The sequence below is a fragment of the Amphibalanus amphitrite genome, unplaced genomic scaffold (genome assembly GCF_019059575.1).
Source record: "Amphibalanus amphitrite isolate SeventyFive unplaced genomic scaffold, NRLGWU_Aamphi_draft 000340F_arrow, whole genome shotgun sequence".
NCBI lineage: Eukaryota > Metazoa > Arthropoda > Thecostraca > Balanomorpha > Balanidae > Amphibalanus > Amphibalanus amphitrite.
The window spans coordinates 179,758-297,925 of record NW_024881835.1 but is presented as its reverse complement, the minus strand read 5'-3'; the positions used below and the strand labels follow the sequence as shown (position 1 = coordinate 297,925).

Genomic DNA, 118,168 nt, shown 5'->3' with positions numbered 1-118,168 from the left:
AATATGATCATGTGTGGCTGAGAAGGCAAAGTGAAATGGACCTCATTGCGTCATTTACAGCAAGTACTGCCTAATCTTAGGCATTTACGTGCAATTGTTGTGGTGCGGTGAGGGGTGGAATGGGTGTTGGTTAAAGGGAACGAGCGTGCAATAGGTCCATTGCCGTGACCCGTGTGCACCCGGCTGCAGTGCTTTTAGTTCGTACGGCCCCATCGAGTGAACACCAGTCGGCAGGGCATATTTTAAGGATTTTTCACTGCGTCCCAAAGGTGGCATAGGGCACATGCTTCGATTGGAAAGGGCACTTTGCAAGCGAAATAGTATATAATGCAAGTGAGATAATGTACAGATACATGTGTCTTTGTGTAGGGTAGAGCGGGGCAAAGCGCCCAGGGCGAGTAAAACGCCCACCCCTCTTATTTGTGAAATGCTCGACTTTTTAAAGAATCCTTGATAGCCATTCTCAAGAACACGCAGGAATCTGCTTGTGCTTCCTTTTTTGGTTCCACAAGTGGAGCTTTCTGGACATAAAATACAGATTGATATATTGCTGATGTTTTCTAGAAATTAAAAGCTTTCTTAGTGCCAAAACTTTGTCTGATAGATATTGAAGAAGGCAAGAAAATTTTGTTATGTTGAATATGCAGATTTAAGCTATGCTTTGAGCATTTATTTGCTTGCAACACAATTGTGACAGGCTTAATTTTGGCAAATTTTGTTTGAATGTGTTGTTGGGGTAATACGAACACTTTGGTGTGGGGCAAAGCGCCCATCATGGGCCAATGGGAGTTATACAGCACGGGTTATTGCGAGCATTTTGGGCTCAAAGTGAGTGGCGGGATATGTTTCTATTGCTCAGGATTCTGATAAAATATGCAATTTTCTGGTTGGTATCGTCTCGAACGATTTATTCGCGACATATCTTTGCTCACCAGCGCAGTGACAGGCGTTGCCTGAATAAGGACTGGGGTGGCGACAGCAGTGTTTAACCTTGCAGGCGGTGGGGGGAGCATTTTTTTGCCCCCCCCCCCCTTTAGTTTTTTCGATATATCTCGAGAACCGCTGCGCCGATCGTCACCAACCTTTCAGTACCCTCCCGTGAATAGCTATTGCACATTGTGACCAAACGTTTTTCCAAAGGCTATGATAGGTTGGCCGCAAATGACGTCAGAGTGCCGTCATTTCTGCCATTTTCGACCCAAAAAAAGGTTTCGCGAGAAGAGCTGTCAGGCCTACAGCTTTAGAGATACAGAAAAATGTTTCAATTATAAAAAGTGTAAAATTTAAAGGGCTACAAAACTGCTATCTCGGATTTTTAGAATTTTTGGATTTTGGCCCCCAAAAATAAAAAATAGATTTTTGAATACAATAGGCGAAAAATCCAAACAGTTTTTTGAATTTCGAAAAAACGGACGATATGTTATAGTCCCTACCGCCTTCTATCTACATACCAAATTTGAGATCGATATCTCTTTTTTTGGCCAAGTTATAGCGAAAAAACTGTTCAAAATTGATGACGTCGAATTTTCAAACTCAATTTCTAACAATTCTAGACCTCTTAGCGCAAAACAAAGACCACCATTAGACTCTCCGTCACGAGCTGAATCGAATCAATACCCATTTTATGCAAAAATATCAACTTTGAAATTTGACCTTTTTTCACCTGACCTTGACCTGAGTCTGACCTCCACCAGAAAGTGACCTTAACTGTACGTGATGGTCTTATAAACAACACCATTGAGTTGGAAATGAAAAACTGGCCATAAAACATGCATCGCACAACCTTAGTAAAGTTGGGTTCATGTGGTGACCTTTGGAGACCTTTGGTGACCTGACCTGTGACCTGACGTGGTATGACCAGTGACCTCTAATAGCAACATATGTACTAGACAACTGACGCCCTATCGTTGATTTTCGACAAAATGCGTTTTACTCGGTGTTATAGCGCTTTGAAGCCCTGTGAACGGTAAAACATTTTATCTTTGACCTGACCTGTGACGTCATCGGTGACCCCGAGGTCAATGAAATTTGGTTCCCTCAACAAATCAACAAATTTGACAGAGATATCGAACGCCGTTTGAATTTTCCGGATCCGTCCAGTAGTTTCGGAGATACGGGGGGGGGGGGCAAAAAAAATGCCCCCCACCGCGCGGAAGGTGGCCGGGAGGCCCACCGCCTGCCGGGTTAAGGTGTTTTTAATAATGCAATATGTCGAGTTGAGGTCTAATGAAATGAGGAATGGATGAATACCTACTACATTATTTTGTCAGAGCATCAAAATTGTGATGAAACATTCAGGACTGGGCGTTATGCCCACTCATATGGGCGTTATGCCCCACGGGTGGGGCAAAACGCCCGATCTGTAGTCCTCTCAAATCGGACGGCATATCTCAAATACTGTGCATGCCACACGTTTCTGATGTGTTATTTGAAGAAAGCTAAGGTAACCGCAAGTTGTTTGAAATAGACAAACACTATTCGTTAGGATTGTGTTTTTCTACTGAAAAACAACCGGAGCAGTCCTTCACCGGGCTATGTTTTCCATACTTGTAATGAGCTGATCAGCTACCTGGTTGTTCTTCAAATTTGTAAGATAAGGAGATACTGAGGCTGAAAAGTTAGGGTGGGCGCTTTGCCCACCCTACCCTACTGTGCTGGTGGAGGGGCAGCAAGCGGGATATTGGGAGCGGGCTGTGATTGCTTTTGGCCAGTCTCGAAATTCGCCCAGTCGTGGCGCGTTCTTTATCCACATTCAAAGGACGGACCGGCGATTTAATGACATTTATATTGCTGTTAGTCACTCGTTTTCCTGAACGGCGTTGGGAGTGTTCGACCTCCCTTGACGCACCAAGTTGTACCTATTTTTTAATGAATAAAAATAAATATGCGCATGATTAAAATGTGATACATACGTCTCTTCACGCGTTTTGCAACCCTACCAATCGATTCAAAATAGAGCTTGACGTGTGAAATATTGCCAATTCGCATTGAAGATACTATGTGTTTGAAATTATAAGATGACTTAAGGTCAAACAGTACCCACCCACCAGGCAGAGAATGGCACGGGGGCTCAAACTAGGGTAGGGCAGGGCACGGGGCCTGAAGACGGGAAGGCAGCGCATAAAATTTCGAGGCAGAGTATATAATTATAAGGTATCGGGTTTGAGGGCAGGGCAGGGCGGGGCACAGAGCCTGAATGCAGAGCAAGGCGCAGGGCCTGGAGGAAGGGTAGGGCAAGGAACAAGACCTAAGGACAGGGCACTGGGCAGGGCACACATTCCAGGGGTATAGTAGGGAAGAACATAATAAGGTGTACGACCTAGGGTAGGGCAGGGCACAAGGACTGGAGAGGACATATGTATATGTTCTTAGGTACAAAGTAAATCAGGGCACAACGCAATCGGAAAGGCAACATCTGTTATAAAGTAAAAGACCGAGGCATGTTACTTAGTTTTGCTCGCACTTTCCTCTGAAACCGTGGCATTTCAGTGTGGGACGCAGTGGTCCAAATTTCGCGAGGGCTACGTCCCAAAGGCAGGGGGCTGCGTCCCAAAATGGGACGCAGTCAGTATGTTAAAATATGCCCTGCCAGTCGGGGCCGGGTGGAAGGATACGCCACGTCAGTAAGTCTGAGCACGACCGAGAGGTTTGAGCCTCGGTCGTGCCAGTGAAAGTGACCAGTGCTGCGCGTGGTAAGCACACGGTGACATGTCTGCGATGTAGGCAGGTGGTGAAAAGGCCGAGTTATGCTAAAATACCTACATTCAAGCGGCTGAACTCTTTGTAAAGTGATACGCAAGGCGTATGAGACAAGTTCCCACGACGGAGAGCTAACCGCGACGTTTTAACCCTATTACTGGTGGGCTTTCTTTCTGGACTACGTTAACTGGTGGGGGGGGGGGGGGGCGATTCGGCCCCTTGATATCCCGAAAACTTAATATCCTATCTTAATGGGAAAAACGCCATTCTCACCTGGTTTTCTCACCTGGTAGGGTTCACCAAGCCTGACAGCCCTAAGGATAGTCAAGGCCAGGGAACCCAGGATCAAAGGATGCGCCAGTTGAGATAAGAATTCGATCGCTCTCATCGATTGATAGAACTTCAGGGGACCCTTCTTCATGAACTGGTCTATCATAATATTACGGCATTTTGGATATTTCAAAAATCATAGGCGGATTCAGGTAACCTAACTAGGAATGATGTTTTGAGTTTTTGTCATGGTATGTCATGTGTCTTATGGCATGATGTCATATATCATGTAAAATATGCAACGTGAGCACAAAATACACGTTTTCGTTAAGCATAGGCGGATTCAGGCATGCTAAGACGGGGGCAGTACATTGAGGGGGGGGGGCATATAGTGTTACCACCCACCTCGAACTAAAAATTTAAGAGGGCTAGAAAGACGCAGTAAAAGCAGTCGATAGCTATCGATGCGTAAGTTTGAAAGTATTTTAGTCATTTTTCATCTTAGAGCAATATTGGGGTCACTAGAGGTCATCAAAGGTCAAAATTTGCGAATAGTCATTATATTTTTCAGAAAACATGCCATTATCTCAGGAACTATGATAGCTAGAAAAACGATTTGAAAAGCAATCGATAGCTTTTGAAATCTTCATTTGAAAAGGTCATCATCAAAAATGACCTCAGGTCAACGGTTTAGCCTCCAGGGGGTAGAAACTCCAAAAATAGCTGTTTTAACGAAAAGTGTTTTTCGACAATAACTTTTGACTTAAAATAGTCACGACATTGCTATTGCCAGAATCATGTTCCTCTCGCCGAGACGCGTCGAATGAAATAACCTTGAAAAATCAACTTGAAAATTTGACCTCAGGTGAAGGTCATGAACTGACCGGAAAATGCCATGTTGCCTATCAGTCGATGCGTCTCGGCAAGACAAACACAATGAGGATATCCCCAGCGTTCTATCTCTTTCCAATCGAGAGATATTGGCAAAAATATGTTTGTAGCCTCAAATGACCTCGGATGACCTTTCTAGAGGCTATCAGCAAAAAGCACACCTTGGTCGTCACGGGTGGTCCAAATCATTGTGATTCTGAAATATTTGGACTGTTCCTATGTGTATACACGGATCTAGAGGCATTTTCGTTTTTCTCCATTGACTTATAATGGAAAGGTCACGCCACTGACCTGACCTTAGGTCACGGATATAAAAATCCGAGATATACAAATTGTAGGCGCCAATAACATCATGCAATCCACCAAGTTTAAAACTACTCTGACAAACACTGCAGGCTACACATTAGAGTTGCAAAGTTTTCCCAATGGGCTGCTACCGGCACCGCCCCGCCCCACAAACATTTTCTGGGATACCGGCATGCTACCACGCCCCAAGCAAAAAAAAAAAAAAACCGTCAAATTACCGGCATACTAAAAAACCTGCATTCTTGATTCTGGCTTACCCCTTCATGAGATGCCACATTTTGGCAATTTCAGTAACCGCCCCACCCAACAGCCACCCATTGTCCAACTTATTACAATTCAATAGCCTCTTAGTGTGCAAAGTTTGAATCATATGCTGATAATTTTTTGTGCAAAATCAAAAATACCGGCATGCTACCGGCGAGACATGCCAGATACCACGAAAAAACCTGCGGTAGTGAAAAATTACCGGCATGCCGGTAGTGCGGTAGGGAAATTTTGCAACTCTACTACACATGATTGCAAACTTTCTTTTAGGCTTGGTCAGTTAACTTGACCTGGTGACCTGACCTGACATGACCTGGGGTCAAAAATTTCACACATTGTCCAAAATTGATGTACAAAAAGCTACTTTAAGCGGCGCGGCGCTACGCGCCGCGGTTTTTTATTCACACGCAAAAAACGCGACAGGGTGGTAACATATCGACACCTTTTTTTAAACCCCACATTTGTTCTCCGGTGAATTTCAGACAAGTTGGTTAGAGACCTTCAAAAAAAGGTACAATTACTCGATTTTTCTCAAGTTTGTCTGTCTTGGCAGATAAAGCAATACCAGAACAGGCCTACGAACACACATATTTGATCAGGATCGGACGGTTGGACACTTTTAAAAGGAGATCTTTCGTGCCTCCCGGAAATTCACGGGAGAGCAGATGTGGGGTTTAAAAAGGTGTCGATATGCTCCCCCCCCCCCACTGGGGCGAAAAGTAAAAGGGCGACGGGTTATAGAGCGACAGCGTGAAATAGCGACTGTTGGTATATTTCTTTATAGCGAAACAGCGACCAGTTGCAAAGCGATCGCGGACAATTTCGAATATCATTCAGGTTCAGGTATTCTTTTGGGAGGCATGCTTGAAGATACTTACATCGGATGGCAGCAGAGAAATCGGCGACATAATCCATACTTCCCTCCGCACATGTGGAATGTTCTGGAGAGGGCTCTGGATGGCCTTCCAAGAACAAATCACATGCTAGAAGCTTAGCACGTGGTATGACCTTTTCAAATGAAGATTTCAAAAGCTATGCAACGGTCGCTAGTCGCTACAGGCAAAACATTCAACAATTTTAAAATTCATTCAGTTTCCTCAGAAGGATCGGCGACATAATCCATACTTCCTTCCGCACATGTGGAATGTTCTGGAGAGGGCTCTGGATGGCCTTCCAAGAACAAATCACATGCTAGAAGCTTAGCACGGGGTATGACCTTTTCAAATGAAGATTTCAAAAGCTATGCAACGGTCGCTAGTCGCTACAGGCAAAACATTCAATAATTTTAAAATTCATTCAGTTTCCTCAGAAGGATCGGCGACATAATCCATACTTCCCTCCGCACATGTGGAATGTTCTGGAGAGGGCTCTGGATGGCCTTCCAAGAACAAATTACATGCTAGAAGCTTAGCACGGGGTAATGCAACGGTCGCTAGTCGGTCGCTTGCGGCAGAGAGTTCCAGTGCTGCACACTGCGTCTTGAGAAGGTCATTGCTCTCGGTTTGTGTCTGGCTCTCTTTACTTTAAGTTTCTTGCTATGTCCTCTTGTTCGTTCATCTGTGTTTTCTTCGAAGAACTTGTTGAAATAGAGTCTAGTCATCCCTTTCATGATTTTGAAAAGCAGTATCAGATCCCCTCTTCGTAACCTCTTTTTCATGTCATATATCTTCAGCCGCTCTAGTCGCTCCTCGTAGGGTACATTCTTCAGCCCTCGTACCAATTTGGTTGCTCTGCGCTGGATCTTGTCGAGTTCTTTGAAGTCTTGGGCCATGTAGGGACCAACTGCTTGCATCAGTATTCTAGGTGAGGCCGCACATATGTTGTGTATAACACCTTGAAGCTGTTTCTGTCAAAATTGACAAAAGCTCTTTTCATCCTTCTAAGTGCCGCTGCTGCTTTGTTGGCCGCCTGATGACAGTGCAATGTTGGTTTCAAGTTGCTCTCCACTAACACTCCCAAGTCTTTCTCCTGTTCTGTTGTCTTCAATTGGTGTATAAGTCCATCCTGAGTTAGGGTGTAGCTGGCCCTTTGGTTCGTTCGACCACAATGCATCACCTTGCATTTGTCCACATTGAACTGGAGCATCCAATCCTCGGACCATCTGGACAGTACGTCTAGGTCATCCTGCAGTGCCTTCATGTCCTCATCCCCCTTGATGGTCCGATAGACTTTTGTATCATCAGCAAAGAGTTTGATACCGCTTTTTACTAGTTCTGGTAGCTCGTTCACATATAGGAGGAATAGCATTGGTCCGATCACAGAACCTTGGGGCACCCCACTCTTGACTTGAGCCCATTCAGATAGTCCCTCGCTGACACATACCTGCTGTCTGCGGTCTCGTAGGAAGTCCCTTATCCAATCGGAGATCTTGCCAGCTATACCATAGCTTTTCAGCTTCATGAGCAGTCTTTCGTGGGGGACTGTGTCAAATACCTTTTTAAAGTCCAGGAATACTATACCAGTATAACGCCTTTTGGGGCGACTAACGGAGCGAGCGAGAGGGTGAGCTTTGCACGTGCGAAATTTCGAGGGGTACCTCCAACTGACTTGTGCACGGCACCCTACTAACCGGTCTCTAGCGATGTGCCAAATTTGAGCGCCATCGGTCCAGCCGTTCTTGAGATCTGGAAGCGATACCCTGCACGTGCGCACGTGCAAAATGGGTCCCGACTGACTTTTGCACGGCACCCTACTAACCGGTCCCTAACTGTGTACCAAATTTGAGCGCAATCGGTCCAGCCGTTCTCGAGATCTGGAATCGACCCCTGCACGTGCGCACGTGCAGCAGCACCCCAACTCTGGCACATGGATATGCATTACCTAATGGGTGCCTACCTACATGCCAACTTTCAGCGCAATCGGCCCAGTAGTTACCGAGATATTGCAACTATTACAAAAGTGACACCTCTTCGTTTTGCACGTGGCACGTGCATAAGGGGTCACCCACATGTATCGGGTATAGTCCAATACTTGGTAGAAGGAATGAAGCTACCCTACAAAAATTACCGCATGTAAATCGGTCAAGTGGTTGCTGAGATATAAGCGTCGTAGAAGCGTGACCACGGCCGGCCGGCCGGCCGGCCGCTCATACTCAGAAATTTCCGTTATTCTACGTAAGACTCCGCTCGCTTCGCCCGCTCCGTAATCAAGATTCAGGTCGTTTTTCAGTGCCTCGGTCCACTCCTCAAAGGTCTCTAGCAAGTTTGATTGACACGATTTCTGGGTGGTGAAGCCATGTTGGTGTTCACTGAGCAAGTTGTTGAGTTCCATATGTTGCGTCAGTTGAGCTCGGATGATCCTCTCAAGTACCTTGCAAACTTGACTGGTCAGACTCACTGGTCGATAATTGCAAGCCTTGCTCCTACATCCCTTCTTGAATATTGGAGTAATTTTGGCATTTTTCCAGTCTTCTGGCAGCCTGCCCTCGTCTATGCTTTTCCTGAATATAGCACATAATGGAGATGTCAGTGATCTGGCACAGTTCTTGAGCACAATTGGCTTGATGTCATCGGGTCCAGCGGCCTTCTGGGGGTCAAGCCTCCTCAGTTCCTTGAAGACCAAGTCTGGAGTAATGGTCACATCATTTATAAAGTTTGTCTCATCATCCACCCGTGGTGTTGGGTTTGGGATTCTTGTCTTGTCTTCGTCGACAAAGACACTCTGAAAGAAATGTTGGACAATTTGAGCCATTTCATTGTCACCATGCGTTACAAAGTTTAACCCGCGACCTGGTGGGGGGGGGGCTATTTTTTGCCCCCCTCCAGACTTTTCGATATATCTCCAGAACCGCTGCGCCGATCCTCACCAAACTTTCAGTACCCTCCCGGACATCAATTTTACACATTGTGACCAAACATTTTTCCAAAGGCTATGAAAGGTTGGCCGGAAATGACGTCAGAGTGACGTCATGTTCTGCCGTTTTCGACCCAAAAAAGGGTTTTGCGGGAAGAGCTGTCAGGCCTATAGCTTTGCAAATACAGAAAAATGATAAAGACATAAAAGCTGTAAATTAGACAGGGCTACAAAACTGCTATCTCGGATTTTTGAAATTTTTGGATTTTGACCCCCAAAAATCAAAAAATAGATTTTTTGGATATAATAATCGAAAAATCCAAAAAGTTTTTTGAATTTCGCAAAAACCGGAATATATGTGATAGTCCTTACAGCCTTCCATCCACATGCCAAATTTGAGATCGATACCTCTTTTTTTGGCGAAGTTATAGCGAAAAAACTTCAAAATTGATGACGTCAAATTTTCAAACTCAATTTTTAGCAATTCTAGACCCCGTAGCGCAAAACAAAGACCACCATTAGACTCCCCGTGACGAGCTGCATCGAATCAATACCCATTTTATGCAAAACTGTCAACTTAAAAATTTGACCTTTTTTGGCCTGACCTTGACCTGAACTTCACCAGAAAGTGACCTAAACCGTACCTGATAGTCTTATAACCAACACCATTGAGTTGGAAATGAAAAATTGGCCATAAAACATGCATCACACAACCTTAGTAAAGTCGGGCTCATGTGACCTGACCTGTGACCCTTGGTGACCTGACCTGTGAACTGACCTGGTATTGCCAGTGACCTCTAATAGCAACATATCTACTAGGCAACTGACGCCCTACCGCTGATTCTCGACAAAATGCGTTTTCCTCGGTGTTATAGCGCATTCCCTAGAAGACCCGTGAACGGTGAAACATTTCATCTTTGACCTGACCTGTGACGTCATCGTTGACCCCGAGGTCAATGAAATTTGGTTTCCTTCGACAAATTTGACAGGCCTTTCGAACGCCGTTTGCATTTTGCGGATCCGTCCAGTAGTTTCGGAGATACGAGGGGGGGGGCAAAAAATAGCCCCCCCCCACCAGGTCGCGTTATAAACAGACCCCACCAGGGCGCGGGTTAATTTGACACAAATCAGAGGCAGTAGTGATATAACACGGCGCTTAAAAGTACCTCAAAGTGAACAAGTGCTTAGTGCGGGATATTCAAAATAGGCATGCATATAGAACACTGAATTATCTTAGCGCAATAGGAGGGAACTTTGAAATAAACATCAATTAGGAAGCTGCGAGGCATTATTGTTAGGTGTTGCAGGTCTTAAATTATCATTGCAAAACATGTCATACGATATATGGGTACAGGGCAAAATTCGTGGAGATTTGGGTCGATATTAGTCCCACAATTGATTTCCTAGAAATCATTACCTTTTCATAAACCATACACCCTAGGCTGTTCACAGTTGAAAATATTCAAAAATGCCATTGCGCATGCGCGTAAAATGGTCCGTGACCCAGAAAAACTGTGACCCAGAGGAGTTTTCACCGTGACCCAGAAAAATGTTCGTGACCCAGGATAAATCGTCGCTTTGAATGTGCTTCATTTAACTTGATAAATTATTATGTTCTCAGTAAAACAATAATCCATCGAATCTAAACAGCATTTCACCTTGCACAAGCGGCAAATCATGTATCTAATTAGACACGCAAAACTGTTTCAGAAACGATATATTTGCAAACTCCACAGTGCAACAAACATTAACACGCGCACGGACGGCCCCCCCCCCCCCCCCCCCTTGAGGTTTTTCGCGAATAGCGGGGGAAAACCGCGGCGCGTAGTGCTGCGAAATTTTGTACGACTATTCTCTTATCAATTTTACACATGGTGTGCAAGTTTGAACTTCCTAACTTTTAAGGTCAGGTCACCAGGTCACTTTGAATGACCCAACCTCGTTACTTTTTTGCAACTTTGTCACCGTGCCAGAGCTACAGTAGATGTCGGAGGCCTTTGAAAGTCGCAGGATGTTATAAGGTCAATAGTAGCTACAATTTGTATACCTCGGAATTTTGATATCGATGACCTAAGGTCAGGTCAATTTCGCGACCTCCCCATTATAAGTCAATGGAGGAAAAATCAACTCCCTGTTTTTACCACTAAAACCTTACTTACCTTACCTTACGGTATACGGGTTGTGGGAGGCCAATTTGGCCTGTGGGGCCCGGTCTCAGCGAGCTCCCAGTGCTTATGGACAGTCAGCCTCAGGTTGGATAAGATCGGGTTTAGGTGGGTAGGCTTTGCATGATGTCAGCCCAGTGGGCATCCAGCCTGGTCTTGAATTGGTTGACTGACGTAGCTGATACGACTGCTTGCGGGAGAGCATTCCATGGGTTAATAACGCGTGTACTGAAAGAGTGTCTTCGGATGAACGTCGTGGCCCGCGGTTTCACCAGTTTCCACTCATGGCCTCTTGTTCTTCCTGAAGTTGATCTGGTGAGCAGCTTCTCGGTGGGGACCGCCATGCCACCATGCAGAATCTGGTAGACAGCTATCATATCTCCCCGTTGGCGTCTGTAGTATAGCGAAGACAGTTGTCGGACAGTTTGTACTTACCAGGCGAGTAGCTCTTCGTTGCACCCGCTCAACCTTCTTCTGATCCAGCTTACTAAACGGTCCCCATACTCCAACAGCGGTCTCACCAGTGTCTTGAATAGTAATGGGAGGGTGTTTGAGTCCAGGTTCGCAAAGGACTACTTTATAGTTTGTTGCTGTATACAAGATAGGAATGCCATGCATGTATGCGATATGCCTGTTTGAACCAATAAATGTAAGAATGTGTCGACACCTTTTTTGGCATCCAATGGACACTCTCTTAACACCTTTAAGGGTGTGTACCAAACTGCACCTCGCTGGGGTGTCAGACGGGTGTCACTTTTGACACCAATACAGGTGTCATTGGGAATCAAACACCGGTCGTCTGACACCCTTTTGGGTGTGCACCCAAAAGGGTGTCAGACACCCGGTGTTTCATTCCCAATGACACCTGTATTGGTGTCAAAAGTGACACCCGTCTGACACCCCAGCGAGGTGCAGTTTGGTACACACCCTTAAAGGTGTTCCAGGGGAATATTTTTTTTCTCAGTGTATGTACGTCCTATCGTACAAGTTCTCCCAGGATCACCTCGAATTATTCTTCGGGAGCGTGCAAAGGATGGATGACTGGAGCAACAGCCCAACAGCTCTGCACTCTGCAGTTCACTCAGGTATGGCGACAGATACCTATTTTCAAGAAGGGCTCCAGGTTTGATCCACTAAACTATAGACCTATCAGTCTGACGTCTGTTGTGTGCAAAACGATGGAACGCCTGATTTGCACGCAGATACGTAATTACCTGGAAACGAACTCACTGCTGACCTCAAACCAATTCGGTTTCAGGACTGGCAGGAGTACAATGGACCAGCTGCTCCTAGCTTATAACACAGTGTCTAAAAACACGGACCTTGGTGGCGTGACTGACGTCATTCTCTTCGATTTCAGTAAGGCGTTCGATGTCGTCTGCCACGATCTCATGATAACCAAACTGAGATCGATTGGTTTGACAGGTGCTCTCATTGACTGGATACGTTCATTTCTCCAGGGCAGACAGATGCAGGTGTGTGTGAAGGACATGATAAGCCAACCTAGGGTTGTCAGCAGTGGTGTACCGCAGGGCTCTGTCCTTGGGCCCCTGTTGTTCCTGGTTTATATTGACGGCGTAGCATCACAGCTAAGAAGTGAATATAAATTTTTGCAGATGACCTGAAACTTTATGCCTGTGTGAAACATGCCCCAGGAACCTCACCAGTGTTATCCTCTGCCCAAGTACAAAAAGACATTGATACACTGCAAACCACAGCAGCATCGTGGTGTCTGAAAATGAACCCAAAGAAATGTGCAGTTCTCCGCTTTGCGAGGCCCCGCTCTAACTTGCCTTCACCGGTGTACTTCCTTGATGGACAGCAAATCCCACATGTAGATTCTCACTCTGATCTTGGTGTTACTGTCGACTCGCAGCTTAAATTTCACGAGCACATTAGGACTGTTGCACACAAGGCTAGCGGTCTGGCCCATAGTTTTCTTAAGTCTACCGTTTGCAGGTCTCGCGCATTTATGTTGTTCTTGCTCACTACTCATATCCGACCTGTTATAGAATACTGTTCATGCTTGTGGCATACAGGTTATCTGAAAGACTTGCGGGTCTTAGAAAATGTTTAGAGGAAGTGGACAAAGCGAGTGGATGGAATGAATGGATTAAGCTATGCAGATCGCCTACAGTCCTTGAACCTGTATTCTGTCCAAGGGAGGCTCATTCGTGCGGACTTGATACAATGTTGGAAGCTGTTTAACGGTAGATCGTGCCTGAGTCCAGATGACCTGTTCGACCGCCCTCCACAGGAGCGGACTAGGGGTCACTGCTTTAGGATTTTCCCCACTCTCACCCACACAGACACTAGAAAGCGCTTTTTCTCTGTCAGATGCATTGCTGTTTGGAACTCACTGCCTGAGGATGCTGTCCGTGCACCTAACATAGCTAGCTTTAAGAAAATGATTGAGGTACATGCACGTAATAGCCTGTTCAGATATGATTGAGGATGAGCAGTGCTGATTTTGTAAGTAGTTATAGGTATGTAGGTTACTTCCTCGTAGCTAAGCGTGTAGAAATGTGACTGTGTTCATCTGACGAGCTTGTGGAAGACGCACAATACCAGTTAAAACTCCCAGGACTAATGGTCAAGAATATCACAACTGGGCTGGCGCGTCTGGCATTCAGGGTTCCTTCCAATTCCTTTCGGTCCTTCCACCTTGCCTTTTTTTTCCGACACAAATGGGAACCCAACCAGGTAAGAGAACCAGGTAAGAGACAGCTGATCCGAAGGTCTGACGTTTAAACGGGTGCCAAAAGCAACGTAACGGCACTACATCCAACCTGCATCGTCACTGTTGGTCATGGCGATTCTGAAGCAGCTGCTCTTGTGAACGAGTCTGAGGTGTCTGGTGATGAATCGCTCCTCTTTCTTGTAAGCGATATCGACGATGCAGCTCCTCTGGCTCCTTCAATCCGCAATGCTGTGTGCTACATTGCCGGGTGGGCAGTGAAAAGGGCATCACAAATCATTGGCTCTGACGTTTGCATTGCCGCACTGACTACCACCACGCCTCCCGTCGACCTCACCGAAAGCTACTGTCTGATCGAGTAAAAGGGGTTTGTTGATGGGGCCCTCAAAACACCATCCAAAGCATTTCACGACATAGCGCTCGCGACAGAGCGCGATCCTGCCTCACATATGTAAATTACCCCTGCGCAAGATTCTTACAGATAAGGTTGGGACGCTAGTCACGCGATCCTTTTCCCTGCTTTTCCAAACCCTACTCACGATTCTCATAAGCCTTGATTTATTATCAGGTAAGTGGTAGAGTTAATCATTAGATGTATTCATTTCAGACCGGTTTCAATTGTTAGAAAAATCATCTTCAGTGAAGTAAAGAGCAAAACCATGTGACATGACAAGGCGGTTCAAATGAGTTGGCTTGACACACTTCGATAAAATCACAACTTTGTTGAAAAGTTCGAGACATATTTGGTAAAACACTCGTGGTTCGAAGACACTGCAGAGTGTAGAGGTACAGGTTTACGCGATAACTGAATGTTTTGATACGTATGATTAACGGATGCATTAGTTTGGGTGTAGAACTTGCATTTTTATTGGTAGGTATTGTTTGTGTAGAACTGGGTAACTGCTTTTAATTGGACTGTAAAGTATGATGGTTATGCATGCGAGTTGTTCGAGCCCTTTGTAAGCTAGGATGTTACTCAATTCAACCCTACCCTACACTACCTACCCTTACACTACCCTACCCTACCCCTACCCTACCCTTACACTACCCTACCCTACCGTACCCTACCGTACCCCTACACTACCCTACACTACCCCTACCCTACCCTACCCTACCCTACCCTACCATACACTACCACCGACATTCCAAGTTTCAGCTAAATCTCCCAGAATGAACAGCTGAGATATTGCAAAAACAAATTAATTGTATTTACTGGCAAATCCACTTGGCGAGCGGTGCCTTGTGTCGGCCAGGGTATATTGAGTGAAGGGTAGGACGAACTTTGGTAGGAATTTCTAGTATAACTACTAGAAAACCTACTATATGTGGTCGGGACTAGCAAAAAGTTAGTTCAAACTAGAATATGGTAGCGCTTATGGTTGGCAGTCGTGACGCGCACGTGACATTTATTTCTTTTATTTCTTAAATAACAGGTTTTAAGGGCCGATTAATGGGCAGATACATTCAATTAGCTAATAGGTAAGTGAATAAGGACTTTACTCCACAAGAAATCGTTCGGGTCGGAGCTTTCGAATTGTATTACAAAACTTCGTCAGCGAGTCGTAATCGGGTTCGAGGGGTATCGGTCGCAAAATTAGCTATTAATTTTGCTATTAATTTAGCTATTAATTCAATTAGCTATTAATAATTGATTATGCAAGAATCTACATCATGCAAATCTAGCCGAAATCACGCGGCGCTCCCAGGATTCGAACTCACGACCCTCGGATCCGTAGCCCGATACGCTACCGACTGCGCTACCGAGGACGGCGCGCCGACGATCGGAGAGGCGGATCGCGGGTGCTGGCGTGCAGAGAAATCTTTACCCTGTACGCCGTAGAAGATCGGCTGGGTTTCGTGAAAAATGGTAGAGGAATTGTCGAAAGAAAATTCATTGATCTATCATTTGAGACTAAGAACCATTGATTCCTTCAAAGGTTGACCGAGATATCGCTCGCCGAAAACAGGCCATTTAACATGTAAACCCTATGGGCTGGTAGGAAATGTACGCCGTGGAGCAGCAGTGCTACCAACTAACTTCGGCGGGGGCCGAGTGTCGGCCTTCGTTGTCAAAGCTCAATGACCTCCCGGCTCTAATTCTTTTCACTCAGTTTTGCAAGCGAACAACTGAGCCTAAAGCACGTGCCTTCTGCTCGGCGCCGGTCGCGGCCCCATCACGTGCACACCGCTGAACCCACCCCCTCGAAAATTTAATACGACAAATGAGTGCACGCGCTCGACTTGGCGTGAAAATTTCACCCCCGTAGCCCTTACCGTTCCCGAGCAATAGTCTGTTGCCGATTCTAGTGTAAATCCTATGGCACACCACGTGAGCACGCGCCACGGGCGCACCCCCGGCCACATCGTGCCCAAAATTTAATACGACCTGTTGAATCACGTGACCCACGAGCCGTGAAAATTTCACTCCTGCGTCAATCGACGGCGCCGCAATGAGCGTTTTCGGGCGTAACCCCGACGGCGGCGGACTTTTTAGGCGGCGGACTCAGCTGTGTTTTCACGTAAGGACATTCAGAAATCGCCTCAGATTCTTCCCTGGTTGTGACGAGACCAGATAAGGGGAAGGTGTGGTGATTCTGGACCGCAGTGATTATGTAAGTAAGATTACTGAATACTGACATAAGCTGTCTGACAAGTCCAAGTTTCAAGAAATCAAGGAACCTGTACACAAGGTGCTACTTAAAGTAGAAGGAAAGGTTACCAGGCTCTTGAACAAACTGAAACAATCTACAACATATCAGAAAAAGAATATGACCATTTACATGTTTCAGGAAGTCACCCTGGTATACTTTATGGCCTACCAAAGGTGCATAAGTTACTGGTCCCTCTCCGCCCAATATGCTCTGCTTGTAAGACCCCAACATATAAGCTAGCCAAGTACCTTGTTCCCATTCTTGCTCCATTCACTTAAAATGAGTTCACCGTCAAGAATAGCTACCAGTTCGCAGACGAAGTGGTCAAATTTAGCCTTACTGATAGCATGGTTATTGGTTATGGCCAGTTTCGATGTCAAAAGCCTTTTTACAGATATTCCTGTCCGGGAAACCATCATGCATATCTTACGTCTTCAATGGGAAAGATGTTTTGTCCACAATTGCAAAAAACTTGTTCAAAACACTACTGGAAACTGCCGTTGTCAACTCCTATTTCTTGTTCAATGAGAAACTCTACAAACAGACGGATGGAATGGGAATGGGTCTTCCGCTTGGACCCACATTTGCTAATATCTTTCTCTGCTACCACGAAAAGAAATGGCTCGAAAACTGTCCTCTGGAATTTAGGCCCGCATACTTCAGAAGGTACGTTGATGACTGCTTCATTATCTTCAAAGATCACTCTCATATCGATAGCTTCTTAGCCTACCTAAACCTTCAACATACAAAAATACGTTTTACCAAAGAAGTTGAAAACAATGGTCAGCTGCCTTTCCTAGGTGTAAACGTTTGTCGTTTAAAGGGACCTGAGTTGAGATAGCCAAGTTTGCGGCCAGGCTCAGAAACCACCATTTATCCTGGTCGCAACCCCCGCAGCTTTATGGTGTTCAAGAAATTTCTTCCCTTTACTTGCAGGGTGGGACCAGCGTGGTCCCTATCTCTTAACCATTACGGGAATCTGATGACGTCATCAGGCTTTCGAACGTCCGTTAAATGTTTGACTAAAACGTTTTGTAGCACGCGGTGGTATATGCTGCTTTGCGCGCAACAAATGCCGCACTTTCAAATAAAGTCGCTAGGAACAGCGGAGATCCCAAAAAGTAAACAAAAGTAAAAGTCTAATATCTTGAAAACCGGTGAATATTTTTCGATGAAATTTGGTAGATATTCGTTTTTGCTCTTTCTGAACCGAGCGACATCACTTTCATGCCAATTCATTAACTTTCTTGAAGGTGGGAGGGTCCCTTTGAACAATAAAGTGACAACATCAGTCTATCGGAAACCGAGCTTCACTGGATTAGGCCTTAGGTTTTTTCAGCTTTATCCCTTCGGCTATCAAAATAGCACCAAATGCAAAGTTTTGGCCACCATCGTGTAGCCAGGAAAGCCCTGATTCTGAAAATATATATCCCAATGCATGACACTCAATAGTTTACGAGATATACCTGTTTTCCTTTTGAAGGTCATTCAAGGTCATATAGTGGCAGGTCATTAACCCGCGCCCTGCTGGGGGGGGTGTTTGAACACCCCCCTTGTGGTTTTTCGCGAATATCTCAAAAACGGCGGCGCGGAGCGCCGCCGTTTTTGGTACACCTTATCATACATCAATTCTACACATGTTGTGAAAATTTCAGACCAAGGTCATTCAAGGTCAGGTCACCAGGTCACTTAAAGTGACCTCACCTCATAAAAACTTTCAATGTCTGTCATAGCTACACCGAGTGACCGATCGCTTTGAAACTTTCAGCGATTGCTAAGAGCAATAGCATGTACGAAATGTATATCTCAGAATTTTGATATCGATGACCTAAGGTCAGGTCAATTTTGCGACCTCCCCATTATAAGTCAATGGGAGAAAATTGAAATGCGCCTCTTTTGGATGAAAGACATTATGAACACTCCCAAACACCGAATTACAAGTGGTTTAGACACACTGAACTTGAAAATGGTGTCCGTGACCCTTGTTTATGCCCTGAGGTCATCTTAGGTCACGAATGGTATCTAACAGTTTTTCGCAAATAACTTTTGATAGAGGCATGCTAGAGCGATGAAAACGCCTTAGATGTGTTCAGCTCGACGATACGGATCGACTGATATGCAACATGACCCTTTCCGGTCAGGTCATGACCTTGACCTGAGGTCAAATTTTCATGTTGACCTTTCAAGGTCAAGTTATAGTTCATTCGATGCGTCTTGACGAGAGGAACACGATGCCGGTAAAAGTAAGCTCGTACAAGGCTTGGGTCTGAAGTTATTGCAGAAAAACTGTTTTCGAAAAAATCGGCTATTTTTGCAGTTTTTGCCCCCTGCAGGCAAAACCGTTGACGTTAGGTCAAATCTGAGAGAATTACTCAGAAAGGGCGTTAATAGGGCTATCGAATGCGCTTTTCGGCGGCGCTGTAGCTCTATTGGTTCCCGAGTTATGCGTTGGCTTCTTGGAAATTTTCGACATTCGACCTGGAAATCGGCGAAATTTTGCCTTCAATGACCTCTGGTGACCTGACCTTTGACCTGACCAAAAAATTGACCGAAGTGATTTCGTCATTATTTTTGACGCTCTTTCGAACGCCGCCTTCCGCGTATCGCTACGTGGCCCAGGAGCCGAGTTACAAGGGGGGGGGGGGGTGTTCAAACACCCCCCCCCCCCCAGCAGGGCGTGGAAATCCAGGACCCCCAGCAGGGCGCGGGTTAAAAAACTCACCAATATACACCAAAACTACAGGATATATAGTCCAAAGCAGCCTCTATCGAATGCTGGTAGTCGCTATTCATGAGTCATGACACTTCTGCGTTTTGGTACAGGAGCCATTTTTATATTCAAATGCCTATCTCGCTAATGTTAACACTGTCTGACTTAAAGGCCAATAACTTCAAAAGCACATCACCGTTCTTTTTCATCTTTTAATGACACGTTTGCAAGGCCCTAAGGCAGTTTTTGGTCAAGTGCCTACCAATGACGCTTTCTCAAATCGTTTGTACGCGGGTTTCAAAATTTGACATTTTTTTGTCATACGGCCAAGGTCAACAAAAAAGAACTCACCAACATGCACAAAATAACAGGATATATAGTCCAATATTGTCTCCATCGAATGGTGGTACTCCCTTTTCATGACACTTCTGCGTTTTTGGTACAGCGGCCACATTGATATTCAAATGCCTATCTCGCTAATGCTAACACTGCCTGACTTAAAGGCCAATAACTTCAAAAGTGCATCACCGTTCTCTTTCATCTTTTAATGACACGTTTGCAAGGTCCTAAGGCAGTTTTTGGTCAAGTGCCTACTCATGACGCCTTCTCAAAACTTTTGTACGCGGGTTTGAAAATTTGACATTTTTGGTGATACGGCTAAAGTCATTAAAAAAGAACTCACCAAAATGCACAAAAATTACATAATATATAGTCCAAAGTGACCTCCATCGAATGGTGGTAGTCCTTATTCATGACACATCTGCGTTTTTGGTACAGCGGCCACATTGATATTCAAATGCCTATCTCGCTAATGTTAACACTGCCTGACTTAAAGGCAAATAACTCCCAAAGTAAATCACCGTTCTCTTTCATCTTTCAATGACACGTTTGCAAGGCCCTAAGGCAGTTTTTGGTCAAGTGCCTACCCATGACGCATTTTCAAAACTTTTGTACGCGGGTTTGAAAATTTGATATTTTTGGTCATACGGCCAAAGTCAACAAAAAAGAACTCACCAATATGCACAGAAATTACAGGATATATAGTCCAAAGTGACCTCCATCGAATGGTGGTAGTCTGTGAGGCCGCCGTCCATCTTCGAGTCCCAGAAAGTTTGGGTAGGTGACATGGTTGACGGGTCGGTTCTGAAGGCTCAGCTTGAGATGTACCTTTCCTCCGGCTTCGCGAGGGTCCAGAGAGAACGGGGTAGCCGAGCACTACGATGTCGAAAGCTGCACTTTCCACCGAGTGCACCAGTCGGAGATTTCGTCCAGTGCTGGCTGGAGGGTCGCCTCGCACTGCGACAGCTTCCGTTCGGTGGCCCACAGGGCCACATCATCCGCATACACAGAGTATGCCCACCCGGAGTACTCCGGGTGGGGCCCGCGGGAGGATGTCGCTGGCGTAGATGTTCCAGAGCAGGAGGGCCAGCACGGAGCCGTGGGCCAGGCCCTGGGGGAACAGGCGGCTGTCCGAGATGGATGTCTCCCACCGCACCCGTCCCCGTCTGTCGCGGAGCGTGGCCATGATCCACCTGATGACGCAAGCGGGCGTGCCCAGGCGGGCCAGCTTGGCGGCCAGTCCCGCGTGCCACACGCGGTCATAGGCACGCTTGAAGTCCAGCAGCACCAGGGCGGATCGGTTAGGGCTTTTGGCCTCGAAACCGCCGAAGATGCTTTGGGTCATCTTGATCAGTTGGTCGTTTGTGTTCGGTGCGAGCGACTTAACCCGCGCGGGGCTGGGGGGGGTAAATTTTACCCCCCCTCGCGAATTTTTGCGATATCTCAAAAACGGCGGCGCGCAGCGCCGCCAAACTTTCAGTACCTTTTCTTACATCAATTTGACACGTTCCCTGAAAATTTGAGCGAAATCCGTCGGAAAATTTTTGAGAAATTGACGTTTTAGTGACGTCATGTTCGCCATTTTCGCCTCAAAAACGGCAAAAGTTCAAACGCCGCTAACATCTTCATTTTTAAAGGAATCAAGACGTAACAAAAAAGGTTATACGTAATTTTCCTTTGTCTATCAAATGGCTATCTCGGTTTTTTGAAAATTTTGGATTTTGGCCTAATTTTTTTCAAAAAACTGACTTTTTTGGGAAAATCATTATAAAATCCAAAATTTTGAGTCTATCGAAAAAACCGGAATATATGTCAGAGAAGTGGTCTATGTGCACCTACATACCAAATTTTAGAAGAATCGGTTCAAAAATGTGGGAGTTATTCAAAATTTCATGACGTCACGACACACAAATTTTTTGAAAAATGACTTTTTTGGAAGTTCTAGACCTCGTACGGAAACAAAAATAGCACCATTCGATTCGCCGTGAAAAACTGCATCAGATAGACACCTTTTTAGGCCTTAACAACCAACTTCAAAATTTGACCTCACTTGACCTGACCTTGACCTGACCTCGACCTGAAATTCATCCAGAGGTGGTCCATATCACTTATTGAGTGTACCTATTGAATTCTATGAGTAAAATGACCCATAAAACATGTGTCGCACATGCCTTTTTCTATATTTTGTTTTTTGGTGACCTGACCTGACCTGACCTGACCTTGACCTTGACCTTTGAATGACATTGCATGCAGCGAATATTGTCTTGGTAGTCTAAGAACACGTTTTGGGCGATCAGTCTCAGTCCATGACTCCATTCTTCGGCAACTACGGTGCAAGGCCGATACTGTAGAAACTTGCAATTTGTACCCTTGACCTGACCTTGACCTTGACCTCAAACTTTAAATTAAGTACATGTTTTTAGTAGTTCGTGATGAGAGCTTTCGATTGGCGTTTGAATTTTCCAAATCGGACCATTAGTTCGGGAGATAACAGGGGGGGGGTAAAATTTACCCCCCCAGCCCCGCGCGTTCGGCTGGAGACCCCAGCCCCGCGCGGGTTAAGCGAGTGTCATTTGAGCGAACGTCATTTGAGCGAACCATTTTCAGCGACTGGCAGCTTAGCGAATATCAAATTGAGCGATTATCAAATATAGCGATTATCAATTCAAGCGAAAGCTATGTTTCAGCGACATCTTTTTCGTCGACTACAGTTTGAGCGACTGTCATTTCAGCGAAATACTTCATCGTCCCGTAACGGTGTATTTTTTATTTTTTATTTTGCGAGCGACGTACAACGAATGTTTCCGGAACTTTTCATGGTTATCCGGAACTGGATGGCGGATGTCACGTTCAAAGTTCAGACATTAAGCTCCAAATTTAATGCCACATTTCTTAAAAAAAAATTCCGGCGGTTCGATTCCCCCCCCCTTGCTGTTTGCCAATAATGATGACCAAACATTTGTTCAGAGATTCATATTGCTTGTGCTGTTTTTCGCGAAATTCCCCCGCTTGAATTTGGATCTGAAATGACGCTCGCTCAGGTGTCGCAGAACCGTTTGTGTTGTGCCCTTTGCGGAAGCCGGCTTGGTTAGGGTCCATCTTGTGGTGGATTTCAAGCCAGGCTTGGAGTCGCCGTTGGGCCAGACGCTCCGCGAGTTTCCCGATGCAGGAGAGCAGGGAGACGGACCGGTAGCTTCCGGGGGCGCTGGCGGGCTTCCCCTTCTTGAGGATTGGTACGATAGTGGCTCGCCTCCAGGCTGCTGGGGTTTCGCCGGAGCGCCATGATGTGTTCAGGAGGTGGAGCAGCATCATCTCCGCCGTCGGGCCCAGTTGTCTCAGCATCTCGTTGGACACCTCGTCCTGACCGGGAGCGCTGCCTAGCTTCAGCTTGCCTATGGCGTTCTGAGCTCTCTCCTGGAGAAAGGGGAGCATAGTCCCGTCTTCAGACCGTTGCATTGGCAGGGGCCGGTGGCGCGTCTAGCCTCTTTGTTGATTTGTCGGTCAGCGTTTTTGTCCAGTTTGATACGGGAGACCGCGGCGTATTCCTTGATGAAGAGGTTCGCCTTTTGTTTGTCGGTGACGGCTGGGCCCGAGGGCGGGGTTGGGCCCCTCTGCTCTCGTTGGATGGACTCCTTTGGCTTGGGGGTCCCAAGGCCGTATATTGAGAGGTAGAATCATCCCGCGATTTCCAATGGACCGGTCGCTAAGCATTAGCGTGACGTCACTGGTGGAGACCGCGCGGCGCCCGGCTCCAAGCCATACGTCTGGTACATTTGGCACTTTATCGTTGTTATTACTGAACGTAACGACAACAAATGACTCTTAATAACTTTTTTACCCTCCTAAAGCTGATTTCCTTGCCGATGCATTGCCGACCCGAGCCCCAGGGTTGACAATCTTGGGATATTGGTCGGATGGGCGACCTCGCGACGGGAGAAGGAACGATTGCAATTGTTGTGTCCCGCACCGCCGATTGCGTTCTCTATCTGCACCCGGAGGGGGGGGGGGGGGCAGGGGGCACGTGCCCAAGGCCGTATAAGAGAGGTAGAATCATCCCGCGATTTCCAATGGACCGGTCGCTAAGCATTAGCGTGACGTCACTGGCGGATACCGCGCGGCGCCCGGCTCCAAGTCGTACGTCGGGTACATTTGGCACTTTATCGTTGCTATTACCGAACATAACGACAACTAATGACTCTTAATAACTTTTTTACCCACCTAAAGCTGATTTCCTTGCCGATACATTGCCGACCCGAGCCCCAGGGTTGACAATCTTGGGATATATGGGTCGGATGGGCGACCTCGCGACGGGAGAAGGAACGATTGCAATTGTTGTGTCCCGCACCGCCGATTGCATTCTCTATCTGCACCCGGAGGGGGGGGGGGAGGGGCATGGGGAACGTGCCCCCATCGGATCAGGGGGTCTCTCGGGCCCGATGGGCCCTGCGACGCCAATTGGCGGCTGAGGGTCCACGCTGGCATTTTCGACTCAGAAGGGCCCCACAGGGCTCGAAAGAACACTTTATGTGCTCCGAATAGCCACACAATAGCCACACTTCTCTCCATAAAAGCCACACACCGGCTTTTTATTGTTCCTTGTCGGCATGTGAGGGCCCCTTGCCGGCCTCTCAGGGCCCATTGGCGACCTCTGAGGGCTACTTGCGGCCTCTGAGGGGACCAGCACAGCACCAGGGAATCAGGGACCAGCATCAGGCCATACCGGCCTATCAGGGACCAGCAGCTCTAAGGGTTCCACACACGCCTGCCTGATGACCCCCTAAACCAATGGTTGAAGGCCCCCACAACGGCGCCTGCGAGGGCCCTCCCCGGCGGCTGTGAAAGCCCCAAAGCGGTGCCCAGCTGAGGGCCCCACACTGCCACCTCTGAGTTCAACCGACACCCCTGAATGAAGTTCCAAGGGCCCAAACCAGTGCTTCTTAAGGCCATATACCGGCGGTTCTGAGGGCTCAACGCCGGAGCCTCTGACGGCCTAAGACGGGACCTTCGCATCGAACGGCCACTCACCGGTGACTTTTGAGGGCCCCGCACCGACGACTCTGAGGGCCCCCACCGGCGTCTGAGAGTACCTTGCTGGTCTCTGAGGACTCCACAGGGCTCCTGAGGACACCGCAGACCTCTTAAGGGCCCTTTGTCGGTCTCTGAGAGCCCCTGTCGGCTTATAAAGGGTTCGAGCCAGCAGCTCTAAGGGTCCCACACCCGACTGTCAGATGACCCCACACTGCAGTGTCTCTGAGGGCCCACAATGGCAACTGTGAGGACCCTCACCGGCGCCTCTGAGGGCCACACACTAGCACCTCAGAGGGCCCACAGCGGCACCTCCGGGGCCCCACACCAATGCCTCTGAGGGCCCACACCAGTGCCTCCAAAGGCTTCATAACCGGCGGCCCTGAGGGCACTACACCGGTTATTTTGGGGGGCCTACCGAAGGCACAACACAATCCCTTAGTCTCGCTGAGTTTCCATCCGAATGCCATACCGGCTTCTATCCCAATTCCGGCTCTAGCAATCCCCCCCCCCCCCATGGGTCAGCGGCGCCGCGCCGGTGTCGGTGCCGGGGGCCAGCGCCATCGGGGCGGCAGTCGGCCACGCACACTCAATGTTTAGCGCTTAGCACCGGCGGCTAGCGCAAGCCCGGCGTGTTATCGGCCGTGAGCCGCTACAAAACGGCTGCAGTAACTGGTCGATATAGGCAGTAAGCAGATGAGGAGATGCAGGTGGATTGATAACCGGCAAGCTTTTGTATTTTACGAGGGCGAAGGGTCGAAGTCGGCTGCTAAGCCGTCAGCGGATTTTATCAGATGCCGGTTCACTATGACCTTTATCCTGGTCCTGGTCCGCTGACGCACTCTTTGAGAGCCGAATCACAGCAAAACTCCATCCAAGACTGTATCTATACGGCTTACGCTTTTCTGAAAACGTCTGCGTTTGGCCTCCTACGGGCCCGGCCGGCCGGCCCCGATTGGTGATCCACCAGTGACGTCACTGGTAGTGTTAAGCTGATTGGCAAATAATACATGGGGAGAACCGGGACGACATCCCCCTGCACGTGCCCCCATCGGATCTCGGGCCCGAGGAGCCCTGCGACGCCAATTGGCGGCTGAGGGTCCACGCTGGCATTTTCGACTCAGAAGGGCCCCACAGGGTTCGAAAGAACACTTATGTGCTCCGAATAGCCACACTTCTCTCTATAAGAGCCACACACCGGCTTTTTATTGTTCCTTGTCGGCAAGATCAGGCAAGATAAGTACACCGCCTCTCATGAAAAAATGTGAAATGCTTATTGATCGAAATCACGGCTTTACAAATAGCTGGAAAAATTGGTGCTCGTCAATATTTGTCCTATTGTCCCTTTCAGAGCAAGAAGCCGTAGAGACGATGTTCTCAATGTTGGGCACCGAAGTGAGGCAATTCATCAGGGACGCCGCCAAAATGTATGTGTTGTATCCTGAGCCACGCGTCCTGACATAGCCGTGACCTTGACCGGCCGGGCCGTGAGGCGAACCGGCCGCTTGAGCGGCCGGGGGTCAGTATCGTCCGAGCGGCGCTGGTGTCAATGCGGCTGGGTGCTGCGAGGCAAGGAGTTTTCGCACAGACGGTCTGGGCAGAACATGGCGAGGTCGGTGGTGCAATCGTGAGACCAATGATAGTGTGTGAGACCAATGAGCGCGAGTGTGCTCGACCCTGTGCGCGACACCGATTCCGAGACACATCGAACTTCCCGCCGTGTCGGGTCGCTCGTACCGGTGATGGGATACAGCTGGCAGCTGGAGCGTCTGATGGCGCTCATGGCTCAGCAGTCAGCAGGCCGCCATGCTGGAGCAGCTCCTCGCCAGCCAGATGAAGCTACCAGCTGCGCAGACCGTCGAGAGCGGCCAGCCGGCTGCCGTCGTCTCCGCCGCTCCTATGGCTAAACTCCAGTCATGCGCCTTAACGGCACCATACCTGAATTTTTCCCGTCTCTCAAATAGTTCGGCACCTGGAGCCAAAAATTCGACGATTTTTTTTTGTTACTGCTTAACCGCCTGAGTACGTTGCCCGTCGCTGAGCAGAGCAGACCGGCTTGGCATCAGCAGTGCTCACATGGTTTGTAAACCATACAGTGTTCACTTCACACAGTCGTTGGGCTGTGGGTAGCGCACGCGACATGCATTTTTGTACTACATTTCGTGTGAGAAGTAGGTATGGGACTCGGTTGTCGTTCGCCGGGCCTGTTTGTCGCTTGCTAAACGGCTCAACTGAAACTCCTCACACTAGTCGGTGCTGGCTGGGGTGGCGAGCGAAAGGCTTTGGCAGCATTTGAAACAAAATGCTTGTATTGAAAGGCTGTCTGTTCTAGACCAGAGTGACAGCGTGGTTTAACATCTCAATCTGGCGCATTAAATATACGTGCTTGTTCTTGACCTTTTTGTGAGGGGAATGGGGAAGGGTGGTGAATAAGAATGCCCGGCAGGAATGAATACAATCGGCATTCGGCAGGGATGGAGAGAGGAGAGATGGAGAGAGAGAGAGAGAGAGAGAGAGAGAGAGAGAGAGAGAGAGAGAGAGAGACAGGAGAGAGGAATGGATGAATGGCGATGGTGTTGACTTACAAACAGACGATCTGTGATCTGTGATAAATCTACGAACGTTCATTGAAGCTGCAGCTGGCAGCTGTATGTCGTGTAGCTGGTCTAGGTGTAGCTGCCAGCTGGTCGCGATGCAGCTGTTCTCGATGTCTCTAGGTCTCAGTGAAGCGGTTGATCACGATATAGCTAATCTCTGTTTAGCTGGGTCTTGCTGTAGCTGGCCCTCTTGTAGCTGGTCCTCTTGTAGCTGGTCCTCTTGTAGCTGGTCTTCTTGTAGCTGGTCTTCTTGTAGCTGGCCTTCTTGAAGCTGGTCTTCTTGAAGCTGGTCTTCTTGTAGCTGGCCTTCTTGAAGCTGGCCTTCTTGAAGCTGGCCTTCTTGAAGCTGGCCTTCTTGAAGCTGGCCTTCTTGAAGCTGGCCTTCTTGAAGCTGGCCTTCTTGAAGCTGGGCTTCTTGAAGCTGGCCTTCTTGAAGCTGACCTTCTTGAAGCTGACCTTCTCGAAGCTGGCCTTCTTGAAGCTGGCCTTCTAGCTGGTCTCGGTGTAGCTGATCTCGGAGACGGGAGTGCGGCAGGCGGCGTGTCCCGTACAGCAAAAGTTCCGGACCGTGTTGCTGACTTACGAACGGATAATCTGTGATCTGTGATAGATCTACGGACTCTGTGATCAAAATCTATCTTAGGTCCGTTCGTAAGCCAAACAACGTCCGGTCAGAGTTGGAGTGACGTTTTCTCCTCCGGGTCGTGTCGGGCGCTTCTCTCTCTTCGCTCTTCCTTGTGTCTTGGTACAGCAGAAGTTCCGGACCGTGTTGTTGACTTACGAACGGATAATCTGTGATCTGTGATAGATCTACGGACTCTGTGATCAAAATCTATCTTAGGTCCGTTCGTAAGCCACACAACGTCCGGTCTGAGGTCGGGCTCAAATGGGGCGGCTTTTGAACTAACAACACTCAGTACTACTGAGTTTCACGCATGCGTCCCGCCAATTTTACCGGCCAGGCGTTCAATCTGGCGTATAGGTGGCGCCACATTGCAGTGTGTTGTTCGCCTGTGTCAGTTTGAGAGCCACATCACCAGACGGTTTGGGAGCCCCTTTGAACGGGTCACTGCCCGAGGCACTGAGGCGGCGGCTGTGCCGAGCCTCGCCTGGATGGGGAGGTAGGCCGGAAAAAGTGCGATCGAGCAGCAACTCAAACTGGGGTGTGGATTTTTATTACCTATCTACTGAAAAACCATCATTAGAACAAGTAAGTTTCAACGGCATCTAAACGAGTCGTTCAAATCGACTTCGGTCATTTTTGTATTATTCTTACACACACAAGGAATCCCAAAACGGACCTTTTTCTCTAACTCGTCGTCAACAATGTCTTCTATGAAATACATAGGAAGGGAGATTATTCGGTAGGTATGCATTGTATAATGAACCATGGTTTATTCGCGAGCCATCGAAGGTGAATTTAGCGGCCTATCGTAGGTTGCATTAGACACTTTTAAACAGCAAATATTTGACCAATGTTCAATTATGCTATGGTACATTCACTAAAACTGAGCAGTAGCATTTCAACCACCACTCTTAAACGGCTAAACCAGTGTTTATTATTCTTGGCTGCCTCTTTAGATTATATTCGACAGAGGTAATTTCTCGCAAAGCCCTAACACATACCTACCTAGGCATACCTTACTTCCTCTTCCGCTCCCTTTTTACCCGTTTTATGTCCGTTTCTCTCTTTCGGTGCCCTCTCGCTTGAATCTTCTTTTCTTTTCCAGCCTCTTCTTTTTCTCTCCTCCCGTCCTTATCGTTTCCTCCCAGTCTTTTTTCTCAACCCTCTCTCTCCCTCTCTCTCTCTCTCTTCTCCCCCTCCTTGTCTCACTCACCCCCCTTCCAATATTCTCATCTGCCGCAGCGTTGTGGGGCTCGCTTCCAGACAGGTCCAGGCGCTCCCCACTCCGCCGACCCCAGCCCGCACAGACCAGCCACCCAAACACCCTCCAGCAAATGACTCAAATGACTCAAATGACTCAAATGACTCTGACCTCGGCGACACCGATCGCGTCCCTCTCCACGCCTGATGCTGATGCTGATGCTGATGAAGTGGTCGGGCTGTCACCTTTGCATCGGTAGCCCGGGTAGCCCTATAAACACAGGTCGGGTGGGAGAGCATTAGTGGGATAAGCTTAGGTCACGCCCTTTCCTCGTCACCCGCCTCTGTCACCAGTTTTCTCCTCAGCCTCCAGACCCGGTAGAGTCCGTCCTTGTTCTGCTCCATCTCTTTTCTGTCGTCGTTAAAGAGGAATGCTCGTTAGGTTCTTCCACGTATGGCCTCAGTAGAGCTAGGTTTCGTTGTCTTTCTTCGTTAGCTTGGTACGGCTCTCCAGTAAAAGTCTTGTTGGTTTTGCCTTTTCGGACATATCTGGTCCTATATAACGTTTAAATGCATAAGTATCAACCCGGATTATGTGTATGCACATTTACCACGAGACTGTGAAATTTCATCGTTGTATGCCAAATACTTTCCGAGATATCCTCCAAAAACCTCATTTTCTGCCGTTTGGGGTATTCTGGCCGCAATCTTCCTGGGATCGCCTATGACATCCATGGTGCCACCTAGCGAGAGGGACGCGGAAACACAGAATCATGAATGAATCGAGTGCGTAGTAAACGGTGTATGGAAGGGAGACTCGGCAGAGGCTATCCGGGTGGCCGGCGCGCGGCGCGCCCTTAGGCATCGGCCGACCCTTCGGACCGCGTGGGGTCAGAGGTCGCGCTCGGGAAGTCTCGGCTCTAGGTTTTGGAGCTGTGCAGTCAGGAAGGGAGGGGAGGACAGCGCTAGCCCGACTGACTAGTATCTCGGCTGATTCGTGTGGGGTGGAACGGATCACAGAACGGGATGGTGGCTAGTGGTGGATGATGGGATGGTGGTTAGGTTAGTGCGTACTGCGTAGAACGTAGCTGAACATGCTTTTTTCATGGCAAACAACATGCAGCATAATGTGCGGGATTATGCCAGAACTCATACAAAAAGGAACTAATATTTCGGCCGAGGGAGTGGATGAGTGCCGTGACAAAGCATGACGATGCTGCCAAAATCGGGATGCTTGTTTGCTCCCATTTTTTTTTTTTTAAGTTTTAACCCTCGCATGTGTAGGGGGTGGGTCGGATGGACCCCCCCATGGGTTTTCGCGAATAACTCGCGTAAAAAGCGGCCGATCGCAACGAAACTTTCAGTACCCTCGCATTGATCAATTTTACACCTACCCTGAAAGTTTCATGACCCTGACCTAAATGACCTTTGACCTGTGACCTCTTTTCCGAGACCATGTTTGGCCGGAATCGCGATTTCGCGTATGTCGGCTCGCACTAGCCGCGTGTTTGCAAGCTTTTCGTGGTTTCAAACGTTCAAACATGTGATTTGATGTTACTCCCGTGTGTGTCAAGGCCACCTGAAGGTCAGGTCAGGTCATTGACCTTTGGTGACCTCGGGTGACCTCGGGTCACTTTTTCGAGTTTTACATGTTTCTAGGCTAGTTTTTGAAGCTGAATTCGAATTTAGCAACCATTTGAACATTTACGAAGTAGTTTTGGTGACTTCGTAACATGTTACGAAGCTGTCAGAGGCGGTTGACACGTACTACGAATACCCGTCACGACGCCTACTGGTTGACCTGACCTGACCTGACCCGACCTGGTCTAAATGCTTCAAGACATCATCTGTGATCAAAACTAACACGATATTCGTGATCAGCACCCCGAAAAACCTCTTAGCAGCCACACTTTACGACTTTCTAACAGGTCCCGATTTTCCCGACTTTGGGTCATTGACCTGACCTGGAAGGTCAACCAATGACCTAGGACCTTAAAATTGGGTATCATCGGCTTCCTCTCGTCACGGGCAACACGCTCGTTTTTTCCGCGAAGCTCTAGCTCGATTAGGGGCCAAACGGCAAGTGGGGGGGGGGGGGGGTCCAACCGACCCCCCCCCCCTACACATTAGAAGCTGGCAAACGCCGCACACATGCGAGGGTTAACCCTAACATGCAGCGCTTGATCCGAACTTAGAGGTCCCCGACTGACCTTGGACCTTAAAATCGCACCCGTCCGGTGCGCCACCTTTTCTTCAGGGGCGCTCTTCTTGGTTTTGGTTGTATCTGTTCTTACCAATAACTAAAGCAAATCGAATGTATAATAAAAAAGGCATACCTCAAACACAATTTAATTCACATCCGCTCGTGTGCATACTTGTTTTTACCTATACCTTCTCGCTCAGTGCTTAACCTTTAACGGAATTTTGGGTTTTCTGCATATACCCCGGCCGAGGGGGGGGGGGCGATTACGACCCCTCTCCGTCTTTTTGCCCCTAATTGAGCTAGCGCCTTGCGGATAAAACTGAGCGCGTGCGTCGTATGAGATGCAGCAACTGGTACCCGAGTTGAATGTCTCAGGTCCACCGATAAACTCTGAGGTCAGTATAAGTGCTCCAAGTCGCGGGATCGGTTTTTGGTAAACAACTTCACCTTAAGTGGTTACAGAGCCAAGAGTTTTGCATGCTCAAACGCGTCGAATAGTTTACGCTTTGTTTTTGTTGAGGTCAATTTAAGGTGTTTACCTCAGGTCATGTCAGGGCAGAGCCACTCAGGCCACGAGGCTGACTCAAGGAGGTCATATCGCTTCTTCGATGCGGTAGGTCCTTACAAGTCCACTGGTGGCTTCCCGACTCGCTAGCTCAATTTGATCGGGACTTTTTGGTGAAATCTCCTGTGACCTTAGTGACGTCATAAATGAAGTCGCCTAACTTTAAGAATAGAAAAGTGAATGCTGGGGCTTGCAAAAATTGTATAAAATCGCGAATTCATGCGCTTGAGACAGCTTTAGATGGCTCCCGGCGCCAAAATAACAGTTTTCATATTTCCCAATTGATTAATAATCGTGAGGTTGCGTGACCGACCTGACTTCAGGTGACTCTTAAGAAAAATACGAGATAGCTACATACAAGTTGTAAGGCCTCTGGGAGACAGTACAAGATCATATAAGCTTCATTCCCCGTTGAAAAGTCCCCTGGCACGAAGGGTGCTGCGACGTCGCGACATTTTGGGGCCTTACAGAGGTTCACTTTTGACGCCATTGGTCAACGGCCTGATCGCACTTGTAGGAGGGTGTCGAACAGACCTCCTACCCTCAGTTTTTCGCAAATAACTCGCGCAAAAAGCGGCTGATTGCGGCGAAACTTTCAGTACCCTCGAGTTATTCAATATTACTCTTACCCTATAATTTGCATGACCCTGAATCAAAAGACCTTTGACTTGTGACCTGTTTTCCGAGACCATGTTTGGCCGGAATCGCGTTTTGGCGTATTTCGAGTAGAACGCGTTTTATTGTCTTTTTGTGGCGTTAAGCGATCAAACATGTGAAAGGATGTTGATCGCATGGATTCTAGTGGGTATCAAGGTCACGCGAAGATCAGTCAGGTCACTGACCTTTGATGACCTTTGTTCACTCTTTCGAGTTCTACATGTTTCTAGGGTAGATTTTGGAGTTGATTTCGCATTTAGAAACCGTTTGAACATTTAAGAAGTAGTTTTGGTTCACTCGTAACATGTGACCTGACCTGACCTAACCCGACCTGGCCTAAATGCACGAAAACATCATCTGTGATCAAAACTAACTTGAATTTCGTGATCAACACCCCGCAAAACCTTATAACAGCTTCACTTTACGAAGCTCTAACAGGTCCCGATTCCCCGACTTTTGAGTTATATTGACCTGTCAACCAATGACCCAGGATGGCCTCGCCGGCGCAGGCCATTTTGCGTCCTTCGACGGCACAAGGGGGGTTGGTTCGACCCCCCCTCGCGTTTGGCCCTTGATCGAGCTAGAGCTTCGCGGAAAAAAACGAGCGTGTTGCCCGTCGCGAGAGGAAGCCGATGATACCCAATTTTAAGGTCCTAGGTCATCGGGTGACCTTCCAGGTCAGGTCAATGACCCAAAAACCGGGAAAATCGGGACCTGTTAGAAAGTCGTAAAGTGTGGCTGCTATGTGGTTTTCCGGGGTGCTGATCACGAATATCATATTAGCTTTGATCAGAGATGATGTCTTTAAGCATTTAGACCAGGTCGGGTCAGGTCAGGTCAGGTCAACCGGTAGGGGTTGTGACGGGTATTCGTAATACGTGTCAACCGCCTCTGACAGCTTCGTAACATGTTACGAAGGCACCAAAACTACTTCGTAAATGTTCAAATGGTTGCTAAATTCGAATTCAGCTCCAAAAACTAGCCTAGAAGCATGTAAAACTCGAAAAAGTGAGCCGAGGTCACCCGAGGTCACCAAAGGTCAATGACCTGACCTGACCTTCAGCTGACCTTGAAACCCACCCTTATGTATGGGAGCAACATCAAATCACATGTTTGAACGTTTGAAACCACGAAAAGCTTGCAAACGCGCGGCTAATGCGAGCCGACATAAGCCGAATCGCGATTCCGGCCAAACATGGTCTCGAAAAAGAGGTCACAGGTCAAAGGTCATTTGGGTCAGGGTCAAAAAAATTTCAGAGTAGGTGTAGAATTGATCAATGCGAGGGTACTGAAAGTTTCGTCGCGATCGGCCGCTTTTTACGCGAGTTATTCGCGAAAAACTTTAGGGGGGGTGCATCAACTGTGCCGGCGAGGGTTAAAATTGGGTATCATCGGCCTCCTCTCGTCACGGGCAACACGCTCTTTTTCCGCGAAGCTCTAGCTCGATTAGGGGCTGAACGGCAAAGGGGTCTAACGGACCCTCCTCCCCCTCTTTACGATAGACGCTGGCAAAACACCAATATGGGCGAGGGTGAAAATACAGCTGCTCATGCTGTCATAAAAATTCAGCTTGAATCAAAGGTCAGGCTTGCCAAATTTCAGCTCTCGCAGCTATCAACAAAAATAAATATGTGAAGGCGGCAACCGCCTCCCCCCCCTCTCCTCTTGGCCACTGCCAGCGAGGTTTTAAGCGTATCATACACGTTACAAAGCATCATATCAAGAGGACACGCCCCAGCAGCCATATGCACTGAACACAAACTTATTACCCACGCTAGTGTATCGGCACCATAGCACATGGTCGAGACTGTCGTCAGCCACGGACTCGCACTCGACCAACCCTCTGAGCCCGTTGACTGCGGGTGACCTTGACATGTCAAGCCTGATCGGCGGGCGGCCGCTGTCGTGCGGTCGTTACACACGGAGGGGAGGGAGACACAAAGCTCTACGTTAAAGCTGACCTCTGACCTTTCCCTGCGCCCTGGTCACTGACCCCGCTCCATGTCGCTGGGCGGTGGCATGGCGGTGGAAACCGGTTCTAGCCTCTACACATGCCACCATTCTAAACCTCCCCTCCCCACGCTACTACGCGGCGTGGAGTACGCTCGTGCGTAACTGGGCGGAGCAAGGGGTCACGCGATACAGGGGCGGAACTGGTTGCCCTCCCGCTCGCCGAGCGACCAACGACTAATACCCTGGAGAACCGTACACTCTAGCATAAAATGACCTTCATTTTCTTCCTCTTTTCCACAGAGCACACGAGTCGTTTCTTCCTCTACATGTCGTCTTCTGGCTCGTAGTGGTGGTGTGTTGGTCCTTGCTCGGAAGAGGATTACTGAGGACGGTGTGTTGTCGTATATCGGGTCTTCCTTTACCGAGTTCTTGCCTGACCGGTATATGGCTAGGCTGGACTTAGCTTCGAGTTCTTTCCACTGTCTATCGTCTCATTCCTTTATGCGTTTCTTCAGTGAAGTTTTGGTCATTCTCTCCAGTTCTTCATAATTCGATCTAATGTCGTCTAAGTATTTCTTTGTAGTTTTTGCCCATGCGCTCTTCTTGGTCTCGAGTTCAACTTCTACATGTACTACTCTTCATGTCAGGTCGTTGTTTCCTTGAATTATCCCTCTTAGGTACTGTAGGTGTCTCTCCATCATTCTAGTTTTCATGAGGGAGGCTTCCACCTCACCTCTGAGCGTACAGATGGGCGAATACCTCGGTGCTCCTAGTATATGTCTGTATACCCCGTTTCCAATATCTGGAAATTTTAATGTCTGTTTCTGAAAGGTGGAGAATGCTTGCTCCATGGAGAAAAGAGGGGAGCACCAGACACTTCCAGTAGCATTTGCCAATCATCAATTTGTTGCAGCACCTTTGTGTAATGCCATATGTCATGTTGGCCATTTTCTGAGCTTTCTTGTGCATCTCCTTGATGTGGGCTGTAAACAGGTTCTGCTTGTTGGTAACGGTAAGTCCCAAGTACTTAATCTTGTTGACTACAGGGATGTTCGCTGCGTTCGCAATGTTCTTCGGTTGGTCCTTGCTGTTGAAGACCATCACTGCGCTCTTGTCCCTGTTTATTTGTAGGCCAAATGTGCTGCTGATGTCTTCCATGATCTCCAGTAGACATTCTGTCTCAGTAAAGGTCTGTGATAACACAAGGCCATCATCAGCCACGGTTTTCAGACACGGTTTCCTGTCTCTAACAACCCTACCACCATCTGGGGAATGAACAAGAAAACCTAACAGGTGAGTTCAACAGGTGAGTTCAGCGAAGAATAGTACTGGGATGTAGAAATTGTCATTCTTGTAGCTACATTTTGGCCAAAATTACGCTCAATGATACCATACCTTTATTGTTAGTAAATATTTTTACGGACCAAATGACGATAGACATGATTGGTTGACGCGTAATCATGCTTCTGCGTCAAACATTATTTTATATAGAATATAGTTCCTCGTATATTAAAATATAGAAAATAATCTCTTTTACAAAAACGTTTTATTTTCTTTGCTGACCATTTTGAGCATAAAAAATCATAAATCCATTGCTAAAAACTAATTTCGGGAAAGAGAACTATTCCCTTTAAAAGAAAATGATGGACCATGCATAGTACGCTTCTGGTATATCCACTTAGGTACATTGACGGCATGAATGGGACGTGTCATTTTGCGCGAGACACTTCTTTGGACCACTGCCACGGGGAGGTTTCAGGTAATCGGCCACTTTCCCGTTTCGTTTCCTCGCATCATCGTTGCAACAGCTCCTGCCATCACCGGAACAGCGTTGCGTCAGAAGCCGTGCGCAGTCGTACTTCCCGGTTAGAGGGAAACCGTCTGATGTCACAGCTACAGTTATTCCGGCGGGGGTAGGAGGGCGGGAGGGGGGGGGGGGCACCGGCCACACCCCCGCCAGCGGCCAATGGCCTGGCTCCCCTGGCGTGCCACGCCCACCAGGTGCGACCGTTCAGATGGCCTTCGCAATGGGCACCCTTCCATCCCTTCTCCCTCTCTCCCCCTCTGATAAACTCTTTAATCACTCATCGAACTACGTGTAATAGCCCCACCGAACGATGCTCCTTTATGCGTGACAGTCAGCTGTCCTTACACGTGCGTTTCGCAGCCTGTCAGCGCATCTGTTAGTGCGTGCGTTGGTAACATCTCGCCGCCCCTCCGTCCGGCGGCGGCTGTGCCAGGGGTGCGGTGACGTCACGGCCGGGCCTGGAGTGACCCTCTGACCCGGCCCGGGACAGTTGTGTGAGAGACGCGTCCGTGGTAGGTGGCGCGGGAGACCGGTGTGAACGACCAGCCGAACGAGCAGCGCCGACATGCCGTGCGACTTCAGACTCGGCCTGTCGACGATTGAAGAGCTGCAGAAAGCGCGAGAAGATGACATCAAAAAGGCCGAAAGGTGAGCACTTCTTAGCAGTTGCTATGTCAATGTAGGATAATACCCAATGTTCCTTTTCATTCAGTCAATCATAAACGACCAATGCAATGGCTACACGACCTATAAACTTCAACAGACGACCTTGTCTAGGAAAGTTTCCCTGACCATTTCAGGACGCTCAGTGTTAAGTGTTTCTGAATTCCTTACGCCGAAAGTACAACAAGCAATGGTCGATTTTAGCTTGTGAGTTAATGCTTTATCTTCAATCGGCACGGATCATGATCGTATTTTTTGAGGTATACGAACTTTATCGAATCGTAACGCTACTTCCCATCATATTCATTGGCTCGCCTAACATGTTTGACCCATGATTTCCTGGAAAACAAAGTGCAAATGGCCTTTTAGAGGAAATGACTTTATACCATTAGCCTCTATATAAACGATCATTTTAACGGGTTTCGCATATTAATTTAATTGGTATTTTTCTTTCGGCAATGAGTCACTGGATATTCGAGATGTGAAGAACCGTGGCTTCACCTTGTTGCTTATGGAATAAGTCATTGCTTTTCCAACCGTGACGAAATGCTGTTTACAACTGTACAGTTGACTACAGAATGATGTTCCACTTTCCACAGGCAATCAGTTGCCTGGAGTGGTAGACTGTGCCGCATCACAGTCACACAGGCTGAGTAATCGCAGTTAAACCCTCACCCGTTTAGGGGAGGGGGGGGGGGTCGAACACAGACCCCCTCGGTTGTTCGCGAATAACTCGCGTAAAAATGGCTGATCGCGACGAAACTTACAGAACCCTCGCGTTAAAGGGACTATCCCACCTTTAACCCGCGCCCGGCTGGGGGTCCTGGATTTCCACGCCCTGCTGGGGGGGGGGGGGGGTGTTTGAACACCCCCCCCTTGTAACTCGGCTCCTGGGCCACGTAGCGATACGCGGAAAGCGGCGTTCGAAAGAGCGTAAAAAATAATGACGAAATCACTTCGGTCAATTTTTTGGTCAGGTCAAAGGTCAGGTCACCAGAGGTCATTAAAGGCAAAATTTCGCCGATTTCCAGGTCGAATGTCGAAAATTTCCAAGAAGCCAACGCATAACTCGAGAACCAATAGAGCTACAGCGCCGCGGAAAAGCGCATTCGATAGCCCTATTAGAGCCCTTTCTGAATAATCATCTCAGATTTGACCTAACGTCAACGGTTTTGCCTGCAGGGGGCAAAAACTGCAAAAATAGCCGATTTTTTCGGAAACAGTTTTTCTGCAATAACTTTTGACCCAAGCCTTTTACGAGGTTATATTTACCGGCATTGTGTTCCTCTCGTCAAGACGCATCGAATGAACTATAAGTTGACCTTGAAAGGTCAACTTGAAAATTTGACCTCAGGTCAAGGTCATGACCTGACCGGAAAGGGTCATGCTGCATATCAGTCGATCCGTATCGTCGAGCTGAACACATCTAAGGCGTTTTCATCGCTCTAGCATGCCTCCATCAAAAGTTATTTGCGAAAAACTGTTAGATACCATTCGTGACCTAAGATGACCTCCGGGCATAAACAAGGGTCACGGACACCATTTTCATGTTCAGTGTGTCTAAGCCACTTGTAATTCGGTGTTTGGGAGTGTTTATAATGTCTTTTGTCCAAAAGAGGCGCGTTCCAATTTTCTCCCATTGACTTATAATGGGGAGGTCGCAAAATTGACCTGACCTTAGGTCATCGATATCAAAATTCTGAGATATACATTTTATACATGCTATCGCTCTTAGCAATCGCTGAAAGTTTCAAAGCGATCGGCCACTCGGTGTAGCTATGACAGACATTGAAACTTTTTATGAGGTGAGGTCACTTCAAGTGACCTGGTGACCTGACCTTGAATGACCTTGGTTTGAAATTTTCACAACATGTGTAGAATTGATGTATGATAAGGTGTACCAAAAACGGCGGCGCTCCGCGCCGCCGTTTTTGAGATATTCGCGAAAAACCACAAGGGGGGGTGTTCAAACACCCCCCAGCAGGGCGCGGGTTAACATGGGGTTTGAGTTGAGATAGCCAAGTTTGCGGCGAGGTTCAGAAACCACTATCTATCTAGGTTGCAACCCCCGCGGCCTCTTGGTGTTGAAGAAATTCGTTCCCTTCATTTGAAAATGGGCCTTGTACAAGGCCCTATCTTCGAGCGACCGTTAGTGTGACGTCACCTCGTTTAGTCATTCTGATTTAAATGGGTTTGTTCGTTGAAAAATCGCTTAAAACTTGGTCTGAACTTTGTTGTGGTGCCTACAGAGTAAAAAGAATCAGCTTTATGACAGTAATGTGGCCTGGGGAAGGAGGTAATTTTGGGCTGTGACGTCACATATTAGAAAGTTTGTGTTTGGAATATGGGAAGCCTTAGATGTTTAATGAAAAATAAATGCCAGAACCGTGTTCCTGGTCATTCAATCTATAAAGTCGGGCACAATTTAACTGGTTTTAACAACATTTTAGAAGGTGGGATAGTCCCTTTAATCAATTTTAACCTATTCCAAGCATTTCATGACCCTGACCCAAATGACCTTTGACCTGTGATCTATGTACTTTTCGAGACCATGTTTGGCCGGAACCGCGATTTGGCGTATGTCGGCTCGCGTTAGCCGCGCGTTTGCAGTCTTTTCGTGGTTTCAAACGTTCAAACATGTGATATACTGTTGGACCCATGCATTAGGGTGGGTGTCAAGGTCACCTGAAGGTCAGGTCAGGTCAGGTCATTGACCTTTGATGACCTCGGTTCACTTTTTTGAGTTTTACGTGTTTCTAGGCTAGTTTTTGGAGCTGAATTCAGAAGCACCACACCATTGTTTCTTACCAACTCGACTAATAGTTATTCGGTATATTTGTCAGGCACCCTTAGTTATCTATTTCAAGGCCGTTCCATGGATATGGGCCACAACATTTTGACCCCTATTATAAGTTTAACCCCTTACACACTACCAAGGCATACACCAGCTTCTAACCTATAAGACATTGCTTAAGTCTGGTGATTGGCCTCTCCATTCGCAACAGCTGAAAGTGAAACATGACTGGTGGATTGAGTTTTTTTTCAACAAAAAGACAGAACCGAAACCGTCTTTCTCCGCCAAAATGTACCTAATTGCATGCCTTCTTATCTTTATCATCAATGTAACAGACGTGTTTTATGGGACATTCACCGTTCTCATGAATGATACGATACTTGATTTTAGCGCTCTGTTATATTACCCAGCACTCCATGATAACGCATTTTAGGCGATGTCAGTACTTCCATTCAGATGGCTGAGAAAGATTTTCCGGTTATTCACCTGTTCCCCATCTTTTCCGGTGTCATTGCATAATCCACGTCAATTTAAACTGATAATCTTTGACCTTTAGGAGCCTGATCAATATCTGTTCAGTGTTCACTGTTCAGTGTTTTGGAAATTCGTGTACCTAGTGTCGGGAAATTCCTGGCATCGCTCTTTCTCTGCGGCGCTGAAGGGCCTCTGATGACATTTTGGCGAGATGTGACCGCTGATAGGGTGTATGGACGCCTGAAATATGCTCTGCAATTCAAATGCAAAGTGGAAGCGTCTCGTCACAATTACGTTACTGCGTGATGAAAATCTTCACTGCTGGTCTATCAGGGACTAGGGTCGCTCGGGCTGGTTAGTTCGTCGTGTAAGGGTAGACCCGGTCTTTTTAGAACTATCACAACATTAACCCTCGCCTTGATGGGGTCTGCCGAGCAACGCGGTCTGATGGGGGGGGGGGCATTTTGCCCCCCCCAAGATCTCGAGAACCACGTAACATAGCGACAAGCGGCAAACGGCGTTGGATAGCGGCCGGGAACTACCTTGTGACCCAATTTCATTGACCTCGGTCTAACCGATGACGTCACAGGTCAGGTCAAAGGTTGAATTTTTACCGTTTACAGGCATTTCAAGAAATGCGTTGAGGGCCTAACCCAACCAAAAAAAAAAAACAAACAAAAAAACAATGCGTTGTAAAATCGAGTAAAATACATTTCATTGAAAATCATCGATGGGGAAATGTTCGTCAAACACATATTTTGCCATTTGAGGTCACTGATACCAGGTCAATCACAGAGGTCATGTCACTGAGGGTCACAATACAAAAATATCATGTGATGTATGTTTCATGGTCCATTTTATATGCCCAATGCGAATATGTGGGACAGGCAGCCCTTGGAGTCAGTTGATATTATGTTTTGGTGAAGGTCAGGTCAAGGTCAGGTCAAGGTCAGGTCAAATTAGGTCAAATTCCAAAGTTGATATTTTTGCATAAAATGGGTATCAATTCGATGCAGCTGGTCGGGAGTTCAATGGTGGTCTCTGTTTTGCGCTACGTGGTCTAGAATTGCTAAAAATCGAGTTAAAAAAATTGACGTCATCAATTTTGAACAGTTTTTTTTTCGCTATAACTTGGCCAAAAAGGAGTTATCGATCTAAAATTTGATGTGTATATCGAAGAGCGCAGGGACTATCACATATATTCCGTTTTTAAATTCGTTTTTTTATTTTTTAGTTTTTCTAAAAAATCAATTTTGGGGATATTTTTGGGTGAAATTCCAAAAATTCTGAAAATCCGAGATGGCAGTTTTGTAGCGCCGTGTTTTCTCTACACAACCACATAAATAATTTAAAAAATTGCTTTGTAAACTGTAGATTTGGTGAGCATTTCAAGATGTCATATTTTTTGCTCATTTTTACTCGAACATGACCTCAGTTTGACCTCAATAACTCTTGACCCAAGGTGACCTGTGACTTGAAATTTTGTGTAATGGTGTCAAATTGATGCCCGGGAAGGTAATGAAAATTTGGTGGCGCTGCCGCCGCTGTTTTCTCGCTATTTAAGAAAAACCACAGGGGGGCCAATCAGGGCGCGGGTTAACACATGGTGTCAGTCAGCATGTCTTATGGCGAGCAGTCTTCCAAATAAATCTTATCCAAATAAACAACTGTATAAAACCCTTTCAGCACATGCACTTTACCCACATCCATGCTCTTCAGTATTCAGTTCTGTTTATAACACAACTCCGACAATCGACATGCTGGACCTTTGAATTTATGCCCCTTCAGTTATTTACAAACCGTGACTGTTTTTCCTCCGTGACTGAACGCCTGCGGCTTTACAATGCGGTGGTTCGATCAACATCCGTTAGAGAGGTGACCTGTGGACTGAGCCGCGCCCCGTGGCCCCCTGTTTCGGTGGTCCAGAGGATCGCCCCGATACTAAAACCGGAGCCACATCCTCCCACGACAGCAGCTTTTCGGTCTCTCCAGCGGTGTTTGCTTCTTGATCGGTCGCCCACGTGCCCCTAAAAACCGACCAGAGGTGCCAGGGTAGACCCCAGCTCTAAACGAAGGCCAATATTGCCACCGGCAGGTGCTATCGGTCATGCTCCGTTCGATGGGTGTTTGCAATCGCCCGATAAGGGCTGGGTGCACACAGGGCAGCCTACGAAGCCAGTGACTCCATCCCGCCGACATCGGTCGGTCGTCGGTCGTCGGTCGCCCGCCACCGGACCGGGGCACCTGAGGTCCGCTGTCTGCCGAGGTCGGGTTTCCGGCCGGGCCGCCGCCCCCAGTAGACCCCGGTAGAGCCGGCGACCACCGGCCGCTGCACGGGTCAATACCGCACAGACGAGCAGCGCGCGCCGGCGGCGGCGTGGTCGAGCGGCGACCAATGAGACGCTCCGCTGCGGGGGCCCGCACCCGGGGGTCAGGCGGAGGTCAGAGCGACCAGTGCCCTGCGGCGAGCTGCACTGTGCGTGTCACACCCGCGACAGCCCACACCATGAAGGCCGACGATCAGCAAGATGAACGGTATGTGACAGAGGCACCGGCCAAGTGCTAGGTGTCATGGGGACTAAATAGCGGCACGTATTCACATGTTCCCTTGCAAAAATCTGACCTTCAACTTAAATTTTGAACATTTTGCTAAATGGATTTTTATTTGCTAGCTTCGTGGCACCATATGCTATTTGTTCAGTTTCCACGGTCATTTTCGATTGTACTTTTTTGCATATGTTATATGCCTGCCTACGCTAAATACAAAGTGCATAGTTATTGTATATCATATCAAGGTAATATTTATTGTTACTTGCAATAGGACCAAGATCGATAAATAGGTACCTAAAATCAATTTCAGCATTGAATGCAGGCTGCTTTCTTACCACTACTTTTCGGGCCTCTTGACCGCTCAATGGAAAGGAGTGTGGTGGGCGGCAGCGCATGAGTCATGAGGTCTAAATGACAATATTTTTAAATGCTAATATTTATAACAGACGATAGTATGATCCAGGCAGGGTGTATGACCGGTTATTGCATACTGATTACTGTCGATTTGATATTTTCATCGACGTCAGCCGCTCATGAAGCTTCTGTGCGAAGCAGGCCGACGCCTTTGGCTCCGTGGTGATTCATTCCTTCCCGTATACCTACTGCAAACGTTGCTGATAGCCGTTCGACTGGCACGGCGTCACTGCGACGGATACTAAGTATATGTAGAACTGACGCAATACGAGCGGATGGGGCTCTAAACGTAGCGACATGCTAGTACTACGCTACCAATTACCCTAATGCGGGCAATTAAGACCGCATTCAACAAGAGCTGGTAGAGTGCATTATACTCAAATTACATGATTAAGGTTAATTACGTCGAAACAAGGATAAGTATTTAGCGTCATACACTGAATTTGCAACAATGCTGTCATACAATTGTTCGGTATTGTTAGACATATTTATAAAATCTGATGGCCAATAGTTGCAAACCAAAATGATAATAAAAATACAAAAAGATTTAGATTTTAATGATCATTTTGGCTTGCAACTATTGGCCATCAGATTTTATAAATGCTGTCATACCTATAACTACTTGTAATTGCGGCTTTTCATTACGCATAGCCGCGTCGCTCGTCGCCTACCTAGATCATGCACAGCTCGACATATTTTTTATCAGACCTAAACGTGACCTAAATCAGACCTAAATCGACTATCGACTAAATCGACTAAATCGACTAAATCAACTAAATCGACTATCAGACCCAAATGGCGGATCCAATAAGACAAGCTTTCTCGCGACTGAGCATGTGTTTATTTTGTTAAAATGAAGCATAAGGTAGGTGTCATGCACTTGGACTGCAAGGAATGGAGACCGAAAAGCTGTTATTTCTTTTCTTTAAATTTCACAGCTTTCTGGGCTCATTCTTCATTCTTTTGAAAAAGAAAAGAAAATCACAGCCAACGATTTTGGCGTGTAGATTCTTAATTGTCTTGTCTTTTTATTTTCTCTGCGAACTGCGTTTTCAGTGACCATTGTGGCAGGTGCCGCCTACCATTGGATGGCCGTTCCGTCGGCTCATGAAATCGATGTCCGAAGTGCTGCTATCTCATTTCCCGTCAGTCGACCCCACCGGGTCGATGTCTGGCTGACGGGATCGGGTCATCGAACGTCGGGCAATCGACAATGGCCAGTTGTTCCGCATGAAAGCGAAACCCTGAGCTTGCAGTTGAAAAGGCGGCATGACGACGATAGAGTTCAGCAGTGTTGCAGAAGTGACAACGCTGCAAATGGCTGTATCGTTTATTTGCTGACGTAATAATTAATGATTTTATTTGTAATATTGATTTCAGCATACAGCATGATTCACCATTTCAGCATACTGCAGTCCATTGCCTAAATTCTGCGAATCTAAGCTGTCTGATGACAAATGGGGTTAAATGGCTAATAACTTTCCAAAAATCCGAAAGTTAAGCATACGGGTATCCCCTAATGCAATTCCACCATTTAGTGTACCTATTTGAATATTTTGCCGTCAGAATTTCATATTTTATTTCATTGTGAGGCGAGCTGATTTTGCAAGGTGTCTGAAGCTTCTATTCAGCTCGTCGGTGTTATACAGTTTTTAACAACAGTTATCCTTTCCGCCAGCCAAAAGGACGCCGTTGTGCGCCTTCGGAACCCGCACGTGGCCAACATGAAGTCGGACATCCTGTACCACCTGGCGCTGGGCTCCGGCTCGCACGACCTCGAGGCCATGTTCGGAGATGTCAAGGTCAGTTCGGTAGTCTACTTCTGCTAGCATATGCATGTGCATTGTGCATGCATCATGTGAAGTAAAATACGTGACTCTGGTCAACACCAAACAGATGTTTGTTACAAGCACTGTATAACACAGACTCGAATGATGAGATAAATGTGCGTTTACCGGGAATAAATAAAAAAGAGGTGTATGTACGTAAGTACTAAGTAATGCCACCATTAACCCTCGCCGGCCGAGGGGGGGGGGGGGGCGGGTGCCGCCCCCCCCATAGGGTTTTTTCGCGATAGCTCCGAACACGCTGGCGATAGCGAGCTGAAACTTGGCATACCTGACCTTTGATCCAAGCCGCATCTTTTGACACCAACCGCATTTTTGGGTCAGGTCAGGTCACTGACCTATGACGTCATAAGTGAACCTCTGCACGGTCTTCAGATGTCGCAACTTCGCAACGCCCTCACTGCCAGAGGAGATGTCACAGGGAAATGAAACTTGCAGGATCTAGTATCCATTATGAGTCCCACAACTTGTATATCTCGGATTTTTCCTAAAGGTCATATGAGGTCAGGTTATTTTCGTGACCTCACCATTATAAGTCAATGGGGAAAAATGAAAACTGCTATTCTGGCGCCGGGAACGATCTCCAACTATCTCAAGCACACAGAATCGTGATTTTATGCACTCCTTGCAAGGTTAGATGCGTCACTTTTGCAATGTTGACCTTGCGTGACGTCATTTATGACGTCATCAAGGTCATATTAGTTTTTCGTCAATAACTCTTGATCAAATTGAGCTAGCGAGTCGGGAAAGCCACCAATGGACTCAGGAAGACCTGCCGAATCGAATGATATGCGACATGACCTCTTTCGACCAACTTCGTGACCTGGGGGTGCTGACCTGACCTTGACCTGAGGTCAACACCCCAAGTTGACCTGACCCGGACAAAAAGTATATCATTCGACGCGCCTGAGCGAGACGAACACGATGCTGCCAAAATCGGCGCTCTGCGGCCGTTTTTTGCGAAGTTATTCACCAAAAACTGAACCGTACCTTGGGGCACTTGACCTGACCTCAGAGGTCACCGGTTGACCTAGGACCTTAAAATCGGGTACCAATCTCTGCGTCTCGTAACGGCGCACACGCTCGTTTTTTCCGCGACGCGCTAGCTCCACCAGGGGCGAAACGGCGAGGGGGGGGTCGTACCCGCCCCCCCCCTCGGCCGGCGCGTATGTAGAAAACCAATAGGTCCGGCGAGGGTTAACACTTGCCGACTCGTCCAGTAGGTACATCAGCTGAATGGGCCACTCGGCCACCTTCCCGTGTTGTTTATCTTGTGTGTGTATATGTATGTTCCGCCGGTACTCGGCAGCCTACGTGTTTGTGGGTTTACCTGACAGTGTTTGTATGTTCCGCCGGCAGCCTACGTGTGTATGGGTTTATCTGACTGTGTGTGTATGTTCCGCCGGCAGTACCTACGTGTGTGTGGGTTTATCTGACTGTGTGTGTATGTTCCGCCGGCAGTACGTGTGTATGGGTTTATCTGACAGTGTGTGTGTATGTTCCGCCGGCAGTACGTGTGTATGGGTTTATCTGACTGTGTGTGTATGTTCCGCCGGCAGTACGTGTGTATGGGCGGCACACCGCGCCGCATGGAGCAGTTTGCCCGCTTTCTGATGGACGAGATCGGGTACGAGCTGCCGACGGGCGCGCAGCTGAGCGACATCTCGCAGCTCTCCTACCGCTACAGCATGTACAAAGTCGGCCCCGTGCTCTCCGTCAGCGTGAGTACCTAGCGGGTCCGTCAGCTCACCCCGCTGAGCTGACGTCTTCACTCTTCAGATCTGCATGATTGGTTCGTGCGCTTGATATACCGAAAGCTGAAACAAGCTCGCTTTCTGTCTAGAAATGTCATAAGATGTCTGACGTATAGTTGACAGATTTTGAGTACCTAGGCACTACAAAGAGAAAAAGAAAATAGCACTTATTTGGCGCCTGGGCTGCCCAGTAACGGGGACGGTCTGATGCAACATCCATCGTTATTGTCGGGAAGGGAACTGCTATCTTAGTTTTAACCGCCCCCTCCCGAGCGCTGGCATTCATTGCATTGATTCGTCACGAAGAAAGGCCAGTGGAATGGCTGACACATGTGAATCTAGCTCACACGATGCCAACCTACATACCCGGCTTCCGAGCTGTGAAGGCAGTTTCGTATTTGTCTGCCGGGGTGTTGAGACAGCTTTACGTTCCCTTTCTGCACGGTGCTCAGACGGCTGTGTGGGGCGTGGCTGTCTGCTGAGGCAACTGAAGCGGCTTCATGGCTGTGTTCTGGGTAGCCGGAGGGAGCTCAGCCTGTTTGTTCCGGGTTGCCGAGCTGAATCCATATTCATATCTCGGACTGCCGAGGCTCATATTTCCCTGTCGTGTTTAAGACGGCTCAGCTCAGTGTTCCCGCGGGGCTGCTAAAACGCCTGCCTAGCAGTATAGTCTCCCTGGTCACGTGCAGCTGGTGGCGACAGGCGACTTCTGTCCGGTGCGGTGTCGCCTGTGCCAAAAACTGAGCCGATCTGTGCCAAAAGTGACGTCAGCTGTAGCGCCAGCGTCATCGATTGTGACTCACTGACAGACAGGGTAACGCGTCGGAGCAGCCAGAGGGCTTTTAGCAAATGGTTTTACAGCACACCAGTCACCAGACCAGACTGTTCGCTGAATGAAAAGGTTGGCGGCTCGATCGCTGTTTTGTCTACCATGAACATATCAAGCTTCCCCGAAGTTGATGTAAGCTCATGTTAACTGTCAAGACTGAGTGGTGGTTATCTCTAGATATATAATATTGATCCGTTTGCCCGTTTGGTCCCCTTAATCCATAAAATCGGGAGGAAAAATTCTTAATTTAGAGCAGGTATAGGTATACTTGTTTTAGTATATACCATGCACTATATAAATGATTATGTCATATGTTATTAGAATCGACAAAAGGATCGTCCGCTCTAATTCATCCGTGTATGATGCATCTGAGCTAGGCGTAACTCGTGTCTGCTACAATATGACACTCCAGGCCCTTGTGTGTTATCTGTGTCGTGTTCCTTCCGGCCGGCCGGCTGCCCCCCCCCCCCCCCCCCCCATTCCCCGACTCTCAGACTGATAGTGAACTGACTGCTGCACCGATCGGCCGCCCCCCCCCCCCCGCCCCCGACTCTCAGACCGACCCCCTGCACCGAACGTCAGCCGACTCCGCGGTACTGCGCCACCAGTACATGCATAATGCATAGGTACTGCATCATATTGCATAATGCACATTGCACATTGATCTATTTTCGGCCATTCAAAGTAAGGTATTACCATAGCATCTTGTATGCCTGATTGTTTGCTTTCAGCTTTGGTGCCACAATATCTGTGACGTTCCAATTATGTATTGGCAGCACGGTATGGGTATTCCCAGCGTGGGGATCCTGCTGCACGAGATGATCAAGCTGATGTACCACGCCAAGGTGAAGGACCCGACGTTCTTCCGTCTGGGCACGTGCGGCGGCATCGGCATCCCCGGCGGCAACCTGGTCATCAGCGAGAGCGCCGTCGACGGCATGATGAACCCCTACCTGGAGCTGGTGAGTCACGATTACAATCATAGACATGTTTCTAAAATAGCATAATACATGAGTGGATACGTTTAAGCTATACCGAATCTGACACCTTTATTGTCCGTCCTGAAATCGGGAAATAAACGTTATGAACACGTTATGCAGCTGGGTTTAGCGTTTATTCTTTTATTATAATTACTATCTTGAAATATAGGTATGTTGCTGAATATCAACTACATAGCTGACCCTAAAAATGGTGTGATTCTTTATTATTTATGCGATTTTTTCCAACCTATAAGAAACAAAAAATATACGAAGTTCCGCCAAAGGCTGGCTATTCAGCAGATATCACGCAGGTAGCGGAGGCGCAAGAGCCTGGTAAAATTCCGTCCACCCACGTGTCCGTGTCCTCTGTGGCGCTCGGGCCGTTTCCGCCGTTTCCGCCCTCCACTGACGGCCAGAGAGAAGGGGAAGGGGTAGGGTCATCTGTGGTCCTCGCTGTAGAGTAACATTGCCTCCCAGCCGCCTGGCCGGCTCGGTGGTGGTGTGGAGCGGCCATCCGACCCGACCTCGGCCCGGCACGGCGCGGCGCCTTCCGCCCCGGGCCCGTGGCCATTACCTCATTACAGTAACGGCTACAGTCGCCCGGCGGGTGTTCAGGGTATCCTTCAGGACATGTCCTTCCCAGCTGGCCCAGTTACAGCTCGCCAGAGGCGGTACGGCGCAATCTAGGACCAGACGAGCAGGGCCATATTACTCGTCCGGGTAAAATAATGTTGAGGAATGTGCTTATTGCCTACTGCTACTCTAAGCGCTATGAAGTGCAAGTGCAGTAGGACCGTCGAACTGTCGCTACAACTGTCGGTGTACTGTCTTTACACCGTTCGGTGTTTTAGGAAGGGGTTTCATATTTGAACATTGAACAGCGTCCGGTCGTCACCGATCAAATTTTGGCCTAACTTTAATTCTGCGACCCTTCAGACACACACCTCCCCATCAATAACGCGTGAGCGTAATTCATCTCCTCCGGGACGGCTGGTTGTGAAAGTCCAGTGATGAAGCCCGTTTGGGAAAATTACCCGTGCCTCCTGACCGGCCAGAACTGACCTAAATGCGCACTACCCCTCGGGAGTAACTACGCTACGCGCGTGTCCCGCGGACTGTTTCCTGGAATGTGATGAGTGATGCTTGTATATCTGAGCAGCTGGTAAATGCCGCGCTTGGAGGTCCCATTGCGTCCCTGGTAAATACACAGAGTAAGAGGGGCGTGCTCTTCCGGGAGGTTGCGCGAGCGGCTGAGGGGGAGGAGGATGTCGCCTTGACTAGCGGGCTGCTCCGCCAAATTTATACGACAGGGGTCGGAACGGTGCTTTTTGCAGAGGACGGCAACGTGATGGAATACAAATAATGGAATAGATGGAATTTATGTTTGAGGGCGGGGAGGGGGGGGGGGGTAGTGCTGGGAAGGCTGTTGAAATGCGTGACGCATGTTAGGTATATGTCTTATGATGTGAGTGCGACGTCCGATGTGTTTTTATATTCGTCATCCGATACTGGGAAGGGCCACTGACATACAGGACGCATATGACGTTACGTCCGTGTTTCGCCTGGTGTGATGCCTGGTGTGGTGTGAGGTGTTATAGGCTGTAATATCAGGTGTGACGTCTGTTTCGCTGTGATGCCTGGTGTGTTGAAATGTGCGATATGCCGCGGTATCAGATGTGACATCTGCTTTGATGTGTTGCCCGTCAGCCGGTACTGGGGAAGCTGCTGAGTGCTGGGCGTCTAATGTGCCCGCCATGACGCATGTCTTGCTGTGCTGCCTTTCAGCCTGTACTGGGTAAGCTGCTGCGCCGGCCGGCCGTGCTGGACAGGCAGCTAGCCGAGGACCTGAAGGCGCTGCACATGCCGGACGACAAGTGGGACACCTACATCGGCCGCACCATGTGCACCACTGACTTCTACGAAGGTCAGTCCTCTGCCGCAGCCGCTCCTGGGGACTGGCTGCCGAGGGGACGGCTATAATCGGAGCGCTAATATATGACGGTCAAGTTTGATTGTAAAAGGGAGAGCGAAAATATGCACAGCGTCGATTATAGATCTCGGGCAGCTTTTGCCAAATTGTCAGGGAACTCTTACTCAGATTTGTTTTTCAATAGAAAAACACAATTCTAAAGAATAGTGTTTTAACTATTGACAACAAACCTTCGGTTATGCATTGGGGCAATAATGTTGACTAGCAATAGTCCAGACAATAAAAAATTATGTGTAGACGGTAATGCTGGAACGATTATATTTGGAGTAGTAATATTCCAATAGTGATGTTGAAATGCTGAGATGCCCATTGGGACTCACTAAAGTCACGATGCATGATAGTGTGACGGGAAATAGTATTTAAACGGGAATAATGGAACGGTACGATAAATATTATTACCACGAACAGAGCGGACGGACCTATTTTGGGACGGTAATGATGAGACTGTAAATGTTGAGGAGGAACTAGTGGGACGAAAATGTTGAAACGGATATCGGACCGCATGATGCAAGCTGTTAAGCGGTAAATGTTGCAACAAAAATGTCGTGACGGAAGTGTTGGGAAAGTAGTGATAGTGGGCAGTGGCATGGGTAACGCTGGCCCGTAGCAGGGCCACTCATAATGCGTAGGTGGACGAGCAGAGCTCCAGGTCACCCAGCTTTTATATGTATAACGTGTAATGTATAACAATAAGCGTCGGGACAACCCGCCATGTTTCTGCTTCTGAGTTCTGGCAGGTAATCTAAAAAGGCTGGATCAGCTGGATCCGACGTTTAAAGATTGAGGCAGCAGTTTTATTCGGCATACAGCACAGTACCAGTCCAAACTGCAGGCCAGTCTGGACCGGAGCTCTCCCGGCCCCTCCGTGTGTGATTAATAGCCACCACCTGTGTGCCGTGTGCCGTGTAAAGTGGCCTGGGGGAGGGACGGCAGGGCCCCACCGGCCGTCACACCTGCACAGCAAGAGTTAGGTATTAGTAGATGAGGTATTATCCACAGCTGGTTGCCGCTTGTAACGTGACGACTGACGACCCGAATCGTTCATGCATTAATTGCCCTTTTGAAAGGACCTACGAGCTCCCCAGTAGTGAGCCTGAACAACGTTGCCTTAGCTCATCCTACATAACATAGCAACTAAAAAGATAGGCATTGCTGTTGCAGTTGCTCAGAATTCAGAAAAGAACTGACTTACGTAATAGCTAGGAAGGCCCCATTAATTCACTTCTGACCGTAGCGGGGCGGGTGTGGAGGTGTGGTGTGATTGCCTGTGACCCCGTATTGACCCCATCCCTTTCGTCCCCTCACCCAGGTCAGGGCCGGCTGGACGGCGCCTTCTGCGACTACACCGAGCAGGACAAGCTGAACTTCCTGAAGAAGATCCACGCTGAGGGCATCATCAACATGGAGATGGAGTCGCTGATGTTCGCCGCGCTGTGCCACCACGCCGGCATCCGCGGCGCCGTCGTCTGTGTCACTCTGCTGGACCGGCTCAAGGGCGACCAGGTAGGACTGACTGTAGGGGGGTCAGGTATGAGTGGCTCAAGGGCGACCAGGTGAGACTGAAGGAAGGGGAACCGTGGCTCAAGGGCGACCAGGTAGGACTGACTGAAGGGGGACCAGGTATGAGTGGCTCAAGGGCGACCAGGTGGGACTGACGGAAGGGGGACCAGGTGTGAGTGGCTATGGCGACCAGGTGGGGCTGACGGAAGCTGGACCAGGTATGAGTGGCTCAAGGGCGACCAGGTGGGACTGGTTGAAGGGGGACCAGGTTATGAGTGGCTCAAGGGGGACCTTGTAGGACTGACTGAAGAGAAACCAGGTATGACTGAAAGGGGGACCATGTAGCTAATGGGTGGCTGAATGGGGGCGGCTCAAGTCTCGAGGGGAGTAAGTAGGGTGAACTTCCTGAAAAAGATCCACTGAGCTGCAGTAATACTGATGTATTTGATGAATGAGTAACATCACTGAAGGTTGCAATATTCTCATGGGATACCGCATAGTCACTGAAGGAACACCAAATGGTGCGATTTTTGCTGGCGTGCCCCTGAGCGCCTCGCGTCCTCCTGGTAGCGCGGCGCCGGTCTAACGGTCTCAGGGGGGGGGGGCAGGGGGGCAGTCCGACGGCCGGAGACTGATAAACGGAGGTCCCCCGGGCTCTTGGCTCCCGTGGTGGCGATACTGGGTGGTTTTACATAGTCGCCCGACGCTGACGTCTCTATAAACAAAACCGAGCGGTGTCACTTTGCCGCTACATTCATGGTCAGAGCTGAATTAGGTAAACGTGTGAGTTTGTTTTTCTTGAATTCTCTGAAAGCTGACAAGGTTAAACTGACATTAACACAGACACTGACGACAATATTTATGTCATTCGGCTCATGGTATCTAGTAATAAAAAGGGACATTCGTTCAGGGACATTGTTTTTAGACAGACGGGAAGCATGAGACAGACGGGAAGCGTTTTAAATCTAAACATGCGTGATAGGCAAGTGTCATTTCAAGTGCACTTTATTGTGTTTTGAAGATCCGTCAGTCAGAAGTGATGTTACAGGGCCTCGGCTAACATGTTAACTACTGGGGCAAATGCCCCAGTAGAGTCGAGGAATGCCCCAGTAGTGGTCAGGCTTTGCCCAACCTCCACAAAATGAAACTATATCAATATTAACGTACATTCTTTCATTCGGGAGCGGTTGAAGACGTTTGTGGCAAGAAATCAGGGGTGGCGGAAGAGGGAGTGCACGGTGTGCAGCTGCACCCTCAATTTCCCTCCAAAAACATAGGCGTGCATTGGCGCAAACATATCTTTTTGCACCCCATAATCCATCTTCGTTCGAAAGAGCGTCAAAAATAATGACGAAATAACTTCGGCCTCTTTTTTGGTCAGGTCAAAGGTCAGGTCATGGTGCAGGCCAAATTTCGCCGATTTTCAGGCCGAATATCGACAGTTTACAAGATGCAAACGCATAACTCGGGAACCAATTAGAGCTACACCACCGCGGAAAAGCGGATTTGATAGCCATATTAGCATGCTTTCTGGTTATTTCTCTTAGATTTGACCTAACGTCAACTATTTTGCCTGCAAGGGGCAAAAACTACCAAAATAGACGACTTTTTCGGGAACAGTTTTTCTGCAATAACTTTTGACTCATGGCTTGCACGAGCTTTCTTTTACCGACAACGTGTTCCTCTCGTCAAGACACATCAAATTAACTGCAATTTGACCTTGGAGGTCAACTTGAAAATTCGACCACAGGTCAAGGTCATGATCTGACCGGAAATTGTCATGTTGCATATCAGTCGATCTGCATCGTCGAGCCAAACACGGCATTTTCATCGCTCTAGCATGCCTCATTCAAAAGTTATTCGCGAAGAACTGTTAGATGCCATTCGTGAACTGAGATGACCTCAGGGGCATATTAACAAGAGTCACGGGTGCTATTTTCATGTTCAGTGTGTCAAAGTCACGTACAATGTTTTATAGTGTTTAGAATAACTTTCGTCCAAAAGAGGTGGTTTTGAATTTTCTCCCATTGACTTATAATAGAGGTCACAAAATTGAGCTGACCTTAGGTCACCGAAATGAAAATTCCGAGATATAAATTTTGTACATGCTGTTGCCCCTATTAATCGCTGAAAGTTTTAAAGCGATCGGTCACTCGGTGTAGCTACGGCATACATTGAAACATTTTATGAGGTGAGGTCACTTGAGGTGACCTGGTGACCTGATATTGAATGACCTTGGACTGAAATTTTCACAACACGTGTAGAATTGATGGATGATGGAGCGCCGCCGTTTTTTAGATATCCGCGAAAAACCGCAGGAAAAACCGCAAGTGTTCAAACACCCCCCCCCCCCCCAGCAGGGCGCCAACACACTTTGACAATTTGCCCCAGTAGTCAAATTTCCTTAGCCGAGGCCCTGTGATGTTACCTGATGTTGGGAAATTGAAAACGGCAGAGCTTTGAGATGTAGTTTATGGTTGATTTTTTATCTCGGCTAACTCACGCACTAACCCTCTTAACCCTACTGATCGCTATTGATAGGTCCAGGCCGACCTCTGTTGACCTAAGCCTGCCCCTGGAAAAATCTTACTAAAGTCACTTCCGACAGCCATATCTAATGCGTGCCAATTTCTGATGATACCTGACGGTGACGACCTCTTGATTTTACGGTGACCACTGGCCCCTGCCGACCTCTTACCTATATCCTCAGATCTCTGGTGCCCGTCTGCCTCTGTCCACCCGTGACGACTCCCTGGCCCCTGCTGATCCCCGGACGACCCCCTGCCGCCCTCACCTGACCCCCGCTGACCCCGCTGACCCCGCTGACCCTGCTGACCCCGTGTGACCCGCTCCGCTCCGCCGTCAGGTGGACACTGACCAGCGCACGATGCACGAGTGGCAGGAGTACCCGCAGCGGCTGGTGTCGCGCTATATCCGCCGCCAGCTGGAGCAGCACCAGGAGCCCGGCACGCCCGGCTTCCAGGCGGCGCACAACACGCTCAGCCCCTGCGAGCCGGGCGTCATCCGCTCGCTGTCGCAGCTCAACCTCACCCGCCAGACCTCCGAGCAGGTCAACAGCTCCGAGTAGGTGGCGCTCGCGTCGCGCCGCTACAGGTGGCAGCACCAGTCGCCGCTTTATCAGAGTTCTCAGTGTGGAGCGAACGGCTGCCTTGGTGTTAGATGCCAGCTTCTTATTTGATCCGTGGGTGAGTTTTGATAGTGTTGAGCAACATCAAAGAACATTGAAAGAACAAGATGTTCTTCTAAAGTTAAAACTTCCAGCAAGATGGACGGTGAAGGTTTAGGCACTGAGTGTTTGCATGTGATATGCATTCAAGAGCGTGATCAGATGCAACTGGAAAGTCCCGTATTCGAAGTGCAGGTTCGCAGGTGCAGTTTTACTGTACATGAGCCAGGGGGCTTGGCTAGTTATCAGCTTCATTCCCTCGATATGTCATATTTATGTTGTAGAACATGGGGTTTAGCTTCACGTGCTCGCATATCGACGTATGGACGCGCTTTCATTGTTTCTAAGTGTATTCTGTATTCTTTCAAGTGTCACCGTTGCATTCCTTCGAGGGCAATAGCCACTGGCTGTATACGTACCGAGTAAGACGCGTATCGCCGTCGTTTCGTTATTCCTGAACTGTTTGTGAGCGTGTGAGAGAATAAAGTTATTAGTGTAAAATAAAGTACTGCATACAGTGCACAGTTTGTGGGTGTGCAATAAGCGACGAAGAAACGCGCAGCTGTCTAACGATTTAACATGTTAACAGCTACCTATCATTCATATATTTTTAGCGCACACTAGGCATCTGCACGGTTATCGAGCTGTTTCACGAAAACCACAACCGAACAAATTATGCGTTCGATGTTAATCGATCGCATAAATCCGTTTACGACTGCGTTTACGACTCTACCAGGGCCCCCGATATTCCTGTCCCTTCTACGAAATCTGATCAGCTGTCAAAAAACCTGTGTGTACATGACTGACAGCACGCACGACGTCTGCATGCTTGCACGCTTGGACTGCGGCGTGCCGCTGCTGGGGCGGGCGGCGTCGGCGGTCTGTCCTCGGCGTGACACCCGTCTGTCAGCCCCGGCCGGACCGTCTGTCAGCCCCGGCCGGACCGTCTGTCAGCGGCGTGTGACTGACGCCGTATGACAGATAACCCCCGACATTACCTCCCGGCCAACGCTGCAGTAACCAGCAGCCACAGGGGCGGAGGGCTGATATGGATCTATGGTGGGGAGATCTGCACGACAGCCGGCATAGCTGGTCTGATAAACTGCTGACGTGATTATCGCCGGCTGTTTGTTGCTAGTCAGATTAAGGGGAAATAAGGAGACTACGGACTTTGGTGGTCCGTGGGGCGGCGAGATTATGGGAGTAGACGGAAACTACGGTACAGCAGTGTTTGAGAAAGGTAAACGGGGTGGCTGTGCCAATACAGTCTGACTTGCTCGAGTGATCCGAGGTGTTGTGAGGCTCTGAGAACGTTTATTGATTATGTATAGTGTATCAACACTCTACAGTGGTAGGTATGTGGGATTCCCATGAATAAATGACGGCAGGGACAGGCGAACCGAGCCTCCATCAAAACTGCAATACTGGCGCCAACTGAAACAGAATAACTGTGAATTGCAAACATTCCAGCCAGGCCACATACATCACGCTGAAGCTTCACCGACGTGCGGTAAGCCCGGCTCAGTGAAGTGTGGCACCCGACATTAGGCCACGCCATTCCAACTCAGCGGCACGCTAAATCGATATCCGGTTTGAAATGCCACTTGCGCCAGTGGGTGTCGAAATCGCAGACTGCATTTCGGCCCACCACCGGCGGTCGGCGGATCGATGAAATTCGTGCACGAACTGACAAGGAAACAGACGGTTGCGAGCCCCGAGCACCGCTGCAGTACTAGACTAGCAAACGGTGGTGCTAGACCACAGCGCAGGCGGCACAGCGTTCCCGACCATCCATCCAACGGAGCTTCACCGAACAGCCTCCTTCCGCGTGTGTATACAGGTGTATTTAAAATAACGAAAATACATCTCCGGAACCACTACACCCAAACAAAGACGTCACAAAACCAACTCGCACCGTACACAATAAATTATTTTATTTCGTTTGATGTCCAACAACCATACTAACCGTGCGAAACTCTCACGCTAGTAAAGGCATGTGCAAAGCGAACCGCTGCCGATTTTTAAAATAAAGCTGTATACGATATAATTGCACCACCAGAGTTGTGTCCGTGGTAATAACATCTACAACCAGTATAACGCCTTTTGGGGCGACTAACGGAGCGAGCGAGGGGGTGAGTCTTGCACGTGCGAAATTTCGAGGGGGTACCTCCAACTGACTTGTGCACGGCACCCTACTGACCGGTTTCTAGCGATGTGCCAAATTTGAGCACAATCGGCCCAGCCGTTCTCGAGATCTGGAAGTGGCACCCTGCACGTGCGCACGTGCAAAATGGGTCCCAACTGACTTGTGCACGGCACCCTACTAACTGGTCCCTAATCGTGTACCAAATTTGAGCGCCATCGGTCCAGCCGTTCTCGAGATCTGGAAACGACCCCTGCACGTGCGCACGTGCAGCAGCACCCCAACTCTGGCACATGGATATGCAGTGCCTAGTGGGTGCCTATCTACATGCCAACTTTCAGCGCAATCGGCCAAGTAGTTACCGAGATATTGCAACAATTACAAAACTGACACCTCTTCGTTTTGCACGTGGCACGTGCATAAGGGGTCATCCACATGCATCGGGAATAGTCCAATACTTGGTAGAAGGAATGAAGCTACCCTACAAAATTTACCGCGTGTAAATCGGTCAAGTGGTTGCTGAGATATAAGCCTCGCAAAAGCGTCCGCACGGCCGGCCGGCCGGCCGGCCGGCCGGCCGGCCGGCCGCTCATACTCAGAAATTTCTGTTAATCTAAGGAAAGACTACGCTCGCTTCGCTCGCTCCGTAATAACAAAAGTGTCTACGGCGAAACGTCATTGAAAGTGCTTAGCTCAATTCAACAAGCTGTTAGCCGGCAGTTTTAGGAAACATCAACAAACATGCTACGTATACCGTTGAGCCGAACAGCGTGAATCTATCAATTCGGTTTGCGACACAACTCTGATGGCAATGCCGAACCTTTGGTGTCAAACGCTCAAACGTCCGCCCGCACCCCCCCACCGCCGGCGATACGCCCGCCCGCCCGCCCAAGCTCTACCAGGCACCGCTCCCGGCCACCGCTACAGGCCCTCTCACCACCCACCGGACGCCATCCTCCGACCGCGCGCCCCCGGACACCAGCTGAGAAAGACGGTGCACAGGACTATCCCGGCACCCGCTACTGAACACGCTCCGCGCCATCGGCGGCAGCGGCGCCCCGTGCCGAGACACCGCGCTGTTCGCCACCGGCCGCCCCGTGCCGAGACAGCTCGCTGCTCGCCTCCGGCCGCCCCCTCCCCGGGCGGCGCCTCCCGCCTCCGACCGGCAGTGGAAAACCCCGGACACACGCCGGCACACACGCTCCAGACCAGCGCGCGGGGCACGTTGGCGTCATACGTCGTCACAACGTACGGCACGTCAGCAGCATACGTCATACCACACGGCACGTCAGCGCTACACGTCACACCACACGGCACGTCAGTGATAACACGTCACTCACCACTGCACCACTACGCACCACAATGCATCAGACGCACCACTCCTTACCACACTGCACCACATCCTATAGCACTAGTGCAGCTGTCGGTAGCCCATCTCCGACGGCTTCTTTTCCGCGAAAAAGTTCCTCAGTACGAATACCTGTCCGATGGTGACTAGCAGGATGGCGATCGTCTCGCCGACCGACCAGTACAGCACGCGCTCGCCCAGCTCCTCTGCTCGCTTGCGGCCCTGCGTCTCGCGCAGCTTGTAGTGCGTCTGGTAGTCGTCGACGGCGTTGAGGTTTTCGTGCACGGCCTGCGCTGAAGTCTCCATCTGTGGGAACCGATAGAGAAAATGTCAAATGTTGCCAACGATAACGCAGTCACGGATGGGGCCGAAAGGCAGTGTCCTGAAATTGATTTTTCGGAGAGTGTGATTGAAGCCCCGAGGACGTCGCTATTTCAAAAGGACGTCGATATCGGTGCGGAGCCTAAGCCACTGAAGATCCCTTACCTAAATCTCTTAAAATTAGCGATTTTCACTGGCAATATTGACTAATACTACCTCAAGGCACCTCAAATGATCATATATAGACACAAAGTAATGCCAGTTTACCCCTAGTAAAATACAAAATTCAAGCATTCACCACAAACACCAAAACAACACTTTGAAGATGTCTAGTTCTTGTCCATGATCGTACACAACAGTCAACAACAAATATGCTTCAACAAAAATCAGCCCAAGAGCCAGCGGCTATCACTAAATATTGACGTCACAAGAGGGATATCATATCGAGCAAGAGGACTGATGTAAAAAAGCAGACGTCCAAACAAAGAGGTGGAAAACAGTTCGGAAATTAATTTCCATAGCTTCCTGTTATGAAATTCAATTAAGAAAACTCCAAGGTGGACGCTGAATTTTTCTTGGCTGGAAAAAATGTGAAATCATTGAGCACTTTTCAGTTTTGTACCGACGTCGATTAAATGGGAATAACAAGGTCAATCGACGTCCCCAACATTGCGTGTATTTTTAAGTCAAGGACGACATACTTGAATTAATTCTGTTGAAATTCGGTAACTTTATTCTAATTCAAACAGATAAACATTAAACTTTTTCCCCAACCACTATCAACATATGCAAAATTAACTACTTTTGAAGGGCATGTTCAAGGGGCAGCGCTAACCCGTTACTGTGACCTTCTGAGGGGAAAAAATAATTAAATATGTTACAGTCATTTGATACTAAAGGTATGTTGCGTGCTTATAGTTAAATGTCCAAGTAATATATTCGCATGATTAATTTTTATCTATACACTGCACAGTTACTAAAACTGAAAAGTGGAAAACGACGTCCTCAGATCCCTCTATTCCGACATCTTTTCTCCTTCATATGGCAGCATTACCTTCACATGGTAAAGGAAAAAAACCTATCCATATCTGACGCACAGAAAACGAAAATAAAATAAAACCGCGTTGTTTACTGTTGCGGCAGTTGGCCAGGAAAGGGGAGTTGAGTGTAAGAGTGGGTTTGTGAGGACTTAGGATATATTTATTGTCATTTTGCATAGCCGTGTTTTTAGGCTACAGAGGTGATATTTCCTTTTGTTAGTTTGCTTTTGGTGTTCGATATACCTATCCACTTTTATTTGTCAGGGACGTCGTTTGGCTTTCCGGGACGTCACAAAGAGAATCTGTTAGGTGTGGGTTTCCACCCAAATTCACGAAAATCAGGACACTGCCGAAAGGACGGAGTCAAAAAAGCTCATAACACAACACTAGGTAGCTAAACGCAAGTATACGTTTTCATGCCGTCGAACATAGCAGTAAGCAGTTTACGACCCGAGACTTCATAGATTACTCGAGGGCAGCGCTTTTCGAGGAGCGCTGTGGCCCGAAAGTTTGGACTTTGAATTGGGAAAAACGCCCGCCCGCCGCAAAACGCAAACACCGCAAAACGCGCAAAACGCACGCCCGAAACACCAACGCAAACGTCGCAAAAAATAAACAAACGCCCGCCCACCGCAAACCGCCACGCCTGCAGGGTAAACGGCAGCTCTAACTGGTTCAAAACTTGCAGGTCATAAGAAGAATACATTGAGTCATGACATTCCGGCGAGATAACATCCGAGGGGTGCAAGCTGCGCGTGCGGGGGCGGTTAACGGTTTTGACGATGGATCCTCTGATCCCGGGAAACGTCGAGCTAGCGACACAAAAGTCGGTACACTGATAGAACTAGACACCCGCTACAGAATGTTATGAAAATGACTGCACTAGATTGCCTGGGACATGAACTATTGCACGTGCAGTTAATTCATATCTTATATATATCATAGCAACGCAGGAGCGCTGCCGGCATCTAGTAGTAACCCTGACGTCCCCCGTAATCCGCCCGCTCAGCCCGCCGGGGCTGTAGTCCAGCCTTGGTTAACACCATACCGCGTCTGTTTATCCATTCCCTGAACCCGGCATTTCGCCGGGAAGTCCATCCCATCAAGACCGTATCGGGTATCCCAACCGCCCACCCATCCAGGCCGTGTCCCTGGTACTTCCGTCCATCCGAAAGGCCCCATTCCCCCAGTACTCTCGACCCCGTCCGTCCGCGCGCCTGACTGACCTGTGTGAGGGCCTGGTGGTGCTCCTCCAGACCAGGCAGCGGTTTCTCCTCGCCCGTCTGCCAGTCCAGGTAGATGATCTTGTGCGAGAACGTCGAGAACTCGTTACTGAAGCACACCGAGTAGGTGCCAGCCTTCTCAGTGGTGAACGAGTGGTCGCCGTACTGCTCCTTCACCTTGTTGTACAGGATGCGGTCGTCGGGCCCCTTGATCTGACAGTCGACGTCGTAGTTGCCGCCCGTGACCACCTGGGGGCAGGGGGGGGGGGGCAGGTCACATATGTTACCTACTTGGATGTTCAATGCTCATCTCAAGTCACACGCTTAAGTTGTCATTGATTATCATGGCTATGTGTCCCTCAGTTGCCCCTGCATGGGCTAGGAATTCAGATTTAGGTTGCCTATGGTGTCGTTTCTTACAGCAGAAGATATCAGACAATTTGTATACGAAAAAAGATAAAAAATATCAGTCCGAATTTGACTCACCTGAAATTCCACTGACGTTTTTTCTCCAGCCTTTATATCTTCATAGAAACACTGTTTTTCATTATCTGGCAGCTCAAATGTGAGTTCCACTGCATTACTGATGTGCACTGAACTAAAAACAGCAAACAAAGCAAACAGGAAAAATTCCATGGTGTTCCTAAGACAAAAGACCTGGAAGAAATTTAACAAGGTCACGATCAGGCATATTCCACCCATATTCCATCTTCCACACTACGTCAAATAAACAGGCCACAATTTGACCTGTCATCCCACACTTCACAGATAAAACTGAGGAGAAGAGCAGCACTCTGATGAAATCCAAAACTGTTTTGTGGACACGTCCATACTGCAACCTATGGACATGAAAATCTTCATGACACCCCTAACTATTGACAAGCCTTCATTTTCAAACCAAATATGGGCATTTAATCAGGGAAAATCCCAATAAAACTGACTGTAAGGCATGGCAACTATGATAAGCTCTTGATCTTGTCCATGCTGGGGGCACTTAGGAAATGAACAGTCAAGTGCAGATTTTAAGATGGTGCAGTGTTAAGTCTGTGGTAGTTACTACTTACTAGAGTGACTGGGTGGTACCGTCTGACTCTGACTAGAGCATCTGCTGGCTGACCCTCTGCACTGCAAATGCCAGAGCCCAAAGGAAGGCATTGAATTTTAGGCAGGCATTAAGTAGGGTTTCAGTATGGCTCATGTAGGTTTTAGGTCGGTTAAGTAGGTTTCACTTTCAATAATGTTTTAGGAAGTCTTAATTGAGTAGACAAGCAAATCATTCAACAACTGTAACATTTGCAGTCCAGAAGCAGAGGGACATACTGATACACCATCAAGTTTTAACAAAGACAGACAAAACTGCATGAAACATCACATTGGCACTACATTTATATATGAAATGCTCCTTCAAGACAAGTGAAATTGATGTATGGGAGACATTACACCTACAGGGTCAATCAAAGAGCAATTGATGAAATTTGTGACTTTTCTCATCACAAGCTACTGCTGCACTTCATGTGTCTATGTTACATGTATATAATTTTCAGAGCTCTAAGGAGCAGGCTGATTCACTGCACAGTTCTGCAAAACTCCACAGTTGGTGTGAGCTGATGCAGATATCCAGCCCAAGTGCTGTATGGTTTTAGTCCCAATTATTTAGCAGCATATGTCTTCCCACAATGTCTTATGAGTTATGTGTCTTCCCACAAAAGGCATTGATTTTTCGACTAATGTTCAACCTGTCATTGGTGAGCCACACATCACATGTAAAGTTCACCTTAAGTCTTAAGAAGCAGAAAATGCCAGCACACTTACACTGACAGCAAGCAGAGAGGAAAACAGAATTTGGGTAATAAGTAAGCCTGGCATCCCAGGAATGAGGAAGATGCCAGATACCATTGTAGGTTTGTAGGTTTGTAGGATTGTAGGGTAGGTTGTAGGTTTGTAAGTTGTAGGTTGTAGGTAAGGTTAGGTCAGGTCAGGTCAGGTTAGGTTTGTTTTGGTCTATATATCTCTGTCGTCCCAATCTGGCATCTTCCTGGGACGCCAGGCTTACTAATAAAGGTATGCTGGTTATTTTCATTATTTATGTTCAGTGCCCACTGCCCAGGTCAATTCAAATATTGTTAAAATATACAATACACAGCCAATACCACTCAAACAAATTTGTGACTTTTTCCACTCACACAAATTTGTGACTTTTTCAGTTGTCAGTTGCTCCCAAGCTCTTTCCGGCGTACTCCTGACCAAGAGTGAGAGACACGCAATAGAAGTCAGTTGGGGAAACTACGAGGCGAATGTCAAAAAATGGATTGGTCAATAAATGGACTTTTCATGACTATATATGGGCATAAATGCAGCCCCCGCTACTAAGGGTGAAAAACGGTATAACAAGCCGGTACTTGCAGTATCGCGTCCACTTATTGGAGAGAAAAGGCTTCTATTTTTCACTAGGAATGAGTGTGATTTGATTAAATTCGGCGAATTGACTCGAAAATGGCGATAGGAAAACGGCTTTTCTGCAGGTTGTGGGCATCACAATCAGCTGGCCATTCAATAAATGGATTGGTTTTATGAAAGAAAATTGTTAAAAGATTTAATTTAATTACAATAAACAAAAATATTTAATTCTAAAATAATAACTTTACTACAATTAGAAAAACCATAAACAAAATAATAAAAATAATGACATTTTTAAACCACGATACTGCTTACATTTTTTGGCGCGTCTGTTTCAATCCGCCATATTTGCCAATCACGGTTTGACCGTGCGTTGTAACTCTGCGATTTAGAGCCGCCAGTTAATTATGCACCGGGTGAGTGTAGGCCTTGTGTGGTTAAAAAACATTCTTATGCCTTATTTTTTCATTTGAATGCTAAAATTCTTTGAAAAGATGAAGTCTGATTTTATGACCATATATGGTCATCGCCCCGCCCACCCCAGCCGCTGATTGGCTAATCCAATTTTTGTTTGGCTCCTCGTAGTTTCCCCAACTGAAGTGAAATGAGCTGGTGAAACGCCCCCTAGATCATGTAGCTGGTTAACTTAATGACTAATCACCATGGTTTTTCATTAACATCAATAATCAATCAGTACCTGCAATTTTTGCAATTCAAATTTGATTTGTTCTAGCCGAGATCGACCATCTGTCATCACTCATAACCAAAAATTGCATTGCAAAATGAGGTGTGAGACATTCCCAGAAACAGTCACAAGCCTACCTTTATAATATTTAAGGAAAATTATCAAATCCTACCCAGATCACATTAACACAATGAACAATGAAATTACCCACAATCAAAACACACAGATCCAAATTGTGCTAAGCAGCTTGACAGGTTCGGTTACACGTAGATTGCCGGTAAACGTCAAGGTTATGGTTAATCGGCCGCCTCTGCTCAGGAAACAAAAATTATTTTGCCGATTGTTTTTGTTTTTGGGAACAAAATTTTGTTAAAAGGTTTAATTTCTTTCAAATTAAACATAACTTATTCATTAATATTGCTCTCAGAAACGAAACATAATGTAGTTTAAATTTTTCCCGCTAGGTTCTCTAAAAAGATACATCGATCCCGAAATCGCGACATAAATGGCGTAGATAAGACAAAACGTCATCGCATGACTTCTATTTTGCTGCAAAAATAAAAACAATGTGCTGGCTGCGCCGTTCGCGCCGTTTGTATTCAAGGCTATAGAACTCCAGGTAAGGACACCAGCCGTTTGACCTTGAACGCCGCCGGCCGGCCGATGACGTCATTGGAGGCAAGCCGGCTCGGCGGAAGCATCGAGCGAGCGTATAACGGAGGAGCGTTGGACGTTGCGGGAGCCGGGGAGAGATTTTAACGTTTGCATACCACCATTGTTATGTTGATTGATCTAGACTGCATTCTTATTAAGCTCGACGCATCTTAGGCCTGGATGGTGCGTACATTCGTAGAACGGTCTGACGTCCGTGGTCGAAGCTGTCTACTCTACATGTAACAAAAGACGCTAAGACCGGTGCAATAACGGCGACCCGATCCCGTCCCTGGCGATTCTAGGACTCGTTAGGACCCAGGCCGAGTCTGACCCGTCTATTTTTAGGGAAACGGGGTGGGTGAATTGACAACCGAGTACCGATGGGTAGAATTGATCCCGTCGTCGAGCGATGGTTGATTGACAGACAACACATGTTGTAGTGGGCGGATAAGCATCAGGGATAATGCCTGAACGTAGGCAAGCATAATTGGTCAGCCATATTGTTTAGGAATATAAAATCGTAACCAGGGTTACTTTTACAGGAAAAGTTGAGGGGGGGAATCATTGGCAGATCCAGAAAGGTAATCTTGGACGCTGCGGGGGGCATACCCCCCAAAAAAACTTTCTCTAAATTCCAAAAACTCATCGGATTTCGGTTCCTTACCCACTGCTGCGCAGTTTAAAACAAACTTTTCCTGATAAAAGTTGTTTAGTTTTCGTTTTATTCCTCAAAAACTGTAAATTTTCGTCGATTTCGGGCGCTGCGGGGGAGTGGGCGTTTGCCCCAAATGCCCCCTCTGGATCCGCCAGTAGGGGAATAAAATTCGAGTAGGTCATGACCCCCGTCCCCCGCCGGTTTCTACGCCGACGCCTGTACCGATATGTCAGTGCGAAGAGACAAGACAAGGGACGGTCCCACTGACCATCCGATCGGTATCGGGTCAAATCTGGAGTTCCCGTTGCACTGAACTTAAAATGGTTTGAACCGCAAATTGAAAGAAAAAACACCCATTTTTGTCGTTGTAGCCGTAATGAGACCCCCTTTTTGTTTACCCCGCAAAAAGATGACGGTTTGAATAATAGGTATTACCAAAATACCTACCTACCTTAACCTATCTGTGAATGATTGCCTATTTAACCCTCGCCCGCACATGCCATTTTCCCATCCTAGAACGCACATGGGGGGGGGGGGTGGTTGCCACCCCCCCCGCGCCATTTCGTTCCTGTTGGAGATAGAGCTTAGCAGTAAAGACCAAAAAGATTCTTTGGGAAGAGACGAATCCAATGATACCCAGTTTTACCTTCTCAGGTCAGTCATTGACCTTCCAGGTCAGGTCAAACTAAAAAATGTTGCTGTTTTGGGTCACCGTTGGATATCAAGTGTGCTGCTTATCAAATACCGATGACGATGCTGTTTTCTGGTGCCAAGCCAGCTAGAACCTCTTTGTCACACTACCCGACCAGAATTTTGCTGCTGAGGTCATTTCAGGTCAAGTTAGGTCAAGGTCAATTATATGTGTTTGTATGTCTGTGTGTGTCTGTGTGTATACTGATGTGTGCACCGATTGTTTTTGGGTCCATATTACATGAAATCATGATCTGAGAAGCTTTTACCAAAAATGCAGTCAAGAAAACTTCAAAAAAGTAAATTCAGCTTGCCTAAAACGCAATTATCTTAGATGACCTAGGTTGACCTTGACCCTGACCTTGACCCCTGTACATCGTCGAACAACATGTTCCATGACAGGTGGGAGGTAAGACTGGCAAAAAAGGCCGAAATCAGGGTGTCAAAAGCTCATAAGGCCCATGGCAAACGCAAGATGTTGAGAATTGGCCATTTGGGTCATGACATGACCTGAAAAACAAGGTCATATCTCCGAAACCAAAAATCACAGAAACTTGAAATTTTCAGTGGACATCAAGAAAGGATAGAGGAGCAGCTATACGAAAAATCAGCCTTCTAGCTCTAAAAATGTTGAGTGCAGAGCAGAAAGACTACCTGGGGGGGGTGGCAACCACCCCCCCCCCCCCATGTGCGGGCGAGGGTTAAAGGGCTGTCAATCCCCACAAACCTCGCTTAGTCCGTTTTCTTGGCACTGGCGGGAGCATGTACGGCCTCGGTGGGAGCTGGGGCGGGAGCAGCAGGAAGTTGGTCTTGGTCTGCCTCCGCTTTGTCAGACATCTCTGTCTCGCTACCACTGGCGATATTTTCATTTACTGCTTGCCTTTTAGGATTTTGAATGAAGCTCAAAATGGTCGTTTGTTTTGGCCGAGACATTTTGAAAAAACCACTGCGCCATAAATAACCCGCCCGCAGCGCGACGAGACACGAGACTGCACGGCACGGTATATAGAGAACTCTACATAGAGATCATAGAGGTATATAGAGACTCTACATAGAGGTATATAGAGATCTCTACATTACGAGGATTCACCACCAGTGAAAATTACTACTGTTAAACCCTCGGTCCCGGGCAACTCCGGGGAGCTGCAGTATCCGGCGGCCACCACGTCGACTCGCAGGTCCTGTGGGCTTCCGTGATGCTTCAGTGCTTCACCCAGAGGCACGGGTAGAGCAGTAGGATGTGGGGTGAGGTGTCTGTACGCCTCTTCATTGTAGGTACCCAGTCCCGTCGAAGCTCGATAATCGACCGTGACATTAGACATACCTATTTCTTAATTGGCGGATCCAGGAAGCGGTCTTGAACACATCGGGGGGCATATACCCTAAAAAAGGTTTGTGAATTAAAAAAAAACATCGGATTTTGATTCCTTGCGCACTACTGTGCACTTCGATCAATACACTTTTCCTCATAAAAGTTGTGAAGTTTTCGTTTTATTCTCGAAAAACGATTTCGGACGCTGCCCCGGATGTGGGCCTGTGGGGGATAACAATTGTCCCAAATGCCTTCCCTTGCATCCGCCAGCGGGTTGCCCCGCCCTGAGCTTAACTAAAAACGTCTTAAAATCCCACCAGAGAGCCGAATCCGATAACTCACCTCTGTCTGCCCGTCTAAATTACTACGCACCGTACGGCGCCCAGCCCCGTCGGAGCACTGAACCGACCGTGATATTTTTGGTTTTCCCCCATCCCCAGCTCCATTAGAAACGTTCTCTCTCCCCATCCAATTGCTCATGATGTCATTTCAAATTCAATACCTACCTCATCTCTGTCTGCCCGCCCATTCATTGCACACCTTACGGCGCCCGGCCCCGCCAGAAGGATCCTAGCGCGCTGAGTGGTTGCCTCCAGCCGCGTCATCGCGAGGCCCCGCGGGGCCCGCAAATGAATACATTGCGTGAATAGCCGTGTCGCCCCCCTGTTTGTATTGTTTGCTTTGTAGATTCTGGGGTTGGAATGGTTGCATATTGAAATGAATTCTGTTACTGATAATTTATTGAGATTTTCTCAGGAAGGACAGACTGTGAAGCTAAAGGAGTATATCTCCAGCTTAGGTCCACAGATAATATGGTCTGAATGTGTTCAATTAAAATCTAAAGATTCTTGTCTTCATCTCGCCTCAAGGGAGGGTCACGTAGAAACGCTGAAGTAAGTAGCCAATTTAAGCTGGAAAAGCATTCATGGTTATTATATGTATATTAAAATAATATAAAGCCATGTTTCCTAACAGCTCCAATAACAAAGTTGTAAAGCACTAAAAGGTCAGTCACCAGTTTCCGAGTGGAGTGCTAAAATCGTGGCTTTTGGATAGGTAACCCATTTCAATTTGACATTGATATTTCATTTTGATATTCAATAAGTTCTTAGAGCACTATTGTCTAATCTCTTCTAAGCTTATTTTTAGTGAGTTGATTTAATTTTTCAGGCTCTTGCTTTCAACTGGATGCAGGATGTATCTGGAGGTGGGCAACAAGGATGGCAAACAACCAGTGCATGAAGCTGCCCATTTTTCACACTTAGACTGTGTGCGAGCTCTGATTGACGCAGGTATGGCTTATAGGAACATTTTCAATTCCATCAAGTTTCAAATCATTTTAAGATGATTTGATCTCATGAAGATGGAATATTCCATCTTGCTCATTTAAAGGGACTATCCCACCTTTAAAGGGACCCTCCCACCTTAACATTAGTTTTGAGTTGAGATAGCCAAGTTTGCGGCCAGCATAGGTGGGCATCGTTCCCCAAAATTGTAACTTCGTTACTCTTTCTTCCGTTCCTTCATGACGTGACTTCCGTTACTCGCTCCTCCGTTCATCTGCAAATAATGTAACGGAAGTTCTTAAGTCCGTTACTCCGTTACAACAAAAGAAAAAAACGTTAAAATTTTGTATATTTCAAACATTTCTGAGACCATTCAGACACAAACTAAACCCATCCAGAAAGCAGAATGCCCACCAAATCTACCAAGACAGCGGGCACTGACGGACACTAAACCTTGGAACGTCTGGTGGTACTGATGCGCGTCACTTGTCCCCGGCCAAATACCGGTTGCCCTTTACGAACACTAGACGTTCCAGGTTGGTATCTGAGAGGGTAGCACTTTTTGCACTCCCATCGAGAACATGCGCTCGGCGCTTGAAGGGACGCCCGTGCTGAAATTTGCGAACACATGCTGCAACGCCGGCTCCTTCCGGAAGACCAGGATCACTGAGGCCATCTTCCTTCTTCAAGACATCTTCGAGCCAAATTTATATTATAGCCTTGGCCACAGACTTTTCTATAAAGAGAAGAAGTCTGTAAAAGTCTCTTTATATAAAGAAGTCTGTGCCTTGGCACTTGACCTGCTTGAACTGTGACTGGTCTCAGGTTTACTAAACCTAACACATTAGAATACGATAAAACTTTAACTTCGCTGCCACATGTCTGTGGGTTAGTCGAAAGATCAACCCGCTCGGAAAACGAAAAGTAACGGAAGAACGGAGGAACGGGCTTAACTGTAACGGAGGAACGAGCAACCAATGTAACGGAAGTTACTTGGTCCGTTACCCTGTTTAAAATGTAATGAGTCCGTTCCTCCGTTCCTAAAAATTGTAACGGCGTTCCGGAACGGAGGAACGGAGGAACGGATCGTGCCCACCTATGGCGGCCAGGCTCAGAAACCACCATTTATCCTGGTCGCAACCCCCGCAGCTTTATGGTGTTCAAGAAATTTCTTCCCTTTACTTGCAGGGTGGGACCAGCGTGGTCCCTATCTCTTAACCATTACGGGAATCTGATGACGTCATCAGGCTTTCAAACGTCCGTTAAATGTTTGACTAAAACGTTTTGTAGCACGCGGTGGTATATGCTGCTTTGCGCGCAACAAATGCCGCACTTTCAAATAAAGTCGCTAGGAACAGCGGAGATCCCAAAAAGTAAACAAAAGTAAAAGTCTAAGATCTTGAAAACCGGTGAATATTTTTCGATGAAATTTGGTAGATATTCGTTTTTGCTCTTTCTGAACCGAGCGACATCACTTTCATGCCAATTCATTAACTTTTTTGAAGGTGGGAGGGTCCCTTTAACATGGGGTTTGAGTTGAGATAGCCAAGTTTGCGGCGAGGTTCAGAAACCACTATCTATCTAGGTTGCAACCCCCGCGGCCTCTTGGTGTTGAAGAAATTTGTTCCCTTCATTTGAAAATGGGCCTTGTACAAGGCCCTATCTTCAACATGGAGGGACCGTTAGTGTGACGTCACCTCGTTTAGTCATTCTGATTTAAATGGGTTTGTTCGTTGAAAAATCGCTTAAAACTTGGTCTGAACTTTGTTGTGGTGCCTACAGAGTAAAAAGAATCAGCTTTATGACAGTAATGTGGCCTGGGGAAGGAGGTAATTTTGGGCTGTGACGTCACATATTTGAAAGTTTGTGTTTGGAATATGGGAAGCCTAAGATGTTTAATGAAAAATAAATGCCAGAACCGTGTTCCTGGTCATCCAATCTATAAAGTCGGGCACAATTTAACTGGTTTTAACAACATTTTAGAAGGTGGGATAGTCCCTTTAATAATTCCTAACCTTAGTTACTAGGGTTCGCTCATATAATTTGTATATGACAAGGGTTCTTGGGGGAACTTTTTCACTGCCATGTTCTTAATAAGGTGATGGAAGCACCTCTTAGCAGTTTTGCACCTCATTTTTTGCCACTTAAAAGTGGACAGTTTCATTAAAAACATCTTTTAATTCTTAGCAGTCAAGTGCTTTGGTTTTGCTTCAGTTATTTAAACTACTTTTTCTTTAAACTGTAGCTAGAAAAGATTACTTACCTAGCTTTTTCTAGCCAGGAAGAAACAAGGAAATTTACGCTCACCTACTACTGTGACCATGTGTCCGCTCAACAGCCCACATGTTCATCACCAATAGTAGGTAACATTTTATCAAATTGATACTTCCTGACATCCAGACAGTTAATCGCCCCAGTCTATCAGAGCAGCAGCGCCCCGTTCGACAGTGTTCGGCATTGCCCCGTTCGACGGCCCGTCCCCGCGCTGTCCGCAGGCTGCGACGTGAACGCGCTGAAGCGGGCCGACTGGACGCCACTGATGCTGGCCGCCACCCGGGCCGACACGGGGTGTGTGGCGGCGCTGCTGGCCGCCGGCGCGCTGCCGCTGCTGGCCAACAAGGACGGCTGGACGGCGGCGCAGCTGGCCGCGCGCGCCGGCCAGCTGCCCGTGCTGGAGCTGCTGCTGCGCGCCGAGCCGCGGCTGATGGAGACGCGCAGTCGCACCGGGCGCACACTGCTGCACACCGCAGGTGAGGAGGCGCCCGCGACTGCCTGACGGAGCTCTCCGGACCGGTGACCCACGCCACTGCCCACCGGCGGGGTCCTTCGGCAGTTACATACGAGCTAGATCTGGGACGTTTTATCGATATTATTTTGATTTTAAAATTACTATGTATAATTGTGTGCGCATAGTCAAAGGCCGCGTTCGATGTCTCCTCGGACGAAGAACATTCTACGCAGAATATTCTATTTTGCGTTCGATGAAGCACAAAGGCGGACGACGAGACCGGCCATTTTGTGCGCCACGTACACAATGTGCGTCAGTTTCGAAAAAGGCCCAAGTTTACGTTTCCATAGAGACCGCGCACAAATGTCAACAACTTCTGCAAACAGCTGCTGCGCCGCTTTTGAAATACGCGCCATCATTGCCTCTCCGCCCAGCGTAGTACGCTCAAAAGATTCTGCGTGGACGACGAAGATTCTACGTGACGTCACGTAGAATCTTTGCCGTCCGTGCGACATCGAACGCCATTTCGGGCCCGGACGGCATAGAATCTTTGCCGTCCGGGAGACATCGAACGCGGGGAAAGTTACAAGGCAAACTCCAATGGATCGCAGCACCATCGTCGTGTACTAGCAGGTCGGGAGAGGTGTTTTCCGCTATCAAACATGGCGGGAGTGCTGCTCACTTCCCGGGAATGTCGCGAATGTGGTTCCCAAATCCCAAAAGCTGTTATACCTAATTGCGTACCATGTTCCGCGAACTCATAAGCGTTGAAGCCCGAACCATTTCTCTCCGATGTTTCCCTGTGTGTTTGTGCCGGTCTCACCTCCGATGTCTCCCTGTGTGTGTGCGCACTGGGCTGACGTCTATCGTGTCTCCGTGTTTCCCCGGCTGACCTTTCCCCGGTGCCCTGTCGCGCAGCGTTCGCCGGCCACGAGGCGGTGGTGTCGCGCCTGCTGGCGGACCCGGCTCAGTCCGCGGACCCGGCCGACTCCAGTGGGGTCACGCCGCTAATGGACGCAGCGCGCGCCGGCCACCCGGCGCTGGTGAGCCGTCTGCTGGCGGCCGGCGCCGACCCGACGCGCCGCGACCGGCTAGGCCGCTCGCCGCTGCACGCCGCCGCCCAGACCGGCTGTGTGCGCACGGCGCGCCTGTTCGCGCAGCTGGTGACGGCGGCGGCCGCTGACGGCAGCACCCCGCTGCACGCGGCCGCCCGCGAGGGACACGCGCCGGTCTGTGAACTGCTGCTGGAGAGGGGCGCAAGGCGGGCGGCACGGGACTCTCACGGCAGGACGGCGGCCGACGTGGCGCGGATACACGGCCACCAGCAGCTGGCCGAACGGATCGACGGCGATTGAGACCGGCATGGGACGCTGGGCGCTGAGGAGGGGTGCTCAACGAGGTCTGCACAGGGAGTGCTGGAAGTACACCGGCCTACGTGAGCTCGGCGGACAACAATAGGCCTTGCGTGACTCAAGTTGAAGTGTATGTACGAATTACAATGTCGTGTGCCAAAAGTAAATGCGGTCGGTCGGGGACTTCATGCGACGAGGATGTTTGTTTTGTATTGTTACACCTTTTAGTGGCGAAAGGTGGAGTGCTCCGGAAAGGAGAAGGCAAGTCCTATGGAACCCAGTGCTTCGCTTTGTGTCTGTGATAGCGGGACGTTTTAATTCCTGCCTGTGATAACAGGAAAGAGCTCCCGTCCGTATATAGTATACTCATACCGATCGTGAAAGCCGCATCTTCCCATGTTACGCGCCAGTAAAACCTCAATTAACGTCCGTAAAGTGCCGAATCACGGCGGTTTTCATCGCTCCCCGCGATAACGTTCTGCGCATGATGACGAGTGGCAAGAATACACGGGTTTATATTGCATTGGCACGCGCAGTTTGCTGAGGGCGCGCTGCAGCACTAGTCGGCGTTAGCGGATGTCTGGTTACCGTGGCCCGCGGCGCACAGACCGTCAGTCGGGCTGGACACTCGGCCAGTCACAAAGCAGGGGTTACAGGAGGGAACACCGGCGCGCCGCCCCATCACAGACATCACATCGGCACCGGACCACACACGCGGCGGCGGCCATATTGGAGGAGTCGCGCTGGGCGACATCAGCCAGTGGGATATCGCGACGGATTGCCAGTAGCCAATCAGAGACCACAGCGGGCAGTATGAACCAATACTCAGCTGTCGCGGCGGTAAGCTCAGTCGCGCGGGGTCCGTCCACCGTCAGTAAGTCCAATCTCTAGCATGTCAGAGTTACCGTCACGTGACTAAAATGACGTCATAAAGCTAAAAGCTCTCCTGGGCTTTGAGTAGGCACCACGAACTATTCTCCAAGTCTCTCGGCATAACACAATGTCACACGACCACCACGCGTCCCCAGCACTCTCGGCGCCGATATCCGTCCACCTGTGGTCAGGCGTCCGTCACACTCAGTTCAGGCACCGGGCTCTGTCTGTCCCGGCGCCGGGCCCAGCGGGTCCCACTCGGCACTCCGGCCCGCTAGGGCGGCACGTAGGGCGGCGGCTGGCGGGCGTTGGACGCCTGCCGGCCGGCCCGGCCCGACTCGGGGGGTGCGGCCACCGGCGGCGGCCGCTCGTAGGGCGCGTCTCCAGCACCGTTGGCCTCGCCGTGGGCGTCCAGCATGGGCGTGGTGGCCGTCGGGTAGGCCGGCGGCTCTGGCGGCTTCTCACTGCTCAGCACCAGCGGCTTGGTGGCACGCCGGTCCACCCGCTCCTCCAGCTCGTCGGCGAAGATGACGGGCACGCCGCGACTGGTGTACGTGCCGCTCTCCGACATGGACATCTTGCCGCGCCGGCGCGAGCGGTACAGACAGCAGGCCACCACCAGGGCGATCAGCAGCATCACGGCTATCACCACGGCCGGGATCAGGAACGTGATGAAGTAGTTGCCGTCCTCGTCATCGCCCTCGCCGCCGGTCAGCGTGCCGTTACCGCCCTCAGTCCCCACTGGGGCCTCTGTGGGCGGCGTCATGAGCGCCGCACACGCGCCCTGCAGCGTCACACTGGCGCTCTGGACACGGAACTCTGGCTGCAGGGCGTCCCGCGCGTGCGCGGTCACCTCACCCTGGTCATCAACCAGCGTCTCCTGGAGGCGGCGCACCTCAGTCTCGGCGCACACGTCGGTCGGCAGCGAGCCGTTCGACCAGCTGACCACCGTCGAGCCGGCGGCGATCGACTCGATCACCACCGCCTGGGCGCCGGCGTCTCCGAACAGTCGGCCGATGGCGCGAGCCAGTCGCACGCGCAGCAGCGGCCGGCGCACGAACGCCCGGTGGTTGTGGTCGAGCGTGAGCTGGAACTGAGCCGAGGGCGGCAGCACGGCGCCGGCGGCCGGCCGCGGCTCTACAGTCACTTCGAGCTCGGCAGAGGCACTGCGGCCCTCGCTGTCCTCGCACACCTGAAAGGAGGGACCAGCTGTGAGGGGGGCGCCGAGCGACGGCCACAGCTGTAGACCGAGGGAGGGAGGGGGAGGGGCACAATAGACAGCACGGTGGAACAGGGAGGGAGCACCGACCGTCGTACTGATCACGTTTGAATAAAAGGTTGTCGCCGCGAAATAACGAGAATTGCAGTAGGGTAGTTCCAAAGACGTGCGATTGATAACGGTATAATAATAGTAGGTTTAATCAAACTGAAAACGAATCATTTTGTACTGTAAACGAACGGTGAAGCTAACGAATAGTTTGTTCCACTAGCAACGAAATAATGCACACAGTACACAGAGCCTTTGTATTTACAGCCAAGTCAACCACTCTGCTCTTTACAAAATACTGCGACTGACTGCTGTAGCATACGCCAGCTCTGTTCAGTCGCTCGACCTGAAGCACTCACCAGGAAGTAACGCTCTCGGCGCGCGTCCTTGTCCATCGGCAGTCCGACCAGCTGGTGGCTGCTGGCGTCCAGCTGCAGCCAGCTGCTGGCGGGCAGCTCGTCCCCAGCGGCCGACAGCAGGCGCAGGGACATCTCTGAGAGGCCGCGGCCGCCCGGGCCCGGACCGAACATGGTCTCCGGCAGCTGCCGGCAGACGGCGCCGTCAGCGACGGAGGCACAGCGGGACAGCGATTACAGTTGACATCAGCACATGACACGGAGTCGGTAACCATCGGCTTACATCGGCCATCAATTCTGGGACACCCTGTATGTGATTTACAAACGGGCTATTACGTGCCCACCTGACATCTCCTGTCATCCTCTCCCAGTTAAACATGTATGGAGCTGTGGACACATTCAGCAGATGAGTGAAAGTGTGTGAGTTAGTGGGTGGGGGCAGGCGAGTACGATGGAGGTCGTTAACCCACCTGCAGCTCGAGCACGTGGCCGGCCGGCGTCTTCACCGGCTCCAGCGGTTCCCGGAGCAGAGGCGGGTTCGGCGCCGAAACGGGGACCTCCGGCTCCGGTTCCGGCTCCGGTTCCGGTTCCGGCTCCGGTTCCGGTTCCGGCTCCGACTCTGTGGGTGGCTCGGTGGGCGGTTCCGTAGCTGGCTCCGTAGAAGGTTCTGTGGGTGGTTCCGTAGGTGGTTCTGTAGGCGCTTCCGTGGGAGGCTCCGTAGGGGGTTCCGTCGGTGGTTCCGTAGGTGGTTCCGTCGCTGGTTCCGTAGGAGGCTCGGTAGGTGGTTCGGTGGGCGGCAGCGTTGGTACGACCGGCGGAGGCGGCGGCGGCTCCTGACAGTCTCCCATCCGGTCCACGTGGATACGTTTGGCCCTGAAGACGGGCGCCAGCGTCTTCTGCAGGTACGGCGACGGAGAGCCGTCCTTGTCCACCAACAGCTGTCGGCGAGAAGGAGAGTGAGGTGAGGAGGTGCACGTATCCCCTTCTGAACTAAAAACCTATTACCGACGCGAACGATCAATCATGGTTGTGCCTCGAATAGCCATTCACATTAGGTTTCCCTATCTGAAGTAGTACGTTAATCTCTCTAACAGGATGCCATACACGATCGTAAGCTGAGATCAATGCAATTTTTACTTCACAAGCTGGACACCTTAATTGCGGATCTAAGAAGATAAAAGGTGTGCTCCAAATAACCCAGCCACCACTGCGACACTTCTCTGCTGTAAAATGCCGCGCACTGCCGCGCGTCAGCCGCCAATACCGATACCACTACCCCAGTTCTCAACACCTGCTCTCCGCCGGCGCCTCACCTCCTCCATCCTCTGAATCTCTGCGCGGTCACACGAGTCGCCCAGCAGGGTGTCATTGACCCAGGTCAGACGGATCGGCAGGCCCGGCTCGGCCCTCAGCCGCTCCAGCAGCACCGCCGTGTCCTCCAGGGATTCCCCGAACAGCCGCGACAGCTGGGCCACCAGCTGAGTCAGCCAGTCCGCCTGCGGGCACAGCGGACAGCGGGGTCACAGTGAGGTCACAGTGAGGTCACAGCGCGGTCAGAGTAGGGGTCAGAGCAGAGGTCAGAGCAGAGGTCACACCGGAGGACAACACAGGGCACACCGCAACTCACAGGGCTCACATTACATGGACGCTGAGAAGATAACGGGGAAAAAGAACGGAAAAAGATAACGGAAAGGGAATAAGACAGAAGACAGTAAAAAAGTTGAACAGAAAGGCGAGTTCGGAGGACACTACACAACACTTCATCCCTCAATGCCCTCCACTGTTGATGACCTAATACGATTAGTTCAGTGTGACGCACCCTGGTCGGGAATCCCTCGGGCAGGTTCAGTTTGAGCTCCATGTCGACTCGGTGGTTGAGTCGCCGCAGCAGCGGGTTGGAGCGCACGTGGACGGCGATCTCAGTGGTCGCCGAGTCGCCGTCGCTGTCGAACGCCGCCAGCTGGTAGTCGTACATGCCCGCGTCCTCCTCCAGGGGCCTGCGAGCGGACACCGGCCGGAGCGGTTAGACAGGGACGGGGAGGGTGGTGGGCGGCAAACGATAAACATACCCTTCCAGTGTGGCCTGTTTGGACAGCTGTGTCACGATGCCCTACGCAAAACATTAACAGCACATTGTCCACCGTATGATGAGTGTATATCGTGTATAGAAGTATATGTCACTACCTGGCCTGGTGAGGTTCAGTCAGCCACGAACGAAATGTCCCGACAATGCTTAGCAATATCAGGCAATATTTTGGACCAAGTTTCGGGCACAAAACTCTATCCGAGCGACGTGAGATTCTTCAACATTAAAGGCAGATGACTGTTGCGTCGCAACAGCTATTCCTGAGAAATTGCCTCGATTTGGATGGAGCCGTCTCATGACTCCCTTTGGGCCTTACTCCGTTTAGCATTCAGTCCAAAGAAGCGTTATTGCCCCCCCCCCCCCCCCCGCCCGCTCCCGGCACTCACAGTCCGTAGAAGCGCTGGTCGTCGCTGCTGAACTGCACCCAGCCCTGGGCCGGTGGCTGGCCGTCGGCAGAGGATAGGTCTTCCAGCTGCAGCTCCAGCTCGGGCGTCTCGCCGTCCTCCAGGTCAACAAACGTCTCCTCCGGCACCCACTCGGAGAACGGCTTGCCGGCCACCGCGTACAGCGGCAGCAGCGGCTGCTGCACGCGCGGCCGCACGTTGGGCGGCGCGGTGAACACCGGCGGCGGGGCCACCGTCGGCGTGGCGCTCACCGTCACCGGCTCCGTCATCGACGACTGCCGACAGGGGTCAGAGGTCAGTCGGTGTCAGAAGGCGGCCGAGGTCAGACGGAGGTCATTGGTCAGTGGGGGCAGATAAAGGTCAGATTGAAGTCAGATAGAGGGCAGATAGTCAGCTGGGGCCAGAAGGAGGTCAGAGCTCATCCAAGGTCAGACAGAGGTGACGAGGTCAGGCAAGATAAGTAGACCTGTAAGACAGACAAGTGAGGGCATCTTTGAACGGGTCAATGTTCATACTGAATGATTACACCGATAAAGAATCGGATACTCATCCCCCTGGTATCAGTTGTGCGGCCGCTGGGACTGTCCGGGCCCAGCCACGGACCCCCGCGCCCCGCTACGGACCCAGCGGGTCCCGTCACAGCCCCACCCCACCGGGCCCCGCCACGGACCTAGCGGACCCACCTCCACGAGTGATGTCGGTGCGCTGGTGGACGGCTCCAGGTACACGGTGGACGGAGTCGGGGAGGCCGGCGGCGCCTCCTCGGCCGGCCGGCTCGGCTCCAGAGGCGATGGACGGTACACGGTCGGCACCACTGCCACCTGGCGGCGTCCCGGGGAAACAGTCACACACACGACCTATACGGCCTATACGGCCACACGGCCACACGACCTATACGGCCGAGAGACACCGCCACTAAATACTGCAGAATGGGCTTTTAAAGACGGAACAGAGACAGACACAGAACTGCTACGAAACAATATTGATAGGAACTTTACGAAGCAAACTTCAAATGAAAAGTAAGATGGCTATATATTACATAGAGATGGATACGAACTACGAATGAACACATTTCTTTTCCAGGAAGTTACGTAAGTGAAAACAAGCGAACATGCCGATATCGTCCTCGATAAAGTTAAAATAAGCATTAATTAATGTGAGTCCCAGCGCTAATGACAGAAACGATCCACATTTATGACAGCTATTAGACCCGCACTCCTTCACGCTGACCAAGGTGATCATATATCGACATTACCCAGAATTAGTAAAATTACACTTCCCGGATGATTTAGAAATTAAAGTAATATGAATGTTGCGAAACTCTTCCGTATTTACGCTAATAACTCGAAGTAAGTAAGCATCATTTTCTATTTTTAGAGATTGGGTGTTAGGTCTCCGGTCTAACGTCGCTAAGCGATAACAAAACAGCGTCTACTAAACGCTTTCCATTATGCACAATGCAAACTCAGCCAAACTACATTAGCTGACTGGCTACGCCGGTGTTATGAATGAGTGGCACTGGCAACTGTGGACATTCCAGTTAGTTGGGTTCAGATTATAACACATAGCATCACAACTCAACTACAGCAATATGTAGGATGATGACAGCCATTCTATCAGAAACTACATCAACAGGCTAGTAGAGATCGTGCGTGAATACTGAGCGCTACCGAATCATACTTCATGCCTCGTGACAGCTACTGACTCATCTGTCAAAACTATCGAAGATAAAATAGATGGTGGATAACAAATCGTTCATCAAAGTTTCAAGCATCGTGGATGGTAATAGCGGGCAGCCACACTGCAAACGTCGAAAATAAGGTAGCAGGTATGCATCACCTATAGATGATGCGTGAACTTGAGGAGCACCAGTCGACAAATAATTAAATTTTCCGACATCACAATTAGGAGAAATGGCAGGCCTGCGATACGCACTTCTGACCAGTAAATATGTCCAGGAAGACATATAATGCTGTGAAATAATTAATATCACCGCTAGCGAAGGATTAAGAAGCTCAAGCCATGCTCCTTGTTCATGCAGTCAGCGGTAGCTCATGCAGCAGCCAGGGCGCAGTCGCTGATCACGACCCACGCAGCAGGCCGAGGACTGGGCTCAGCTGCGTGGGAGGGGGTCAGCGGTCAGGGGTTAGGGTCAGCAGGGGTCAGCGTCAGCACCCTACCGGTATCGGTGTGCTGACGCGGGACAGCTCTGGTCGCGCCGACACTCGCGGCGGCGGGTAGACGGGCGAGGCGGGCGGCTGCTCCAGGGCCGGGGTGGCCAGTGAGGGCACCACGCGCTCCTCGGGCGGCGCCGCGTAGTCCGGCTCGCCGTCCGACGGCTCGCCATAGTCGTAGTCCTCGCCGTCGTAGTAGTCGTAGCCGGGCCAGTCGCCGGTGGGGCTCTCCGGCGCGAACGTCACGCCGTCGTAGTTGGACTCGACGTACACGGGGAACGGCTCAGTGCTGTGTTCGCCCCAGAAGAAGCCGGTCGTACTCGGCGTGCCGGCCGTGGTGGCCGCCGTAGCCTCAGCCGTGGTAGTGGTTGTGGTTGTTGTGGTGGTTGTGGTGGTACTGTCCTCAGGAGTAGACGCCTCATACGGGAATCGGTAGGAATCGGTGGGCCCGGTCGAAGTCTCATCCTCAAATCCGCCATAATAGTCGTACTCGCCGTTGTAATAGTCGTCCTCATCGTCATAGTAGTCGTCCTCATCGTAATTGTAGTCGCCGAGTCCGGCGCCGGATCCGTCCACCTGCAGGTAGCCGGTGACACTGACAAACGGTCCGCCGGCCGAGCCGAGCGCCACAGCCGAATAGTGCCAGACAAGAGAGACAGTGACCCAGCTCCGAACCCTGTGCACGGCGCCGGGCGGCTGGAAACACCGACAGCCCGGCGGCGGAGTACGTACAGAGAGAGGGGGAAGAGGGGCACAGACAGGGAGGAAGAGGGCTCGGGCCAGCCGGGAACGGGGGAACCCTGTTCAACAAAGGCAGTTTACATGGAGACCCCTCCTCACACACCCACCGGCACCGAAAACAATCATTCGTGAGAGCGGCACCGCTCAAAGAACGTGCATGAAGCTTCAACCCCGCCCTGCCCTCTGTCGGCAGAAACAAGAACCAGTAACGCTGCTGCGGCCGCTGGGCGGCGCTGCCCTCCATACCTGTCTGCGCCGGCGGCCGGGCGCGGCGCGGACCGACTCCAGGGTCCAGCCGACGGCCGGGCGTCCGACGGCGTCCGACAGCTGCCGCAGCCGCGGGTCCTGGCGCAGGGCCGTCAGCGACCAGCGCCGCGACGGCTGCAGCTGGTCCCCACAGCCCACCTGACGAGCGGGGGGCAACGACGGTCACAGGCGAGAACTTGGAGTTTTACCTGATAGATCGAACCTCTACTGACACATACAAATTCAAACATTGTTTTTATGACATATGGCGACAGTGATGGTAGGCTCAAATCTGAAAGCAGTTTAAACTCTAGACAGTTATTGCCCTCTGCCTAGTTCTGGCGAATCCTCCCATGCCATATACCCAGTGCGATCAGCGCGCCCTTACCTTCCAGGAGAGTCGCGTCAGGTCGTTCCCGCGCCGGGGCCGCACGCCCGGCCCCGCCTCCACCGTACTGGACAAACCCAGCGGAATGGCGCCCGGCTGTGCCCTCATCAGAATCGCATCAGGGCTCAGCTGCATCTCCCCTGTGTCGGGGAGGGGGGGGGGAGGGCTCAATACAGCGAACAGTGGGAAAAGGGGGCATATCATAGTGGAAATGGTCAATTAGCATACAAAAAAGCACCAAAGGTTACGAAGAGTGACTCGCTTCGCGTTAAAAATCGACTTATCCTTCTCACTTACGTGCCAGAGCCATCAAAAGACGGAGGCGTTCCGCGCCACCTAGGGTGCTGGGCGGCACATCAAAGTACACGGAAGCGACGCTAGAGGCGCTGCCGGCGCGGCAGCCTTCCAGCTCGTCCGACAGCGACTCTCCGCCGCCAACAGCCGCGAATTCCTGAGAGGACGCTGAAAACGGACAGACAATATGAAAACGCCATCGAACGGATAGATCAGTTTCCAGTTGCCAGTCGGCACAGATTGACGTCCATATTCACTCATATAATGCTTGGCGAAGAACAGCCTTGGCCCTTGGTGCATGCAGTCCTTCAGTCCCCGATCTGCAGCCACTTGCGTGACTCCCCCGTCATTCGCATCACCCCAGGATAATGATGATTATGTTTGGTTTTTAGGAACGTCCGGGCTGCACTGCTCATCAGTGCAAAACTCCCCAGCTGGTCCCTGCACCGGCCGACCCCATCTCCGGCGCTCTGGCCGCTGGTCCAGCCCAGCCCAGCGCTCCGCCGCTGTGTCACCGCGCGGCCCGCCCGCTGGCGACACCGGTGCGCCATATATGGCTCGCCGGCGCCGGTGCCGCTCCATAAACGCCGCGCGCCGGCCGGCCGCTCAGCTGATTGACTGTGCCGCTGCGCAGGGCGGCAGGCAGCGGCGGCAGGCGTGGGTCCCACCCTGCACCACCCCAGCAGGCACCCCATTCACCGGTACTGTCCCAGTGACCAAACGGGCCTGGAGCTTCACCCGCTCAGTGGGAGCCCTCCACAGTCCACAGGTATGCCGTGAGGTATCGCACCACCCCTGCCCAGCCCGCTGTCAGTCATGAGGCGTCGGTAACCGGTTTGGTCAGCACCCCCCCCCCCCCTGCCAGGTAAAGGAGGGACAGGCCGGGGCTGCACAGCGGTGGCACCACCTCACGCCAATAGCACCGTCACGCCACCCAACATTGTCAGCTGGGAGCACACCGGCCGCACCGAGCAATGTCAGCTGAGGACACAGCGGCTGTGCCCGGGACACGGGACGCAGTGTGTCCAACAAGTGGCGCGTGCCGACACATGACCGCCGGCGCCGCTCATGAACCGGAAGCGGCAGAGATCGAGCGGCCCCGCTCCGACACCGGAGCTATTTTTACCCGCGCGGCGGCACGCGTTCGCATTGCGTGCGGCGGCGCGGCGGTGGGATTGGTGCGCATAGCTGGGAACAGGACATGGCAGCGGCGGCCAACGAAAGCGGCTCGGACCGCGGCTCGGCCGTCCGACACGCACAAACAAACGGGGCCGGCCCGATCAGCGGGTCTGCGGGGTCGGGTCGGAGGGACGGGGCCGTGACCGACTCCTCAGTGACCCAGCGGGCGGGAATACGGCGCCGGCACAGGGCAGCAGCTGACGCCCAGCGGCAGGTGGCAGAGGGAGGGAGCGGCGGGGAGGAGCGGGAGACGGAAACGGAATGGATACAGGACGGGATTAGGGGACATGAGGCGACAGACCAGGTGGGGGTGGTGAAGGGACGGTACGAAAGGCATGCCAAGGGCTGAATAATCAGGGGTGAGGGCCAGTCTCGGCTACTCAATGCGTATGGATACCTTGAGCGACCACCTGCAGGGTCGGCATAGCATAGGGACGAACCTGGGGCAGACCATGGACGGCGGACGGCGGGCTCTAAACGGTAGAGGGCGGGCGGTGGACGATAGAGGGTGGGCGGTGGACGGAAGACAGTGGAAGGTGGACGGGTGGACAGAGGACAGACAGTTCACGGTGGACGATGGACGGTGGGCAGATATTAGGAGCATGGTGGTGTTAAACATTTGTAAAACCAGTAGGTAAAACCGGGAGGGCACTTCGAAAGCCCACGTTAGCCATACTTGCGTTATGGGCTGACTGCATCAGCCCTCGGCGCTTTTACGAGCGAAGGAAGCGCGCTGCACTGGGGGGCTCTTGCTTGGCAACAGACAAGACCACCGCGGTTGGACGGCCGGGTTACGAGGAGTCGGACGGGGACATACATTATACATCAGACTGCACAACCCGGACTATGCCACCCGGACACGGGCGTTTAGATTCTGCAGTCCGCTGCCGCATGGTCAGTCACATTCTGATGTGGCATTCGCCAGTTCACTCGCGTCCGCTTGTAACGCTGACCGCTAAACTGGGATTAGTATACGGACGTCGATCGACAGTCTATTGTTCACATTGTGTACAATAGTGGTTCGGCCGGTATCAAAGGGAACCTAGCGCCATATCATAAGCTGTTGACGGACAAATTCGGCACGCTGCATCCCTGGATCACATACTCCTGACACTGGACTCGAATTCATGATCGCCAGGGATGGCGCCGGGTCCATGTTAGGGTTCTATACTGAGATAAGAAAGATCACTCACCTGGCTCGGGCAGGACGTCCACCATGAAGACGTCTTTGACGCTGGAGCCGTCGGCGCCGACCGCCGTCACCGCCACCAGGTGGGGCCGCACGTCCGCCGCCGTCGGCACGCCAGTGAACGTGGCCCGCGCCGGGTCAAAGGTCAGCCACGAGGGCAGGGGAGTGCCCGGTCCGCCGCCGCCGGAGACCTGCGGGAGGATAGGACAGTGAGACAGCGCTCTGGGCCAAAAGCCGGCGGACGAAAACCATACAAAATTAAAACAAAAAACACATACACAAACAGCACAGTCAGGGCAACCCAAGCTGGAGTCATGTGCAACATAATAACACGACTGGAACGTTGAGCCTCAGCGATGAAAGCGTTGCCGACGCTGAATTGAAATTTGACTATTGCCTGCAGCATCGGTTATCAATTATTCGCTGTCCATAATCCTCACAGAGCTGAAATCGATCATCGTGCCACCGACGGCGGCCGCGCCGCGGGCAGCAGCAGCGGCCGACCTGAGTCCGATCTGACCGATGGACTGGTAATTACGACAGACCCCCCCCCTCCCCTCAGAGGTGTGACTGATGTACACGGGGCGGGGAGCGGCACACGGAGGGTGATTGACTCGCTCTGCAGTGCAGCAGCCGAGATTGGGTCTGCAGCCTCTGCGCTATCAGCCAGCAGGGGATGGACATGCGGCATAAGTCCTTCATACGCCGCAGTACCGCTCACACTTGGCGCAGAAACATCCAATAGAACTGGCAGGCTGACCCGGGCAATCATGTGTTGCAATGGGACCGACATCGCGCTCGCGGCGTAGCGACAGACTACGAAGGAAGCAGTAGTGGCAGAACACACTCAATTAAGGGGGAGGGGGGGGCACTGCCGACTTTTGGTCCCATTCTTTCCATGCAACGCCCATAGGGCTTATGTTAAAATGCCAAAATCAAAGGGGGGCACAGTGCCCCGGTGCCCTCCCCGTTCCGCCGCCTATGGAAGGAAGACGTAGTTCACAGAAATGTATGGTGGTGTAAGCGAAAAAAAAACCTGCTGGCTTGGTCAGCAACCATCTTGGTCTCTAGCATTGGACGTCTTGCATTGCCATTGGTCAGCCAATTAAGTGTCCGCTAAACCGCAACATATGTTGAGTTATGATATCAGGCATAAATCTAGGTACAGAGCACAGTTGTTTGAGATTGAGTGCCAAGTAGCGAGGTCAGACTGCACTAATACTCTGCTCTGCCGTCTGCGCCGGCCAGGCGGCTGGCGGCGTCACCTCTGTTTGATTATTCTCTGAGTAATGAACACATAACAGACGGTACCTGACCCTCGCGTGCACTGTTTTAGGAAGCACCCGTGTACTCACCGGGCGCACAGGGTGGGCCGGGTGGACCGGGTGTTGGTTTTGGAGGTGCACGCCGGCCCTCGCTGCCGCCCAGCAGACAGTTCCGATCGAGCTGACTCAGCAGGCCCCCACGCACTTACCGAGTACACGACAGAAGGTCAGCGATCCGAAACCATAAAAAAAACCCGGGATGGAACACGCCAGGTGGTCCGGCGAGAGTTGTACCAGTCAGTTGAATAAGACGGCAGCGAAAAACGATACCGCCTGCTAAAACGCTTATGAGGAGTAAAAATAAACACTCGCACTTCACATGTAGGTAAGTGCTAAGTTTATCCAACAAGCTCTGGCTCAGCAAATTAGATATTTGACAGTTGCATCGGAAATAGTTTCTTAGAATCATTAGTAAGCGATTCTTTATCTATAATTCCAGTCTCGACTTTTGCCACCTATTTAAGTATAAACTCGTCTTTCCCTTGCTCCAACCTTCCCTCCGTCCCCACACCAGTAAGACGGACGACAGTAAGACGGACGACGGTGATACGGAAAATAGACGTTTTTTTCTATTCATTGCTTAGATAATGTCGAACGTACAAGAAAAAAACGTCTAAGACCCACTGAAATAAATATACCTTATATAAAATGCCGAGGGCTAGCAGATGCGCTGCAGTGGTGATTCAGAGGTGTCATCTATGATAGGTCTGGTAGGTTCATTAGCCGGGACCCCGCCGTGGCGGCGCCATAGGCCAGCCCCTGCACCCCCCCCCCCGCACCACCGGGTACCAGACCCCCTACCGGGCACCAGCCGCTGACTCGTCCAGTTCCGGACGACCCGACGTGCCTGACAGAGGCTCAGCTCCTCAGCGGAGCGTGCAAACCATTAGACTTGTTGGACAAACATTAACTCATTCGGCTAAGAGTCGAGTCTGGTTCAACATCAGGACCGGGACAAAGCCGCATACCCTGACAGACCAATACAAATTCCGCCGACAGACGAGATCACAATTCACGTAGTGCACAGTCGCCAGTTAGTCGTTTGTTCAGCTGACCGTTACCATGACTCATCGACTTTGCATTCTCAGGCTTCATGTTCCGATATCCCACAATAATCATCGAGCAGTCGGACGTGTGTAAGAAGAAAGGAAGAAGTGTAAGATGAAAACGCGCATGATCGATGGAGCCGAGCTTAACTTTTTTGAGAGAATGGAAAAAGTGTTGAGACACGACCCGCCACTCGCCGGGTGAGCTCTGTTGGGTGTCTGTTCGCTATCCGTTTGAGAAGTTGTCGGACGGCGGGCTGTCTGGAACAAATGGACCCCTCGTGGTGGGTGACGGGACACGGCTCTCTCGGAGGTCGGAGCAGTCACTGAGTCACTGTGGACCCAGCTGAGGTCACGGCCGACCAGTACCGACCCTCGCAGACCGGGAACACCCGTCAAACACCAGGGAGGGTGCCTGCCGTGGTACTGACAATCACGGGGACACGGGACGGAGCTGAGGTCAGAACCGCCCCTCTCAGCGAACGCTGGGGCAGCTTTGACGGCTGCCAGAGCACCAGGCCTTCCCGAAGGCGGGGGCGGAGCTGCAGCTGGGAATCCCCTTCCTCTGCTGTTTAGTGATGGCAGCAGACATCTTCCTCTGCTGGTCAAGGGGCCACGAACCACCTTTCCTCTGACCAGGACTCGAAATGACCGCGCTCTTCTCGCCTCGTCAGATCCACCTCCTTGGTCTCCTGATGACGACACGACCAAGAACACCTCTCGGGCGAGGTCGCGTTTGACACGACTTGCGTGGCCCTGGCACTGCGTCGTGAGGAGACAGTTAGTACAGCAGAGGCGGTGGTGCGCTCTCTCTCTCTCTCTCTCTCTCTCTCTCTCTCTCTCTCTCTCTCTCTCTCTCTCTCTCTCTCTCTCTCTCTCTCTCTCTCTCTCTCTCTCCTCTCTCTCTCGCCAGCTCCCTCACGCTGCTGGTCCTAGCACTGCCTCCCAGGTGTGTGTGTGTGTGTGGGGGGGGGGCAGGTGAAGTGAGAACCCACCACAGCCGAGTGAGGGGAGTCCGCCAGCTCTGTTTGTGGGCGAGTGAAGCGGCCGGTCGGACCTTGGACGGGAGAGGCAGCGCGCCGTCGCCGTGACTCGCCAATCACGACTCACGAGTCACGGCCGTCACCCGGCGGAGGGGGTGTTTACCGGCGCCCCCGGTACCTGGTGCAGACAGTGTACCTAAACACAATGCAAGGACAAAACGGCCGAGCGAGCTGGGTGCTGAGTGCAGAGCTACAGCAAGCTCCATGTGGCACATGACCGTCTCTTCTGCTCTAATGACAAATAAATACAAGGCAAGAAATAAATACAGACGATAATGACATTTTCCGTCAGACATGGTTTATGCACGGGCCAAATTACGTGCATTCCGTAGCGATATTTCAGCGCCATTTTTCCTGCAGGCGGGCAGACGTCGGGACGGGGCCCGGTTATTTCGGGAGACTGAGCTGCTGATTGCAGTCATTTAACGGTCGGTTTTTGCAGAGGCAGCCGTGCCGCGCATCAGTTGGTGGCCGACACGGAGAGGACGATAGAGAACGGAAAAAGTGGTCCGAACTTCTGGAAGAAACGCTAATAACTAGTTCAATTGGCGCCAGCCAAATCCAAGAAATCAACACATCGGATAGGCATCAAAATGAATAATGTGCCCTTTGTTTATCAAAGATTTAATGACAACGCACGGACTGATATCACAAGACACTGCCAACTTCGATACGCTGAAATACACCGAAGGTTACCTCAGCGGTACTTTACCCTATCACTGACGTCTCAGCCCATTGGTCGTCGATGACAGAGTTCTCGGGAGAAGTGACGACTGGGGCCGGCGGTATCAGCCAGTCAGCCGACGCCCGGTGTTGGTAGGTCCGCCACTGGCCAGTCCGTTTGTCAGCAGGGCTCGACACCGAAACTACTCCATAAGGCCAGCGGGGTGCGAACGGGGCGGGACGAGACAGCGACGCCCCGCGAATGGCAGGGCGTTCAGTGTTCACTGACGTCTGAAGGACCGGCGCGATTGTGATAGAGGACGGGTTATCCGGTCACTAAGATAGAGCGGAGAGCACCCCGAGACGTAAACCGGCTCCTGACCCCGCACCTCAGGACCGAGTGTCTAGGACAGACATCTGAGGAGCAATCATTTTCACACCGTCTGAAGTCGGAGACAAAGCTGCTAAAAATTTGTCCCGGCATTTCTCTCCCACATCTTACAATCCCGGCATGCCTTCCTTGGTCGTATCGTGTTGCATCTCGCGGCGGCCGTCCTCTCCGCAGACAAATGACCGGCTGTGGACACTGAGCTGCCGTCTGCAGCGGCGCCGGAAGTGGGCGTCTTCCGGTGGCCCGTCACCGGTGCCGCCCTCATAGATCACCCGGGTGGTGAGGTGGACAGACAGCAGGTACAGATGGAAAGGCGACCCCACCGCTGGGTGGAGGTGAGAAGGAGAACGTGAACTCAGTAGGAGGAGCGATAGCTGCAGCCATGCAGGAGGAGCTCTGTAATGACCATCGGCAGCAGAATATGACGCTGTAATTACTACGCGACTTGCACGACTGGTAGCTCGCTTTACTTTCCGGACTGAAATAAAACTATGCGGGCCCATCAAGAACTGATCAAGACCAAGAAAACCTTGCAGCTTCTTGCGTCACTAGTGTCCATAAATTGTTCAATAAAAGCTAGTTTTCCTAACGGGTCGTTAAATAAAAGAAATGACACGCACACAATAAAAGCAGAGCGAAAAATGGAACGGTCAGAGACATAAAATCCTTACAGCGAAATAGCCACCAAAAGGACAAAGCGCATTGTCGTTGGCAGCGGGCCCGAACCGTTTTCCTTTCCTGCACCCGCCCGATTGGGCCTCAATGCCACCCAACTGCAAGTACCGCGCTATTCCCTGAAGCAGCGACGGTTCCTTGTAGATCTGATCGAGCCTATCAGGCGTGGGCCAACAGCCCGTCGGGGCTGAGTGAGTCAGTGGAGGGGGGGGGGGGGGCGCAGTGACCGCTGCAGCCCCTCCACCGTGCAGCCGCGTCCCTGCTGCTGCACCTCCCTGTGGCTCGCAGTCCTGCAGCGGAAAGTCGTCCTCCCGTCCCCCGCCGTCCCAGGCCGTCCAGTCCACCCGTCCACCCGGCCCACGGTATCAGTTTCAGGATCGCCGGCCGCCGGATCGGTTACGGCAAATGAGGCGGCCCCGCCCACACGGCCCGGCTCCCACCCGCTTCCCGCCCGCTCCCCGTTCGCACGGCCCGGCTCCCGCCCGCTCCCCGCCCGCACAGCCCGCTCCTCGCCCGCGGGACGCCTCGCAATAGTGTGCCACTGCACTGCAGAGCCACGGCGTGACGCTAATTATATTGTATAAAAGTGCAGTAAGGAAAATCGTCCCCGTTAATTTACAGCTCAAGTTAGGAGTAGGACTGGTTCAATAAAATCCAGACCTCTCATAGCTGCCCACTCAGCTGATATAAACGTCGGCTAAAAACCTTAGCGAAGCTGGCAGACAGTGGCACCCATTCGCAATATTATTAATTAATGGAGGAAAACTCAGTTGACAGGCACTACGAAACCAGTTATCCTTAACCCGCTCCTTGATGTGGCTCATCATGACGTGATGCCTCCGCATACGAAATAAACTTCCATAAGTCTGAGTGACCATCAATTTGAGATAATCTCTTCCACGCCCGCCGGCTGACGACTGTAAATCACGTGTTATTCGTGTCTGGCACGAGCGCAGAGTCTCATAACGCCTGACGTGGCCGCACCCGGCAATCGCCTCATACCGGCTGACACGGCCCTAGAAGGTTTAGAGTACTCGGTACGCGGAGGGTTTAGGGTACTCGGTACTCACCTCATACCGGCTGACGCGGCCCTGGAAGGCGTGCCTGTCGATGGCGTGGACGAAGAGACGGCCGGGCCGCGCCGTGGTGTCGGCCACCCCCCAGAGGCGCCGGACGCCGCCGCCGCCGGTCTCCGCCGGTGCCGACGCGGGCTCCGGGTCGGCGCTGAAGCCCAGGTCGTCGGTGCCGTCGGTGCGGACCGTCTCGGCGCGCCGGGGCACGTCGAACACGGTGTGTGCCGGCTGGCGGTCGGCCGCCGCCCGGGCCGCGGCCAGCAGGCACACGGCCGCCCACAGCGCCCGCACCATTCTGGAGCAGCGGCACCTGCAATTACGAGGGAGAACGGAGGTCAGAATACCGCACACTGAAGCAGAGAGGGCCACAACACAACACACTGAGCCGGAGGGACGGTTACCTCATCGACTCTACTGTCTTCAAGTCCTGAAATGGGAGGCGACGACGACGAAGTAAGTGCGGCGATTGTGTGATAGGATCTATGCATATTACTAGCCCCCTCGCTGGAATACCCCTGTCACTTTCAGGGTCGCTCCCGCGTTTCCCACCAGCTGCCGGCTGCAGCCCGTTTCCCAGCCTGCTCCCTCTACGACAGTCGGGCTGTATCAATGTCACCAGACCAGACTGCCAACAGCCGCCAGCTGTCCACACGGCACACAGCGCCAGCTCGGCCGGTGTCGTCACCAGCCTTCTGGGAGCGGTGACGCCATATTGGTGACACCCACGCCAGCGTCATCCACTCCAGTCAGCCACATCTCGGTCCGGCCAGCCAGTCCTGGCGGCTCCGACACCGCAGGCCGAGGAGTCGCCGGAATCACGACCGCGAGGGAAGTCAGCGCGCGGCTGAGGTCAGCTATCTCGGCTGACGGAACAACTGTTAACGGTTTATCACGCCGGGTTGACCGCCGGTGTTATCATCAGTCATCACCGATGTTTCCTTCAGTGCCGTCACTGTTCCACCACTACGTCCTTCCCCTCCGTCCGCCGTCCCGCCACGACCACGTCCGCTGCCCTACCAACAATCCCACGTCTACCGTTCCACAAAAGTTCTTCGCCCCTCCACCCCACACACTACGCCCGTGCGGTCCCACCACGGCTCTGCCCGTCCGCTACTCCCACTACGTCCGCCGTCTGCCATGATCGCTGCTGCCGTCCGGTTGAATGTAATCTACCGGTCTGCCAGATAAACAGCGGGCCGACCGCTGCCGGCGGCGAATCCCATCAGTCATGCCGCCGCCGGTCCGAGCCCCACTGTAAACACTTCCCGAGACGGCGACCGCAGGCTGTCGGCAGCGAACAGCCATCGGCAGAGGCCCGAGAGGAGAGGAGAGTTCGTCCAGGTAACAGCGGAGAGGACGAGAGGGGACAGACGACCTCTACTACAGACTGCATCTGTGCTGGGGTTATTACTAAATAGAGGCCAAAGTTGGGAGGGCGTCGAGGTCACAGATGAGGAGATGGTAGAAGAATACGAAGATAAGCGACAGAAAAATGCAGTGTAGGGGACGGAAGGGTGTGCCGTAAAGGTCAGTCAGCCAGACGGGCTGACACAAAGACGGACGGACGGACAGACGGACGGACGGACGGACGGAGGGAAGGACGGACGCGGAAGGGCGGACGGACGGACGATGTCCAGCGGAAGGGCGGAGCGAACAAGCGGGCGGAAGGGTGGAGTCGACGGCCGGTCAGGAGGGTGATAAGTGACCTGTGGCGGCACACCGAGGGCCCCTTCGTCACGCACGGGTGGAGTTGAGGGCGGGAGGTGGCAGGTATCAGGTCGGTCGCGGGGAGGAGGGACACCCTCTGTCACAGGCCCGGGAGGAGTCGGTGACAGGACAATCACAGAGACGGACACCGGGAGATGAGGGACAATGGCGGCGACATGACGGCGAGGAGAGCCTCTCAGAACGGGTTCAGTCGCCATAGAGCAGGTCAGCGCTCGCCAGGGTCCCTTCACAGCATCGAACCACAATACAACAAGCGCATGAGAGTGCTGTATAAATAAGTTATATGCCCCAACCTTCACATACAAAGTATTACCTATCCGTAACTACAAACCCACATGAGACCAACTAAATGTTCACCCTGACAAACAACCCAGAGCGTAGCTCCCGTTTCCGACCGTTACATATCAAGCCATCGTCCGATTACAAACCACAGCAGATTGGACTTGTGTGAGTACCTACCCGTAACAGAAAAACTCTACCGTCACGAATACGAGAGAACACGCAGCTCCATTGGCGGGGTCGGGATCCAGGGTCAGCCTGCACAAAGCCGTGCTCCAGGCAGTACAAAGCGCTCCAGCTGGTACCAAGCCCTGCTTCAGCCGGTACCAAGCCGTGCTCCTGCTGGTATCAAGCCGTGCTCCAGCCAGTATCAAGCCGTGCTCCAGCCTGTACCGGGCCGTGCATCCCGCGGTGGCGAGAAGGGCGGACCGGTGCCGACTGCCGACTATCCCTGCGCAGCCCGGGCCGTATATGGAGAGGGTGGAGGGCGTCCAAGCCCGGGCGGCACCGCGAGCGACAGCCGACCCTGTCCACTGTCCGGTGCAGGCTGTCCGCTGTCCGTTGCAGTCTGTCCGCTGTACGTTATATCCCTGTTCAGCACAGCCCGTTCGATGTCCCATACTGTCTGTCTGCGGTCCGGTATCTGCCTGTTCTCTGTCATGGTCCAGCCTGTGCGCTGTCCGGTTCGAGATGTTCGCAGTCCGGTACCGCCGACCGACGGCCGTCCCCGTCCGCTGTCCGATACTGTCCGGTGAAGGCTGCCCGCTGTCCTCTGGTGCAGTCCGTCTGCTGTCCGGTGCAGCCTGTCCGCTTCAAGGCTGTTCGCTGTGCGATCAAGGTTGTCCGCTGTCCATCGAGTGACATATGTCGTCCGCTCTCCGTGGAATAGTCTCTCCAGATTCAATCTGCCGTGGGAACATGGAGGATTTCCGAGAAAGGAACCCATCAATGAATTCTGCTCGTCTGCAAGTGACAAATGTGGCCTTCTGGTTTAGTGAGGGGAATATAGAAACGGTGCAGCCGAGGTGCTACGCTCCATCCTGCGCTATCATGCATACAGCGAATTGTGGGAATTTAATATCCTTTGAGCAGCGTGCAGAGCGCAGTTATCAAACGCACACAGGGCATTACCAAAAAGAGGGAACGGATTCATCGCCTGTTCCAAAAGAGGGGTGTCATCCTAAGCTTGCAGTACGACCGTATAAAAATTAATGAACATTAATACAAATCTAGCTCCAACGCCCGCTTCGTTATGCGTATTTCAGTGGTATGCAAGTAAAATGGAGGTAAATTCCTTCAGCCCCTGCCCAACTCATATTATGTGCGCCTACCGGGCATCCTCATAAATATGTAGTTGGGTTCTGGGAAAATGGCATTAACAGTACACGACAAAATATGCACCGCCACGTTAACCCTATTAGTGGCAGGGGGGGGGGGTTGTTTTTATCCACCCCTCCGGTTTTTCGGGAATATCTCCGAAACCGCTGAAGCTACGATGCTGAAATTTTCTGACTTTTCCTAAAACTAAATTGGGCACATTCCCTGAAAATTTCAAGTTCATAACTTTACCAGGGGCGGCTCCAGAGCACTGGGAATTGGGGGGTCCTATTCGTGAAGCGAGTCATTTGGGCGAAGATCCGATGCTGCACCAGTTTTACGAACAGTGAATGAAAGGTATCATGTGATAACATATACAAAGTTATTGTGCATCCTTTTTGACACATTTTTGCTATAATAGGCGGATCCAGGCGTCCAAAAAGGGGGGTTATTTTTTACCTCCCAACATAGGTGCCCTACACCGCCTATGCATGACCAATACAATTTTAGTCGTTCTCTCATAAGAAAATTGTAACATAACAAGACCATTGCCACCCTTTTTAGAAACAGTACCAACAAAAACCTTATTTACTATACTTTTTGTGTACCCCCAATCTCAATGATCTGTATCCACCTATGATTTTTGAAAATGCATATTTGTAGGATCCATGTGAATTCCTGGTTCATTCTCTATCGATCGGCAAAAGTTGCGTTAAGATTGGTTCTGAAACCTGGCCGTGATAAACAGTATAAAATGTATCTGCAATTTGCCCGTTTTTTATCCCCCTCTACCCCCTATTGACATTTTTTAATTTTTTTTTTTTTTAGAAATGTAGATCTCGTTGAGCCAAATCGAATGCCGTTTGAATTTTGAAAATCGGCCGGTTGGATCTCGAGATATCAAGGGGGGGGGGTCGTAAACAGCCCCCCCCCTGCCACTAATATGGGGTAGCCAGGAGCCTGCCACTAATAGGGTTAACCCATACCCAAAAGTCCCCTGTCCAGGCACTTGCTTTCTGTATTTCAAATGTCATGCGAAGCGGTAAAAAAGAACGCTGGCCTAACAAACAGCTCAAATGTTTTATGAGATTCATTTCCTAAAAAGCTATTATATGGGAAATAGTGTTCAAAATTCTCCCCTCCTTCCAATCTGTATTTGCGGAGCAGCAGCAATCGAGGACTATGTAGTACACGAATCCGTCCGACCCTGCCAAAACTGCCCGTGTGCATACCCCCCGGCCCCTACCACCGCGCCGTGGTCCGCCCCAGCACGGCGCCCCACCGGCCGACGGGCGCCGGTCGCCGGTCGCTGGCTGGTCCTGCGACCGGGCAGTGGAGGCCGAATGACCTCACGGATCAGGAATGTGTCCTGCAGGCCGGCCTGGGCGCAATCACAGGGAGGGACGAGGTGCGGTCCCTGCCGAGCAGGCTACAGGCGTCAGGGATGTGCCACTGCACCTTCACTGCTTAGACGACATATCGATCGGCCGGCCGTGAAGGTGGAGACTGAGCCGCCAGGGTAGCTATGTGTCACTCAAGGACCGCATGACTCAGCTGATGACCGGACATGGGCTCAGTGATAATGACACCCATCTGTTCAGGGACGGCTGAATTTGCAATCAGCTCTGACGACGTGGTGTCGGATGGATCAGGACAAATATTATCATTGAACATTCAATTGATTTCAGGTAGACCGACATAACAAATATTTTCGGTGGAATACCATTCACTTGTGCACTATGCGAGGCGGAATGTATGAGGCTAAGCAAAGTTCAGAGTTTTCTTGGGTTAATTCAATGTGTGCACTGTGCAGTGCACCTCGTGTCGCATTTCGCTTCAAGAAATACTCACTTCACCGCACAATTGCTCAATCTACTTAAGTCACAGCCATTCGCAATTTACCTCTCTATGGGAAAATTAAAGGACAAAATGACGAGCAGCGTAAGCGCCTTTGGGATTGGCACCTCGATGTCAGCTGTGTCAAAGCTGTCCTCGCTCTCCATTCTGCCTAGTGCCTACACTGTAAAACACGTTTACTAATATTTTAGTTATCCGGCCACTTTTCACTACAAAATGCGAGTAGGCTTGAAGTCTATTCGCATTAGTGAAGTCTACTCGCATTTTGTTAGTGAAAAGTGGCCGGATAACTACTACGAAATTAGTAAACATTTTTTACAGTGTAGACGGGGAGCAGGGGAAGCAGGGAGGGATGGGACGAGCTGGCTGAGCTGTTGGGAAGCTGTCAGAGGCCGTCAGGACTAGGAGCTGCTGTCGGGGAGCTGTCGTGGAGCTGTCGGTGATCTGTCGAAACTGTTCGAGGGGAGCTGTCAAAGCTGTCTGTCGTCCACCTGTTTAGGCAGGAAAAATCGGAGCCAACGCCGTATCAATTCTTTCCTGCTCCGATACCTATGCACACATTTTTTTTTCTCAGATAAACTTGACCATCTGACAAAGCAGAACAACCGGTTCCATTCCATTTTTCCCTTGCCACAGGCCGACTTAAATAGCGCACAGCCTGTGAAGGACAGCCAATATGAAATTGCAGAAAAAATACTGACAAGGTATCGGTACCTGACATAAAAATTAGCGAGCGTTAATTGACAATGGCTATTAAAGTTTTGACACAATTTATGTGAAAAGGCACACTGCACAGCTTTAGGCAGCTATCATCCTTGCTTTTGCGAAACTAACCAAGCAATGACATCCATAGGATATAAAACTCCTGACGAAGACGAGTAGCATCGATTGGAAAGGAATCACGGATAGTCCGTTATTTCCCACGGACCTGCAGACTACAGAGGTCACGATTGAGGCCAATGCTCGCTGACATGATAAAACGTTTGCATTTTTACAGAAAATGGTCAACCGTCACTTGCATACATGTATAGCCTACTTATACCCACATGCATATTACCCTCCCGTCTCCCATCCATGCCTTATTTCAACGTGCTTCTGAGCTTAACATCAGAGCGTATAAGAAGTTAGAAGCTCCCTCGATTTCAGGAAGGTAGAAGAACGGGTCTGCGTGCCGCCCGCCAGTCACAAACAACCATCACAGCTGCGGCAGAGCGCCTCTAAAAACGCCCCTGCATCAGCTGGATCAGAAATCCGGGCCTGATTCGGCGGCCAGCCCATGCAGCACGTCATTGCACCCGTCTGACGTCATCCCCCGAGCGTGACTCACATTGGGAGGGGGGAGGCGGACTGGACCAGCGGGTGCCGGGCTGTGGGTGTGCTCTGTGGGACTGTGGACCGCTCTCCTGAAAGGAGAGCACACCAAAACGGTGCAGGCCCCAGGTTATAGGGACGGCTCAGAACCTCCGGGACCAAAGATGGTCGTGATAACCTTTGCCCGCAATCTGAAGAAATATAGAGAATTACGACGAAGTTCCATTTCGACCACTGGAACTTGACCCGCGATTCTGTGAAGAGCCCACACGAATAGCGGGAAATGTGATAATCCTCTGAATCCAGGAACTTGATACCCGCATGTCAGGGTGGGAAGGGGAGCGAGCTGCACTGATCACGTTGAATGAACATGACATGCGCCATGAGCCGTGGGACGGTTCAGTGCAGCCCCATGACCTGCCGCCCCGGTGTGGGACGAGGGTGGGCCGTGGGACGGAGCGGTCGACGGCCGTGCGTGACGGGTCAGGTCGGGTCGGGTGGCGGCACGCTCCCAGTGCAGGTGGGGCAGTGGGACGTTACCCGCTCCCCAGGTAACTCGACACCGGGTAATGGGGTGTGGGGCGGCGCCGCTCGGCAGGTAACACCGGCGCCGGGTCTGACAGGGAACGACGGCGACAGAGACGGCGGCGCACAGTGGGCCAGGCGCTTCAAAAAAGCGGAATTAAATCAATGAGCACAGCTGCTGTGCCAAAAATGATTCGTTACAGGGTAAAATATCATGCTAAAGCCGAATCCGATATCCATTTTCAAATTTGATTGGTTACGCTAGGTCACTGACCTATGATGTCATTATTTAATTTCTGCGCTGCACATATGCCTGGGACAGGCGGGCACTATGCCGCATTGGCCGCGCGTTTGCAGTCTTTTCGTGGTTTCAAGCGTTCAAACATGTGATATGATGTTGGTCCCATGCTTTAGGGTGGGTGTAAAGGTCACCTGAAGGTCAGGTCAGGTCATTGACCTTCGATGACCTCGGTTCACTTTTTCGAGTTTTACATGTTTCTGGGCTAGTTTTTGGAGCTGAATTCGAATTTAGGAACCATTTGAACATTTACGAAGTAGTTTTGGTGCCTTCGTAACATGTTACGAAGCTGTCAGAGGCGGGTTGACACCTACTACGAATACCCGGCAGGACCCATACTGGTTGACCTGACCTGAGCTGACCCGACCTGGCCTAAATGCATGAAGACATCATCTGTGATCAAAACTAACATGATATTCGTGATCAGCATCCCGAAAAACCCCTTAGCAGCCACACTATACGACGTTCTAACAGGTCCCGACTTTCGGCCATTGACCTGACCTCAGAGGTCACCATTTGACCTATGACCTTAAAACCGGGTACCGTTGGCTTCGCCTCGTGACGACCTACACGATGGTTTTTTTTCCGCGAGGCTCTAGCTCAATTAGGGGCCAAACGCGAGGAGGGTCGCATCCCCCTGTGCCGTCGAGGGATGCAAAACGGCCTATGGCGGCGAGGGTTAAACCCTTATTTGTCCATTTCGCGCAAAAATGCGCAAAATATTTGCATTGGGCAGCAAGCTATACACCTTGAGGAAAGTCAGGCAGCAAATATCTTCGTGTTGTTCGGTGACGTTTTCTTTATATCCTTATATAAATTCATTGCGTCGTTGCACTACCACGGTTCCGAACAGGCACTGTAAACCCCACCGCTACTAGTAAGCATGAAATAGTTCCCGGGAACTTGAGTACGAGAAACATGCGCAGAAATACCGGCTGTTTTTTTAAAGCAATTTTGTACGGAATAACTTTAATGATTTTACGCTGAGAGCTTTTGAATCGGGGGAACGGAAAATGGTACACAGCAGTCATTTCCATCTCCAGTCGGTAAGTCCTACTTTGCGACGTTATAGCATTATCTGCCTTGACATTGGGGAAAGGAAACTTGCTTATTCGGAAACTTTGGACATTTTTACAATACTCTATCCCATAATTACAGGAATTTCACCGAAGTTGATTTTCGACTTAATTCCGCTTTTTTGATGCGCCTGGCCCACTGTGCGGCGGAGGGAGACAGACCAAAGTCCTATATATCAGACAGATCAGATGGACGAGGATGACGGGGCTTGAGAGTGCAGGTGCGGCCCCGATATATCCGCCAGGGACCGGCTGAGGGGTTTAAACGGCACAAATTCCAGGTCCGACGGGCGCTGAGCCCGTCTGCCGATTGTGACACAGCGTCTGGGTGGAGTCAGAAAAAGTAGCCAGACAGGTGACGGCCGATGGAGGAAAATCAAGAGGAAAACAGATGAACCGGCCGCTTTCCTTTCCAATAGAATGGAAGATCCGAATCGGCTTTTAGTTGGCAAAGTGTATCGCCAAGTTTACGTAATGATGAACTAGAATGTGAGGTAAATGACCCGGTTTACGATATATCACGAAGCGATATGGCAAAAGATAACGGGCAGCGAGAATATGAATCCAAAGTGCCTTTGTGACTGTGGAAAACGTTAAAATTAGCCATTTTCAGGAAACAAAATCGCAACACCCACACTTTGACGCATGCGAGCGCAGAAACCAGTCTCAAATCAGCTGAGTGCGGGCGCGGTCGCAGCTGAGTGCGGGCGGTCGCAGCTGAGTGCGGGCGGTCGCAGCTGAGTGCGGGCGGTCGCAGCTGAGTGCGGGCGGTCGCAGCTGAGTGCGGGCGGTCGCAGCTGTCTATCTGCTAGGATATCTGTGGCCAGTTCACGGTACATGTCACGAGACAGTTACGACCTGTAATGATCCGCTGTCGTTCACACAATCAATGGACGATCCGTCGGTATAAATCATGCTGAAATCCTCATTGGCCCTTACTGATGAGGACATGCATCGCTTCACATAAATATCACTGATTTGAAGTTGTGAATTGACAGATTCTTATAACTAGTCAATCGATACAAAAATGGGGACTTCATTTGCGATCACTGTTTAGAATGCACAGATGACAGGACATATACGTAGAAGGCATGCTCATTCGTTAAGCATTCAACAAGTGGGTACTTTTTCCAAAGAATATCTAAAAAGTGTCGCACAAAGCTAGCTGACAACTGACATGAAAACTTATTCACCCAACAGCCAATAAGGCGTTGAATGGACTATCATCGACTGATCTTTGATAGACTGTATTTGATTGGACGATATCACATCTCTTTATTTTTGTCACTCAAATAAGTTAAAACCTGACACGTGAGTCCCACCGACACATTTCTCACAGATAGTGGCGTAAAACTATCTATCTCTGGGGCCCTTAACCACGGCAGCCGGGAGCACAGACATAGAAAACGTGACAGCCGAGTCATCCCCTGCCTTCATAGTTCATACCTCATACCTACCATGTCTCATGACCAGCACCTTGAACCTTCATATATCTTGGATGAAAGTCCCTTCTGGAGGCTGTTATATTTAACAACGCAACAAATCAAAGAGCCCGCTATTTTTCAGCCTATTGTGTCCGCTTCAGACGACACAGAAGTCGGACGGCTACCGTCTGTGATTGACAATGGACGTTTCGCAGGCGCCAGACGCGTCTGTCACCAGCAGGACGAGATGGAACACAAACAGCAGCGCGTGTTTAGTCTCAGCAGCCTGTTTGGCCCGCGCCCGCCGTGAGAGGAATCGCCACACCACGGCAAAAACAGCGGCGCGGACGTGTAACGGGTTTGATCGTCAGCGGAGGTGCGCGGCGCACGCCCTCGCCCCGACCCGCCACCGGTCAACGCCCCACGGGGCCGCCCCGCTCAGCGCACACACTGAGGACAAGGACTGGCGGTCGAACATTCCCCATCAAAGGGATGAGTAACTGTACTGGCTGGAGACTGAGGCAGTCCGTTAGAAAATGCGTCACCTCTGATAAATGCTCGTCGCATGCATACGAAGTTGGTACCTACACGGCGCACCGTTTCCACAATTGCGTCTGGTTCTAACGGGTCGGGATCAGAAGCTCAGCTCGTTGCTGACGTCAGTGCCTTCTGTCCGCGACTCTCCTACAGACCGCATAATTTGACAGTCGCTGGAAACACGGCGAAAGGCGTTTCACAACCCCTCGGAATAACCGATAGCCTAATGCACGTGCCGCCTGCTCGAGCCGCGGCTGTTGGCTGCCTTGCGTAATGCGCGTAACGTGTGCGTGGCCTGCGTGTTTAAACGGCTCCAGGGCGGCCGCCCCCGCCCCTGCCGCCGCTGCCGCCGCCCCCGCCCGGCGAGAGGCGGTCAGCTGGCGAGGGCAGCACGTGCTAGCGGTCATCCCATCCGGTGACGGCCTTGGGACGCGCCGGTCCGGCCGAGTCCGTCCCTGGAGCTCGGCCAGAGTGGGAGAGTGGCCGAGACAACCCCGGTCACCCCCCCCCCCCCCCCGCTGGTCGGACACCGCCACCCGTCACGGACGGAACGCGGCGATACCCGTCACCCGTCACAGCTGATCTACTGATGTCTGTTCACCTGTCCCGGCGAGCACCTATCCGGCGCTGACGACCTGACGCACAGCCAGCCGTAACAAGTCGACCGGTCCGTCAGACCAACGGTGCACGGCACAGCGGGCGGTCAGACATCTGTGATAGACGCGGGTACAACAGCTCGGCAGATTAACAGCCGGCGAGATACAGCCAGACAGGAAAACAGAAAACGGGGAGCAGGAGCAGACGCAAACGCCCGATTAGAATCAAATCAGCCGTGATTGGAAATATCAGTCGAGCCGGACATAAACCAATAGATTACAGAGGCTCGTGGCCGCATGTAGAATAGACAGACAGGGCAGATATCGATCAGATGGACGTAAATCCCGTAACGGTGCATGAAGGGCGAGCCACACAGATGTGCCTCAGCCTAGTCCGCCCCGATTCTCATCATTATACGGCCCTAATCTGCCTCCCGCGCCTCCTCCGCCTCCGCCCTCCAGCTTTTCCACCTTCCCCCTCTCCACCCGCCTACAGCCCCCTCCCCCATCCACCACCTACGCTGAGCGGACGGATCTCCGACCTTCCCAGGAAGCCCATGCAGCTTGACGTAACTAAGGAACGGTAAGCGGTAGCAGCGACAATGGTGATGGTGGTGTCTGTGGTGGTGATCGGTCGGCCCAGCAGAGCTCCAGTGGCGCAGCCAGGATTTCGTTTCGGGGGGGTCATCGCTTCCAAAGCGGGCCCCCTAGTGTGCGGGCCCCCACCCATTTTTCAGAATCTCTCCATATTTCATACGCATTCTGCTGGGCGGGCCCCCTTTACCTGCACGATAACCCTGAGCGAGTTTGAATCAGAAAATTTGCATAGAACAGTAGCTCGGTAATCACCCGGTCTTCACTTTTTACGCAAATTGACCACGACAGAAATATGTTACTATGACGTATGACTTCGTATCTTTCGAGTCCGATATGAGCCCCAATTCCGCAATATGCATAGCATATTATATGCAATCGGAACTGTTGCCTGCTTCTGTCGCACAAGATTTAAAAGTAGTCCCATGTGCCTGTCCTAAGTCATCTATTGGCTGCTGTAGTAGATTGTGCTTTTATTCTTCTTCATTACGTGAATTCGCTCGTAAGAAGTTTTAACCCTCGCCGGCACAGGGGGGAGGGGTTGATGCAACCCCCTAAGGTTTTTTTCGCGAAGAACTCGCGTAAAAAAGCGGCTGATCGCGACGTAACTTCCATAGTGCGCTGAAATTCGCGCAACTTATAGAACAAGGATGGGTAACGTGCCTGTGAAGAGTCACAGCTCGATCGGGCCGGTGGTGAGCACATGGCGCGTGCTCAAAAAGTGCAAATTCGCGTCATAGACTTTACATGCATAAATCGGCTTGCAAAAATGGGCGACAATGGCTCAACTTGCCCGACACGGGTCCGGTCCCCGTGCAGTATCTCGGTAACCGTGGGTCCGATCGGCACGAGGAACACAGTATCGTGCATGAGAATCGAACGGGCTATCGAATGGTGTGCGGTGCAGGGATGGCACGCGCCACGTGCACCCGTGAGGGCACTTATGCTTGAAAAATTGACGTTTTGGACGGATTTTGGACTTAATGCTATTTTTGGGTGACTGTCAGACGGAGCGGGTTCAAACAACGCTTGTTGGCAAGAGAAATGTACCTACCGCCTCTCATGGGAAAATTGTGAAAAGCTAATTGATCAAAAACAAGGTGGAGCAAATTGCCGGAGAAAATAGCATTTGCTTATGACTTACTTAATTACAGGGGTTTTGCTACATAACCTGGTATGTTTGACAATTGAAATGGGCATAGATTGGAAGAGCATTCAATTGTGACCAAGGTCCAATCATCGCTTTTGCATGACGAGCAACAATATTCTTAAGAATATAAATGTTTCAAACCTCTACATAGTAATTCATCGATGGCTTTCACTCTTCAATAACCTACGCCAACCTATGTCATGAAATACACTTGGCATGTTCTATAGTAGAACGCATGGTTATTATCAGACACGAGCACCTCGATGCGATGGATATTTTTTCCCAAAACCAAAATGCTTAGCCGTCAAAAGGCAATCGACCGTAATGGATACATAACCCACAGACACAAGACCAACCAAACGCCCACCGATCGAAAATACCCCTTATTCGCGTTGCAAAGCAAGCGGGTCACCCTAGCGGGCCCCATTCACCCGGGGGCTCGGGCCCTATCCACATGGGGGACCAAGCCCTATCCATACGGGGGCCCGGGCCACGTTCACCTGGGCTCCGGGCCTCGTCCACCCGGGGCTCCGGGGCCCGCCCACCAGGGGGCCCGGGCCCCATCCAGCCGGGGGCCCGGGCCCCGTCCACCCGGGGCCTGGGGTCCGTACTCCCGGGGGCCCGGACCCATCCATCGGGGGGCCCTGGCCCCATCTACCCGGGGGGCCGTGCCCCATCCACCTAAGGGGCCCGGGCCCGTTCTCCCGGGGTCCGGGCCCCATCCACCCGGGGGCCTGTGCCCTATCCACCCAGGGGCCCGTGCCCTATCCACCCAGGGGGCCCGGGCCCGTTCTCCCGGGGCCCGGGCCCCATCCAACCGGGGGTCCGGCCCCGTCCACCCGGGGCTCAGGGCCGTTCTCCCGGGGGCCCGGGCCCCATCCAGCCGGGGGCCCGGGCCCCCTCCAACCAGGGGGCCCGGGCCCGCTCTCCCGGAGCCTCGGGTCCCATCCACCCGAGGGGCCTGGACCCGTTCTCGCGGGACCCGGGGATCCGGGCCCCGTCCACCCGGGGCCCGTTCTCCCGGTGGCTCGGATCCATCCACCGGGGCCCCATCCGCCGGGGGGCCCGGGCCCTATCCACCCGGGGGCCCGGACCCATCTACAGGGGGCCCGGGTCCCATCCACCCAGGGGGCCGGGCCCGTTCTCCTGGGGGCCCGGGCCCTGTCCACCTGGGGCCCCAGGCCGACCCCTCACCCGAGGTGTCGCAGTGGGCATTTCTCGAAGCGGGCTCGTCCGATTAGATTAGGACCTCTCTCTCTCCTCTCTCTCTCTCTCTCTCTCTCTCTCTCTCTCTCTCTCTCTCTCTCTCTCTCTCTCTCTCTCTCTCTCTCTCTCTCTCTCTCTCTCTCTCTCTCACTCTCTCTCTCGAGCGGGCCCCTGACAGAAATTTCGGGGGGGTCAGCTGACCCTCTGACCCCCCCCTGGCTGCGCCACTGCAGAGCTCATTTCCATCAGAGCCGCCCCGCCGGCAGCCGACGGTACGGCACTGAGACCGCGGAGGAAGAGAGGAGAGGAACGGAGGAGAGGAGAGAGGGACGGAGAGGTGCGTCATGCCACGCTGGTCGCCCTGAAAGCCGCGTGGCTGGCAGCGGCGCCGACTGTGCGCGCCGGTCTACTCCGGTTCGCTCCGGACCTCTCTGCGGGCAGTCTCGTGCTTACCTGCCCCCAAATCAGGTCAGGCCCATTGGCGCACCGCGGCCTCTGACGTCACAAATGCGACCGAACATGGACTGACCCTGACGTGGACAGGTTCCTTTATTGCGAACTGCTTTATTTAGCCTGCCGGGAACAGAAGCTCGTACCGTCAGGCCGGGGTGTTTCTCCCTGCACGCCCTCACATATCATCCCTATAACACCATCACATCATCCCCTCCCACGGCTGGCGAGTTTCACCCCTCAAGGCCAGTGTCAGGTCGCCCGTCGTCTAATGAGCGCTCTCTGCGGGGCGCTCATCTGGGGGCGGGTGGACGGCAGAGCCCAGCTGGGACGACGACGGAGGAGCAGCAGTCGCCGACCGGCAGTCGCGCCCCTCTCCCCAGCAACAGCGCTCTGCACAGACAGAGCCCGTCTGTCCTCCCCGCCGTGCGAACCGGCATCCCTCCCCAACAAAGGCCGCTGCTCACCATGGCACCCCCAGGGCACAGCTGGTGTTCATTGCCCCGCATCTGGGCGCGATTTATGACCTCAGATCGTATACTGGCGGCGGCCCGAGAGGTGTCGCCGACCGACCTGAGCCCTCCCCCCAGTCTTCCCACACGTAGCCGAGTTTTTCGGCCCAGCCCGGCATCTGGTGCTGACGTGCTGACCCGCTGACGTACGAGTACGTGGCGCTGACAAAAGTGGCGTCAACTCGTGGCGAGATCCGGCTGACAACACGTCCGCGCCGCGGGCGTGACCTGGCAGGCCAGCACCGCGCTCCCGTGTGACCATGTGTAGTGTGAGAGTCGGGTTTTGGAGGCTGTCGCCTCGGCGCCGCGGGGAGCGTCGGCCGGCCGCCGTCTGCCCCGTCCCCTCCGGTGTGGACGGAGGGGCACATCTGGCGTCGGAGCGGTCCCGGCGGCCGTTCGTCCCAGTTTCGGGGCCATGCCGGCGCGTCGGACGGGACAGAGGGGGAGTCGAGTCGTAGCGATGTGACTGCACGGTGGTGTGTGAGGTCGCTCGACAAATACAGGTTGAATTGGAGAAGACAACCCTTTACAAGCTATTTCGGCAACATGCCTGAAGAGAGCGATGGTGCAGTGCCGCGGCAGTGATCGGCACCGCTTGCAACGACTTGCAACGGAGCTGTCGAGGCAGTGAGAAGCAGGGGTCGCCCAGGAGCCGTGGCGTCTGCCGTGGACCCTGCCCGTCACCTCGTCTGTCCCGGTGGCTGCTGCTAGACTGGCCGTTGGAGGATACAGCCGGCCGGGAGGATCGACAGATACGGCGAGGTGGACTGCGACCGGCGGAAGAACCTAGTGCCACTGGACTAACCGGACACTGAGCGGCTGGGCCGCTCTGTGCAATGCTCTGGCGAGTGATGCTCGCAGTGAGGGTGCTGGCGAGTGATGCTCGCAGTGAGTGCGCTGGCGAGTGGTGCTTGTAGTGAACGTGTTGGCGAGTGATGCTCGCTGTTAGTGCGCTGGCGAGTGATGCTCGCAGTGAGTGCGCTGGCGAGTGATGCTCGCAGCGGTGAAGGTGACAGCCGGTGGGGCTGTGGAGGAGCGACAGCCGGTGGGGCTGTGGGATTGGCAGCCGGTGGGGCTGTGGGAGTAACAGCCGGTGGGGCTGTGGGATTGGCAGCCGGTGGGGCTGTGGGAGTGACAGCCGGTGGGGCTTTGGAGGTGGTGGCAGCCGGTGGGCTGTGGAGGTGGTGGCAGTTGCCGGGACTGCACTGAAAATTCCACAGGAGGGCCGTGTGGTGGCAGTCGCCGGCACTGCACTGGAAAGTCCACGGGAGGGCTGTGTGGTGGCAGTCGCCGGCACTGCACTGGAAATTCCACAGGAATTTCCAGTGCAGTGTGGTGGTAGTGACCGGGACTTTTTAGGATACGTGTCGGATTGTTTGTGAGCTCGTGGTTTTTGCGTGCATTTGATTTAAGGTGACCAATTGATTTTGTGTGTGCCGTTGATGGACAGGACAGGGCAAGTGGTTGAATGAGAGAGCTGGTAGTTTCGTGGCATCTGTGGTCCGTGACAAAATTGGTGAGCCTGGCCAAGTGCATTTCTTCATGCCGGGCGCTGCACGTAAAAAAAGATTCTTAAATGATTGGGGAAGGTACGTGGACTGATGATTAGGAGCGTTTAAGAGAATGTCTTAGGATTGCTTGGCTGGTTGTGTGCGTGTTTGTGTTAAAATTTCAGTTGTTGATTCTTGAGAATCAGGGGAAGGTGTAGTGTGAGAGTCGGGTTTTGGAGGCTGTCGCCTCGGCGCCGCGGGGAGCGTCGGCCGGCCGCCGTCTGCCCCGTCCCCTCCGGTGTGGACGGAGGGGCACATCTGGCGTCGGAGCGGTCCCGGCGGCCGTTCGTCCCAGTTTCGGGGCCATGCCGGCGCGTCGGACGGGACAGAGGGGGAGTCGAGTCGTAGCGATGTGACTGCACGGTGGTGTGTGAGGTCGCTCGACAAATACAGGTTGAATTGGAGAAGACAACCCTTTACACCATGTGTGTCATTATAGCCCGCAGTGTGACCGGGTATATGACCAGCTCGGTGACCAGTGGTGTGTATTTTCCGCCGTGTGGCCGGCCGTATAACCCGCTGTATATGATCAGGCGCATGATCCCGTAAGATGCACTGAACGGGCGTGTGTATGTAACCCGCTGGGTCACATCCACCCACGCTACCCACCACCCAGCACCCACGCTGCGAGTCCGGATTCGTGAGCGGCAGCACGGCCCACGCGCCGAGGCGTGCCGCGCAGCTGGGTAGTGGGCGGCGGGTTATGGGTATAGGCACAGACTTTCAGGTCGGAGCATGACTCACGAACATGAGCCTGATCTAGTCATTCTGATTTAAACATAGGGTTCAAGGAGAGAGAAGCTGCAAATACGGGATGATGCAAAAGTCGACAAAGGAACGAACAAGAAGGAAATGGAACTGAGCAGGCAGGGCAGGCCGTCCGGGGGCACACCGGGGATGGGCCGCGCGGGGTCGGGGTGCACAAAGGGAACGGGCCGGAGGTAGCTCAGCTTGCGAAACAAACACGGCTGGGTGAGCTCTATCACAGATGACTGCATGGGTAGGCGGCAATGACACGAAGCAGGGGTAGGAGCGGAGGGGAGGAGTGGAGGGTATGGTAGCAGTGGAGGGGAGGGGCTGCCGGACCTCCGGCCGGCCGTGCACCGTGCACACCGCGCACTGTGCAGTGTCACATGCACGGCCCCGCCGCCCACGACCACACAAACACCTCATCGGCCGGCGGCGGTGACGTCAGCACCGGCGGGCATTCCTGGCCGGCGCGGACGGCCGACCCGCCCGGCGTGGTGTGTCGGGGAGGGTCGCAGCCGTCCACAGACGCGCCGCCGGTACCGGCAGAGAGGGAGGGGCGGACGGGTGTTGTCTCGTCCCAGGGATCAGCTGTGTCAAACACAGACAGCGGCGGCACTCCCCGGGTAAATCCAGCGGTACAGAACCGGACCGGACCGGATTCCAGCCCACATGAGGCCGGCCGGTCACCAAACACAGCTGGCCGCAGCCGGAAAACACACAGGTCCTCCGGTTGCACGACAAACAGAGTGAGGTGGCGCACGGACGTCACGTCTCGATGGAGAGCTGTGACGGTGCATCACGACGGACGGTGGCCGCCATCTGGCGTAGCTGACCAGTTCCTCAGCTACCGACCAATAAGGCATAGCCCGGACCTCGGGGGTCGGTTACCATGGTTACCGGGAGGCCGGATTCCGGATGAGGCCGGATTCCGGGGTGGGTGGGGGAATGGAGGCTGCCCCGTGGCGCGTCGGCCGGGCTCAAACGAGGGCGGCCCGCGGTCCGTGAGAGCCGTATGGGACCCAGATGTGGTCGGCTCGTCTTCATCCCAGCCAGGTGTTTGATGTGGAGAGCCACAGCCACAGGACGGTGGCTGTTGCAGCGAAGCGTGCGTTTAGATGTCGCGGCTCACCAGCCGGTGAAAATTGAAGGTGACGGCACTAAATCAGGACCGAATCAAATGAATTTACTCATTTAGACAGCCCGACATGCCTGAGAACAAGTAACGAATATAACCCATGCACGGCTGCACGTGAAACTGCAAACAGTTTACATGGACAATGCGGTCTCGAACAGCCGCCCATAACATGGACCGCACATTGAGGGCGTTCTGGGAAGTGGCCGGAGCGTTGGTAAAGGTCAGTTCTGGTTTCGTCTCGCCTTAGAGCGCCACACAACGGAAAACAGAACTCCGAAGAACTCTCTCACCAAACGTATTCAGAAAAATTAAAACCTAACGTTAATCAAAGCTCATTTTCACATAACTAAATACCTATTTTAGACGGTCACTGAAATTGAGAAATATAGGTAGGTAAACGTGCCATCTAGGAGTAAATACAGAAAGGAATTCAGGGCGTTTTTCAATAAGAGGGCAGTGCTCTTTTTGCCCCCATTGCAGTCCCCATGGGTGAAACGTCCCACCCAGTGCGCGGGCGCCGGCCTTGGCTGGGCTGAAGCCGTCCATCTGCCGCCGGTGGGGCCGGCACCGTCTGTTTACTGCAGAATGGCATGTCCGTGGCCACGGCGGCAGCCGCAAGACGTCAACAATCCCGGCTCCCCGGGGACAAATGAGACACAACTAGTTTGGTATTTAGTATATCTAAATCAGTTCCACACAAATACATCATTTGGTAACTGACAATTCCTTATTTGGTAATAGCGAGCTGAGCAGCAGAGTGAAAACAACACGTGTGTTCCTCTCTGCACGTTAAAATGCGCGTGGCGGACAAACCATCCCAACGCAGCGTCACATCGCTGGCTTCGTTGAGATCTCTCTCCCATTATAAGATCCACTCGCGTGGGACGGCCATCATGCATACACATTAAACGAGACGGCAGCTCGGCCACATGACCGGGGGACGGTCGTGACGACCTCAGTATAGTGGTAAATAACGCCGGCACCGGCCACCAGCCGCCCGGCATAAACACAGTGGCCGCCGCCGGCCGACTGGGGCCTCCGCCCGATAGGGGTGGACGGCACCGGGCGCCGCGGAGACGGGCCCGCCCGCCGCCCACGGCTCCAGTGCGGTATGCAGCCCGCCCGCGCCGCCCGCCGTCTACAGTCTGCCGCCCGGCCACCGCCCACCGCCCGCTGCTCCCCGTCCAACATCCACCGTCACCGTCCACCAAACATCATCCACGATCATCAGCCATCTGTCCCATTTCAATATTCCAAGGCCGGCTGCGTCCGTGCGGCCTCCTCCGGCCGCTGGTAGCGACCGGACCGGCGCGCCGCACCGTTCAACACAGCCCAGATGACGAGATTCGCGCACCGGCGCGGCGACCGTGCACGCGTGAACGAATGTGCACGAGTGCGTGTGCACGTCCCGTGGACGAGCGGGACGGTGGACGCGCGGACATGTGCGTGCAGCTTGCACAATAGGCTAGCGGACCGAGTGCCGAATATGCGAAGTGCAGAGGGTGGGCGCTGGGTGCCGCTGGATTTCGAAGGTCTCGTGCTGGAACCAGGGTCAGGAGAGGATAGCGGGTGGGTGTCCAAATTGACCGGGTGGGTGCCCTTTACGGAGAAGACGCGAGGGTGGATATGTATCGACACAGGGGTGGGAAACCTGCCGTGCACACTGCACAGTGCACAGCTGGTTTGTGTTTCGAATGCAGAGCGTGGGAGTTTGGTAGAGGAGCAGCGAGAGAAGAGCAGAGAGCAGCAGAGTAGCAGAGAGTAGTAGAGTCGTGGAGAAGAGAGCAGAGAGCGGAATGCAGCTGGCCAGAGAGTAGAGAGCAGAGAGTGAGCCAGAGAGCGGCGGAGGGCGCGCGGCTCCAATCGGGATGTTGTGACCGGTGTCGGCGCAGAGGGAGGGGAGAGGAGGGGAGCAGAGGGCAGAGCCAGGGCTGAGCGATGGCCTCCGGTATGCCGCGCCGCCCCGTCACTGGCCGGAAGGGTGGGGCGAGAGGAGGGGAGGGGAGCGCCGAGTAACGCACGATGGAAACACGCACCAGCTGAGACCCGAACCACTTCAGAGCAGACACAAATAAGCATCCAGAGGACGGCAAAAATTGGACAGCTCGCATCAAACGCGACAATAAACAGTGCGCCTCACCCGGCCTGGATGCCGGCCTTGATTGGCAGTTTATTATCGTTCAGCCGGCTGGTATATTATTGCAGCAATGCCAGATAGAGGCCGACCGCCGGCAGCTGGTTCCAGGAATCAATCATTAGAGGGTTGCCGGAGGCACTGGACGGGTATCAGATATCCCTATCCTCACAGGCGCCCTATCCAGCGTGTCTGGCTGTACTGAGGAGCCGGTTACTCTCGTTCGACACAGCCCCTCCCGCCCTGACCGGCTCTGAGCGGCTCCTGACCTCCCAGCTCCGCGGCGGGTCGGTGCGCCACCTGATCAGGCGCGCAGCCGCCATACCACGGGCCGTTCGGGCGGCGTTCCGGGTCACAGGTCAGAGACCTACTCAGGTCAGGTGGCCCAGCTGAGTCGCGTCTGCAGCGTGTCCGTCCACCTGCACTGTCGAGCTAGCTGCCCTGGTGTGGCAGCGGTACGAGAATCGAGTGGGGCTCGGAGGATTACGAACCAGACGCTCGGTGGATTGACCTGCTCGGAGCTGGGTCAGCTCTGGACCGCCGAGTTTGACCGCAAACCGGCCTCGGAGCAGGATATCCGCAGAATGGGACAGCGCGACAGGACAATAGGGACGCCGGGAGGGAGAAACGCTGCATGACTGACACAGGCACAGACGGAGATGTGGGACAGTGAGCAGACGACAGGACAGTCACAAAAGGAAAACAGGACACAGAAGACCAGTCTCAACAGAACACCAGAACAGCATGGGTCAGTCACAACAGAACGGCGTGAGAGTAACAACAGAACACCGGACTCCAGGCCGTCCAGACGGTGACACCATGCAGTCGGACCGGACAGCCGGGGAGCGGGATCAGAGACGGCGCTGTGGAGGCGCTAAACCCGCGGCGGCAGCGGCCGGGTGACGACGGGCGGCGTCGGGTCGTCGCGGGGCTCAGCTGAGGCCGGGTGCAATGACCGCCGCCGAGTACCGGCACGGGCAGTCGCGGCGCCCGCCAGTAAACGCTGCCGCCTCCATGTCACCTGACCACCCCAGCCGAGGGAGCGGGTGCCAGGACGCGGCCGGTGGCACCGGTATGGGTACGACAGTGACCCCGCCGAGACATTGCTCAGGTCAGAGACGGTGGCCATTTGTGATGCAAGACAGCATCCAGATCCGATGAACGTTTCGATCAAAACACTGCACGGACGGAGACCACCCAGACGGACACCAGCGCTGCAGAGGGGCGCCGGTAGCTCAGAGGGGAGGGGGTACGTCGCCCCTCCTCTGTCTGCAATGACTGGTCGCTGCACTGCAGCAGCGCGCACCGACGGGTGTCTAGCTGAGCCGCGGTGACTATTAGCCCAGTGTTTGGACGGGCTAGGTTGATTAGCGCGGACGTAATGAGTTGATTAGGGCTAAAGTCTGCGAGTGACCCATATCGAGAATCATGGGCGGTAAAAGGCTCGGAAAGTGAGGGGGTCTTATAAAATCTATCGCATATGAGCAATACCGGTTATTTTCCCGTAAATATATCAGCGTTTCGTCTCGAATAACAATCAAAGATAAAGATAAATTGATAAAGATCAAATGAAGGAAACCAATCAGTTCGGTTTGACCAGAAGATGATGTGCTTATTTACCGTCACTACTCCGGCCCCCAGTGCGATAAATCAGACACCATCAGTCACAGCTCCAGCGCCGCCGACTGACGGCGGTTAATTTCGCCATGTTTACGTCACCCGGCCAGAGCTGGATACACGGAAGCTCCATTAGACATCGCAAAGGTAAACACTCGTGTTGTTAGAAGTCAGAGATGAAGGAGCCGTCAATGGTGTTCTTATTTACTGGAAGCGGATCAATCGTGTGTGTTACTTCCAGTGATCCTTCCGGGTCAAGCTAGGATCACGGAGCAAAGGACAGGGCGGACTGTGGGTTCCTTTCCGGCTACCCCACGGTCTAGCCCATCCCGCAACTGACCTCATGGTCTCATAGTCAGACCCGACCACGAGGGACGGACCAGAACGGCGTAAGTCCGGATTCAGTCCGGAAAAGTCCGGATTCTGACGATCTAGTTAGATTGAGTAGGCATTGACGACAGCCCAGCTCCAATACGGACAGTGCGGCTCAGTTGCCAGTACAGCACAGCGCGGACGGTCCAGTCGCCAGGCGGCGTTTAAAGTCCCCGATCCAAGGTCAGATGCCACACCTGGCCACATGACGCCGTGACCGGTCCGGCCCCGGCCGGCGGACGGCCATTTTGACGTGTCGCTGGGCGGGTACACCTGACCCCTCCCTGTCCCCATCAACTCACCTGGATCTGAGCCTCGGTGAGCTGTGTCTGGATGACGTTGGGCTGCTCCTGTTCCGAAGAGAACAGACTAGACCAACCCCTCACCGGCCGGCGCGCGCCGCGACTGCGACGCGACGCGGCACGCTCCCCGCAGGCTCCTTCCAGCACTAGTTCGGTCCGGCGCCGCCGCATGGCGCTACCTGCCGACTGTCCGGGATTTGTGCTTCGAGTAGCGGCCGCCAGATGGCAGGGTGATACAGTCGTGGGAGCCCCGACCTGAGGTCGTCGAACGATGTGTGGTGGAGGGAGGGGGCTGGGGGAGGGGGTGTATGGGAGAGGCGTACCGGTAAAGTAATCAGTGACGATTCCACCGGAAGTTTTATCTAAACACAAGCTGGATACCTCGGTGCCTAGTGATGGGGGGGGGGGGGGGGGGGGGGTGAGCTGTGCTAGGAGAAGGTGCAGGAAGCATTCCATTGCCCAGCTACACCGCATGCATTAGGTATACGGTCATTGCCCCCTCCTCCTCCCCGGTTCGCACATGTAGGTAGGGGTCATCATCAACATCTCCATAGCTGATGAACAATCATACTGTGCAATATAGGTACCTAGGTATGTACCTACGTCGGTCTCAAGTAAGGAATTCCTACAGCCCACCAGGAATCCCCCGATGTCCGGCTCTTGCTGGGATCAGGGATAATAGCTCATATCTTTGGATATGAAATAAGTAACAATGCACTGCAGCTTGTGTCAGCGGAAAAAACTATTTTCACTATCCACGGAAAACCTCAGGACTAAGTGCGGATGTCCGTCCCCGAATACCCGTCTCGTTGAGGGTGGGGGTGGAAGGGGGAGGGTCGGATACCTCTCTACCTACGGTTTCCGAATTGTTTTCAAATAAATTGCTGGTCTCAGCATTTTCTATAAGCTGCACTCGCTATACCGCATGCGAGAGGTCGGAACTTCCCGGAAAAAAGTGACTGATATAAAGCTATAGGTATACCTGAATGTGAATCCCTGTCATTTCTGAAAGGCGCAATTCGAGTGGAATGCCCTCAGAGACCTGCAGCACATCACGTCAAACGCAGACACTAATCCTTCCATCTGCACAGTGCACAGCCCTTGACCGGTGAGCTCGGCACGTGCATTTTTCCGGTTCGGGCCCGGGCCTCGATTCCGGACCGGTCCGGAACTGATCGCTCACCCGGGCCGGAGCCGCAGCCGAAGCCGGAGCCGGAGCCGGTGGTGTCCAGCAGGGGCGGATCCAGAAAATCTCCAAAGGAGGGGCCATTAGAAACCAGGAGGCCCCCATAATCCCACCTGTTGGAGGCCCCATCTTCCCACTTGTTGGCCCCCCCCCCAAAAAAAAAACTGCGTCTATTGAGCTTATCTAGCTGTTCAGGCAACATCTCAACATGAATAAACGAATTATAAAATAAATGAACGAACGAGAAATAACTAAGTGGGTAGGTTAAAAAAAAAGACTCATCGGATTTCGGCCACTTTATTTTCAGGAGGCCCCCTTTTCAGCTTTTTAACTTTTTATTTTATTTTTGAAAAAAATCGGCCAAGGGGGGGGGGACATGGCCCCCCTGGCCCCCCCCCTTGTATCCGCGCCTGGTGTCCAGCATGACACGGCTCGGTGTTGAGTCGGTGATCAGTATTCCAATAAATTCGCCACGGTCAGCCCAGGGTGAACTGCTGTCACTGCCCTGTCGCCAAAGGTCATTGCCGTCTCCGTATGCATTACGTATGGTGTGGTAATGCAGTGCATTTGTTTATCGACCTGTGTGTATAAGGTGGTCACTGGTCATACAAATTTTTCTCTAAATGACACTTCACAACAGGTCAGCTTAGTTATCCTTTATTTTTATGGTCTGGCTGGAAGGTGATAATTTGCAGCGAGTCGCCTTCCACCAACTTCAATAATAAAAATCAATAAAGAGACTAGGTATACCTTTTCCCATATGACATTGCGTGGCTCATTTTACCTACGTGAGACACAGACATTTCAAATCAAATTTGTATGATTAAGGCCTTCTCAGGCACCAAGTTTTTATCTGCCTATCATTGCCTTTTAATGGTACTGACAATTAACTTGCACTTCTGGACGCATTAGTGTTTCTCCCATTGTCTCATTTGTCTCTCGCTGTCTCCCACGGCTCCGATGGCGGCTTCATCACCATGAGTCAGTTCCGGCTGAGGCACAGCCAGCAGCCGACTCTGCTGCTGAGCTGACCCAATTAGGACGCTCTGTGGCAATTTCTTTTTAAAATAATTTAACGCACAAATCAGGAGACGAGAGATGAGAGCTGAGAGACGGAAGGCGATAAGTAAGAGACGACAAATGACAGACGACAGACATTAAACGAAAAATGAGAACCAAACCGATGTCCGATACATAGGCGACTAACAGGTTTTGAAAAAAGAGATATGACGGAGACGGGAGACAAAGCATATACGTAGGCAAAGCCGAAAGACGAATACATAAAAGTAAGCAAATGATCGATCATCGAGGTACTAAAGAAAAGAGACGAGATTAGAGACAATAACTCACCCTGGGCGTAATCAGACATAACTCACGTGTGTTTCGATTATTTTGTTTGTTCTGTGCATGACTCCTGTGTGTTGCATGTACTGTGGAGTCGGTGACCAGGTACATGACTCCTGTGAATCCGTGAAGACGGTTGTCAGACATGAATCCCGGTTGTTGTGAAGACTGAAGAGTCAGGTGCGGGCACGGAGGCGGCAAGACTGCCGGTGAGAACTGGGCCGGCCACTTGTTTGTGACCCAGCGCGGTGTCGACTGATGACCGTGGAGTGCGGAAACAGCGGCCGGTGGGAGAAGGGGAAGGAGATAGGAGGGAGAAAGAGTGAGTGAGTGAGAGACAGGGACGTAGCCAAGGGGGGGGGCGGAGGGGGCGCCCGCCCCTCCCTTGGGGTTTTCAGGAGGCCCCCCCCCCCCCGAAAGGATTCAGGCCAACGTGGGCCGAAGGCCCACGTTGGCCTGAATCCTTTCGGCCTGAATCCAACTGGCCAAAATCACGTCGGAGGCGAACGAAATTCACGCGGGAATCTAAAAAATGACGTTAGAACAATCAGGGCCCTCTGACCAGCCTGACAAGTGACAGCTAGGGCCCTTCTCATCTCCTGTGAATAACCACTAGTGTCTGTGTCTGACCGCTAGGGCCCCTCTGACTCCTCAGTAGAGAGGAGGCCCTCTGTGGGTAGGAGGCCCTGTGTAGAGAGGAGGCCCCCTTAGAGAGGAGACCCCCTGTAGAGATTAGGCCCTCTGCAAAAAGGAGGCCCTCTGTAAAAAAGAGGCCCTCTGTAAAAAGAGGCCCTCTGTAAAAAGGAGGCCCTCTGTAGAGAGCAGGCCTTCTGTAAAGAGGAAACCGTCTGAAATCAGAAGGCCCTTTAAAGAGAGGAGGCCCTCTGTAGAGAGGAGATCGTCTGAAGAGAGGAAGCCCTCTGTAGAGGAGGACTCCCTCAGTAGAAAGGAGGTCCTCTGTAGGTAGGAGGCCCTCTGTAGAGTGAAGGCCCTCTGAAGAGAGGAGGCCCTTTGCAGAGATGAGGTCCTCTGTATAGAGGAGGTCCTGTGTAGAGACGAGACTCTGAAGAGAGGAGGCCCTACATAGATAAAAAGCCCTCTGTAGAGAGGAGGTCCCTGTAGAGACTAGAGAGGAGGCCCTCTGTAGAGAGGATGCCCTCTGTAAAGGAGGCCCTCTGGAGAGAAAGACACCCTCAGCAGAGAGGAGGCCCTCTGTAGGTAGATAAGAGGCAATCTGTAGAGAGGAAGCCCTCTGTAGATAAGAGGCCCTCTGTGGGCAGGAGGCCCCCGGTAGTCAAAGACAGCGTCGTATATTAAGTACATAGAGTGGAGGCCCACTGAAAGCAAATTACCTTCTGGCTTCTGTTCCCTGCTACTCTCTATAGAGAGTTCTCAGATCTCACTATAGTGAGAACTGAGAACTCAGGAAACTGTAGGTACTTACAGAACAGACTCCCAAACCGCGTCGCCGCCCACTGTAGGAAGGGACAGGGGAGGAGGTCCTCTGTAAACAGAAGGCCCTATCCCATGTAGACAAATTATTTGTATAAATGCGCTCAGAGAAATCATGCCGGGTGCCGTCAACGGTTTTGCCGTCAACGGTTTTACCTGCATTGGCGGCAAAAACTGCCAAAATAGCCGATATTTTCGGAAAGCAGTTTTCAGCGATAACTTTCGTCTCAAAATTTGTACGAACTTCCCTTTACCAGCATCTTGTTCCTCTCGTCAAGACGTGTGGAATGCACTATCAATTGACCTTGAAAGATCAACTTGAAAATTTGGCCTTAGGTCAAGGTCATGACCTGACCGATAAGGGCTAAGTTCCATATCAGTCCATCCGTATCGTCGAGCCAAACACAACTAAGGTGTATTCATCGCTCTAGCATGCCTCCATCAAAAGTTATTCGCGAAAAAGTCAGATACCATTGGTGACCTGAGATGACCTCAGGGTTACAAAAAGGGGTCACGGGTGCCATTTTCATGTTCAGTGTGTCAAAGATACAAGTAATTCAGTGTCTAAGAGTGTTTATAATGACTTCCGTCTAAAAAGGTGACTTTCAATTTAAGGTCGCAAAATTGACCTGACCTTATGTCATCGATATCAAAATTCCAAGACATAGTTGTTAGTGTACCAAACCGTTCGCCTGGTCATGACGCGCCGATTGGTACCCAGCGTGACCTTCCTAGGTCAGATTTTGAAGTTGACCTATCTATGTAGGTCGTTATAAGCCATGCTATTTGTTATGACCTCTGGCGACCTCAATATTGACCT

General features: G+C 51.4%; 4 protein-coding genes across 14 annotated transcripts; 2 read left to right on the top strand and 2 right to left on the bottom strand.

The window, feature by feature from the left end:
• Nucleotides 1-16,678: 16,678 nt before the first annotated feature.
• On the top strand, nucleotides 16,679-55,917 carry LOC122388974 (uridine phosphorylase 1-like). Of its 5 annotated transcripts, none has more exons than XM_043380583.1 (8): nucleotides 16,679-16,697; nucleotides 36,934-37,065; nucleotides 44,991-45,114; nucleotides 46,719-46,880; nucleotides 48,519-48,704; nucleotides 50,508-50,646; nucleotides 52,022-52,215; nucleotides 55,079-55,917. In XM_043380583.1, the coding sequence occupies exons 2-8, from the start codon at nucleotides 36,983-36,985 to the stop codon at nucleotides 55,298-55,300; spliced, it is 1,110 nt and encodes a 369-aa protein (XP_043236518.1). In that variant the 5' UTR covers nucleotides 16,679-16,697; nucleotides 36,934-36,982; the 3' UTR covers nucleotides 55,301-55,917. The 5 variants fall into 5 exon arrangements, with proteins under 5 accessions (XP_043236518.1, XP_043236516.1, XP_043236515.1 ...); XM_043380581.1 differs by lacking the exon at nucleotides 16,679-16,697 and adding an exon at nucleotides 28,481-28,617; XM_043380580.1 differs by lacking the exon at nucleotides 16,679-16,697 and adding an exon at nucleotides 28,488-28,617 and having other exon boundaries at nucleotides 36,908-37,065.
• Nucleotides 55,918-58,130: 2,213 nt separating this feature from the next.
• On the bottom strand, nucleotides 58,131-64,835 carry LOC122388972 (transmembrane emp24 domain-containing protein 7-like). Of its 5 annotated transcripts, none has more exons than XM_043380577.1 (4): nucleotides 64,768-64,835; nucleotides 61,961-62,131; nucleotides 61,478-61,723; nucleotides 58,131-59,196 (listed from the first exon to the last, which is right to left on the bottom strand). In XM_043380577.1, exons 2-4 carry the CDS (start codon nucleotides 62,108-62,110, stop codon nucleotides 58,954-58,956), a joined length of 639 nt encoding a protein of 212 aa, XP_043236512.1. In that variant the 5' UTR covers nucleotides 62,111-62,131; nucleotides 64,768-64,835; the 3' UTR covers nucleotides 58,131-58,953. The 5 variants fall into 5 exon arrangements, with proteins under 5 accessions (XP_043236512.1, XP_043236509.1, XP_043236513.1 ...); XM_043380574.1 differs by having other exon boundaries at nucleotides 64,764-64,816; XM_043380578.1 differs by having other exon boundaries at nucleotides 64,569-64,808.
• Nucleotides 64,836-68,524: 3,689 nt separating this feature from the next.
• On the top strand, nucleotides 68,525-73,759 carry LOC122388971 (ankyrin repeat domain-containing protein 16-like). Of its 2 annotated transcripts, none has more exons than XM_043380572.1 (4): nucleotides 68,525-68,760; nucleotides 69,038-69,159; nucleotides 71,649-71,903; nucleotides 72,800-73,759. In XM_043380572.1, exons 1-4 carry the CDS (start codon nucleotides 68,585-68,587, stop codon nucleotides 73,234-73,236), a joined length of 990 nt encoding a protein of 329 aa, XP_043236507.1. In that variant the 5' UTR covers nucleotides 68,525-68,584; the 3' UTR covers nucleotides 73,237-73,759. The 2 variants fall into 2 exon arrangements, with proteins under 2 accessions (XP_043236507.1, XP_043236508.1); XM_043380573.1 differs by having other exon boundaries at nucleotides 68,563-68,571.
• LOC122388970 (dystroglycan-like) lies at nucleotides 73,733-113,483 on the bottom strand. 2 transcript variants are annotated; one of them, XM_043380570.1, is made up of 14 exons: nucleotides 113,367-113,483; nucleotides 90,644-90,956; nucleotides 84,435-84,621; nucleotides 82,066-82,230; nucleotides 81,769-81,908; nucleotides 81,381-81,539; nucleotides 80,400-80,969; nucleotides 78,903-79,040; nucleotides 78,202-78,494; nucleotides 77,549-77,726; nucleotides 77,043-77,225; nucleotides 76,200-76,667; nucleotides 75,733-75,915; nucleotides 73,733-75,298 (listed from the first exon to the last, which is right to left on the bottom strand). In XM_043380570.1, the coding sequence occupies exons 2-14, from the start codon at nucleotides 90,938-90,940 to the stop codon at nucleotides 74,381-74,383; spliced, it is 3,879 nt and encodes a 1,292-aa protein (XP_043236505.1). In that variant the 5' UTR covers nucleotides 90,941-90,956; nucleotides 113,367-113,483; the 3' UTR covers nucleotides 73,733-74,380. The 2 variants fall into 2 exon arrangements, with proteins under 2 accessions (XP_043236505.1, XP_043236506.1); XM_043380571.1 differs by lacking the exon at nucleotides 80,400-80,969 and having other exon boundaries at nucleotides 113,367-113,466.
• Nucleotides 113,484-118,168: the final 4,685 nt, after the last annotated feature.

Coding starts and splice junctions, on each gene's coding strand:
- LOC122388974 (XM_043380584.1), top strand. CDS start 42,744: ATGAGACGCTCCGCTGCGGGGGCCCGCACCCGGGGGTCAGGCGGAGGT. Junction 45,115..46,718: donor CCATGTTCGGAGATGTCAAG/GTCAGTTCGGTA, acceptor TTCCGCCGGCAG/TACGTGTGTATGGGCGGCAC. Junction 46,881..48,518: donor GCCCCGTGCTCTCCGTCAGC/GTGAGTACCTAG, acceptor ATGTATTGGCAG/CACGGTATGGGTATTCCCAG.
- LOC122388972 (XM_043380578.1), bottom strand. CDS start 64,625: ATGACAGATGGTCGATCTCGGCTAGAACAAATCAAATTTGAATTGCAA. Junction 61,724..61,960: donor AAACGTCAGTGGAATTTCAG/GTGAGTCAAATT, acceptor CCCTGCCCCCAG/GTGGTCACGGGCGGCAACTA. Junction 59,197..61,477: donor ACCACCAGGCCCTCACACAG/GTCAGTCAGGCG, acceptor CGGTTCCCACAG/ATGGAGACTTCAGCGCAGGC.
- LOC122388971 (XM_043380572.1), top strand. CDS start 68,585: ATGAATTCTGTTACTGATAATTTATTGAGATTTTCTCAGGAAGGACAG. Junction 68,761..69,037: donor GGTCACGTAGAAACGCTGAA/GTAAGTAGCCAA, acceptor TTAATTTTTCAG/GCTCTTGCTTTCAACTGGAT. Junction 69,160..71,648: donor GCGAGCTCTGATTGACGCAG/GTATGGCTTATA, acceptor CGCTGTCCGCAG/GCTGCGACGTGAACGCGCTG.
- LOC122388970 (XM_043380570.1), bottom strand. CDS start 90,940: ATGGTGCGGGCGCTGTGGGCGGCCGTGTGCCTGCTGGCCGCGGCCCGG. Junction 77,226..77,548: donor CCGAGGGATTCCCGACCAGG/GTGCGTCACACT, acceptor CTGTGCCCGCAG/GCGGACTGGCTGACTCAGCT. Junction 75,299..75,732: donor GCCGAGAGCGTTACTTCCTG/GTGAGTGCTTCA, acceptor CCCTCCTTTCAG/GTGTGCGAGGACAGCGAGGG.